Source organism: Diorhabda carinulata, chromosome 6, assembly GCF_026250575.1.
Source record: "Diorhabda carinulata isolate Delta chromosome 6, icDioCari1.1, whole genome shotgun sequence".
NCBI lineage: Eukaryota > Metazoa > Arthropoda > Insecta > Coleoptera > Chrysomelidae > Diorhabda > Diorhabda carinulata.
Genome location: NC_079465.1, coordinates 15,202,773 through 15,324,668, shown reverse-complemented (window position 1 = coordinate 15,324,668; position 121,896 = coordinate 15,202,773). Strand labels below are relative to the sequence as shown.

The window sequence follows — 121,896 nt, the reverse complement described above, 5'->3', positions numbered from 1 at the left end:
CGTACCTCATCAAACTCCCACCAAGATGTAGTTTCAGAACAAACACAAAAGCATTTGAGAACACAAGATCTGTGGTACGAGAAGAAGCCCTAATCCTACCTAGGAGCAAAACTATCTCACACATACATTTAGCTAAGATCAAACCTTTGGCAATTAAAAAAATTCCCTGGAATCAACTACACCAACAACTCACCACAAAAAGAGCGACTGTAATTAATAATCATAACTGTAACAATCTTTACAATAATATGATTGTACAAACTCCGAAAGAACCAGAAATCCAACAAGATACACTACCATCACAACCACACAACCAAAACTCCGGGGGATGGCTCACCCATGGTTCATGTATGGTATTGAACTTCGAGCCGTCATAACAAACATAAGTTGCTGATCCACAATTCAACAAATATTTTATTAAACTGATGATCTTACTGAGATACATATTTATAATGTATAGTTGCATTTATTTTTTTGTATATGAGACAATAATCAAATTAGAAACTGTTATTTTGATTGTTGATAATGTCGTTTTGCTCTTCTAATGAAGTACCTTGTTAATAAGTGAGTTTTGTGGAAATAACTTTGAATCGCTTGTGTAGAAAAACGTCACAATTTACTTTCGATCTGCGAGAATATGAAGAAATCAGTGGACTTAGCCATTTGATGTTTTGACTATTCACCAACGTTTTTGTTTGAACTTATGTGTGAGAGCTTGCTTGCATTGTCGCGCTGGGAAATTATTCGTCTTCTTCGATTAGTTTTCTTGATTTTTTCACACTTTTGGGAAACAAATGCTGATGTACCATCTAGAATTGACCATTTCAGGTTGCTCTAATTGAATGTTGACGACATATCCATTAGGCAACCATTTGCTTCTGAGTGCCTCGTGGGCAAACAATTTTTTCTGGATTTGGCTTGTCTTGAACGACCCATACAGTAGATTGTTGTTTAGTTTCGGGTTCATATACATAGATCCGTGAATCGTTGCTTGTCACGATCTTATAACCGTCTGTTGGAGCACCTCGATAACATTTTCTCAACATTTCTTTTCTCAAATTGACACGACCTTTTTTGAGCTATTTACCAATTAAGCGATATTCAACGTGAATAAATGTTCATGTAATATGAAATGCCAAAGTATGCCTCAATTTCACGGTATGTCACATGATGACTTTGCAGCCGATTTTGGATGACCATAACGAAATTCATCCTCTGCTTAAGTACGAACAAGATTGGATTAAAAAAATTAGCAAAACACGTTGGGTCGAAGCAAGTTGATGGAAACTCTGCTGTTGGTTTAATCTACGTCGTAGGAAATCAAATAGCACTCGTCTGACAAGACGTTGTGAGTACGTTCACAATTAAAAGCGTCAACTTTTCACATCAGTGTTGCCATATCTCAAAACGTAAGTAGCAACTCTCGTAATACTAGTATCTATACTATTAGCAGAATAACCACAGGAAAATTGATTTGTATATAGATGAAAATAATTTCAATCAGAATATCCAAAAACTCTACCTACTATAAGTGATCCTTTTTGTTCTAATTTATTTATTACAGCTTAGTTTATTCTCATGTGAGGCAGAAGTTGATTAATAAGACAAGTAGATATTTAATAATAGTATTTTATTGTATAATTAAATATAGGACATTTGCGATAGATTCTGTACTACTTTTATATACCAAGAGATTCATCATTACGTAACAGGCTCGTTTTTTTCTTGCTTATTCTTATTATTAGTTATACTTTGTACGATCAAATTAAGACAATCTAAACTTGACGTATTAGTTCCTAAATCACAACCTGTAACAAGAAAGTATATTATTAATTATAAAAATTGATTAATTAGAAGGTTCATTAAATATAATTTGACCAACAAGCATACTTTTGAAAATTATCTTCGAAATGAAATTATTTTGAAGACATAACATACTTCGTTTAAGAACATGCTTAATTTTCTATCATAAATGGAATCTCATATTAATATTTTCTATGCTTCTGACAACAGAACTCATTTGTCTACCAGAGTCGCATTCAACAGGCCAGGAGTGCGGTTTAGCCGAGATATGAGCACGTACACTAGGGAACTTGAGATTATCTCTGATATTAATACTCTTCATCTAGTGATAGACAGGTCTGACGTTGATATCATTCTCAAATTATCTAGGTACATTGAGAAAATGATAGTATCAATAATAAGGAAGATTAGTCCTTCATAACTAAGTACGAAAGTATAAAGACGAAATGAACATCGTATTTAGTATCTAAAGATATACAGGTGGTTCGACAAGCACCACATGTGTTTGAAAATTTGCGTTTGGTACCAAATACTGATCATTACTGGGCTTGTGTCTGAGATTCTTACAAATAGAAATATTTGCTATCGAAAGATTAATGAGAATGAGCCTAGAAAGAAATATCAGTTCATTCTGATTATGCGAGGAACAATCAATATTTGTCATAACAAATATAATAATATAAAATACGGTAAATATCTAACAAACCTAACATCTAATAAACCGTGGACAATGAAAACAATGAAATTGCACAGTGTAGTGAGAATAAAAGCAGGTATGAATTTAATAATAAATATTTAAGGCCGTTTGACATAGTGTAAGACAAGGTGCAAAAAATTGCTTGAAAGATCAAAATATTACATAGACGAATATTGAATATTAAAATAGACAAGAAAAAAGTGGCCAGTGCATCACTGGCAATAATTATATCTGATGGACAGATTAGCCAGAGAATTAGATGAGAAAACATAGAAAATTAGTTGCGAATGGACGAAGAAACATTTGAAAAACTCGTTGTCTTCCATCTTGTCAAGCGGCCATTAGATATAAAAACACAGCAAGTTATTTTAAATATATTCGAATGTTTTAAAAAAAGAAAATATCTAGTAATCTGGTAAGGCAATAATAATAAGAATTACTGAGCTAACTAGAGTAAATAAATTTTCCATTTATTGAGTAGTCACGAAAGGGGTAGCTGTGGTTCATTCACAGAACCGAAAAACATGTGAAGAAAAACTGAAATCAGCTGACGAAGCTACTCAAGATTTTATACGTAGGACAATTTATAGTGTACTAGCTTTTACCCGCGGTTTTGCTCGCATCGAATTCATTAAATAAGTATCAGAAATCATTATAATAGAAATATATCAATATGATTCCAATATTCCAACATTCAACATTCCAAGAGTTTCATCTTTCCATTTGACAATTTTTAATCATTGAGTCAATAACAATTAGAGGATAAATGTGATATTCTCCTAGCCTGTGATTGTTCTGGCGTTTCTATCGATCTTCTAGCTACCCGCTGCTAAACGACGTTGGGTCTGAAGAGGTGTTCTCAAATCACTTTGTCGCCTTGCTTGCTTCTAAGCTTTGCATGAACCGAAGATTCTTGATTTCGTGCAACTTTTGCTGCACGGGTCCGTGAGGAATTTTTAGATAATGTAGATTTACGCTTCGGAGGCATTTTCTAGATATACGCTTTCAACGACAGTTGAAAATAACAATGGTACCTACCTTACCTCAAAAATTCCAAACAGCTGAAACTATAGACAATTGAATTGGATGTATAGATTGATTAGATATTGACTTGACCATCGGTGAAATCGTACGTCGATATTATAATATTTAGGGTTTGAACTTCATTACTGTATGCTAGATGGCGCTGAAGTAGCAAAATGTTGATATTTGTTGACAAATTTTTTTTTATTTTTGTAAAAAATATTTTTTTTCTAATAAAAAGTATACTATGTTACTTCTAGTACCTCCCAGAATATGTGTTCAAAGTTACATAATGATTAGTCAAGTAGTTTTTGCGTGAAAGCGTAACAAACATCCACGCTTTCACATTTATAATATTAGAAAGGATATAAGGAACACAGGGTTGCGATATTAGAAGTAATACAGCAAAAGGTGGCAGATTATCCAGAATACAATTATACCATTTTATAAATATTGCCTCAAGTTTTGTCAACATGTGGTTTTAAACACAAAAAAGACTACCGAAGTTCTAATAGACACATAATTTATCTAGATGAAACATGGTTTGACAGTCATGATGTAGAAAATTTCGGTTGGATTGACAATAGTAAAAATTGCTGTTTGAATGGGCATGTTCTAAATGGAAACGCATTATAATTATGAATATCTGCTAAAAAACTCAAAAACTGTGCAGCTGATTATCATGAAGATATAGCAGTAGAATTATTTGAATAGTGGTTCAATGAACCACGCATCCCACCACTCGCAGCAACTCTTTAAGTTACCAAATAGTATTAGTAACAAAGCTCAAATTTTAGCATATATGCCTGATAAAAATATTCCTATTCCTGTCAGAGATCGTAAAAAAAGCCCAACGAACAAAGAATTGCTTACTGTTATTAAAGGTTTAGAGTTAGAGGAAATTTATTATATTTACAGCTGTGCAAAGATCAGGGTCATACTCTTCTCAGACTACCTCCTTACTATTGCATATTTAACACTATAGAGTTGATATGGGCAAACATAAAATCAGGATTACGAAAATGTAATCAGTCTCCAGAACAGAGGAAAGAGGTTGTAGAACTCGTAAAGAAAGTTCTAGCAGCAGACCGCCAAGAGGTTTGGAAAAACTGTGTTAAATATGTTACCAAAGAAGAATATGGGTATGTAGTACCTTCTTTACAATCCACCATAATTCAATCAAATGATGACTCTAGTTGAGACGATTCTGACTACCATGATTATTTATAAAGATTCTTTGGAGTTGAAATGCTTTTGTTTCTTTTGTTTTATTTGCAAAGAATTTATTCTCTTTCATAGTTTTTACTTTGAAATTTCGTTTCCCACAAAAAACGAATGGGGTATAAAAAGAGCTCAGTTCACGTCTGGTACCCTGTTTAAATCAAACGCTCTTACAGACAGGTACATTTTACTCGTCTATTTACATTTTACAATTTAATATTCAGTTGTAGCAAGTTAACGACGTATAATAATGATTTTCTTGTAAGTTCCAAGTAGAACTACATTTAAGTGCATCTGTCTAAATAACGGCATATAATGCTGTCCAATTTATAATGGTTCGATTGCCTTTTAACGAATACTTTCTCGCATAAGATATACATATTCTCAAAAGTATTTATAAAAATAATAAATTTATAAAATGAGGTATCTACGCCTATGGTAGATCAAACAAAATTGTCTGCAAGGGTTTTGATATAACGTCGCTGCGCGTTCGAAACCGCGTAAGAGCAGTTTGTAAAGACCGCGTATTTGCTTTTTAATGATTTTACAGGAGGAAGAAAAAACTTGCTGCCAACTTCAGGCCTCCTACTGTTCCGCGGTATTGTTTCGATAGCACAACTGACGTTTTTCATTGGATAATTCAAATCAGATGAAGTCTAATATAAACCAATAGGCGTTTAGAATCGGCCAGCACGATATTTGAATTTTGCGCGTTTTGCTGTTACGCGGTATTTACAAACTGCTCTTACGCGGATTCGGACGCGCAGCGACAATAAGTTTTTATAATCTGTAATTGATATTGAAAGAACTATACCAGATTGGAATTCTTTCTATTCCATAAGATAGCAATAAATACTGACTGGGGGTCTGAACCTGAACTAATACGACATCCTTCATAAAATACTGGTAAATTTGAATTTCACTAACAACGTATAATTCAAATTATTCGAACGTAATTCATACTGCTATCTCAGAATAAGTATTTATATATAAATTTTCAAATTTATGTTTTTATTTATAATGATAATTCCCCAGTGTTGTATATTTTCAAGATTTTAAGATATAGTAACAAAAAAATAGAATTCTCTGAAAACTATTATGAAAAAAAAATTGATTTGGAAATTTATTAGTTGTAACGTTGTAAGGATAAGAATATTGTAAGAGAATTTTCCTTATTCAAGTGAAATAAAGACAAATCGGATTCCAATAGTAATAAGATAATCCTTTAATTATAATAAAATGAACGAAACGTGTCACTATTTATAAAATAAGTTGTAACTAAAAAATTAAGAAAATATATATTCATGAATAAAACATTGGATACGAAAATAGTCAATTAAATATTATACAGAGTGAGTTTTATGTATAGAACGTTTCAATGATCTGGGACACGGCTTATAAGATTTTTATCAATTTTTGTTTACAAGGCCGGTATTATGGGGGTATTTATATTGTTTCGTATTTCGTTTTTCGTATTTCCGGAAAAATAATGAACAAATAGATCATCCTGTAAATTTTTCGCTTTTCGAAATCCTTAAGAAATACTTATTATTTTTCATGTAATATTTTCTATACTTAAATGCGAAAATTTCGGATTAGATTTACCAGTGTACTACGAATGAATCAATAATTGGTAAAAAGTTTAACGAAACTGGTGTAGTAAAATATTTATTCAATTTATGGCGCAGAAAGCTTACAACAACTGAAGACAAATCTTTAAATGTTTGTGTCATATTAGAATTAGATCCACATATGTGAAATAGAAAAATTACAAATTTTAGAAAACATAGAATAAAGGCGATTACAGCAGATGCTCAAAATGTTGTCCATTTACTTCAATACAACAAGCCATGCTTTTTTAAAAGTTTGCAATACATTTTGCAACATTCCTAACTGTTTAATTGTTTTAATCTCTGTGTTAATCCTGTCTTTTAATTCCTGAATATTGGCAGATTTTGCTCTATAAACGATGTTCTTTTAATGACCCCGCAGGAAATAGTCTAAAGGATTCATGTCGGGTGATCCCGGAGGCCGTTTGATAAAAATATTATCGTTTGGGATATTGTTATTGTCTGAACATTTCCAATGATGAAGTTTTTTTTTGAAATTTAATTGAACTTGGAAATATCCAAGCCAACTCAGGTACAATACTATTTTCCAATAAATCTAAATACGCCAGACCATTTAAGTTACCCTCATGACAAAGGGACCAATTATTTTGTCGCCTATTATTCTAGCCTATACATTCAGTTTTTCGGGAAATTGTGTGTGGGATTCATGCATTCAACGAGGGTTGTTTTGATTGCAACATTTTCCCATTATTAGGTCTGCAAACTCTTCAGGTCTATCAAAATCGTCATCTGACAACTCTTGAACTAAGGTTACTTTGGTTGATGGAATTAATTATCACTTAAAATTTTCATTACGGATATATGCGAAATATCAAGTTCCCTGGACATTTGTCTAGTACTCAAGTGTGGATCATCTTCTAACAGAACACAAACATCTAAAGATTGGTTTTCAGTTGATGTAGTTTTTCTGCGCCCTGATTTGGGTAAATCTTTTTCTGAACCAGATTCGTTAAATTTTTTTGATAATTTACTGACAGTAGATGTTGTTATGGGATTTCGGTTAGTAGGAAAGATCTGACAACAGTGTAGAATACCATCATAATACCGGCTGTATCACAATACCCTTGTACACAAAAATTTATTAAATTCCTAAAAGCTGCTTCCGATATAATAATACATAAAATAAATGTAAAATTGTCTAATGACAATAAAGCTTATCTCTCTCTTTTATTATTTAATTAAATAAACATTCCAAAAACGGATCTCAAAACTCTAAATACAAACTTAAACGAAAAATTTAGGTATCGTTACTTATTTAAAATTTATAACTTGTTATTTTTGGTGTTGGTGCCAATAAAATTAACTTGTAGATAACTATTCTATCAATCTCTCAATATATGTGGCAAATGGAATGAAAGCAAATTATTACAAAAAAGAAAACTTACTTAAAATGTGCTATGAAGCTCAAATCAGTTTGAATATGATTTCTGTTAGCATTGTTACTGGTCAAAAAGCTGAAAAGGGTGTCGACGAATCCATTTAATGGTAAAATCGGAAGTACCGATTTCCAACATTTGTGCCTTCGATAAATGAATTCTATGACTTCGAAAACGCTAAACGTGTTTTTTTTATCATGATTCTAAGCCGGGCAAATATGTAAAAAAATTTTACAAATGAAGGAATAGTTATAAAAACTATTAGCTGGTTCAGTGCTGAAAATACAAATTACGGTTCTGTATCACCAACATGCAACAGATCTTCTAATGATATGAATTTATATTCATGAGGGTATTTATATCTATTAAAATAGTGTTGTACTGTTCCAATAATATATTTTGAGAATGCTCATCTTGACAGTTATATGTTTTTCAAAAGAGCCAACGATAGATACTTTCGTTTTGTATAATTATAATGATTTGATATTCTTCATGGCATTTCAGTTGTTTATTTAAACATCGCCAACACATTTATATCTTCTATTCGGTAACACAATATTTCTTTCTTTTATCAATCTTCTTTTTCTTCCTTTTCTGGTCTATCTTGACTTTATAAAGAGATTTTATATATCTTTGGCGTTTTCCGATTTATACGTTTTCAGATTTCACTGTTATTTATCGATTCGTTTAGGTTTCATTCTTGTATATACTCGAATTTTTTTACTTGTCAGTAATAATTTTTTCAATTCAGTTAAATTGTTACTTACTTGTTTACTTCGCAGGAACTAATTATACATATTAAACAAAATAATTACATTTTCATTCTATCGGCTCCAACGTTTATTATTGTCGAATTAACATTCATATACGAGGCGGTACCCCAAAGTAACCGGAATAGCATTGCCATGGGTGGAGCCTTTGTGGTACTGATTTCTGCCGCTAGGGATTGTCTACTACTCGTCGCCAGTTGGTGCCGCGCGGGTTGTTGCTAGTCTTTGCTAGTGCTGTTTCACTGCTGCTTCGTTTTTTTACGATGGCAAATTTAAGTGAACAACGTGCCGCTGTGAAATTTTGTTTTCTACTCTGTAAAAACGCTGCTGAAACTGTTTTAATGATGAAAACTGCTTACAAAGATGATGCTATGTGGAAAACTCAAATGTATGAGTGGTTTTCTCGATTTAAAAATGACGACATGTTGATTGATGACAAACCTCGCTCTGGATGTCCATCAACTGCCAGAATTGATGAAAAAGTTGAAAGAATTCGAGAGCTTGTGCGCATAGACCGTCGACAGACAATTAATCAACTGTCTGAAATCAGTGGAATATCTTGGAGCTGTGTTCAGCAAACAGGTGACTGGTTTTTCCACACTCAACCATCACTGTTGGCCAGTTTTTGGTTGAAAATAATATGGTTCCGCTGCCCCACGCACCTTACTCGCCCGAGCTGGCTCCGTGCGACTTTTTCTTGTTTCCACGCATGAAAAGGGGCATGAAAGGACGACGATTTGAAGACATCAAGAAAAGAACAAGACTGGAGCTTGCAGCCATCTCTAAAGATGAGTTCAAACAATGTTTCGAACAGTGGAAGCACCGCTGGGACAAATGTATTACTTGTAATGGAGAGTATTTTGATTTATTTGACACGAACTATAAGGTCAACCTTCTTAGCAAGAATGTATAGGACCAAAATAAGAGCAGCTAACCTTCATATGATAAAATTTATTTTACCGTTGAATCTAAAAGGAGAGTTGTTTTGAAAAGGATTATACAAACGCAATTAGGAGGAGGGCAGATCCGTCCTTTTCTTTTGCTCATCGAGCTGGTAACGTAACGCGGCTCAGCTTGTTGTTAAAGATAATAACCAAAGCAATAAGCTGGCTCGCGAAAAGGTGTTACAGCAGTTTTGGATTCATGTACATAGGGGCAATGAAATAGTCGATGACTCGGCCAAGCTTGGAGTCGGTGAAACACTGATTGGACCTTAATCTGCAGTGGGATCCCGCGAGTTACGTATGAAGTAACAGCTCACAGCATATAACAAATGTGATGACTTCGCGGAAACGCAGAAGATAATAAAAACTGTATTTCTTTTGCCTCTGTGCCTTTTTCTTTTACCTTTCCAAATCCCTCTGTATAAGGATTTTGGTAAAGATTTTGTTCATTGCGAACAAATTTCTTATTATAAACATTAATTTTAAATTATTTTTATGAGCGATATTGATGAAATAATTAACGGAATTTCAAATATAGGATTAGATAACAACAATAATATTAACACTCAACGGAATATTAATAAGCAATTCACTAATTCTTTCAAATCAATAAATTCAACTTTAAATATACCTGAGATGGACTGGGATCTTTTAAAGTCTACAATTGATAACATTAAACCGTATGACGGTAACAGTAACACGGTAAATAAATTTCTAATTAGGTGTGAAGACCTTATTAATGATTGTCGGCAATTTAATGATTCACAATTATTTAAACACATATTCCAATTAGTTCAAGAAAACCTTACAGATAAAGCAGAAATATTAGTAGGTAATCGTGCTGAGTTAACAGATTGGCCGAGATTGAAAGAAGCCCTGATTCAGTATTTCGCTGATCGTAGAAATATTGACTGTTTAGTACAAGAACTCACTAGAATGAAACCATTTAGGAACGAACCATTGACGAACTTTGGAAGTCGAATTCAATTAATAAGAAGTAGAATAGCGCAGAAAACTAGTAATAATCCTAACATAACTAATGCGGAGAAAGTGTGCCAAATAAACCATTATGATAAAACTGCACTTAGTACTTTTATAGCAGGTTGTAGTGGTACCTTAAGAAATAACTTGCATCTTAAAAATCCAGCCTCACTGGAAGATGCAATGGTCTATCTGAATGAATTTGAAAACTTTCAAAAATTATATGGCAATCTAAATGACAATCACCGAGCAACGACGTCCAGATTTAGTAGTAAATATCGACAACCTTATTCACAACCAAGATACTATCCTGAAAACCAAACACAACCCTATCATTCCGTTGAGAATAATAAACCAGTTAATCAATTCTCCAGTCAACCTATTAATTAATATCCAACCTAGACAAATGCCTCCCAGACAATACCCGACGAACAGACAAGTATTCGGACCTCCACAAAACGTTTTCAGACCAAACCAAAAACCCATGCACCAACTTCCTAAACCAACACCTATGTCAACGACTTCAAAAAATTCTTCCACATTATCACAAAGGCAAAGATGGCCAAATAATAACAATTATAATCGAAATCAACAATTTCGAAATTCTGGACAGAATTCAAATTTTACTTCCGAAGAGCTATTCACAAACGACTACGACCAATCAGACGAACAACATTACTATCAGAATACAGAATAATGACCAAAATCAAACGTACTATAACTATGACAAGACAGAAAATGAAAATTTTATCCAAACGAGCCAACAAGGAACACCTTAGTAGAAATTAACATTTCAACAGAAAACGCATATTACCTTACATAGAAATTAATAATCCCAAATTAAAATTACTTATAGATACCGGTAGTTCACGTTCAATAGTTAAATCTGATATTTTAGAAAAAACTTATCCAAATTCCGTTAATCGAATCAAAGCACAAATTAAGACAGCTTTGGGTAGTCAAGATATTGTAATATCAATCAACACTTTCTGAATTTCAGAATCCAAACTATTTCATCTCCTTTCTATTATTTGATTTCCATGAATATTTCGATGGTATTATAGGACTAAATGATTTAAGAAATATGAACTTTAATATTGATCTCATAAATAACAAATTAATAGGACCAAATACTGAGATACCTCTCAGATTTAGAAGAAAAGAAAACTCAAATATATTATTCTCAGTAGAACCACAACAAAAAATTCTAAAGGAGTTACCTGTTTCTATTTTTAATGGAGAAATATTGATAAATGAAGGTAAAATAGGATCATTGTATAAACCGCAAATTTTGACTGATGCCAGAAACGAATTTGCTCTTGTAAAAATCTAAAACAAAACAGATCGAATAATTTCTGTTAATCTTAGAGGTAGAGTCATTTGAAAAATCTAGTTATGAAACTTTTAATATTAATTCGTTTCTCAACTTAAATAACGAAGACAATAATAAATAAAAAAAAAATATCGATATATCACAATTAATTAGGACAAACCACATGAACGCGGAAGAAAAAACTGAAATCTTGAAGCTTATTCGAAAATTTTCAGACATCTTCTTTAAACCGGGTGATAAATTATCCTTCACGGCAAGAACAAAACACGAAATTAAAACGACCGACGAAATTCCTATACATTGTAAATCGTACAGATATCCCTATATTCATAAACAGAAAATAAATAACCAAATAGATGAAATGCTGGATAAAGGCATAATACGGCCCTCAACTTCACCATGGTCATCCCCTATTTGGATAGTCAATAAAAAAGAAGACCAATCAGGGAAACAAAAATATCCTCTAGCCATCGATTATCGGAAACTCAACGAAAAAACGATCCCAGATCGATATCCGATACAAAATGTTAATTCGATTCTCGACAAACTGGGAAGATCAAACTATTTTTCAACTATTGACCTTTGGGCTGGTTTTCATCAAATCCAAATGGATAAAAATTCCTTACCAAAAACAGCTTTTACTGTCGAGAACGACCATTATGAGTTTCTTAGAATGCCGTTTGGGTTAAGAAACTCGCCATCTACATTTCAACGTGTTATGGATGAAATTTTAAAAGATCTCCAAAATAAAGTGTGTATGGTCTATATGGACGACATAATAATAATCAGTAACGCACATCAAGAACATCTTCATAAAACTTGTTTTTTCGAAACCTCGCGAAGCGAAATTTAAAATTCAATTTAGACAAATCGGAATTCATACGAAAAGAGGTAGAATTTCTAGGTCATATAGTAACAACAGACGGGATAAAACCCAACCCAAAAAAATCTCAGCTATTAAGAACTTTCCCTTACCAAAAACACAAAAAGAATCTTTTCTAGGATTATTAGGCTACTACCGTAAATTTATAAAAAAATTTGCTAAAATCACAAAGCCTGAAGAAAAACGAAAAAGTAATAGACACAAAAGAATTTAAAGATTGTTTTGAAACATGTAAAAATATTTTAACGTCTGAACCAGTTTTAATTTATCTGGATTTCGATATAGAATTTGAAGTAACAACAGATAGTTCCAACTACGCAATAGGCGCAGTTCTTTCACAAAATAACCACCCTATATGCTATGCATCAAGGACTCTCAATCCAGCCGAAATAAACTAATCAACGATTCAGAAAGAACTCCTAGCAATAGTATGGAGCTGCAAATACTTTCGTCCATACCTTTTCGGCCGGAAATTCACAACATATTCAGACCACAAGCCACTGCAATGGCTCTTCTCCATGAAAGACCAAAATTCTATGCTAGTCAGGTGGAGATTGAAATTGGAAGAGTACGATTACGTCATCAAATATAAAAAAGGATCATCGAACTCAGCCGCAGATGCCCTAAGTAGAAATCCATGCATAGAATTGAATGCTATGGATAATGAATCAATAATAAATAACGTAGAAGATGCGGACGAAATAATAGAAAACTTCCTACAAAATCCTGACGAAATTCCTCCACTCTCTAGTCCTGACCTCGAGAAATACTGAATAATATAGGACCCATTAACACCGTAAATCAAGAAACAAATATAGTTCGAGACATACAAAAAGAATCAGACAGACCTCAAGATTCAAACTCGGAATCTGACATTGAAACTCAACATACGTCAAGAGAATCCTATTTTTTCTATTCCAATTACCGAGAGAGTATTAAACACATACAAGAACCAAATATTCATAACAACTGGAGAAATAGAATCGATCAAATGTAAAACTGCCAAAATTTTCGACAATACTAGATTATATGTTACACTACCTTCAAACATTTCTTCCATTCAAATAATAAATTTTGTGAAAGAACACATCGCCCCAAACAAAAGATACGCTATTTATTTCAAACACCGCGATTTACCTAGAATCTTCACGACTACGATGCAATCGTACTTCAAAAATTCTGCTTTCAAAATTATACAAAGTAACACCGTTTTAGAAGATTTACAAACTAAAGAAGCACACGTAGAGAAACTCAAATTTTATCATGAAACTAAACTTGCCACCGCGGTAAAAACGAAATGAAAATAGCACTTATTTTATTGGCCAAAAATGTCCGATGACACATACGTGAATAATTGCGAAATTTGTCAAAAAAACAAATACGATCAAAACCCACCAGTAATAAAATTCAACCTAACACCAACTACTTTACGTCCTTTTCAACATATTCATATTGACTGTTTTAAAATTTCAGGAAACACTTACTTAACCGTAATAGATACATTTTCTCGATACGGTCAAGCCTATATCAGCTGTAAACGGAATATCTATAGTAGAATGCTTATTTAATTTTAAACACACCATGGATTGCCTATAAAAATAACAGCAGATTCGGGTACGGAATTTAAAAATAAAGATCTTAAAAACTTTTGCGAACTTTACAAAATTGAACTTTACTTCACAACTGCTAGAAACAGCAATTCAAATAGCCCCGTGAGGTTTCATTCCACACTTATTGAACATGTACGATGTTTAAGAGAACAAAATCGAAGTCTCACATCAGATCAATTGATAAAACGGGCCATACTTGGGTATAACAACTCAATTCATAGTGTCACCAAATATACACCATTTGAGGTAATAAAGGGATTAATGATCACATAATAATTTCAGACTATATACAAGCTCACAAACAAGCAACCACAAGACTTTACGAAAATATAACAAAGACTAATAAAACCACAAAAGAAAAGATTATTAATGATAGAAACGAAAAGCGCACCAAAGCCCCCGACTATAAAAACGAAGAAGTAGCCTATAATCGTACAAAAACAAGAAACAAAAAACTTCCAAAATTCGAAAAATTAAAAATATTAGGTCAGACAAAAAATACATTGATAACAGATAAAAATATTTATAACAAAGCAAGTGCAAGAAAACCCAAAACTAATAAAAAACAAATTTTTCAGGAAGATGGGGCAGATGAAAATAATATTCCTAGCACTTCTGGCAATACAAAAACTGCACAAGAGTAACGCTACAGAAGACATAGACCTAACTACTATGAATAATCCTTTATTACCGATACAATTAGGAGACGCACGTCTCATATATAGTAAACATACCTTTATACATTATTTAAATTTAGAACCTATTATTAAGCAATTGTTCAACATTGAAAAACATTTTTTCATTATAAAAAATAATTTAGAAGTGAGAAATGCAACTAATGAAATCTCATATCATGTCTTATCTCAAGACATGTTGATAACAGAATTTCTCATCAAAATTACACGTACGAAACTTGATAATTTACAACCTCATATACGTAATAAAAGAAGTTTCTTTGACGGGGTCGGTCAACTACAAAAATGGTTGTTTGGTACACTTGATACCGATGACGGTAATAAATATGATAACGCAATAAAAATTCTAGAAACAAACCAACAAAACATGATTACGGAAATAAACTTACAAAGTTCACTTTCCAAGAATTTTATAAAAATTACAATGTAACAATTCACATCTTATCTAAAAATCAAGAAAAATTTGCAAATTCTCTCGAAAAATTTCAAATCCGCGTGCAAAAATCAATCACCGAATCACACGAGTATTTAACCTTTCAAGCAATCATTTCACAAATAAATCTAGACTGTCAAAATGTTATAACATTCTTAGATAATTTGGAAGACTCCATAGCTTTCGCAAAACTAAACACACTTCATCCTTCTATTATCCCTAGTCAAGAGTTACAAAAAACGCTAGAATATTTGAGGAAAATTTACCCTGACAACCAAATTACAAAATTTAAAAACATTCTAACATACTACCAATTTTTAGGCACTCAAGTTTCGTTTGCTAATAATAAATTAATTTTTGGTATACATATACCAATTATCAAAGCCGAAGTCCTTAAATTATATCACGTCTTCCCCATCATTCAAAAAAACCAAATATTCTCCCTAAAATATTCCTATCTGGTACGAAATAATTAGAATCACCAATTTATAGAAGAAATCTGTTCACTACTAGAAAATGCATATTTCTGCATCGAAGACCACTCTCCTGACGACAATTGCACCCTGCAGCTCCTCGAAAACCAATCGACTAAAAATAAATTCAAAATTAGAAGAATCACTTACGGAACAAATCACACAAGACGAGATAATTATTATTCCAGCAAAAACGGAAAAACTTTTTTCCAAATGCCACACTGAAAAATAACTAGAAGTAAAAAAACCTACACTAATAAAAATACCAAAGTCATGTCAAATAGAAATCAACGCGAAAAAATTCTTCAACGACGTCAAAATACAACGAGGAAAACCACTACTTCTTCCCAAACCAATTACGGAAAAATACGATATGATTGCAGAATACGAAACACCCAAAATGGAAAAAATCATTTTAGAAGATATTCACGAAATAAGCAGAATGACGAATCAACTTATACCACTAAAAATCCCAATATCCAACCACTATCCCAAAATTTCTGATAGCTTATCTTTACTAGCCATAATTTTATTAATACTGGGATGGATTTTTAAGAAGAAAATCAAAAAAACTCTGCAAAAATGCTGCAAAAACTAGAAAAAGAAAGAAAATCAATAGAAGAGTACCCAGAAGAATCCAAAATCGAACACCACTCCGTTATGTTCTCATCTTAGAGGGTAGGAGTTACATATGAAGTAACAGCTGACAGCATATAACAAATGTGATGACTTCGCAGTAACACAGAAGATAATAAAAACTGTATTTCTTTTAATAATTCATTCTTTGCTCTAGTGTTGCTTAATAAACATATATTGTAATTGTAATTTTTGTTTTTAAAAACCCAAATTCGAAGTTTTAATATATAATTCGCGGATTATGGAACCCAATTGATAGAAATTGAGAAAAATTAAGAGGATTTGGTTAATTCATACGTCTGCAGGCAGGCCAAAATATTCATATATGACAATAGCTCCTTAAACTGGGCGCTGTAAATACTGTAAAGTAAAGGGAAGGAAAGACTCTGGTAGGCCTCATCACAGGACATTCGGAAGCCAGTTGTCATAAGTACAATACAGATAGAGTCACTGATGCGGACTGTTAATCTGTAGATTAGAGGAGGAAGTACGATTCATATATTCTAGAACTGTCAAGCTGTTAACACATGGAGGAAAATTCTAGGATTGGACCCAGTTGAAGAGTTCAGAAACGTTGTGAACATATATTGCTCCATCAAACCCTGTGGTTGTATATATAATTTTCATTTAATGATAAATTTTCTTAATATAATTAAGAAATAAGTAATTGTCTGTGAAATTGAATGTAATAATTTGATTTTTTCTAGTGAGATCTAGGTATCTCTATTGATATTTTACAGGTCAGGTACCACAATTGTAGAAAATGATTCATTATTTTTAATATTGATCTTAGTAAGCCTGGTAGAGAATGCAATCGACGAGTTATATGTGTGCTTTTATTATCAAAAATAAAAATATTAATATGATGGCTGATCTCTTTATTGTACCCCAGATGGATTCACTTACCTAAAAAGTCGGAAAAGTATAATTTTTACCTCTGAATGTAGTTAACTAAGGTTAACACATTTTTCATATTGGTGTTCTATCATATTCTATCTGCAAATCACTGACGTACGACTCAATTATCAATATTAATGTCCCGAGTGCATGTCAAATTGTCGATAATTTAATTTTCTCGAGTGCGCGAATGCGCACTAGAGGAAATTATGAGACAATTTGACATGCACGAGAAGGCATTTTGGCAGACTATTTCCTGAGAAAAATTTAATTTAAAATAAGAAGTGGTGGAAGCAGCATAGAAACACCATCGTCGGCCTCCAGTAAAGTTGTATATTCTAATTGCATTTTCAATAATTGTTCCTTTTCTTAAAATATAAAATTAAAACCAAATAATGTTTATTAATCCTAGACGAAAATTTGGCACTAGTGCAAATTATCGATAATTTGCACTAGTGCAGTATTATCGCTGAAATTTGATCGTTGCTAGGTAAACATAAAATATTACAGCTTTTTGGTTGGCTTAAATTTTTCGAAGGAAATAGTCAATATTAATGTCCCGAGTGCATGTCAAATTGTCGATAATTTAATTTTCTCGAGTGCGCGAATGCGCACTAGAGGAAATTATGAGACAATTTGACATGCACGAGAGGGCATTTTGGCAGACTATTTCCTGAGAAAAATTTAATTTAAAATAAGAAGTGGTGGAAGCAGCATAGAAACACCATCGTCGGCCTCCAGTAAAGTTGTATATTCTAATTGCATTTTCAATAATTGTTCCTTTTCTTAAAATATAAAATTAAAACCAAATGATGTTTATTAATCCTAGACGAAAATTTGGCACTAGTGCAAATTATCGATAATTTGCACTAGTGCAGTATTATCGCTGAAATTTGATCGTTGCTAGGTAAACATAAAATATTACAGCTTTTTGGTTGGCTTAAATTTTTCGAAGGAAATAGTCAATATTAATGTCCCGAGTGCATGTCAGATTGTCGATAATTTAATTTTCTCGAGTGCGCGAATGCGCACTAGAGGAAATTATGAGACAATTTGACATGCACGAGAAGGCATTTTGGCAGACTATTTCCTGAGAAAAATTTAATTTAAAATAAGAAGTGGTGGAAGCAGCATAGAAACACCATCGTCGGCCTCCAGTAAAGTTGTATGTTCTAATTGCATTTTCAATAATTTTCTTGCAGATAATCTACTAAAATTAAGCTTTCAGTAAATGTTTATTTTCGTAAAGAATCATAGGTGCTAAATCTAGTGATAGCTTGATGTGAACTGATAGCGTCTAAAAATTAGCGAGTGAAATTGAAGACGATTGGCTCGATGTCATGGTGACAAATACATTCTGTAAGTCCTTCTATATGTTCTCGAATACTTATTTGTCTGTTTGAACATATTTTTGGGCAATTGTTTTGCTTTTGAGGATAAATGACGTCAAGATTGTCCGTCGTCCTTAAATAATTCATTTTCATTTCCTTCAGATACTATCAACAGACATATTTCAATATTGTGTAAACTTCTTTGGTACTTCTTGTGATTTGAAACATAAATTAATGTTGATGGGTTGTTAACGATCTACGCTTCATGAAAAACAGTATAAACATGATCCAAAATTGTAACTGCTGTTTCAACATATGAGGGTATGGAACGTGGTTCCAATAGATGCAGCTTGAGTAATAGCTAAAAATTCATTTACGCATTTTTATTACCCCCCGTAGTGTGTCTCTCCTTAATTATTTGACAAAGTTCTTCCTTATGTAGGCCAAGAGCCGGGTTTTTTTTGTAAACAAGTACGGGAACAGGTATTTTTTTTTGAATATGTTCAGGGATTTCCTCTGAATGTAAATCCAAGTGGGCTTCACTTCAGCCGCCATCTTGAAAGACACGTTTTATTAAATATCTCGCGAACCGCGCATCGTACGACAAAAATTGTACAGATCATTATTGTAGATAATAATATTTGTTTTTAATTATAGTTAATGGTCAATGATAAATTAAAAATGGTGGTAACTGAATTGTAGAGCATAAAATTTTCTAGGAATTTCATTGGAAATTTTAGACAGAGTAAATAAAGTGCAGACGAATATACACAGTATTTTACAAAATTTGCACAATTGAAACAGTTTAGCGATTTTTCGAAAAACTCAGATTCACTTTAAATTAAAAAAAATAAAAAATTCAAATTGAATACCAACCTTCATATTCTCCTATTAAAAAATAAATAATTTTTAATATTACAATATATTGTAATATAAAATATAAAATAATACTGTACAATATAAAATAGCATAATACAAGCATAACGATAATAAATAATAACAATAATTAAGAATAACAATAACAATTCTTACGATGTAGCGTAACTAAATATTTAGCTAAAACCATATTGAAAAAAGTTTGGAGCGCTATAATTAAAAACCTATGCATTATACAAAAAAAAGTTTCAAATAAAAAAAATGACAAATATTATTATCTACAATAATGACCTCCACAATTTTCGTCGTAGGATGCGCGGTTCGCAAGATATTTAATAAAACGTGTTTTTCAAGATGGCGGCTGAAGTAAAGCCCCCCGCCATGACGCCCACTTGGATTCACATTCAGGGGACATCTCTGTACATATTCAAAAAAAAATACCTGTTTCTGTACGTTTTTTTCAGAGCATACTTTTTTGGTTGGGACTCTTGGACTAATGTGTACAAGCAGAAAATAGGAAAGAATTATTTCATGCAGATCACCCTATATATTATGTGTTTTTAGATATTCTTAAGAACTAATGATTATTTTTCATGTGATATTCTCTATACCTAAATGCGATTACTTCGGGGTTATAGCTACATAGTAGCAGTATTTCCACCAAAGTTACAATAAATATTGTAGATGAAGATGGCTACGATTGAACTAATTGAACTAATTGAATTAAGTTAGTAAAAACTTTAATAACGAAATTGGTGCAGCAAAATATTTATCCAAATTATAGCACAGAAAACTTACAACTGAAGACAAATCTTTAAATGTTTGTATCATGTTAGAAGTAGATCCACAAATTTTGTTGTTTGGGATATTGTTATTGTCTGAAAATTTCTAATAATGAAGTTTTTTTTTAAATGTAATTGAAAATACTTACTTGGATTTGGAAATATCCGAGCCAACTTAGGTATAATACTTCTTTCCAATAAACCTAAATATACTGGACCTCAATGAAAAAGGGATCAATTATTTTGTCGCCTATTATTCCAGCCCATACATTTAGTTTTTCGGGATATTGGGTTTTGTATTCACACATCCAATGAGGTTTGTTACGTGGCCAGTATCTACAATTATGCCGATTTACGTTTCCATTGATACAAAAAGTGGTCTCATCGCAAAACATACATTACTTAAAAAATTTGTGAAGTAAAATTTTCATTACGGATGTTTGCGAAATATCAAGTTTCCTGTATATTTGTCTAGTACTCAAGAGTGGTTCGTTTTATAACAGGACACAAACATCTAAAGATTTGTTTTCAGTTGATGCAGTTTTTTGCGACCTGATTGGATAAATCTTTTTCTGAACCAAATTCGTTAATTTTTTTTAATAATTTACTGACAGTAGATTTTGTTATGGGATTTCGGTTAGGATATACTTATTAAACACAAAAATTTATAAAACTCGTACAAGATATTTCCGAGATAATTGAGGCGTTCCATATATAAAACTCACTCTATATATTAGCGTATGATAAATTAACGACACTATCAGTAACGTGTTTCATGAAAAGTGCACAATAATATTCTTTTGCTTTTGAATCTAACTAGCATAATATCTTGAATTGTTTATTGTTGTTAGAACTTTTCAATATAAGGGTGTTAATGTGATGACAGTAAAAAGAAGTTTCAATAGAAATTACACAAAAGGTAATAAGTGTGAAGATGTTTGTGAAAGCTAAGCTGGAAAATGTACAATGATTGCTGTAACATTATGAGTACCTACTCTTAATATTTGATGAGAATGATACGATGGCTCAATAGGAAGACAGCCCTACAACATAATATAGATTAATAATTAAAGAATGAGAAAGGATGAAAATATAAGATCAACAGAAAGAATAATTAGAGAAAATAGAGGAAGAAATAAAACATGGAGTTAGAAATTTGGAAAAATCTATGAAACCCTTGGGTTCACATTTTTTAGAAAGAGATTCCACATAAAATAAAAATAGAAATTTGCAAAAAAATTGGTTAACCCGTTAATAATATACAAATCCTAGCTCCTAACAAAACTTAAATAATTTCTAACTAAATTTATAGAAGTAAAAGGAATTGCAAAGAATGACCTAGAGCACAAAAATAACGATACAAGTGGAGGAAAAAAGGGCTCCTACATGATACGACAATAATAATTAATTATAAAATAAAGCTAAATCATACTTGATTCTTTATAACTCACCAAGTGATAAGATTCGCATACGCATACGTTCATTGGTGATCAGATACAAAATATTAGGATTTTCTCATAATACAAAGTCTATTTTATACATACTGATACTCGTCTGAATTCAACACACTAAAAGTGAATACTAAGTGCTCCAGACAAATATTTCAGGAATTTTCTGCAAATTATCTCGTAACAAAACTAAGTATAAGGAGTGAGCATATTTGTTTTATTGGAATACATTTCTAATATTCTTATGAAATGATTCGTAAGAACGATTAATAGACAAAAAATAATATACATCGTCAACATATTTGTATTATATTTTGGCAATTCACTCGTTAGCACTTGAGCAAATAATGCTTCCAAAAACAAAAAAGTCTACATGCGATTAAAATTAAAAGAAAACGTTAATATTTCATAGCAATAACAGTAAACACTTAGAAATAAATACGAATAATTCCATTCAGTCCGTTGGCAAGGTTCTACCTGTACTTAGTCAATTTATACAACTTCAACAACGTTTTACAGATAAAAATATACCCTAACAAGTTATGACTTATGACTCTGGTACGGCAATTTACGCTTTTTGGATTACTGTCATGTCAATGCCAACAAGTATTCTTCTCCCAATTTCAAGCAGAGATCTTGTACTTGGTGAGCAAAAATTTTAGGTTAAAATAGGGTTTGACTGGACCTAGCGATAGTTCAAACCCATTGAACAGTCACCTCTTACTATAACAGATTAAATCTCAATAAGAAATCTTGTCGAAATTTTGAAAATAAATCCACATCTGCTTCTTTGAATATCTGCCGAGAAGGCAAACATCAAAATGGCGCCGGCGACAACATTTTGCGGAAAATCTCAAAAAATGTATTTGAGACTTGTTGGGTCCCATCTATCAGAATTTGAGTGGCGCTTATTAATATCGAATCATCTGTTTTTTTTCAACCAGTAGCAAAAACAGAATACGGTCTGACATTGGAAAGCCATTCCGAAATAAACCTTCCTGAAACGCTTCCAATCATGAATTGACCAATGGACTAAGTGCATTACTCGCGAAGGGCAGAGGTTTTGATGATAGTAATTCTTATTTTATGTTACTTTTGTTTTAAATGAAATAATTCAGCGTATTTTTCAATTATCCATTCAATATGTTTTAATCATTCACACATTCACAAATTGAGCTTCATATGCAGCTATTTCGAACATATTGGCTTAAATGTTTAATTGCATTACGACTAATATTGATTTTGGGTACGTTAAATTGTAACCATGCCATATTTTCGATTTTATAAATAGTTGCTTAAGCTGAATACATTCTGGTTTATTAAACTTTTCATGTTATTATAATCCTTAAGTCTCAAATTATAGCAGAATATAGAGTACAAAATAAAAATGGCTAATTATTTAAAATGTGTAAAAAATGTCACCGCTCCGTTACGCTTCATGCAAGATCTGACCAAGACATTTTGATAAATGATGGCTATTAAAATAATGAGCGTACGAAAATAAAACGTCTCTTCTCGATAGACATCAGCGAAATGTCGTATTTCTCGGTTTTTACAAAATGGTACGATTTATTACTATGGCGTCATAGGAACATTTATATTTAATATTTACGTTTAGAGACTTAATTCGTGTTAGTTGGATTGCATAATTTTTGGCAGAGTAAATGATAATTTTGATGCATATTCGAAAGATATAATGAGATTTTATGTCTCCTACATTTTTTATGATTGATTCAATATTTTTCATGAATACTGTGATACAAAAATGCAATTTAATCCTAATGAGATATAAAGAATTTATTTTCAAGACACACAAGACATCAATTGTGTGCATGATCACTGTGCGGCAACAATTTGCACTGGTCAACAAAAGTTAACTTATTTTTGTCATACGAAAACTTATACCAAATTTTTAATGTACTAAGGCAATCAAACAGTAATATATTAATGGAAAAAATTGACACATTAGGTGTCTTACTGACATGAAGACATATACGAGGATATATTGAAAACTTCATATCCTACTATAGAACCAAAGAAACTCGACCTACCCATAAATACAAAATGCTCCCGTGAGAAATAATTCCACATTGAAAACCACTTCAACTAATAAACTTAGCAGTGGATTGTGATGATAATGCATCCAACAATTTATTGTTGGATTCATTTTTCAAAAAATTTACATTATTTGTAAAATTAGCTAGGTGCTCTTTGAGACGAACATCAACAGATCTCTTTGTTTGCCCAACATATCTTTTGTCTTTGCCATCACAGCTATGATCCTAAATACCACTCTTTTTCGAATCCAATATTCTATCCTTAGAATTACCTAACAATTGTTTCAAAATTTTGTTGGATTTACTATTTTGATAAAAAGTACAGAAATCACTAATGCTTAAAAAAATATTCCCTTATGTACAATGAATAACTTTTTATCTTGATAGATTTTATATTGAGGGAATGTCTTGAAGCAATTTTTCGTCTTCTTCGTCACTCACAGCGTCTAAATTCTTGGGGACGAAAGAAGACATATTACATCCCATTTTTAGACTTATTTGGTTATACCAAGTATATATTTGAGAGTTTGCCATCTGTGCTCCAACAAAAATTTGTGGTCATATCATCCATGTGTAGCACAATGAAAATTTGAAATCACTATCGGAATGTGAATCTCAGAATTTAAGTGATCGGTTCTAAGATATTCTGGATATAATAGACAATATTGTTCATTAATTATATTTATGAATGAAATTAATTAAAGATAATAATTTCATCTTCAATGTGAATATATATATATATATATATATATATATATATATATATATATATATATATCAATTTTATATTCTATAACTAGTGCAAATGCTGTAAAAATACTGTTGATAATTTATATTCGAACGTGGGTCAGCTTAAAATATTATGTATGCTAAGAGAATAGCTAGAGAAGGTACAGCTATACTTATCAAAAAACACATAAAACACTACGAATTATCAAAGTATCAAAAATATTTCCTACAAGCAACAAGCAAGAGGAACTCAAATAATACTCTAGGAAGCAGGTTTCTAGTAGAAGGTGACTGTAATGCCAAAAATACAGTCTGTGGCCCAAGAATCAAAGCTCCAGGTAGGGGTGGGGTTCTATATAGCACCATGCAAGAATTATAACTAAACCAATTTCAGACTTATTTGACTTTCTCATTACGAAAGGTAGATAAACCGAAGAAACTATTTAATAACGGAACCAATTGGGAATATTCTAAACAACTCATTGAAAAAAATATAAATCAAAGTATTCCGCAAAAACAAGAGCAGATATAGAAGTAGCAGTTAATTATCTAAAAAATCTAATACAGGATTGATCTAGAAACTCCACATCTGAAATACCAGCACTGAGACTACAATAAAACTATCCAATTAAAATTGAACAAAAAATTGCTGAAATAAGAAAATTGAGAATAACATGGCAACGAACTAGATAACCTCGTGACAAATACGAACGAAATTGCCTCCCGTGATCTGAAAATCAATTAATTCAAAGAATAATCTGAAAACCTGTCCAGCACTGGATACCATTTCCTCCAATCCAAAAATAAGACAAATCGTGGGACCGGACAGACCAAGAAAAAGCAGATGAATTCGTAAAATATTTGGAGAAAGTCTTCCAACCATTTCCATCACACTTAAGTTAAACAGAATAGATAAAAATGAAGCAAGAAACAGAAGCCTCATGCTACATGTCACCAACACCTAAGCTCCTCACGTAAAAGAAGTAAATTGAATGATTAAAGGGAACCTTCACCTTAATAAAGCCCCAAGTTATAACCTTGACACAGGAAAACTAGTCAAAGAATTTCCTAGAAAGTTATAGTTTTGTTGACGATAATCTTTAATACAACGCTACGTCTAGGATACTTCCCCCCTTAGTGAGAAGTTTCCCAAATCACCCAAATTCCTAAACCTGGAAAACCTCCTAACAACGTCCTACAGACCTATCTGGCTTCTCACTATCATCAGCAAAATTACTACAACTTAGGATCCTGCCAATAATCGAAACAAATAACATGTCACCAAACCACCATTTCGGATTTAGACGACAACATAGTCAAATCGTGCTTTTGATGACAAAAGTTATTGTGTAGCAGTCTTCGTAGACATGAGCCAGGCCATCGATAAGAATTGGTACCAATGTTCAGTTTTTAAACTTGAGAAACAGTTCCCACACATTCCCAACAACATTTTAACAAAATAAAATGCTGGACATGAATCTATTGAAGCAAGATTAATGAAGCAAAATCACTTCGAACCACTTCCACAAAATATAGAGGAGTTTCACCTACAGTAATGCTAAACAGACAAACCCTACCATAAACAGATAGCGTGAAGTACCTGGGTATCCATCCAGACAAAGGATTCAAATTATTCTTGCAAAATAAATTCTGTTTTCAAACACGCCCTCAAACCAATATCGATCTAAGAGATCTAGTTATGAAACACAGCTGCCAAATCTCACCTTGAGAGGATTCAGTATTAAGCACAATCACTAACGCACCGTGGTTTATACCCATCAATGAAATCAGGAAAGATCTTAAAGTGAATTATGTCAGAGAAGAAATAAGTGCTTACAGTGAACGTTACTTGAACCAAGCGTAAATCCAGGAGGGAGGTGATCGTGGGTAAGAGGCTTAAAATGCCATGTCTTTGGGGGAGGACTCGTCCTAGTACTAATGACCTCCTCTTTGTCAAGACCCTGAATCCCCCCTTGACTTGAATAGACTTACCAACAACCAGAACGAGCTAGTTGTGAAGCTATTTGACAAAAGTAAACAAACACAAAGATAAAAATAATTTGTCATACCGTTTTCAAATGTATATTTATATACATTGAGTTATATATTGAGTATAGTTCCGACATATACATACAAAATTATTATCAAAGAAAACAGTGAGGAATGAAGTCGCTGGACGTGAATCCCAAACATACTCATACTACATAACAAACAACCCGCCTTTAAATTAATGCCATGGAAGAGGTTTTTTCGATAACTCTTTTGAAACGAGGTGTCCTTTGCATTTGAAATTATTGTACACAATGACCTTGTGACTTGTGACATCAGAGTAGCTGTGTTCGGAAATGTTTAAGGTGAAACTACGATTGTTATGATTTTTAGTCGATATAACATCAGAGTTTTCAGATCAAGACCACAATTTTTCCAAGAAATTTGAACAAACAAAAATCTATGAGTTTAGAAAGTTAAATCAAGAAGCTATAAGATATTACCTTCCAAGATGTTGATCAAATCAGATTTTATAACATCCGTTTACTGTTAATTACATTCCTTCTGAGATATATATTTAGCTGTAAATGCAGATATTTACGATGTTTATGGATATTTCAACGAGTTTATTTGACATTTGAGACAGAACAGTTCTTCTATTTTTAAAAGCAGCTCTTCCAGAATGTTAGAGGCTTTTAGTCCATTAGTATTAAAATAATATATGAATTTTAAATGTTACTTTTATGTTCTCTCTTGTAGATACATGTAAATATGCTAATCATATGAAAGAATGTGAAAGTTTTATGGGGTGATTCAGGAGGATGTGAAAATGAACTTAAATCAATATTACGAAGCATTCAAAAGTAGATTTACAATTAGTTTTAAAGATTAATCTATTTTAATAGACTACCTCGTTAATTTAGCTGTTTATGGATATTGTCTGTATATGTACTGGTATGACTTTTATAATATATAAGTTAGTATAAGGCTTTAATTCCTCAATAAATCAACTTCATTGATAGTATCCAAAAAAATGATGGCTCTTATAGGCTCCTATTATAATATAAAAGCAGTAGATGTCTCTTATTTCTATTACGTCTTGTTTTTAAGGTAAAATAACACATTATTAAGCGTAGCTTGCTACAGCAAGCCATACTCAGCAGTAAAACATGACTTTCTTTAGCAACGATGGGTTATCAGTAACTTATTTTTGAATTTTCCAGAAGTGATGATTAACGTTTTATGTTCTCTAATCAACAAATCCTTTGGAAAGAGGCTTTTCCCTAGCTGCCCTATTGCATTATTACCAATCCTAACGCAGATAATTGAACGACTAATGAAAAACTGTCTATTACCCTTTCTTTTCAAATATAAAATCTTGATAGCTCAACAATTTGGTTTCCTACCCAATAAATGCACTAATGACGCTTTGTTTTCTGTTTTCAATGAACTATATACCTCACTTAACAATAAATTTTATACGGCTTCAGTTTTTTGTGATGTCGCTAACGCTTTCGATTGTGTTGAGCATCAAATTCTGATTAACAAACCAGAATGGTATGGTTTCCGAGGTGTACCTTTAAAATGGTTTGTATCTTATAATGAATATAGAAAACAATTGGCAAGAGATAATGGTGAATTTTCAAGTTGCCAGCTAGCAGTGGTGTATCTCAGGGGTCAGTTTTTGGGTTCAGTTCTTTTTTTGCTATTCATTATTGATATCACAGACTTACGAATTAATGGTAAATTCACTTCATTCGCAGATGCCACTAGTGTAACCTGGAGTGGTGCAGATATACAAGCTTCACATTCTACAATGGGCAAATATCGCATTAATACTCTCTGTTTAAACACTGAAAAACCTATAGTTTTTACCTCTGCTTGTTTTGCTATTGAATCTGGGCTTAAACAGCTCGATTCTCGTACTGCTCTGACAACTTACTACTCGTTGTTCGATTCGCATCTTAACTAAGGGTTACCTTTCTGGGGATCTTGTAGTTTGCGCCTCTTCAAATCTATTTCAAATTGCAAATAAGGGCTATTCCTTATATTTATGGTTTGAATAGTAGAACGGATTGCGAATTCTATTTTCAAAAACACAAAAATCTCCCCGCTCTTTCCCTCTTAGAATCTGTTTCTTCCGTTCGCAAATAATTTCACAACTCAACTAAGAGACCCATTTATACCTAACCTACTAGAAGAAAGAATTTAACATTTATTTAACTATACCCACTTCTGATCTGATAAAAAATTTCATCATCTTCAATGCCAAAAATAATCAGCTACCTTCAGAATTGAAAATGGTAAATACATTTAATAAGTTCCGAAGATTGATAACGACATTTCTGCTTGAAAGACCTTATTATTATATGGCAGAATTATACAATTTACCATAGACTCAATAGAATAGCATAATTAAATTTAGCATGAAGTATAAGATATTATATACGAGAATATATTGAAAAATTCTTAGCCTACAATAGAACCAAACAAAATTTCAATGTCAACATATTTTATTACTCAACATATTCTCCTCTTAATTGGATACATTCATTATAGCGAACCTGCAACGTCACTAGACCTTTAAAAAAAATGTTTTTTCTTCCTCTGCAAACCAGACCTCCACAGCTTTTATTACTTCCTCGTTGGAAGAAAATATACTACCTTTAAAACTTTTTTTCAGTTGAGGAAAGAGATGATAGTCGGACGGAGCCAAATCTGGTGAATGAGGGGGGTGCTCTAGTAATTCAAACCCAAAATCACGCATTTTTTGCAAGGTAACATGATATTTGTGTGCACTGGAGTTGTCCTGCAAAAACAATACACCTTTGGATAGCTTTCCGCGTCTTTTCTCTTTAATTTTTTCCTATAGAGTGGTCAGTAATGTCTCCAGTTATTGTTCTACCCTTATCCAAAAAATCAATCATGATTACTCCATGACAATCCCAAAAAACTGGAGCAAGAACTTTTTTAACACATTTTTGGACACGAAACTTCTTAGGTCTTGGAGAACCAGAGGGTCGCCATTCCATCGATTGTTGCTTTGTTTCTGGATCGTAGGAATGTACCCAAGTCTCATCCATAGTAATAATTCGGTTTAAGAAGTCTACATCGTTTTCAAATCGAGCACAGATCGAACGCGATGCTTCTACACTTGCACGATTTTGGTCAACATTCAAACATTTGGGGAATCATTTTGCAGCAATTTTGCTCATGTCCAAATTGACGTGAACTATATGATGAACACGTTCATGAACTGCATCGATATTTTCGGGGACTGACACAGGAACTGGCCTTCCCGAACGGTCATCATTTTCCATGGAAAATTTACCTCTTTTGAAGCTTGTAGTCCAATTTTTCACGGTCGCATACGAAGGACAATATCATCAAGGGTATTAAGCATATCTTCGTAAATCTGCTTACCTTTTAAATACAGGTACTTGATGATGGCTCGATACTCCAATTTTTCTATTTTCACAATTTCGGTGGACATCTTTTTTCTTTTTATTTATTGCGTAACTCTGGTTTACTTTTTTTACGTCAAACTTTACACTGACACTTCTAATAAGCTATTGTTCATTGCTATGGTAACGCAATATTTTGTTTATGCATGGAACTGGTTTAGGCGAACTAAATATAGTATTAAATCATAATGTTATTTCATTCTATATTTTTTATATTATCTAATATAAAATTGTATTGCTTTGTCGATAAAATTGTCAAAATTTCTAATGACAATAAAGCTTATCTCTCTTTCATTTTAAATATTCAAATTAGATTAATTAACAAAATTATAACCCATTACTTATTCGTAAATTAAAAACATGTGGACGTAATTTTGTTAAAAATCCTGTGGTCATTGATTTTTCAATTATTCTTTGTAAAAATAGTTAAAATATTCACAATTTCTTATTTCTTAGACTTTTTGATATATAATGCTTTCAAATGTTCTTGATTTCAATAATTTTTGAATTATTGATAGAAAATTGACGATTCGACTTCTTTTAGTCTTTGTCAAAATATGATATTGACACTGACAATTTGGGTATTTATATTAATCAATTTAAAAACAGAAGAGACCTAAAATCAAGAAATTTTAGAAGCATAATATTCACAATTTGTTATTATTAACGTATTCTATTATAACAACAATAAATGATGACACGCATACAACAGCGGTGCTAACGTCACAAGAGCAAACGATAGTGTTGATCGTTTAAACCACCATAACATCCATTTTATTTGTCTTCAAATGTGTCATTACAGATTTAATTATTGTTGTTAGAGTATAAAACGCCTAAGATCATACAAACACATCTGGCAGGTTTATTTATTTTGCCGACTCGAAAACTACTCTCGAGTAGCAAAGATATAAAGAGCGCCGACACTATATCATAATAAAAGTACTTTGTAAAATAGATTGGCCGAGTCTAATGGGTATCTTTCAGTTCGAAAATAGGATAGCCGTAAAAATGTGGTGATTTATAAAGTACGGGTAGTTACTGTTGCCGCTGTTCCAAGTTTTTAAGAGAAATCACTAGAAGTTTGTTTTTAGAAGTAATAATAGTGATAATTCAACTATTATTGGGAGCTCACAACAATTAAGATAAGAATCATTTGAGATTAATCCCAAAATATGATAATATCATGGAAATATTGATACCTGAATTGGGACCTAAATTGATGATTGCGAATATCAATTTTATGGTGGATCATCCTATTTGTTTCACCAATTTAACATCCTTGTGTTTTTCTAATAAAGGGTGTTTCTATATTCGACCGACAACGCTCTACCATAGAGACATCTCAATAAATGATTCATTTTGATTTATGAATATGAACCGTTACGGAGCCTAGTTGCTGAGATATAGGGTGCTCAAAATTTAAATCGAAATAAAAAATTTGCCATAAATCAAGAACGCCTTCAATTTTTTTTTTCAAATTTGGTGACCATTATGCTCCTTAATAATAATTTTAACATTAACAAAATTTGGAAAAATTTAACCAGTGTCTCGCTGTCAGGGTTAGTTGTCACTTTTATCCCCCTATTTTTAACACCACTGGAGCAAATTCTTTTTTTAATTTTGTTTTAAATTGCCTGATTATTTTTAGTTGAAAAATTAATAACTTTTTATGGAGCTAAAATGAACGGTGTTGAAGAAATTTGCCTCTAAACAAAAGTTTTCAAGCACGTAAATAATTTGCAAACTAATTAATTATTCATTTAATTTCGAATAATAATTAATCGTAAGTAGTTCAAAACAGATAAAAATTAATCATAATCTCAATTGTGCAAACTGTTGGTCGCTTACTTCAATATACTTATTACACTGTTTTGTCATTGAAAAACGTGTCTTTGAGAATGAATCTGGATCCTATTGAATGATTTCTGCCGTAGCCGGAATTCCAGCTATTAGATCTTGCTCAGATTCTTATTTTGTACAATAAGAACTTCATATAGGTCCATATGAAAAAATAATTTAAGTCAGATGATCTCGGAGGCCAACAATTGGGTCCACCCCGACCAATCCATTTTTCTCTAAAATGTCTTTTTAAGTAATTTCTTGCCACTGCAGCAAAATGAACAGATGTCCCATCGTCTTGAAACCATATGTGTTGTCTAATATTTAACGGTACATTCTCCAACAATTCATCCAACATTTCTTCCAGAAAGTGTGTATAAATTGCTCAATTTAATTTATTTGGTAAAATGTGAGGCTCGATTAAGCCATCTCCAACCATACCCACTCACACATTAACCGAATATTTATGCTGAATCCTCATTAACGAACAAAGTGCGGATTTTCTTCATCCCAAACATGACATTTCGAGAGTTTGAAAATTCCATACGCACCAATGCTTGAACACTGGCCAATTTGTATGGATGTAACACTTGTTCTTTTAAAACTTTCCATACAAAAAAAATTCGAAGGCATTCTTGATTTATGGCAAATTTTTGATTTTGATTTTAAATTTTGAACACCCTACATCTCAGCAACTAGGCCCCGTATAGGTCAAGTATTCAAGCATTTCCCCTCCGAATTCTTTAATGCAGCACCAGTTTATTTGAAATTTTGACAGATGTCAGGTAAGGATCCAAAAAGCAAGATCTACATGGTGCCAAAGTGTGTACCTCCTCCGGGGAAGATGCCACTCCTTTTCTGGGGGTGGAAAATTTTTTACCTAAAATAAATTGAAATTGAAATATCTGCAAATTTAAAGTAAGTAATGAGCATTAAATAATTCTTTTTTCCAAAAAAACAAATGAACAGTCAAATTAAAACTTTTTTTATGACGATTATTTTGCTTCTATTATTTTTTTTTGTAGCATAGAAATTGACAGAGTTATAAACAAATTAATCTGTCACTATAGAGCGATAATTGCTTATCCACAGCCCTTTGACCATTTATTAATAAAATGTGGAGGGTCCCAAACCAAGCCCTTCTAACATACATAGGCCTGAAAATTAACTTTAAAATGGTTTTTTGTAGGATGTGATAGCTTCAAAATTAATGGAGTTATTATATAATATAATATATAATATTTTTCGATAAGGGGTGGTTTTCATCCCTTAAAAACAATTTGCGCACCTTGCGACCATGTAGATCTGGAGGGTTAGATGAGCTTAATTCTAAATTTTCAGGAAAATCGGAGCTGGAATAAAGAATTCGGAGGTTTAACACCATTTTGAGCTTGAATGCCTGCACTATTATTCCTATATCAACTTAATCATTTATTGATATCTCTCTGTGGAAGAGCGTTGTCGATCGAATATAGAAACACCCTGTATATGTGAAATTAGTAAGCACAACAATATGATATCAATATGAACTTTTTGGATTCGATTTGTATATTTTGCTCTTCACATCTGACAAGTTCTTATTGCCTTGTTTGTTTTCTACATAAGGTCTTCGATTATTTTGTTTGTCGACTTTGGACTTGTTTTGTTTAATATAGTTTCATTAATAAGATAAATTTATTTGATTAGTGTAGCAAATATATATAATATTTGAAATTTTTTATTCAATATTATTTTATTATTAATTTGGAATAACTGGACATGTCACCACTGTTCCATTAGAGTTACGTAGAAGGGTCATTTCTTTATGGTACACCATTATTTGCTTATCCGAAGTATTCGAAAATTTAAGAGATAACGTCAAAGATGAACGCGTATTTTGCGAAAGTTATAATGATTTTGAAAAAATAAATAAATGAGACTTCTTTTATCTTATTCTGTAAACCCAATAGTTTGTTATCCGAATTTTAGCTAAAGTCTCAGGAGAATAGACAAACGCTTGGTCATTTTTCGACGAATAATCTATTGTCGGGCATTTAGCTAATACTCCCGTTGGCATGCGTGGCGCGCCATCAGCCAACTGCCTATTAACCTGGGATATTAGCTAAAATCCCAACTTGTCTATTGACCTACGATATATATAAAGTAATTTTTTTTATTGAAATGTTAATCTTCCGTTAAATAGTCATCCTAAATTATACTTATTTGTTTTATAATTTGTTCAGAAGATTTTGGATTTATGGCCAAAATAGTAGAGCTTAAAATAATAATACTACATCCATACAACTCATATTTATGTGAAATTATTTCGAATAAACAAATATATTAATATTAGTTCATAAAATATATTCAGTAGGCAATTAAAGACACTAAATTCTTGGAAATGATATCTTAGACCCGAACGTTCATTTTAAGTTGTAGAAGATTCATAAAACGTTACTATTTTTAGAAGATTTATTGCTGAAGCCATATTTATTTCCAGTATTTATTATACTTGATTTGCGAATTAGTGATCTTGAGAAGATAAACAAGAAACCATAATAATTGATACGATTGAATTATTGGAATAAAAATAATTTTTAATTTCAATTAGAATATTTTGTGATATTATACGATTTTCCTATTGCGAGGAGAAGTTTCATAAATATTGCTCCATTCTAAAACTGTTGATTTCTGATATGTTTTTATACGAGGTCTGGTTATTAAAGATCGAGACGGCGCGCCTAGAGGGTTGGGGAAAAAACGAGTAGTGCGTTGGGTATCTGAATATCTTGTCTATACATGTCCCAAAACACATCACTATTATAGTATTTGTACAGTAGCGGTTTGAAACGAACGTGTTTTTTTTCTCGTGCCGAAAACTATGTATGATGAAAAACAGGAGCAACGTATCAATCTCAAATTTCTCGTTAAATTGAAGAAAACATCGACTGAGTGCTATAAATTGTTGCAAGAGGCCTATGGAGAAAGTTCCTTATCTCGTGCGCGTGTTTTTGAGTGGTGTAAACGCTTTAGTCGCCCAGGTCGGCCTGTGACTGTTTTTACTCCGGAAACAGTGACCAAAAGTCAACCAAATTGTGCATGTAGATCGTCGAATGAGCATCCAGATGATAGCCGAGGATAAAGATAAAGAAACGGTTAGAAAAATTTTACACGAGGAATTACACATGACAAAAATCTGTGCGAAGTTGCTGCCAAAAGTCTGACTCTTGACTAAAAGCTTTTGCGTCAACGGGTTTGCTCAAATTTCCATGGAAGGTTAGAAAAAGATCTGCTTTGAAAGAGAGCGGATTTGAGCCTATGGAAGCGGTAAAGCACTGCTTCGATCAATAGAAAAAACGTATGGAAAGGTGTGAGGCGAGGGGAGGAGGGTATATTGAAGGTGAGCATTCGAATGTAGAAAATTTTTATAATTAAATCCTTTTTCGAAACCATTCTCGTTATTTAATAGCCAGACCTCGTAAATCTTTTTGTGGATTTTCTATGTACTTTCATAGATTTTATCCCCATAAAAACGAAATCAGAAGTAGTTTTTGTTCTAGTTCTTATTTCTGAGTATAAAAATAAATGACTTATAACGCGTGCGTGAAAATGTTGTAGACCGGTGTAATATTGTAATTCAAATGAAATAAAATGTTCTAGAAGGTACAACCAAATAGAAATACTTTCAAATCATCACCTTTATCAGATATAATGAAGAACAATATGATAGTTCTGTAGCTGCAGAAATCGAAAACTTTTTTATTCAGTTTTCCATCAATTCGATTGATTTGTCACTGTGGATTTAAGAGTATATACTTATGGGTTAATCGCATCAAATATCAGCATTTAGTTACTCATTGTGTCAATTGCGTTATATAACAATAAAATTATAAAATCCTGTAAATGCTAAAACCTTTTATCTGGCTCTTACTCCAACAAAACTGTGTTTAAGCTTGTCATAGCTCATACTTTTCAAAGAGTCAGTTTCTATATATGTCTGAAAAATATAGATGAGTCACCAAATATACTTGTATGTAATCAAAGGAAGCCATACTCCATTTGTACTTGATCTACGTAGTCAGCGTCTTTGCTGTTTAAACAATTAAACTGGTCAATCATAAAATTCACTTAACTTAGTTCACACAAACTTGCTTGTTATTTTTACAGCGTTCAGCGTTATTTCTATATCTTCAGTTTGTTCCGATACATAATATTCCGTTAAGTAATTTTTTTGTTATAACTGCTTTCAAATTAAGTAATAATTACAATAATATGTTCCAAGAGAAAAGCAAGTATTTGGCATAAAGTTTGATTTGATTTTCTGACCTCATACCGTTGAAAAATGAAATGGAGATAGGTTGGCTAGCAAAATTATTAATAAAAAAGGGCAATTGAAAAAAATACCAACAGTATTTATATATTAGTAATCATTCGAGGAAGGTCCGATAAGTACCACAAAAGAAAAGAAATTAGAGTTCGATACACTTGACCCAGCGATGCCCCAATTTCCTTAACCCGTGTCAAAACTATTTTGTCTTAATTTCTCTTAAGGTCTTCAATGTAGGCCTCCTCGACCAATTTTTTAGTATTCTTCAAAAATGTCGCTTTTTTGACCATAAAAAATGAAATTGCACCAAGTAGTGGCAATCGCAACACATTATAATACTACTTGCTGGAATCAAACACAGATTTCTATCTAATACGTTATTATTATCTGTTGTTATGTTGATTATTATGAATAAATCAAAGCATATGCATTAGAATGGTTTAGAGAACATCTTCTAGCTAAAACTCCAATACAATTCTCAAAACATTGGGACAAAGAATTCTCAAAAGAAAACGTAATTGTCTGTTGCTATGACTTACAAGCAGCTTTTCCTACGCCTCAAGGTGAGGCATCTGTATTGTACTACGAGAGTAAATTGTTATCGTACAATTTATCCACTTACAATATAAAAAATGGAGAAGCAGTAAACTACGTGTGGCATGAATGTGACGCAAATAGAGGCGCTAACGAGATAGCTACTTGCGTATATAAATTTATTGAAAAAAGGCTACTTCAACTGATAAAAGACTAAAATTCATCTTCTATTCTGACAACTGTAGCGGTCAACAAAAGAACAAGTAAGTTTTTGTGATGTACATGTTGTGTTTAAGAAGATTCAAAAACATTGACTCCATTTCTCATAAGTTCATTGCCACTGGTCTTACGCAAAATGAAGGCGATTGCGTACATACAGTAATAGAAAAAGCAGTCAAACGGGCAAGAAAGTCTGGACCAATTTATGTACCTAGTCAATTTGTAAAATACTTAGAACAGCAAAGGTTTCAGAGGCTTTCTACACTGTAAATGAGCTGAGCTTCAATGATATTCTTGATTTTAAAAACTTGACCAGCTTTTTGGTGAACAGCTTTAATGTGGATAATTTCAAAAAAAAAAATTATTTTCTTTTGATGTCGAACTTAGGATGGTGTACATTTTTTCGGACTCATCTAACATCCTCCATCATGCTCAACCAGCTCAAGTCCGGAGAACCACAAGAAAAAGAAAATCATGTACGAATGACACAGTGGAAGACAAATACCCCGAAAAAAAACGACTGATAAATGGGATTGTAAAAAAGCTTATAGATCACCTACTGGTATGTCCCAAAACAAAAAGAATGAATTATTGAATTTAGTAAACAGTGGAGTTGTCCCTGAAACATATGGACAATTTTACGAAAAATTACCAATCCAAAAGCTCAATAAGAAGAAAAGGCCAAATGTATCAGTCGAAGAAGACTGATTCCATAATTATGTATATTTTACATTTTGCTTTAGAGCAAAGTTCTTGTTGCGAAAATCCTCCAATCAATGTTTTTAAAAGCTTATAGTTTTTACATTTCCTAAATTTTATACTTTTATACAATAAAAGTTTAAAAATTCGATATTTTTTATTTATTTTTCGTATTTTTGACTATTTTTAACATATAGGAGTAGGTGTAATATGTTTTGTAACTGAATGCATTAATCAAACAAGTTTATAATGCTGAAAAAGCAATAAAAAATATAAAATTGACATTACAATTTGAACCATACTTTCAGTCAAGATTGTGACAAATCAAATTTTTTTTTGAGAAAAGTGATATATCTCAATTTAAATATGGCTTTCAGATAAAATACGGTTGAATATTCTTAGAACTGAAAAAATTTAAAGTCGATTTTCTCGAAACGACCTTTTTTGAGTTGTCACAGTATTGCTCTCAACGTGCGAGTGATTGAATGATAAAAAACTTTTTACCGAGAAAGTATTCAAGTTTTTGAGGAAGCGAGAAATCACAGAATGCTGCCTTTTTGAGCTATTTCAGCTATTGCGATGGTGATTGGGTGCTTTATCCTTATGCGAGTGATCATCTTTGCGCAATCTATCCCGGTGTTTTTAATCGCGTGACGTAATTTGGCACGAAATTAGAACGCTAAGTACCTGTAATTGTGGCTTTCGTTTGCAGGTGCCTACTAAAATTCCGCCTTCAGCATCTTCAACGGTGCTGAAGGCTGCAGATTGAATTTTTTCGGCGGTGATAAACCTCTAAATTTCACTTATTACTCTACATTTTGTCACTACATAATAGTGATGGATACATGACTCACCTCTTTTCACATTCCCAAGAAAATTTTCTCTGTCTTGTTCATAGTGCGTTAAAATACGACTGCAAATGACTTTGACAGTTTGCTTGTCTGCTTTGGTTAACATTCGTGGTATTCGTCATGCAGATAAGTTTTTCATATTCAGAGAATGTACCGCATTGTATGGAAGTCTAATATCCTCAACTATTTGTCTAATAGTCACAAGACATCTTGCAATGTAGCAAAAAGGTGATTTATGATACCACCTTTTTGCTACACTATATGATGCGGCGGGTTCCCATAATGTATTCATCAAATCTTTGTGAATGTGCGTTTGTGTCAACTTTTTAGAGTATTTGTTCGACAGGATCCATTTTGATACATGGATGTAACTCTTCTGACTTCTACTATATGCAGACTTCAACAGATTCAGATTTGTCAGTTCTCAGTGTATCTTACATACGCTGACATAGATTACAATGTGATTTGATTGTTTTGATTTATTACTAACTCCTCTAGCTTAAAGATGCCATCGGATAAGGCGTGAATTTGGTTCCTTAAGGATAATAACCATTTAAGTGGATTGTGATTGGTGAGAATTTTGAGAGGTGTTCCGGCTAAATAGGGACGGAAATATTTGCATCCCTAAACAATTGCGAAAAATTCTTTACTTATTGTGGAATAATTGATTTCAGCCGAATTTTAAGTTCTAGAAGCATCTGTCATTATTTTAAGGTGTTTTAAGAAATAAGAATATGCCAAAATTGGATCAAACATTAATAATTTTTCACAATGATTGGTACAATTTATAAATTCGCGCGTGTGGTCAACTTACTCATCTTTTCCCTAGTAATTTTGGTTAGGTTTGGTAATTTTCGCAAAATTTCTTACAAATTTCCTTAATGTCCTAAAAATGATTTAATCTCTTGGCGGACGAGGAATAGGGAAATTTTATAGAGCATGAATCTTTCTTGCATTCTGTTTTAGTTACAATATGCTCCAGAAATTTCACTTCTTTCCTGAAAAAATCACAGTGGTCTAAATGAATTTTTAGACCTGCCTGTCTTAGTTTATCAAATATCCTGTGCTAAAGATAATTATGTCGCCCATATATACGAGGCAGACTTTATTTTGGTCCTTAAAACTTCGCACAAAACTCGTTGAAATTTTGGATGAATTTCTCAACCTCATTGGCATTCTCAGGAATTCAAAATTACCATTATCTACACGGAAGGCAGTTTTTTCAATGCAGTCCATACTTAGTATGTCGTCTATTTGCGTTTTTCTTCTTTAAGTGCTTATGGGTACCTTCAAGATTTCACATGAACTGGTGCTTCATTTTACCTTAGAGGTAAAAGTGAGTATTACTGACATTTTAACAATATTCCTTTTGTCTTCTAGATTCATGGGGTCGCTTCTAATCAATTTATGAATCTGTTTCTTCTTGGTTTCGATTTTAACCTGATTTCTGAATCATTCGAAATTGAAAACTTCATAAATCTCTGATTATATGTAATACAATTTAGTGATTTGAATAAAGTTATAGAAATATTTTTATGGGTTTCATTGATAAATTCTACGAAAGCTAATTCAGATACATAGATATCACCTAATAATATTTTATTTATTAACAATTCAACTTTTACAGTGACTGATACATGATTCATCATTCTTTCGCTAGTACGTAAAGTAATTTGGAATGTTATATCAGAAGGTTGCCTAAATTTACACTTACATTTACATGATCAGTAATCAATTATTTATTTTTTAAATCAATATTCGTTGCGATAAAATCGTTGATGCCTATAATATTGTCGAAGAATTTGTGAAAATCGTAAAGAATAAATTGCAACATGCGATTTTGTCTGAATTGCTTCAACGCTGAAATCTGTGGTTGAAACTTCAAACACTTAGTTCCCAGAGATATTTTTGAATAAAATTCCTCAGCTATTATAATTTGAACGAAAAATTTTCAATCACAGTATACGGCAAGGGGTTGTTAGATTTATTTTTTTTTAGCTAATTTTGTTGAGGCGAGGCACTTCTATGAAAATTTGTATTGGAACCTTCGTACCAATATATCATACAGATATATTCTGTTCTTACTATTGTGATTCTATTTCATTCGGAACAGAATCATTATTGAGAAGTTTTTAGTATGAAATCAGGTTTTTGATTAATTATCACGTCAGAATAGGATTCATGAAATGTTATGTGTGATCGATACTGCTGTATGGAGTGTAAACTTGGACCTTGAAAGCTCGAATGATAAAAAAACTTAAGGTATTTGAGATGTGGCTCTATAGACGCATCTCGGAGATACCTTGAATTGACAGTATCACCAACGACGAGGTACTAAGACGCATTGGTCGCAAAAGAAAGTTGTTGACAATTATTAAGATAAGAAAAACATCTCACTTAGGACAAACCTTACGCAACGACAAATACCTACTGCTTCATAACATAATGCAGGGAAGACTAGAGGGAAAGAAAGGCATCGGTTGTGAGGGACAGAGACGCATTTAAAAACGTGGTCGTCAACCTTCAATGAGAAGACAGCATGAGAAGAAGAAGAAGATTAATTGTTCGTCTAATATCCATTGAGACAATTCTTAAAGAGGTTGATATGGGTTTCGGTTTAGGTAGTCGATTCTGAGGAACTTCGTTACGTTTAAACACATTTATAGGAGGTTCAAATAATTCGGGATTGAACATTTACAAGTTGAGGGGATGACATGGTTTATTGGTAAAGAAACTACTCACTACGTTACATTAAATTCGTGGTTCCTAGGTCTTCGTCTCATTACAGATTAATTATGCCATCTTAATAAGTCTTTCCGACTGGGAAAAACTTATCATATGAGATGGTGCAGTAGAATTAATTCAGGCAATGAACGCAATTTTTATTACATCATATATTCGGTTTATACAATATTTTTGGAAAGTCAATTATCTATAATATACTGTCTATATGATTTATTCCTTTATAACGTTAGCCAATGACAAGATTTCAGCAAATATTTCTAAAATTGAATTTATTATTTTTTATATGAGTGACTACAATAAATCTTGAAAATAAATGGACGGTTGCAAAATCAAAATTTGGAAAATCTATACATAGTAACGTCAATTTATATTATAATTCAATTTGAAAAAAATTTCTAGACACATTAAGCTAATATTTATGCGTTTTCTTAAAAATATAATCGACTATATCTAATTTGATTTATCCTATAATATGGGAGCATGGCATGTGTTACTGAGCAATTACAAATCAACTAGTTGATAATGATAATGTTTGACTACTCTAATAGTTTATTTTTCACAAACACAGTGTTAACTGTAGTGAATAATAGTTTCCAGGAAAACTATTACAAAGTGGAGGCATTTGAATGGCAGGAAGAAAGTGGTCACACAAATAAAAAAGTGAATGATTAAAAAATGCTATGATCAAAACTTTCGTAATACCTACACTTCTCATGACACTCATTATAATGGGAAGAATCTTATGAATGTTATCAAAACACCATACAAGAAATTAACAGAAATGCCATTAAATGGTATACGGATGGATCAAAAAAGCGTCTATAATCAAACACTCTGAAAGCCTGGGCAGCGCACCAAGCATTTTTCAAGAAATTTATTTAATTGAAAAATGTGTTCAGTTCAATCTGGAGAGGAACTATTGCAAACAGGAGATCATTCTCTCCAAGCAGAGAGCTCTAGACTATCATAAAATCTTTTGGGATTGCTTAGAAAAATTAAACGAGCTAGGCAAGAAAAATAAAATTACGTACATTGGATTCCGGGACACACCGGAACGAAAGGAAATGAAATAGCTGGTAAGCTCGCTAAAGCAGGGGCAGACAAGCCCTTCATGGGACCCGAAACCTTCTGTGGTATCAGCTACAGAACAATGGAAAAAGCACTTGAATAAAAGATGGACAAGAATTATTGGAACAGCCTACAGGGGTTGAGACAGGCAAAGACTCTTCTGGGAAACTATAACCAGAGTAGTGCTGAATGTATCAATCTAAGTAAGAACAATCTACGAATACTAACAGGAGTTCTATCGAGGTACTGTCACCTCAACAAACACCCAAAGACGTTAGACCTAGTAAATAATGCGACATGCAGATTTTGTTACACAGAGGACGAAGCCTCTATCTACATTCTCATGAAGTGTGAAACACTAAAGAACACTAGAGCACTACACTTGGGAGCGTATGAAATAGAACACGAAGATCTCTGGCAATTGAAGCCATCACACATTCTAAACTTAAACTTAAAAGAAGTGGGGGTGATGGATTAGCTGAAAACATTGGGCTCTACAATATCCCAGTAGGCCCCAACGAGATCCCAAATCCATCCATCCATACATACATACATATGAATGGTATTCACCATTTATCACAAGAACTCTAGTGCGCGTAATTACGTTTCGTGCGCGGATTGGGCTCGAGCAGTCTCTTTATATGATTCCAATTTTTACAGGTATGGTCCAAGAGAACGCAGCAAAATTTTCTGGCGATCAGAAGACAGAATAAATTGTTTTTAAAAAATGTCCTCCTACCTGGTCTGGTTTTGTTTCATTTATGACTATATCCCCTATATAGTACATTTTCCGAATCATAACTTCCCCGTTAACGTATAACCTTGAAACTACGATTAAAATTTAGTAAGTGATTTGAAAAAATATATAAATGAGTGATTCAATGAAACCTGTCCGAATATCTCGGTATAACTATTTTTTTTCGATTTTTTTATGGTGCATTTTTTCATCGGTTACCCAACAGTATGAAAATTAAAATTAAATTAATCTTCAAATATTTATGTTTACAAAAAAAATATCCCTGCTTCGTTTATACTTTTGCAATGCCTGGCACAAGGCGTTTTAGTTCCCCAAATCTGAAGCTATATTAGCAATTTATTTATAAAAAGTATCTATTTATTTGAAAATTTTAGTAAAGGTAGACATAATACTACTACATACATCTTATATCACATTAAATTTTACATATTCATAAACATACATTCGAACTCACATATTCATCATTCGTGCCAATCACTTTCCTCACTATCGTTCACTACCATGATCATTATTATACGTATCATTGTAATTGTTATTATCAATATTGTCATTATAATTATTCTAAATATATTCTATATAAATTCTTAGCCTACTATAGAGCCAAACAAAATTTCAATGTCAAAATATTTTATTACTCAACATATTCTCCTCTTAATTGGATACGTTTATTACAGCGAACCTGCAACATCACTAGACCTTTAAAAAAATGTTTCTTCTTGGTCTGCAAACCTTTTAATTTTTTTTTTCAGATGAGGAAAGAGATGATAGTCGGACGAAGCTAACTTTGGTGAATAAGGGGGTGTTCTAGTAATTCAAAGCACGCATTTTTTGCATGGCAACATGAGATTTGTGTGCAGGGGCGTTGTCCTGCGAAACCAAAACATCTTTGGATAGCTTTCTACGTCTTTTCTCTTCAATTTTTTTCCGTAGAGTGGTCAGTAATGTCGAATAGAAATCTCCAGTTATTGCTCTATCCTTATCCAAAAAATCAATCATGATTACTCCATGGCAATCCCAAAAAACTGAAGCAAGAACTTTCCCTGCAGATTTTTGGACACGAAACTTCTTAGGTCTTGGAGAACCAGAGGGTTGCCTTTCCATCGATTGTTGCTTTGTTTCTGGATCGTAGAAATGTACCCAAGTCTCATCCATAGTAACAATTCGGTTTAAGAAGTCGTTTTCAAATCGAGCACAGATCGAACGCGATGCTTCTACCCTTGCACGCTTTTGGTTACCATTCAAACATTCGAGGATCCACTTTCCAGCAATTTCCCTCATGTCCAAATTGACGTGAACAATATGATGAAGGCATTCGAATGAAATATTGAGTGCTTCAGATATCAGTTTTAGCCCAATTCGACGGTCTGATAAAATCATGTCATGAACTGCATCGATATTTTCGAGGATTGACACAGAAACTAACCTTCTCGATCGGTTATCATCTTCAATGGAAAATTTACCTTTTTTGAAGCTTGCAGTCCAATTTTTCACGGTCGTATGCGAAGGACAATGATCATCAAGGGTATTAAGCATATCTTCGTAAATCTGCTTACCTTTTAAATACAGGTACTTGATAATGGCTGGATACTCCAATTTTTCGATTTTCACAATTTAGGTGGACATCTTTTTTCATTTAAGTTATTGCGTAACTCTGGTTTACTTTTTTGACGTCAAACTTTAAACTGACACTTCTAATAAGTTATTTTTCGTTGCTATGGTAACGCAATATTTTGTTTATGCATGGAACGAGTCTAGGCTAACTACATCCTCGCATTGTCATTAATATCATTTTCATTATATTCTACTTTTGGATAGCCTTCTAACCAAACTGCTTCGAGACTGATATGAGAGCATGTGCAAGCTAACACGGATGCATATGACAACAATGTCGATTTTAACTGTTAGAGGAGAATATGAAGAGAGACTAATTATATTCACACATTCTGAACGTAATCTTCTTCCAAAATCTTGTTTATATATCGCTTTTAGTACAACACATTTTTCATAACAGTCAGAGTGATATCTAGGTTCATTCTGTTTGTAGGAAAATTAAGATCCTGATTTTTGCGCTTGATTTCCTTACGAAACTTGGGCATACCTCTAGCCTTTTCAAATTTCACTTCGTTAAATTCTTTCTTAACTTAACTAGCACAACCGTACAAAAGCACATTTTTTATTGTTTTGTAATACTTTTTGATGAGTAAAAAGTGGAGAAGAATACTCTCAAGATTATTTGTTACTTAGACAAACTCGTGTGTACTGTACCAAGACTTGTCTAATAACTGATACGGTTAATGTTGGTGTCAAGCATAGAAAGCATAAAAATGTTCAAGGGATCCTATGCCAATACTTAATAGTAATTCTTCCAAACTTACTTGTGTGGGACATATCTGAAATGAATAATTTCTTGACTATACTTGATTTGAAGAAGTAAAACGCTTCGTATTTGACTTTACAAATAAGTATGAACGAAGCAGAAATATTTTTTCGTATTTATAAATATTTGAAGTTTAATTTGGTTTTAATTTAATGCTGTTGGTTGATCGGTAGAAAAATGCATCAAAAAATCGAAAAAAAGGGTTGTGCCAAGATATCTGGGCAGAATTTAATTGGGCACTTTAAATATTGTTTTCCATTCGCTTGCAACTAAATTTTAAGCGTAGTTTCAAGGTTTTACTATAATGTAGAGGTTATGGTTTGGAAAACGTATCATTGGGGATATTGTCATAAATGAAAAAAAGCTAGATCAGAAAGGGAGACATTTTATTATTGGCAATGTTGAATACTAGCATTATAAAAACATTTATTATTCTGTTGACTGATCGGTAATTTGCTGTGGGATCTTGGACTATTATGTTTCTGCTAAATTTAAGTAATCAGTTAATTATCGAATACATGTGGTCGTAGTCGTGGTCTAACAAGAATCATGAAACTTAGAGTTTAAAATATCTATGTTGACTTGTACCATAAAGTTGTAAAAATCACCAAATAACTGTTTGACCGTTCATATGAAATTGATTACAAGAGAAAATGACATAATCTGGCCACTTCGAATTCCTGTTTTGGTACATGAAGTCATTAAGACAAAAATAATACTAATAATTGAAATCATTGGACACATATGGAAAATTTTATGTTGATTTCCAAAAAGTTGAATTCCATTCATTCAATTTTCTACTGTATGAGAATAGATGTCTCTTGAATGTTGACCAAAAGCGTGCAAGGGTAGAAGCATCGCGTTTGATCTGTGCTCGATTTGAAAACGATGTAGGCTTCTTAAACCGAATTGTTACTATGGATGAGACTTGGGTACATTCCTACGATCCAGAAACAAAGCAACAATCGATGGAATGGCGACCCTCTGGTTCTCCAAGACCTAAGAAGTTTCGTGTCCAAAAATCTGCTGGAAAAGTTCTTGTTTCAGTTTTTTGGGATTGCCATGGAGTCATAATTGATTTTTTGGTTTGCAGACCAAGAAGAAACAATTTTTTTGGAACGTCTAGTGACGTTGCAGGTTCGCTGTAATAAACGTATCCAATTAAGAGGAGAATATGTTGAGTAATAAAATATTTTGACGTTGAAATTTTGTTTCGTTCTATAGGAGGCTAATAATTTTTCAATATATCCTCGTACATGCAAAAAACAGAATATAAATATCTTGTTTATTTTCGAAGTTATGAATTTCTGAAGGTGTGAAGATAATTTTGGAACACACTGTATTTCATTGTATAATGTCAAACATCTTAATTACAACAATGGCTACGTAAATAAGAGATCGGATACGATGGTACTTGTACTGCAATTAAAGTAGTGTTAATGACAACTATCAAACTACATAGAGTCAACTAAATTCAATATGTACCGATGATATGGCTTGTAGATTCTGTATTACAATTTTACGACTGCTACCGCTGCAGCTATCGTTGTGGACTTATAGAACTTATTCGGGTACGATGTGTCACGTGGCGCACCACAATCATTTATAATTAGACATGTGGAGGGTTTTATATATTGACCTGGAAAATATAAATCGTTATCATATACATTTTGTATTCGTCAAATATCAAACATAGCAGTGCTCTATGACCCATACGCAGATGATGTAGTAATCATTTCAATATCGGAAAACGAGTTCAAGGGAACCTTCAGAGTCTTCATAAATATTTCAGAGACAGTGAATTTACGAGTCAATGAAGATAAATCGAAGTTCATAATGACAACACTACAAAGGAAAAGAGCAATTAGAAGTTTGTCAATACAACTAAACGAAAAAAACGCAATGAGCTTAGAATAAGCTCAAAGTTATGAACGCGATAATAAGATACTAAAAAATCTCCAGAAAGGCAAAGCTATATCTATAAAAAACAATAATAAGACTAACAGCGAGCTACGGAGGCGAAACGTGGATTCTAAACAAAGCAGAGGAAGTTAGATATTTGGAAAAGAAAATTACTAACTAGGAGAAAAAAAGGAGGGAGATTCTTGTCTGAAGAGAACAAATAATGAAATAAAGAATTTGGCGAAGCAAAACTAAGCAAAATAATAAGATCCGAAATAATAAAGTGGATGGGTCACATACAGGAAATTCCAGATTTTAGAGTAACAAAAAAAATTATGGACATAGAATAAGGAGAAACAAGAGAAAAAGGGAGACTAAAGAAAATATGCATGAACAATGTAGCTGACTGAATTAATCTTTGTTTGATAGAATTCAGTGAACAGATCTACTTTAAAAAGATTTCAAAATATATTAATATTCATAAAAGCTCACTCATAACGTTTTCTGCAAATGCCAGTGATCAAAGCAGAAACGAAAATTTTATGTTACTGTTACATAATTTATTTACAATGCCCAATATCATAAAAGCAAAGCAATAAAGCACAAATACTCACAAGGAAACGCCAAAGATAGTTTCTATCTAAATTAATTCAAAATCAATTTTGTTGATGATCTTTAGTATTATTAAAAAATTGTGGCAGAACAGTTTTCTTCTTCTTCTCCTTCTTCTTCTTACGTTAGGACTAGGTCCTGTATTTTCATCAAGGGATTGCCAAGAGTAGTTAGGATGCTGAGGGCCAGCTTTCATACCACCTTATATAGGTGGTCGTCTAGGAGGACGAGTTGTGTCTGGTTTCTTTTTCTTTGTAATTTTTGCTAACCGTTCATTTGGCATTCTGTCAACATGGTCTCTCCATTCTCTTCTGCGGCTCCTTGCGTATCTTACTACATCCTGAATATCGCACATGTCCCTTATTTCTTCATTTCTCTTTCGATCGAGTAACGTATGTCCTGTTTTTGATCTCAGAGTTCGCATTTCTGTTGTTCTTAGGAGCCGTTTAGTGGTTGTGTTCTCCGCTCTAGTTTCTATTGCATATGTCATGACCGGCCTTACGCAAGTATTATATAATCTAATTTTACATTTTGTGCTCATGTATTTATTTCACCAAATTAAATCTCTAAGGTATCCTGATATCAATGCTGCCTTCGTGTTTGTGCTTTTACTTCTTTCTTTAGATTTCTATCGCTTGTTATGTTTGTCCCTAGATATTTGAAGGACATCACTTGTTCTACACTCTGATCGTAGATCGCTAGTTTCTCGGTTCTTTAGATAATGTGAGAGATTTTGTTGTTTTTGTGGATATTTGCATGTTGTACGTCTTCGCTATTTGTTGGAATTTATATAGGAGCTTCTGTAGGTTATCTTCGTCTTCCGAGATAATTACTGCGTCATCAGCATAGCATATTATTTTTATCTCTTTATTTCCCATTCGGTATGACATAACAGAACAACAAAACAGTTTTCATACTAATAAAACTATAAAATCTGCCTTTTGATTCAATGAATTTCTCATATGAGGTATATCAGGTATAGAAAAATTAATGAAAAGTATTGGAAGATTGACAAGTGGATAATAGTTTACTAGATTTTAATATAAAATGCAATCAAATAATAAAACTGGGTGATATTGATATCATGACACAAAAACTGGGAATGTGTTTCAGTTTAAATGACGACTTCAATTCTTAGACTCTTCAGAAGCTTATAGTTTTTTAAACTTTCTCATTTCCATTACTACCGACTTTAAACATAATTGAAATGAATTAATTATCTGTCACCAGCTATTTTAAAGTATTCTAACTTAGTCGGAATACGAAGAATTACACAATTTTTAAGAGGCAGGAAATATTTGACATTTTCCAACCTTTTAACATACCTTTTACCGTCTTCTACGAAATTAGTTCATAAGTTAAATTTACGATGAAGCGGTAAAGGAAATTGATAAGTTTGGACATGTGACTTTTGAAGAGGGTCAAATGGATTCCATTATTCTACTATCAGTCTAGAGAAATATTCCTTCATTCAGTGTTAGTTTTTACATAATGCTAGTATAGAATGTTTTTTCTTATTATTTTTAATGTGTGGATTTTCGAAACCAATTAGTATGAAAATATGGATGAATTAAACATCTGAAACCTTCATATTTAATTTTAAAATGAATCAAAGAATATGTAGTATTAGAGTGGTATCTTATAATAAATCCATTATTCAAAGAAGAAGTTATTTTTTGCCTCATTCACATTTCACAAATCGTTTTACAGTATAATTGGACAATAACTCGATGCTTCTTAGTTTTACAGTATAATAGGCGAGCCTGTACCTTGGACATAGTGTACCTTGAAATGATTTAAATTTAAAACCATTTTCTTTGTCTATCAATCTATAAACGATCTTAATTAGCAAATCTATTTACTCTTCATAGCAGAATCGGCAGCGCTTTGTAGCAGTAATACGAAAAAATTGTTTTTAAATCAATTGTTTTTGTGAACATGAGATTCCTCAAACTTATGACGGTCAATTAACCTATTTAGAATTCTCTTATCTTAATCGTTGAGTACAGCTACATCCTCAATAAAAGTTCTTTTCTTATTATATCTTCAGATATTAAGTGGAAAGTGAATTAAACGATGTACCAGGAAATGGAGACTAGCCATCTTATGTTGGATACCATGGAAAGAATCAGCCGGGATGTACCGGCACGTATCGATGTTTTTCCTATATACATCAAATCCTACATTAAAACAATTATTGGACACTAAGAATACAATACCAAATTTGACAAAAATGTGGGGTATATGGAATTAGCTGTAATTATTGTGATGGGAAGTATGTAGAGCAGACTAAGAGGTGCGTTATTGTGCGGTTTAAAGAACATATAGCTCATTTAAAATATGGACGAACCGAAAATCGAGTATTGTCGATCACACTACTAGCCATAATCATTAAATAAATATAAATAATGTGAAATTATTTAAAAATGTATCCAATAATAAAGTGTAAAATGTAAAAACGTTAAAATAGGAACAAAGAGCCTATTTCTTACAGCGCACTCAATAGTTTAGTAGTTGAGAAATAAATTTGAAGATTTCCGCCAAGGGGTTTTTCCCGCTGGAATCATTTTTCGCAGAAGGGGATTCATTGGTAGGAAGTTTTATAATAAAAAAGGTAACTCAAGTTGAATCTGAATGTTAATGAAGTTGTAGTGTAAACAGTGTGTTCAGAATGAATATCATCAACAATTGCAGAAACTCCAATTTAGTACTTTTAGGACAGCTAGAATCAATTTTACATGGTAGCTGTAATTGATATTTCTGTGGCCATGAGAAAAAATTTTTAAAATTCTCACCGTACTGTAATTCCAATTTTTTCTACATTAGCGCAAGTAATTTCCAAATTTTGAATTGTGACATTTATATATTGGAAATAATAAAAAGAATTCTTCACCAGTACCAATATTTTTTTATTGGTTCAGTTTCTTATTATGAGGTGAAAAACGCAGTGTTAGCATATCGTTTTTAGCTTAAACTTTGTTGATAAGATATCTTTTGTGTATTATAGAATTAAACTATACAATTCTACTTTATTATCAATGTTGTTTTGAAAAAAGTGGTATTTATTTATTTAATTTTGTCCTCAGGGACAAAAAACAATAAATTAATATAAAAAATAGTGAACTATCAATAATCAAATAGATAGAATCAAATTATAAATTGCAATAAAATCTTTTCCGGTTACTCCCTCTCACTAACATAAATAACTATATTCAGAAAATATGCCAGTATTAAGTTAAACTCAAGCCCAGCCATTTTAGTTATCTGCGGAAAAATTCCTAGTGAGCTGAATTTTTGTATACACCTCTATTTTGGTGTTGTCATGAATATGTGGAAAATCGATATCGTGCCTGCTAAAACGTTTTAAAAATATCTACAAAAAATGTCTGTTTCATTTAGTTGTAAAATCAACGCGATACCTACGAAGTAGAATGCATATATATATATATATATATATATATATATATATATATATATATATATGTATATATATATATATATATATTGTATAAAGTATACAATTAATTTTATTCGTTGTCGAATGGATATCCAATTTGTTTGCATCCACATTTGCCGTTACAACCTTTCGTCCATTTACAAAAGATAATGTTTAGTAGATCATCGGGTGTTGGTGGTAATAAAGTCATTATTGGCTGTAGTATATTATGTTCTGTTGAGATACTGAAGAAGTACGTAATAATATAGGAACTTTAACAGTTGTACTTTGTCTCATTAGTACAGCAAACCTACCGTATCTGTAATTATCCATTGATTGTTTAGAATTTGGAGCACCGTATATTGTTAGTAGAAAATGTATTCCAGCCTTAACAATGACATTCCTAGAGCAGTGATCTTGTAATATTTCTGCAAAATTGTATAAATCGGATCTTTTCTCAAACATCTTCATGACTTCCAATTTTCCTCTTCCAAGTTGTATCATATTCGGTCATAGCCTGTAGAAACAGATTCTTTTTCTCTTATTGCAGATACTTGTTGATGCTATCAGTCGAGTATACTTTTGTTTCAATATTGTTTTTGCCTGATTTTGAAAAAAATTAATTTAGGTTGATCAATTAAACTGTTTAAGAGCAGAAAAGAACTGAAATCAGTCCGATAAGCAGTAACAGGTATAAAGGGGTCACAACATTGAAATATGGAACATCTGCCACATAAGATAAGTATATTGATGAGCAACTCTCTGAAATCTACTTCAACTTATTAGACTATTCTCCCATAGCCATTAGATAAAAGCCTATCACTTAGACTTCTTCGTTAGTCTGTATTGCAGGTTTGCTGCGGTTTCCTGTAATCTAGTGAACCGGTTCACCAGCCAATGATGATAGAGAAAAATGCGGTCGCAGCTGTACTCTCTCATCCCTCAATCACGCACTTTCCGATAAAAAATAAAGAATAAAAACAAACACACAGTAAAGATATCAATAAACAGGAAGGAGCCTTTTTTACTTTATTTTATTAGGCTGAAGCTCTCGTTGTAACACTTTGTCACCGTTTTTTCTTTCTTTCTAGCCTAGACAGCACAATCTTAAGCTAATCACCACAACCCCAGCCCTGTAGAGGAGCAACTCATATAGCAGGGTCAATTAACCGTCCTTTCTGTAAAAAAATTCCTTAACTCGCCCAAAAATACCCATTGAATCTCTCTCTTAGGAAGTTCCGAAAACGGTTGATTTCACAAAAAAATGCTAGAGACATTTTTTGTAAATATTTTTACTAAAAACAATAATATTATAACCACTATTGACCTCCAAGCATTAGATCGCGAGATATTTGCGAGGCTGGTATACATTTTCTACTAACAATATAGGGTGCTCTATGTTAATTCAAAACCATCGATGGATAATTACAGATACGGTAGATTTGCTGTGAAAGTTCCAACCTACTTCTTTAGCATCTCAACAGCATGTATATCGAGTATATTATCAAAAACACACCTGTAAAGGAAGAGAAATTGATCCAGAACATAATATACTATAGTCAATAATGACTTTATTACCACCAACACCCGATTATCTACTAAACACCATCTTTTGTAAATGGACGAAAGGTTGTAGCGGCAAATGTGGATGCAAACAAATTGGATTGAGGTGTTCAAAAGTTTGTGGAAATTGCAGTGGCCTGTCACATGGTCAAAAAATTATGGAAATGATGGAGATGTGAAGTTTATTTTTTTGGATTCTACTGAATTCCAATGAAAAATTATTTATTCTTGAATAAGAAAACCTTCTATTGAATATCATGGATTATACCATGCATTCTACTTCGTAGGTGCTGAGGAATCGTGTGCATCGTCATGATATAGTCGCTTTATCAGAGCTCTTCTCTGAAAATGGTTGATTTTACAGAAAAATAAAAGAGATAATTTTAGTACGAATATTTATCATAATAACATTTATTGACTTCGCGAGATATTTGCAAAAAAATGATTTTCGTGACCTTTAACTTTTTCAGCTGGCACAATATCGATTTCGATTTTCCACATCTTCATTACAACAACGTAATAAAGGTGTATACAAAAATTCAGCCCACTAGGAATTTTTCCGCAGATTGAGACTTAAAATCCCTAAAATGACTAATTTAGCTAAGGCGATATGTAAAGATTACAAGGCTTAATCGATAAACAAATCATCGTACTTCCCATGTAATAGGATTTTAGAAGTAGGCGTAGTAGAAATTGCAACAAAATATAAAGGTTTTCACCTGCAATACAGGAGGGTTGAGACACAAAAACAAATTTATCACAGCCACGATCCACATATTGAAAACCTTATCAACACAACAAAATACTGGCTTCGAGCTTTATCAATTGTACCTTTTTGATCCAATATCAAATGATGTTAAAGTTCACTTAAAATTTTGATTAGTGCCCTCTATGAGAGTCAGATATAAAAACAAATTTATGAGATGTATTAGCTTCTAATTCAAATTTCTATGAAATTTTATTACAATATAGCCAGTAGTTTCGCAAAATCACAAAAAATTTGGGCTAATCTTTATTCAACGTTCAAGAAAACACAATTATTTTCAGTTTTATACTTATCCTTAAAATATTCATTAGATCGGCATTACGTATACGACGTGTGCTAACTAAATAATGAGACCATTAGTCTCAGATTTGTTGTACACATGTTGTTATTGGTGATTGTCAAAAAACTCAATTCGAAATAAACTATGTTTTCACAGAATAAATAGATAAGAAGCAATTATTACGGAATCAGTCTCATTACTCAATTCATAGACCTCGTTTTTAAAGTGTTTGTAAATTAAAAACTATTTTCTAACCACACCAGTCTTGGATGCATCGATTATACAGTATGTTTCTGAGGAAACTGGCCATAGGATTTTCCATGTTACCATTTAAAGTCCATTTAACTTTAGGTCACCTAACTGTGCGGCCAGACCCTTCTCGCTCCTTTGGGGTGGGGCGTCGATCACCGACCTTTTCGGGTCAGTCTTTCTACCTGAATTTTATTGTTGATATATTAAATAACAATTATTTGTTTATAATTTTTTAACTTCTTAATGCTATTTAATTGAACGCTATGAAATTACATTTATTTTGGTTTTTGAATGAAAAAAATCGAATAACATCAACAAATGATTAATAAATTTCCTTTTTTGTAGATTAAAAAACGTTCTCGGGCACCTAGCGTTCTAAAAAATTTTTTATTTCAAGTGTGAAACACCTTCTGGTCCTTTTAACCAAAAATTGTGTTTAAAATTGTTATTGAAAAACTTTGATTTGAAAAGTACTATTTAATTTAATGTTCTTCATGTGTTTAATAACAATTTTGTCATAAAATACTATTAGTAAATTTGTTCATTTACAATCCCTTGAAATAAAAAATATTTCAATATTTTTTATTTCAAGGGATTGTTATTATATTATATATATATATATATATTATATATAATATTAAATAAATAAATTGTTATTATAAAATAAGAAAGTTCAAACTAGATAAAGCAAAAGAACATAAAAAATTAACAAAATGAAAATTTAGTCAAGTAGCGGCAAACAGTTTCAACCTATTAATCAGACCTGTCATTTGTTGTTCGATTTTTTTCATTCAAAAACCAAAATAAATGTAATTTCATAGCGTTTAATAAAATAGCATTAGTAAGATGAAAAATTATGAACAAAAAAAATTGTTGTTCAATGTATGAACAATAAAACCCAGGAACTTAAGAGACGGTTTATAAAATTTAATGCACTTTTAACTGGTAATACTCCAGATACACCAACATAAGACACGGTCGATTTCAGCTGAATTTGATTTGAAACGTTATGATAGGTTTAAAAAATTAGAATCGACCACTTACTCAGACCAATGATAAAAATAAGTTGTTTACCTTATTTTGATTTAATAATATTAGTACTGTTCTTGTAAGGCTCAAAAAGTTCTGTTGCTAGTTAGATAATTGTATGGAAATAACCAAAAACAATTACTCTAGCATTCGGTTGAAACATTACGTTTACAATTTTGGTTCATTGTATGTGTTAATCTTGCCGTAGATAATGATTTAACTCATTTCTAATCTCAAAATTCAATACGAAGACACCAAACTTAATTCTAGCAAAGTATAGTTTTGAAAAATTCCAGTTTTGAACAAGCAGGTATATCAGTCGGATGCAAATTTTGCATTGCGCTGGTGTCTGCAATTCTGTCGGTAGTAAACATGGGCTTCTATAAGCAATGAAGTCTAACGAATTGAGTGAATTTAATACAACTTAATCAAATGATTGAAAATCTAGATATAATGCATGTGTAAGATTGGTTATTACAGATATGAATATGAATATGAAGTCATAGCGGAATAAAAAAATTTCTATTTAAATAAATAGAACATAAGTATAGGAATAAATTAAGCTCAATATGCGTGGATTTCTATTACTGAAAAAATGTAAAAAATATTCAAAAAGTGAAAAAATGTTTTACGTCATCGCGGATATTAATTTTTTAATGTATTCGACAGTAAATTTTATTGGCTTTTAGAAAAAAATCACACAAACCATTTTTTTGCAGGAAGGGTCTGGTATACCTATTTGAAGTATGTGAAGAGGGCTAAAATTTCTACCTCACACTGGAAACATTTTTTTTTATTTACTTTCATGTTATTTTTTTAAATATCTTCGTATGTACGCTCAAAAACTGCCGGAAAAATCCCGCATACCGCCTTGAAATGCATAAACTATATTAGTATCAACTCCAAAATGTACGATATTCAATAAATTTATTTTGGAGGAAATGCTTTATGTCGAATTACCGTTGTTATATAATTATTATGATCTCATATATTACATCAATAATAATTATATTATCTTGTAAAATTATTTTTGTCGATTAATGTTTTTTTACATACATAATATAGTTTAGTACAGAGTACTGGTTTAGAGGTGAATCGCAAGAGCTGGAATAGTTGCAATAGTTTCTATCATGGGGAGTAGACTAAATAGTCTCCATGGTTTCTATGCATATATTTATTAGCTGACCCAGCAAACGTTGCTCTGCCATATAAATTACTAACTAACTATAACTGTATAGGGATGTACTTATCGAATACTAACCGAAAGCTTTATTTAGGTTAATAAAGTATTGTTTATTAAAGTAACGAATATATTCCAAATAAAAATTCTTGAGAGCTGTCTAGACATCATAATCATTCATATTTTTACTATTAATTATGCGAGAATATGCCACATATAGTTGTCCAACAACCACTTTGAAATGAGCCTAATATTCTATATCAGTCTCATACTGGAATGCTAGTCGAAGAAATTCTGATGTAAATGCTCAAAGAACTTGTTGGAATTGGTGGTCAATTCCTCTATGTCTGTTTACTATGAATCTACGCGTTTCTCTCCGTTCTAATTGTCTGTGAATTCCGTTCATCTCGTGTCTCTTATGATTGTGATTGACATAACTGTGCCATGCTCACACGCACACCCTCATTTTGTTCGCCTGATGATCGTGCTTTATATGCATGAGATTTGATAGTTCGACGACTCTAATTGGTCCCTTTAAGTCTTGCTGGCATTGCCGAATGTACATATAACCTGTAAATAAATGAAGTGGAAATACTTATTTGTGAGAAACAGTGACTCAATATTGTATTCGTTTGCTTATTATTTGACTTTCCTTTCACAATAAGAGAACACGTATATTTATTAAACACGTACACGTTTCTCTATTGATTTAAAACTATTTGCAAAAAATGTTAAGTACAATATGTACAGGTACGATAATGGCAATTGTTTGCGGGAGCTCACAACACGTGTGTATTTACATGCGAGTAAAAACTGTCTTTTCTTATTGATAAATAATTATTACACTGGATCTTGATGATAAATTTACGATGATAGTAAAATTAACATAAGAGCACAGAAAAATCAAAATTATACTTATAAATGTCACTACTACGATCGATACCAAAAGGAAATTGAAATTATAAATAAGAATTTATCGTAATTTAATTATTATATTCCATTGTCATCTTGCAATCCTATTTCAGATCTGTGATTAAAATAAAAAAATCGCAATGGAAAAATAGGGGATGATCGTAGAAGGGTGAAAAATTCAGAGTAATATAATATTTTTCATTTTAAGCCATGACAAAAACAATAAAAATCTTGCCAAATAAATAAATGTTTATAATTAACAAATAAAAAATAGGGTTTGATCGTAGAGGGTTCAAAATTTAGGGTTGTATGTATTTTTTACTACTACCCTTAACAATTAAGGGGATAAAAAATAGATAATGTTCGATTCTCAGACCTATCCGACATGCACACAAAATTTCAAGAGAATCGGTCAAACCGTTTCGGAGGAGTTCAATTACAAACACCGCGACACGAGAATTTTATATATTAGATTACTTTTCTCCAGTTCAGGTAAGGTGGTCTTTGGTTATTTTAGAAGATAGAAGCTATTCTGTCCCTTCAGACACTTTCAAGTGTCGAATGTTTCCTTATTTCGTTTTCTATTTCGGAAAGAAGGGTTGCATCATTATATTTTTCAATATAATCAACTCATATTGTTTTTATCACGTTATTAAACAAATTATCACGAAGAGGCACGAGTGTTTTCTTCTACTTGAAAAAATGTTCATCTTACCAAAAAATTCTCATTAAAACTGTAGCTACTGACGTGTTAATCATTTATCTCGAAAATATTCACAAATTCGAATACCAAACCATTCAACATTTTAATACAGAATACCAAAATATGCTTGAAAATTTGAAGGAAGAAGACACCAATGACGAAAAGAAAACAGATCTTATACAAAGATTCACCAACGAAATGTATAATATAGACAAAAATAATGTTTATTGAAGATTTGAATAATTTTTGAAATTTTTTGCAAGCACTAGTGACAAAGAAGAATTTTACAAAGGTATTTTCAATTTCAATTCCAGCATTATTCCCCCATGCAGAAAAGCTCTGTCACAAATAGTTTTACGTACCATATTTGTATGCAAAGTGGCAAAGTGTCACTGAGCGAATTTGTATTTTATTTGAACCAACTGAATGTGGATGGCAACTGAATCAAGAAAATAAGTTGGAACCATTGTGCTATAAAGGCCCAGCAGCACCTTCAAAAGTTGAAGAAATTCTTAGTGGCCAATTAAATGAAGAAGAAATTGAAGAATCAGAAAATGAAAACCGTTGTGATATAGACGAAATTGATTATCACTAAATATACTAATTTTGAGATTTCAATATTATTTTATTGTTTATCCTAAATAATAATTCTGTTATTATTCCTGGAATTATATTAATCCTCATATTTTTTTATATCTAAGCAAAGAAAAAGACATCTTATTTCACAAAAATCATTTGCTCTAAAATAAATTTTATAAACATCGTACATTTCGGAGTGCGGGATTTTTGAAAAAAGTTTGATGGAGAAATTTTAGCCCTCATCACACACTTCAAATAGGTATACAAGACCCTTCCGGCAAAAAAGTGGTTTGCGTGACTCTTTTCTAAAAGCCAATAAAATTTACTGTCGAATACATTAAAAAAAATTAATATCCGCGATGACAGTAAAACATTTTTTCATTTTTTTACAAACTATACTATATTACTACATATTATACTAATGTTCTATTTATTAAAATAAAAATTTCTTAATTCCTCTATGATAGGACTTTCAGTGTTACCGGCTCCTGGACTAATAGGCCTTTTCAGAAAGGGAATATCCCCTATACTAGCGGATTATGTAATGGATTATATTCTAAACATTATAATATCTGTTGTGCCCTTCAAGGTCTTAAATCGAAAACATGTACATGATATGAAATTCTATCTGCTTATACTAGTTTATAAAAAATATTTCGATTTTTAGTTTTCCATAATAGTGTTTTATTTTTTACATATGATAATGTGATCTATATTGTCATGTAATAAAATAAATTCAAATTTTTGTATTAATTGATAACAGAGTTGGATAACTTTTGTATATTCATGTGCACCAAATAAAATCTGTAATTTTTTAATTATTGATCTAAAATATGTTTTTTTAGGTATAATGCCTCTAGGTTACGCAAGCGAAGCTAAACTGAGATTGGAACAAACTCACCAATTGCCTCTGCCTTCGTTTGCAGATGAGCCAAACAGAAGAAGTATTCACAGAAATGAAATTATTTTTATCAAACAAGCTTTGTGGATCGAAACGCTATCTTCCTCTTTACGTAGACGAAAAAATGATGAAAATGGTACAGAGTATCTTAGATAATTGGTGTTATGATTTCGGCGAAGATAGACCTCTATTCAAAGTATATAATTTACAATACATGCTTAGAATTCTAAGGAATACTGTATCCTTCTGATACTTACAGAGCAAGGGAAATAGAAAAAGATGTCTATGCCTACACGGCTGGTATTTGCTGTGAATATCATTCAGTAACTGATAATTTCATATACTGTTGTCGTTCAATAATAATTAGATATGCATATATAATTTGTGATAACTGTTGCGATGATCTACGTATTATATTAGTTCCTGGTGCTGATATACCAGATCAAGCATTGACTCCATTTACTAGTACTAGGTCCAGTTCTATTTCTAGTTTGGTTTCTAGGTCTAGTAAATCATTCATTCGTGACGATAATTCTGATACTGTTATATCATTTTCTAGTAAATCGGAATGGGATAATCAATCTATTGTATCAGATTCGTCTAATTTAACATGTGACAGTGAATTCCCCAATTTGGGGCTTTTAAAAAAGCTTCTCTACTGGGGAATGTTCAGACCAATATTCAGGTAGAAGTTATGCTGGAGCGATGAGCTCTAAGGGAAAACCAGCAAATTTTACTTTTAAAAAGTCCGATGACACAAGTTCAGTTGACTTGAATTTAGATTTTGTTATTGGACGTGGAAGAGGTGCTAAATCGTTTTCTAATAATATTGACTATATTCCTAAACTTGAGGGGGGAGGTAGAGGTAGATTATAGGTTTCCATATTTTCTATTCCTTTCTTATAATTAAATAATAATTTACTTTTTTTGTTCAATAGTTTCGATCCTCATATACTATTCACTACAGAACGAGAGGATGCTAATCATCACGTTTTCGTGATACCAAACTCATCAAAAACAAAGACAATAAAATTTCAATTTACTGATATAGGAAACCAATATGTTATGGACGATATATCAATTATCATTAACATCACCCACGGAACACTGAGATTAATTTAACCAAATCTGTACAAACTTTTCGTAACAAAACTCGTATCCTTCATATCTTTTGAAACAAATTCTATATAATACATTTGACAGTAGCTTTGACAGCAGTCGCAAGAGCAATAATAATTCTGACAGATATATCTTACCTACGTATACACCTTTACCAAATATAAAATCAGTTACTTCTAAATATTCCGGAATCTGTAAATAACATAATATTAAGAGAGCGTATAGTCAAATTCTTAATATCCAGGTTATTTTTATTAAAATAAAAGATGAAATACCAATTAATACTTAAATTGACTAAGCTATTTTATGGAATTCCTTATTTAAATTGTGATAATAAAAATACATTTACTTAAGTGGTTTTTTATGAAGGTCTTTGTATTATATGTATATCAAGCTTTAACAACTAAAAAAACACTCGTTTTTAGAAACAACATATATTTCTTAAAATATGGATAATTGTGTAACAACCAAAAAGAAATGTCTTGTTTTTTATTATTTGAATATTTTGATAAAGATTAAAAGAAGTCGAAACACGTCAAATTTTCAACTGTCTTTAAAAAATTAAAAAAGAAATTAATTTTGAAATAGAAATTTATGAAATAGAATTATAAATTTTACTCAAATTATTTAGATGTTTTTTTATCATTGATAACTGTTTGATTCTATATAACAATTTCTAAAATTCTATTTTTTATGTATTCGACTCTGTTTTTCAAATTTTTATCCTTGAATGTATATTTTTCATTGAAACGATCTTGAAATAAACAGAGTATTGCATAACTGCATTTAAAACCAAAATTCTTAAAGTATAATCTTTGTAGATTGAATCGAATTCACATTTATCTTGTTGTTATGCATTGGTGGAGTAAAATACTTAAAATAAGACGTAGCCAAAGAAGCTTTCACCGAGGAAAATGAAATGAAATTACTGCTTAGTATTGTGCCGCATCTGCATGGAAGTGTATTTAAGTAAATTTTTGCAAGTCGTGGCACTGTTCAAAGAATCCTTAAAAAAATATAAAATGTATTCTAACCATGTCCAATTTTCATGAAGAGTAACTTGATCGTTATTTTCAAAGAAGAGTGAATTTTTTGATCTCTTTTTTTTACAGATTTTCATTAAAATGGATGTGTAAATAAACTAGGCAAATAAACTAGTATCCGTATTACTGAATGATATGTTTCTTTGGGGTTGAGCTCGGAGTTCAGAATTGGATGAATGTATTAGTACAGGATCCGACTGCTCAATTCTGCAGTTATCTGTTTTCTTTGTGAAACTAAGTTTGATTAAATGTTCACTGTTCAGGAAGCTCGCAATTTTTTAGCGATTATTTGCTTCTAAAAAGTTAGTAACGATTCTTTTTAATTCCTTAATGTTGAAAAAGAAAGCCGCAGTGAATTAAAAAAAAAATGTCTAACTTCGCCCAAAATTATACTGCCAGCTTTCTGAATGACATTTTTATAAAATGTTTAAAAAACAATAAATTGTTTATAAATTTTTTCACCCCTTTTTTGAACACTTTTTTGAGGTCAAAAAAATTCAAGAAACTGAGATGAGGGATTTTTAGTTCAACTCTTGTTCTTTCCAACGCGACTTTCCAAATGATAATAGGACCCTCCGGTGAGCAAGAATGGCCTTTTGAAAAAAAAGGGCCTCCTATGGTTTAATTGCCATTTTGCAAAAACTATTGGGACCACAGGGCCCATCTTTAGAGCAATGATTAAGTACATCGAGATCTTGGTTTTCAATGATTGAGAAACCTTTATACTTAAAATTCAACAAATTATAAACAATTTAAAAACTAGAAATTCTTCCCTTTCGGTTAAATTACCTAAGCAACAAATTATCGGAATTTAATTTATAGAAGCTTATTTTGAAGATTTTCCAATTCTCTACAATATTGCCCATAGTAACAAAGACGAGTCTTGCATAGGTTAAGCTCAAAACGCAAAAAACAAAATTTGTATCGATTTTTTGGTGTTTCTATTGTTTAAAAAAAATAACGCATAGACAAAAAATGTTGAATTTTATGCACTTTTATTTAACTCATAGAACATGATGGCGTTGTTTTTTTTTCTACTATTAATTTTGTCACCAAAAGCCTTTTTTTCGTAAGTGGCCTGGCCTAGTTGCAAAGTCAAGCAGACTACTAACAACGAACGTTCAAGTATTATGGTTAGAATCTCACGATCACTTGTATTGTTTAAAATAATTATAACTTCTAATCAAAGCTAAACACAAATTGTTAATAGCGGAGGATTCTATTTGTGCTTGAAATAAATAGTATTTCAATTGAAAGGTCTAGTCCACCTTGTATACAAATCAAAACATAACAGTTTATTCTAATATGGAGTTATTAAGAAATTTTTTTGTTCAATGCTACTATATATTGAGTTTCATATAAAATTGTCCAAATTTTTTTATGAGTTTCAAAACTTTTACCAAAATGTAAGCAATCCATACTCGGTTTAATATACAGGTGTTCTTCCTCAAAAAACCATATGTTTGATATATTTTTATAAACATTTTTCGAAATATTTTAAAATAAAACATTCGTGTCATCTTGTTGTGAAATTGATACACCCGGTATATTTTTTGGAATGTATATTTTTTCAATGTCCAACAAAAAGCACACTCATTTAAATTGTTAAGTAAGCTGTAATCAGAGCAAGCGAGAGGAAACATCCAAGTAATAGATAAGAAGAGAAAAATATTCACTTTTGTTTCAACAAAATTTATTTTTTTATTCAGTTCTTCTTGAAAACAATATTCAATATTATTCTGTCAAAAGCATAAGCCGTTAAAACACATGAAACAACAAGATCTATGGTCAACCTACGCTTAATCCGTCCGGAAAATTACAGTCGCTTCGGTGGTGATTTTACTCGACGTAGATGATACATTGACATATGACAGGGGGCGGATAAAATTTTTAAAAGCTAAAAACCAAGACCCAGCAATTTGTCTATTTCTGTGATATTGTGACTGGATGCTGCCAAACGGTCACGAAGACACGATTTAGGCATTAGGAGAGGAAACATCTGTCTTGTATCCCGTAAACAGGTAATACCAAATAAAATTTATATATGGCGGGTGTTTTATAAATATAGGGACCAAATGTTTTCAGAGTCGTTTATTTCAATTTCACACAGTGGTTATTTTAAAGTTTATTGCGAGCATTATGAGTTGTTCATTTTATGATATTGTTTGAACATAAATTAGATATATAATAGCATATGAGTATATTCTTGTTTTATTCGTACTTCAACATCAATTTCAATATCTTCTAATAAAATATTATTCTGCTCGTAACTCAGCAATATGATAATAAATAAAGTGGTGTAAAGTTTAAAAAATAATTTCACTCTTATCATAGTAAGGTGTATTGGTTACTATAATCTGCTAAAAGTCGAATTTAGGTCGTAGTTTTGAAAATATTGAATAACGAATAATTTCATACGAGGGCGGTTTGATTGAAGAGGAACTTTTCAGATGGTTGACAACACTTTCGTTGCTAACATATTATTGTTAGTTGCCGCCATGTTTCTAATATAATTTGTTAAAATTTTACATAAATTTGAATATTTATACTATTTGATTAGTTTCATTGACGATATGAAGAAAACTGTATTAGTTGTTGGTTAAATTTCCGAGTAAAAATAATTTTGATTGTTAATTAAACAAACAACTTCGCCAGAAAAAATAAATAGAGGAGCCGAGAAAAATTTACACAAAAATTCTGAAAGTGCTCCGTTCCACAGAATGATTTGTGAGTGTTTTTAGGAGTGGCCATACGAACACGGATGCCAAACGTTCGACACAGGCATTATTTTGGAAAGGGAGGATTATTTTTTTGATGGCTTGAAAAAATTGGACACGATGGACTAATGATGTAGATTTTAAAGTATATTATGTTGAAGGAATAATTTGTTTTCACAATCACACACACACACGCATCTAAATGTTCTTGATTTTAGATCTCTTCTGTTTTAAAATTAGTTTTTTTTTATCATTTTTAAGAGAAAGTTAAATTTTGACGTTTCGACTTTGATGATTAACAATAACATAAGAACAGAATGGTAAACGAATCCAAAACTGCATTGAGAGAAAATAATTATCCAGAAAAAATGATAAACAACATATTCAAGAAAATAATAATCAGATACTACAATCAATCAAAAAACAAAACAAAAATGAAAAATCAATACATAAAACATTTTTCGTTACCTTAGGACTTTCCCAACAAGTCCGGCAGAAGCCATGAACAACAGATACTACGACATGGGAACTTTGAGGTTACCTAACTCCTCGACAATGACAATTTGGTGAGAAGTCTTAATAGGATTAAGCCGTTCGAGTTAGTTTAAATAACGGTGTTAGTTGAAAGCAACGTATTGTGAAAATGTCGCATATCGTGAATGGTAGTGTTGCTAAAATTAATAGTCACTAAGGTTTAATAAACATTAGGACCTTAGGATTCAAAAATTTCCATGTTATTCAAGTTGGGTCAGGAAAAAATTGCTTATTATCTTCATGATCAGATTGTAATAACAGAAAAACCCTGCTTGGGTGTTTCATTAACAAAAAAAAACCTCCTGAATTTTGTAGCATAAATTCTAAAATACAATGTATATGAATGAATATAATTATGAATCTTTGAAATATCTTCGTTTTGTGATTTAAATAGAAAAAATTTGATAACTGATCAGTATTGATTGAACATCGACGATTCGCTGAAGTATTTGCGTAAAATAGATGATGATAGAGAGGAAAAAATGTATAACATGCCAATTAGAAACTACTGGAAAGTGAACTATTAACAACGGTCTCTAAATTTGATATCTATAATTCATAGAAAGACCTGTGACGATATACGAAACATATATGATAACAACAAAAACAGAGGAGAAGGAAATGAGAATAGTGGAACCAAAAATAATGAGAATGATTTTAAAATTAATAAAAGTTGGTATCAGGGAATACTGGTAACGCATGAACTATGAAGTATAGTGATAGAGTGATAGAAAGAAAAAGAACGTTTGTTCAATTCCATAAGGAAAACTCAGTCGTTGAAAGCAGTGGAGAAGTATTTAAGATTAGTAGGTTTAGAAGTGAATTTAAAAAACATTTATGCGGCACAACCCCACTGGGAATGTTTGGTCACTCATTAGTTTCTCCTCAATCACCGATCGATAGAATCGTATAAGAAAGTATTCTCTCTTCTCAATACTTATGAATGTAAATAGTAAGAAAAATGTGTATCTCTAATTATTATAGTACAAGTATTTTACAACGCATTCGAAAAGATAGATTACATAGTAAAATCTAATTCAAGAAATAAATTATTTAATGGAAGTGGAATAAACTATATTCAACTGTTAATACCAGAATTTTGACATAAACTGGAATAAATCACGGTACAACGATGATCTTTAGGTTCTTTAAGTTTCGTTAACAGAGTGAAGAAATTTACAAAATACTCTCTTCACTTTATGGTTTGTGCTTGAAAAAAGCGATAGCGAGCAATTGAAGATTTGAAGAAATTCTATTTGTGAAATATATCAATATCCACAATTCACCTTAAAAACAATATCCTACTTACCACTTAATGGGTTAAATCTTTGTAGAGGTTCACTAAATTGTTGTAGCCTTTCGCAAGCAAAGTGATTTGATGAACAATTCTGAAATAGAAAAGTTTTTACATTAATTTTATTTTGTTATCCAGAAATTTTAATAATTTGTTTCTTTGCATTTATGCAATACATATCTTTGTGGAAACGTGTGAACGTTTGCCTTTGGAAATCCGAAAAAGAAGATGGTAATATTCGAGGTAATGCATTCCACGATTTACAAAGAGCAAAAACCAAGTCTTTCATTTGATACGGCTTTCAGAAGTAGGTTTTTCTTATAATCTTGCTTCACAAACTGAATGATATGCTGATCCATGGGTTCAATCAGTGCAGGGCAATTTAGCGGAAAAAACATCTTAGTGATGCATTTATCCACAGTTGTCAGTTCTTCTCCAGACGGATGAACAGGAGCGTTATCAAGAAGCAATAACGCTTTTTGAGGAAAATTATGATCTTTCAACCGTTTTCTAATTTCTGGTACGAAGCATTCATCAAACGCTTTTTGAAAAAGATCTTTTGTCATCCACGCACTTTTTTGTCCATAATAGGTAAATCAATGTTTTTGAACGCACGTACGAAACCTTCAACTCTCTACGATCAACCGATCAACCCATTTGTTAATTATATACTTTAATTTTTTTGGCAAGATTTTAATTTTTTTGTCAAAAATATTATGTTACTCTGAATTTTTCACCCCTCTACAATCAACCCCTATTTTTTCATCGCGGTTATTTTATTTTTAATTATGATTTTTTTCTCAATTCAATTTGATCCTACGCCTTAGCCCATCAATCGATCAGTTATCCCCACCAGATGTCTACCATTGTCACTTCTTATCCAGAAAACATCGCGGAGTAGGGATGAGAATGAAGCTGTTTTACTCACTATAGAGTTTTCGGTCATTTTATTTTTTTTGGTTTATTTTTACTCTCATCATAAATTTCTCTGAATATAGGTGAGGTTAGTTGGTTGTTAATGGCGTTGAATTTTTATAGAATTTATTTTTTCAAAATCATTTTGGGTTAATGGGTTGGTCAATGCGTTAAATTTAAAGATAAAACAGTTGTTGTCTGGGGACTTGGTGTCATACAAATCTATAGATGCAGTTTGCGATACCAACGAAAGTGTGAATTATCCAATTGAGTTTTTAAATTCATTGGATTTGCTAGGCATGCCACCACACCATTTACAATTAAAGGTTGGATCTTCGATCATTCTGCTTCGTAACTTAAACCCACCACGGCTGTGTAATGGCACACGATTAGTCATTAAAGAAATAATGAAAAACGTTATTCAAGCCAACATTTTGAATGGAAAGTTTCAAGGTGTTGCTGCCACGTATTCCTATGATTCCTATAGATGTGCCAATTGAATTCAAACGCACTCAATTTCTAATTAGATTGGCATTCCGTATGACGATCAAAAAGGGACGAGGCCAGACATTGTCTGTATGTGGCTAAGATATGGAAACACCATGCTTTTCCCACGGACCACTATATGTAGCATGTTCTCGCGTGGGTAAACCATCTAGTTTGTTTGGTTGGCTAAAGACAGACTAACCAAGAATTTTGTACATTCTACTGCACTGAGAGATTAATCTTTATTTTTTTTTAACTGACATAATTAATAGTAAAAATATAAGTAATTATTTTTGATGTTTAGATAGCGATCGAGAATTGTAATTTAAGATAAATTTGTTACTTTAATAAAAATTAATTTATCGACCCAAATAAAGCATATTTTCATTATTTGTTTTGAACTAAAAAAATATTTCGTAGATATAATTTATATGGCAGAACAAAAATACCCAATTTTTCTTTCGTTTCGGCACATCTACAGCTATACATGTTACATAAGATAGCATTAGATGGCTAGTGTATGGTCTCCTATATCAACTACACATGACCACTAGGTAGCAGCAGAACGGACGTCAAGAAGAAACGTCAGTGGTACTCCTGCGCTTATCAGAGATATTGTAAAACATATATGTTTCCTTAATAAAATAGTATTCAATAAGTTCTGACTATAATTTAACAAGTTATAAAACATGTAACATGGTGTCAGGTGAAATCACGCCAAGAAGATAAAAGGTGGAAATAAGACTATACTGAAATAAGACACAAATGAATAACAGTAGCTAGAGGTTAATGAACTCTGCCACACCCTGATAGAAGCTTGCCGAGACCGAGTAGAAACGCGAAGATTTCACGTAGAGCAGTAATTTAATATTATAAAAAGAAAATGTCAACATTTAAGCCACCAAAAGCTTTAGTGTTTGATCAAAATACAAGTCAAAACTTTACAAAATTCATGAATAGTTTCAAAATATACATGAAAGCATCTGGCTATGACAGTAAAGATGATGAAATGAAGATCGCTATATTTTTGAATATTGCTGGTGAAGATGCTCAAGAGGTATTTCAAACCTTTAAATTTGATAATATTGGAGATGAAGAAAAATATGATAAGGTGATAGAAAAGTTTGAAAATCACTGCATGCCCTTTGAAAATGAGACATTTGATAGATTCAAGTTTAACACGCGCTGTCAGCAAGAAGGGGAGGACTTTGATAACTTTCTTACGGCAATAAAAAAGTTAGCAAAGCCATGCAAGTTCGCAACATTGCGTGATTCTCTGGTAAGAGATAGAATAGTAGTTGGTATATTAGATGCAGAGGTAGAAGAAAGGCTCTTCAGAGTGAAAAATTTGACTCTTCGTCTGGCAGAAAACATATGTAGATCCTCAGAAGCAAGTAAAAGGCAAGTTCAGAATATAAGAGGGAATGCAACACAAGTGGATGCAGTCAAGAAGCATCATCAATCTTATAGCAGTAGCAGTGCATACGAGTGCTTCAAATGCGAGACAAAACATGGTCCCAGAAACTGTCCTGCCTTCGAGAAGACCTATTCAGTATGTAAAAAGCCAAATCATTTCGCAGTGGGCTGCAAAAGTAGGCAGCAATTTAAAGGTAAAGAAAAGATTAGAAGTAAGAAGAAAACGCATGAGAATGTATTAATAGATAACGAGTACATCACTTTTAAGATAGATACGGTGCGACTTGTAACTGTTTGCCCATAAAGTGTGTTAGGAAGATAGGAGCAGAGAATCAAATAGTAAAAACTATCGTTGAACACATATGGTAATAATAAAATAAAAGCTAAGGGGTATGTAATATTAGATGGTGTGGTAAAAAGAAAATTTTCTAAAATTAAATTTATTGTTGTTGATTGTGACAGTATGCCTATCTTGGGATTAAGCACCTGTTTCAAGCTTGAATTAATAAAACAAGTTAGTGAAGTTAATAATAGGTATTTGGACTGAGAATGTATCAATAGATAACGAGTACATCACTTTTAAGATAGATAAGGGTGCGAATTGTAACTGTTTGCCCATAAAGTTTGTTAGGAAGATAGGAGCAGAGAATAAAATAGTAAAAAATAGACTATCGTTGAACACATATGGTAATAATAAAATAAAAGCTAAGGGGTATGTAATATTAGATTGTATGGTAAAAAGAAAATTTTCTAAAATTAAATTTATTGTTGTTGATTGTGACAGTATGCCTATCTTGGGATTAAACACCTGTTTCAAGCTTGAATTAATAAAACAAGTTAGTGAAGTTAATAATAAAAATAATTTTTTAACAAAAAATTCTGAGGTTTTTAAGGGTACTGGAAAAGTACCATATAAATATAAGATAGTACTAAAACAAAATGCAGTTCCATATTCTAGTAACTGCAGAAGGGTGCCAGAAACATTAAAACCAAAATTAAAGAAGGCACTAGATGATCTTGAAAACAGGGATATAATTTCCAAGATAGAACAACCAACAGAATGGGTCAATAATATTGTGATTATACAAAAACCAACAGGAGCATTAAGGATATGCCTAGATCCATTACATTTAAACAAATATGTCTGCTTAGATCAACATCCGATCCCTACTGTTGAGGAACTTAGTTTAAAGTTAAGAGATAAAAATATTTTTACTGTGTTAGATTTAAAAGAAGGGTTTTATCATGTTCCTCTTGATAAGGAGAGTAGAAAGTTGTGTACATTCATTTCTCCTTTTGGAAAATATGTTTTCAATCGATTACCATTTGGCCTTAATGTTAGTCCAGAAGTTTTCCAAAGGATTAATGAGAAAATTTTTGGTGATTTGCCAATAGGAATATATTTTGATGATATTATAATTGGGGGAGTAGATGAGAAAGAATATGATGAAATCCTCAAGGAAGTTATTAGTAGAGCCAAAAAATTTGGTATAAAGTTCAACAGATCAAAAGTACAATTTAAAGTTTCTTTTTAAAGTCGCTTATGTAGGTCAAATATTTTCTGCTGAAGGAGTTCGGCCAGATCCAGATTATGTAAAAGCCATTTTGGAGCTTGAAGATCCAACTGACAAAAAAGAGCTCCTAAGGATACTGGGTATGTTAAATTATCTCTCAAAATTCTTACCTAAGTTGTCTGAGCTACTATTTCCATTAAGAAACCTTATTAAAAATAATGTAGAGTTTAACTGGACTAAAGATCTGTCTCTTATATTTTCAAGAATTTAGTATCGAAAATAACTACTTTGTCTATATTTGACCCTAAGTTGTCTTTAGAAATACAAACCGATGCTAGTCAAAATGGCATTGGTGGTTGTCTTATGCAGCAAGGCAAACCAATTGCATTTTGTTCCAGAAGTCTCACAGAAACTGAGTCTCGTTGGGCTCAGATTGAGAAAGACTATTTAGCTATATCATACAGCTTATCAAAATTTCATCATTTTGTATTTGGGAGGCATATTGTTGTAAAAAGTGATCATAAACCGTTAGTAGCTATCCATAATAAGGATATTTACAAAGTGTCTTCTAGGCTTCAAAGACTGAAGCTAAAACTGCTAAAGTATAACTTCACTGTAGAATACCTTCCAGGACAGTTTATGTTTATTGCTGATCTTTTATCTAGATCATTTATCAAATCTAATGTCAAAGATGATCCTGAAATGGAAGAGATTGTACATTCTCTTGAACTTGACTTACCTATCTCTAAGGAACGACGCCTTGAATTAAGAAATGCTTCTTCTAATGAGTTGGTTTTATCTAAAATCATCGATTTTTGTGGTGATGGTTGGCCAGAGGATAAAAAATCTATCACAAATCCAGACATAAAAGCATTTTTCAATCTTAAAGATAATTTGTATGTTCATCAAGAATTCATTTTTCATGATTATCGACTTGTTGTTCCACAAACGTTACGTCACAAAATGTTATCAAAATTACACGTAGGCCATTTTGGTATTGAGAAGTCTAAAACTAGGGGAAGAAAACTTTTCTATTGGCCTGGTTTGTCTCGAGATGTTCAGGATTTTGTTTCAAAATGTAAAACTTGTTTGAAATACAGTAAAAGTGTAGTAAAAGAGCCACTAATGCAACATGAAAGACCAAATCTCCCATTTCTTAAAGTAGCAGCAGATATCTTAACTTATGCAGGTAAAGATTTTTTATCAGTAATGGATTATTACAGTAACTGGCTTGAATTAGTTCCCTTGTTTACCTCAATCACCACAAGTCCACGATATCCCAAGTCCAACGGACTTGCTGAGAGATCTGTTGCCATCTGTAAAGATATTCTTAAAAAATGTAGTAATTCTGGAAATGATATTTATCAAGCACTACTTGAGTACAGAACTTCTCCATTGACAGGTCTTGGTGTTTCACCATCAGAACTTCTAAACAATCGTTTACTAAGAACAACATTACCGGTTTCTAAAAAACTGCTAACAGAGTTACCATACGTTAATCTAAAAAAAATTTGTGAGAAAAGATTAAAGAATAACCCTAATCCAGTATCTCTTAGACACTCTTGTTTTGATTCTACTGACAATAATTTGCAAACTTCAACATCAAATAATGTACCTAGCGTTAACGAGTCAAGTGATATTACTAATGGTAGAAAATCAATGTCAACTGATGACAGTGAACATAATAATAGTGTGGAACGTTCTATTTCTGCCAAAGACAGTACTACAGGAAGTGACATTTATATAACTCGATCAGGACGATATGTAAATAAGCCTTTGAGATTTAGAGAATAAGCAATTTTTATGTCTTATTAATAATAACAGTTAAAGTTTAAGTTATATGTTTTCTGTTCTAATAATGTCTGGTATATAGTCGTTTTCTTTTAGTTGGAATTTTCATTTATTTATAAGTGTTAAGCTGCTTTTATAAAAGGGGAGATGTTACATAAGATAGCATTAGATGGCTAGTGTATGGTCTCAACTACACATGACCACTAGGTCAGAACGGACGTCAAGTAGAAACGTCAGTGGTACTCCTGCGCTTATCAGAGATAGCGTAAAACATATATGTTTCCTTAATAAAATAGTATTCAATAAGTTCTGACTATAATTTAACAAGTTATAAAACATGTAACAATACAGGAATTAAATGCAAAAAACACAAACTCGCTACATGCTTTCCATTTTTTTTGTTAAAAATGTACTGAATATGAATGATTCGAGAAAAATTCAATTACCCTTAGACGATGGACTGTCGATCATGATTTAATATGATGAACAACAAGAATTTAATAGTGGCCCAAGATTTGTACATATAAACCTCTGAAAAAACGATAAAATTTTATTTTCAAAAGTTTTTTTGAAAAAATATGAATATAAATTAAGGAAGAGCTGTTAATTTGATTATGGAAGAAACCACCGATTATTGTGGGCGTCATATTCTAAAAATGCCGAAAAAATTGTTGAGGAATATTTTATAAATTTTGTGCACCGAATTTAGTTACTACTAGAAAAAATTTACTTATTGTATCAGATGGCGTCTCTTACATAGTTTAAAATAATTTATCCAAATTTTGTTCATGTGACTTATTTAGCTCATGGATGATGCAACAGAGTAGCTGAACATATTTGATATGAATTTTCTGATATACATATTATAATTAGTAGTGTTAGAAAAGTATTTGTCAAAAGTTTTTTACGGATTTAGTTATTGTTTAGTCTCCCGAATCAGTGTTGATTAGGAAACTTGGTCGGAAGTGGCAATTTTTTATGTTGAATATTCCTTAATAATTAGATGAAATTTCCTAATGTTTAAACGTTTTGAGAAAACCTTTTAGAAAATTGAAAAAATTTGAAATGGAAAATTTTGAATTGATGTAGATATAAAATTTTCAGATTTAAGTCAATTTAAATATGTTCCAGTTATCTCTGATATCTCGGATAAAAAGTAAAATTTCCAGATAGATAACTCGGAGTAAGACCTTGTCGCAAATTATAAAAGACTATTTTTAAAGTTAGAATAATAAACCAGTATCTCTAAATATATGTAAATAAATTGTATTATTTCATATATAGTATGCGCATTTTTCATAAAAATGTTTGGCATATAAATCAGATCTTTGATCATAATCATGGAATAAATTTGAATGATGTGAAATTGTTAAAATGTATTCAACAGTACATTATTGGGTTCATTCATTGATATTATTAAATTTAAGAAAAATTTAAAAAGAGACAATTGGACTATTCCCTGTAGTCCTCTGAACAGTTTATCAATTGAGGTATGAACGTGAAATATCCCGTCCAAGTGGTTATCTCGCTGTTTCCCGCAGTAAGAGGTTCGACAGATAGTTTCTCAACGATGTAACAACAAGAGATACATGTATAGTTCTTCCAATATCAATGCAGAAGACAGTTATGCGAGGAACAAACAATATTTCATAAATACGCACGGCCCTCATACCAAATTAAGAAATGAAAAATAAAGTTTATTCCCCGTATAAAATTCGGTAAGCATCTAACAAACCGCCAGTCCATGTGGACTCATCATCTCCACAGTTTACCAATGAAAACATCGAATCGTAAACATATTCAGCAACCTGATTGGTTGTAGAACTCGTAAAGAAAGTTCTAACAGCAGACCGCCAAGAGCATTGGAAAAACTGTGTTGAACATGTTACCAAAGAAGAAGATGAATATGACTCTAGTTCAGGCGACTCTGACTACAATTATTATTTATAAAGATACTCTGGAATTGAAATGTTTTCGTCTTTCGTTTTATTTGCAAAGAATTTATTTTCCTTTATAGTGTTTGCATTAAAATTTTGCTTTTCAGAAAAAAAAAAACGAATGGGGTACCAAAAGCACTCAGCTCACGTCTGGTACCTTGTTTAAACCAAACTCCCTTACAGGCAGGTGCATTTTACTCGTCTATTTTCATTTTATAATAAAGTATTCAGTTGTAGAAAGTTAACGAAGTATAATGATGATTTTTTTCCAAGTTGTACTACATTTAAGTCATCTGTCCAAATAATGGCGTATAATGCCAACCAATATATAATGATTTGATTGCCTTTCAACGAATACTTTCTTGCATAAGATATACATATTTTTAAATATATAAATTCATAAAATCAGGTATCTACGCCTACAGAAGATCAAACAAAATTGTCGGAAAGGGTTTTTATATAAGTTTTTATGATCTGCAATTGATATTGAAAGAACTATTCTTTCGATTGTAATCAAAGTTTATTTTATTCGAAAGTTTGTTCTATTTGGAACCTGGTTATTTTAAAAATAAAAGTGCTGCGTATATAATTTTTTCTATCTTCTTGTTTTTCGAAAGTGCTTCCATTTTTCTTTAAAATATTCTTGGCTAGTATGTATCACTTCTCTATATCCACCTTATATGTTTTACTACTGATGTACGAAACAACTCTCAGTTTTATTTTGTTACATAAATAAACTTTTTTTTTCCTACAGATGTTGTCGCTCCGTGATTCAAAGAAAGTCCGTTCCTGATTTGAATAGAAGTGTTTCGTCGTCATACTCTTTGGACTTCTGTATAGATTGCGGAATTTAATTTTGAATCTTTTCGCTAGTCTCGGGTCGATTAATCCAACGCTGTCTAGATTTCGTTAAGATTTGGATGATGTCCAAATAACAAATATTTCTCTACTTTGTACGTGGTGTCTCAAGTATTATTTGTAGATTTTCTCGAAATTAATCTGTGATTTAGTATCTATATTTATTAGAATAATCTGTAAATAAGCTGGTTTTATAATGATATTTATTGGATTTACTTGGCTTAGTGCGCACGTGTGTTGATGTATGTTTTGATGAGATAGCGAGGTTGCCCAATAGATTGTTTCCAGATACATAATCAGGAATAGAGGCAAAAAATTCCAGTTTCATTAATATTAAGCGCATGATAGAGATAAAATAAACGGTTTTCTGTTAAAATTAGTATGAAATGAAAATTTATTTTATGAATAATAGTAGTTGATTGAATCGATTACTCGATATGGAACAATTATTCAAATGTTCTGGACGATGAAAATATTTATTATTATCGAGAGAAAAAATTTTCACATTGACTGTGTGAAAGAAAGATAATTTTCATATTGTTTATTATTGTTTATAATAGAAACTGAAACATGTTAACATCATACAAGCATAAATATTTGATAATTTTTATTCGCCACTTCCCGTTTCAATTAGTACACCTTTGAAATTTTTAGACGTGTATAGAAATATGTTTTCCATGACCTAAGACGTCATGGAGAAAACAAGACATTATTAACTGGTTAATACAAAAAAATATTACATTTAACAATGACTTGGTGAAAAACGAATTTTTGTCAATTGTCAAAAATTACTATTATTCGTCTTCTTCCCTATCACTGTGAACTCAATCCGATCGAATTGATACAGGCCCAAGTTAAAGGCGAAGTAGCTCGGAAAAAACCAACATTTAAATTAAAGGACGTTATTACTAAACGAAACTTAAAAAACGTTACTGCTGAAAACTGGTAAAAATGCATTCAGCATGTTATAAAAGAGGAAGAAAAAATGTGGGAATTAAACATTATTGATCAAACTGTAGAACCTCTCATGATTAATTTAAACAATTCATCCACTAGTTCTTCGGAATAAAATATATATATTGCAAATATGTACATACTTTAAATATGTTACAGGAAATATTTGTAGACTGTTGTATATAATATAGTAATGTGTAGTATATAAGTATGTATATAGTGTATATATTATAGTAATGTGTAGTTTAACATATTTTGTATTTTTATTTTTCATACTTACATGTATATACTCGTATTTGTAAATAATTAAATAAAAATATCTGTATATATTAAAAAGCAATAATAATATTTTATTAATTACGAAAAAACCATTGCAACGGCTATGATGTTAAGGGTCTTCTTACTTTTGAGGAGATTCAGAGGTTGGTGTGAAAGTATTAAAATAGAAAGAGAAATAAAGATATCCTTCATTCGGATTATCTAGGTAACCGCTTACATCTTAGTACGGTCAATTATGGGGAAAATATATCTCTGTCCAGTTACTTATTTATCATTTGCATATTTAAATATTCCAAATTTTGGACGTAAGATTTCAGGGTTTTCCATTTATGATGAGCATTTACTACTCTCTTTCCAAATAGAGTTAATTCTTTACTTTGTTCTCTTAAATATCTAGAATTTTCTATCAAACTTCAATGAAAGCGTTCTACTACCGAATTTAAGTTACTATTTTTGGATGTACTGAAATAAACTCTATTTGGTGCAATTTACAGATATCTCTGAGATCTTTATCTTAATTCCCTTCCTGCAATCTGGTAATTTTTTTTAAATTCCTTAACAAGTATTCTAAAGCGTCAATAATCTTAATAATTATATAAACTTCAGACGAACAACCTATCACAAATATTAACAAAACGGGCTTGTTTTTAATCGCTTTCGCTTTGAAAACGGTACGGATTCTCCACAAATATTCACAAATTCTTTAAAATTATATACCGTGAATCCATGGTAGATACATATCTCGAATGCTCGAGACACATTCTATAGACTCTATTTGAAAAAAAGGAAACATTGACACCTGTTTATCCGAATTTTCACTAGATTTCAGTATAGTTACCCCATAAAACCTTGAATACAATACATTAGAAAATCTAAGAAATAATGAAAATCGTAAAGAATATATTGCAACAGGCGATCTTGTCTGTATTAATTTGACGCTGCTATTTCTGCTTGAAACTGTAAACTCTTAGTTTCAAGAGACTTTCTTGAATAAAATTTCTCAGCTATTATGGGGTTTAATATTAAATTCGTGCTTTCGGTATCCGCTAAAAGCTCTAACACGGGATTTTCAATCACTATATACAGCAAGGAGTTGTTAGATTTAAGTTTATTTTCGCTAATTTTGTTGACGTGGTGAGGCACTTATATGAAAATTTCAATTGGAACATTCGTAATCACTATCGTACCTATCAATAGTTTGTTCTTACTCTTGTGATTATATTTCATTCGGATCAAAATCGTTCATGAGAAGTTCTGCTATAACATTAGGTTCCGGTTTAGATTCTGAAGAACTTCGTTAGATTTAAATATGTTTCTAGGAAGTTCAAATAATTCGTGGTTGAACATTCACAAGTTGAGGGGACATAGATTTTGGAAATTTCGTTGATTTTATTGAATTTGAGGTCACGTTTGTGTTTTTAAAATATTGCCGATTTGGGGTAGTCATTTGTGAAATTAATGAAATATATTTTGTGACTTAAAATTATTGTTTGTAGCTACATTATTATTTTTCTCTAGAATTTTCCAAATCACTTGCGTATGCTCTAGCGTTCTCTGAAGAAGCAGATTGTTTTATATGTATATTATTTCTCTATGTACCGGTACAACCAGCTATAAAAGTATTTAAGGCAGTTTTGTCACAAGATTGCGTATTTGAACAATACTAATTCTAAGATATTGTAATCCATTTCCGAATTCTAATAAGCTTTTGGTACTGTTTGACCTCGTTCTACTCAATTCTTGAGTCAAACAATCTAAATTTCATTTGTCAAGAAACATTGTATGGGTGCACCTTTTAACGAATCCCATTTTGTCAATTTCATACCGTTATCAAAACTCAAAGCGATTAAAAACAATCCCGCTTTGTTAATATTTATGATAGGTTGTTCGTCTAAAGTTATTTTATGTAATTACTAATATTTTTGACGCTTTAGAATACTTGATACGGAATTACATCAGATTGTGGAAGAGAATTAAGATATAAAGATCTCAGAGATTTCTGTAAATTGCACCAAATAGAGTTTCATTTCAGTACATCCAAAACGTAGTAGAACGTTTTCATTAAAGTTTGTTACAAAATTTACAAATTTACAAAATAATCATAAAACAGTCAAAAAATATAATGGAAAAAATTTGAAACGAAAAAATAATTTAACGAGAAGCCACTTAGTTACAAAATTTACCCCTTTCAATTTAATTAAAGGCTACTATAAGAGCGTTAACCTCTTTAATCTTGACGATCACTTGTTTTTATCGTATTATGTAATAATAATATTAATCATAAAACAATCAAAGAACATAATGAAAGCTCAAACGAAAAAATAGTAAAAAAATTCAACGAGAAGCCACTATTCAAGAAAAAAAGTAGCTTATTTCGATACTAAATTCAAGATAAAAAACTTTCTAAATTTAAAAAGGCTGCAATAGTTGAAGACCACTGTGTATTATTCAAAACTAATACACATCACAAGAGTATCCTTAAAAAGTGTATTAAACAGGATTTTTAGTCTTTTCTTGAGCTTTTTTGACTATTGATATTTGTTTCCAAATAAAACACGACAAATCTATGGAGCTTTGTTTTTACTAGATATCAAGAGCGTGAATTTATGTTTATTAGACGTTCAAAGGATTGCTACTTGTCGTTTCGGCTATAATACCGAGAGTGAGAGGTAACAAATGTCGATCGGCATTACTTAAGTAGGCCCTAGACTATCAAGCGACTTGATCAATTGCTTGAGCAAATTAATTGTATCAAGCGTGATTGATAGTTTAGAAATCCGTTTGAAGCTTGAAGCAAGCATTGACGGTGATTTATAAAAAGTTTGAATGACTCAAGCGGACCACCGTCTTTTTTTCTTTTTGTGGTTTCTCCCAAATCTACATTTGACATCAGCTTTTATTGAAAGTTTTGATCAAAAGATTGAGGTGCTCATTGAAGTACGCTTGAAGCGCCATTCAATTGGAACCTCAAGCATTTAATCAAACCGATTGATAGTGTAGGACCTCCTTTATAATATTTCCCATATCAAATACAACATACTACTTTGAAAGAGAACAACTTTCAATAAAATTAAGTACAATTTACAAATAATAATAAGTAAAATATACAAAGTATATAAGTAAAATATTTAAGAAATATTGATTATTTTGTGTTATCAATCAGTGGAGGACACAGTTTGATACACGCACGTCGTAAAAAGCAAGCGGAGCTCTTCACTGTTGCTACCCTAGCTATTCCATCAATAATCGGATGTAGAGCGCTTTATAGTCTAAGTAACCATTTAGGAGATAGTTATCTTCTTTAATTAGTGGCAGTATAAATGACCCTCTTTGTCTAAGGTGCATATTAAATTGAATGATTTATGTTACAAAAAGTTGTACCTGAGGCTTTTAGTTCTGAACTTGCGGTAATAAAGTTACTGTCAGAATGAATTTGATGAGGTTTTCCGCTTCGCGATTAAAGAGTCTTTTTGATTAAATGTTCAAGCAGGACAGCCATTAAGGTCCAGACAGGGTACTGTTTGTGCCTTTAGTGGAGCAAACCTTGATTTGACATAATATTTCCATCTACGCCTCTACATCTCAGTATGTATTGATGGTGTTGCTTTCGCGAAACCATAAAATTCTACGTCATTGGGATCAAATCTCATGACTTGACGATGTACCTTGAACTCATTTAAACAGTTTAATTCGTGGATGTGAAAACACGGTCCTGGGGGGAAGAAACACAGGGTGTCAGGTCTCATGACGGGCTACTCAACGGATCCTTGTCTGCCTATCCATTCTCAAAAATGAACATTAAGGTACTCCCGCACACATAACGCGTAGTGCGGTGAAACTCCATCCTGCATGAAATGATGGATGTTCATGAGTGTTGAATCGTTGTCCATTCGCTCACGTAAATCGTCGCGCTTTTCCAGATAACTTTGACCAGTCACGTCACCATAAAAAAAGTACGGATCCACGAGACCTCCCGCATGGATACCTGTCGATTTCTCGAGAGCGTTGCCTCTGTATTATAAGTCAAACCATCAGTTTGAGCACTCCAAATTGAACGTTTTTGCATTTCGCGCGTGCCCAGTTTTTGCCAAAACTTCTTATGAATTGGAAATCCATTTTCGTAACATGAAGCTACTCTTTTTCAAATACCGAGCATCTTATTGGCTAAACAAATTGCCTCAATTATTGAATGGGATTCACTACGAAAATCGTCGACATAGAAATGATTTTGGATGATTTCGAAAAATAATTAGTGATAGAGGCATATTATGGCTAAAAATACTGCTGATGAAGTGCCATATAAGATGGTGGTTAATTTGTAAGTTTCTATCGAAGCATCACGGTTTTCACCCCATAAAATACACTGATGAGGTCGTTGTTCTACACATCTCCAGCGATAACGTAATTTTATTTTCTGAATCGATTGAGGGCAGATAACAAATCGGGTTGTATGATTGCACTCACTATTTGTAAGCCAGTTGAGAAATAAACTGATGTGGTTACTCAAGAAGTGTCGAAACAACTCGTAATTTAGTTGTACTAAACCTACTTTGACCTTTTACCTGTATCCTAAAGCTATATACTACAAATTGACAATTCACTTAAAGGTGGGCTGGCATTCAAATTTTAGCTGTAAGAATAAAAATCGTTTTTGTATATTCTCAGGTGAGTCACCCACAACCTTGGGACTTTAGAGGAATTGTTACTACAAATAGTCCGTTCTTCTCATGTTTCTATAAAATGTGTTCCACAAATTGTTTCTTAGTTCGAATGGGGCTTTGGAGTAGAAACTTCCTCAATGAGATACATCCAATGAAAGGGAGCTATAAATGATAGATCTAAATCATCTCCTCTGCATGATGCATTATGTTGTTTATTCCACTTGTTCAATACATATAAAATAGCAAAAATGATCGACGCCTATGAAAATATCAACTTAACCTGGCAAGGGAAAACATGGGAGTATAAAATAAGAGACAAGTATTTCCATAATATACCAATTGTAGTTGAGAATTAAACTTGAAAATGGGGAACTTATAGATGAGCAAATGTTTTCATGGCCATCATTTACGGAAAAGCCAAATAATTTGGGCAAAAACAACATTTTCGTTCGTTTAATTTGGGTAAGTTTATCATGAATTTTATTTGAAGAAGTGGTTCTATACATTTTCCGGGAGTTATTGACAATTTGGTAAATCCAATTTTTTTCTTAAATAAGGCACCTAACTAATGCCAATAATGATTTAACAATATTTTTTCAAAATTTTTAGTCTAAAACCTTAACTTTCAACAGAAAAGAAATAAAATCGCGTTTTTCGCGTCTGGCCATGAATTTTTTTCTTAATAATTAAGTCTTCAGCTTTAGGTTAATATATCGTTTTTTTCGGAAAGTAAAGAAGTAAAAATAAATAATTTTTTCCGTGTGAAAAATAAGACGTCTACGAAAAAATGGATAATAACATTTTTTTTTGTAAAATTTTCTATTTTGTTATCTCTATTAATGGAAATTATCTATATTTTGCCCTGTTAACAAGATATTTGAAAAAACAACTGAAAAAACTTTGATTTTGCTCTAATTATTTGGCATTCCCATAAAACATTGGCCCTTAAAACATTAGTTCATTTTGAACGACCCCCTTTGAAGATTCATTTTCAGCCATAATTGGAGTATCATGGAAATACTTGGCTACTAAATTGAAACCAATGGATAATTAACGGATATATTACTGACAATGATCTATTTGATATCGCAATCGATAAGCTTTTAATCAATGATTACGTTAATAGACATAAAGAACGTTCTAAATTATTGTTACGAAGACGTCTGCACCCTGGAGCTGGCCCCGCCTGGATTTAGTGGAATTCTAAAATTTGACACATGCGCCGCCTCAAATGTTTGTTTTTATATAACTTTCTATTATAAAAGGCGGTTTATTTGCATTGTTTCTTTTGAATAATTTCTAGTATTTTCTATCTATTCATGTGTATCGTTTCTTAATTTTTTCAGAACTCTTAGAATTCTTTTGATATATATATTCATACGCAGTTCAATATTTGATTTTTTACAAACATACATTCATTTAAGACATGTAAGAAATTGAAAATTAAATACGCGCGTTATCGCGCTGTAAAGACGAGTTGCGGCCGGCCGAATCACTTCAAATTGCAGCTTATTATTCATAAGCTCACGCAAAAATTCAACGTCTGACTCCGTTGAGGCGTACAAGTATGAATTCGAGAGGATCACATCTCATTATAAAAATGTCAAGCAATCCACTGTAACTAAATACTGGCGTTAATTATCTCACCGCTCCTGTTGGCAATCATTAGGATCTATTAATCATATAGTTAAGTGATTCAAAGTGTCCCTTATTTACAACTAGACCCTTGAACCCAATTAAAGTATCGTATCAAATTACTTAATCTTCATCTTATATTAATGTGACTGTAAATGACCATAAATATCCCTTATCTACTGATTATATAATTATTTGTAGTTATTATTGTTTACGATAAGATTTAGTACTTAGGGCAGTTTGTACAATGACCACTCCTAATAGGAACCAACCTCATAGTTAAGTAATTCAAAGTTTCCTTATTTCCTATTTCCTAAGTATTTAAGGCAGCTTGTACACTGATACTAGGTTCTTAATAGTTTGATGTTCGTCGAGAACGCTAATCAGATTATGGACACTCCATTTATTTATTTTATTTATTTTTTTTATTATTATTATTTATTTAATAAATTTTTTTATAGCTCAATAAATAGTTTTACAACGTTGTGAATTGAGATATTTAACTCGTTTAAGGATTGAGAGGATTTGATGGGTATATTAGGAGGATCTACAGTCTAGTGGTCTCGTAAGTTCAAGTGTACATACGTGTATTATGTGATAAATACTTCTGTCGAAATAAACATGAAGAAATTGTAATCATTCTTCAACGCAGTATAGGCAAGGCAAAGAAAAAATATTTTATTATGTAATAAATTTTTTTTACGATTATCACCAATGAGATGAGTTATTGTGTAATGTGTGGAAACAATAAAAGCCATGTTAGCTGTATACAATGGAAGAAAAACGTTGTAAAGGTTTTGTCTTGCCTCAGGATGAAGGAACCAGTCACTGGTCCACCATTGCAATAGCCATAATAGCTCATGTAAATTTTGAATTAGTTGATTACCCACCATTTTCTCTAAATGTCGCCTCAAGCGATTAACTAAATGTTGAACAATACTATTTTTTAGACACATTAGAAATGCTACAACATCGATGTGAAAAATATATCAATTTCAATAGAGACTATTTGAATAATAAAATTAGCCCTCGTAGTTTGAGATACTTCATTTCTGTTAACATCTCTTTTGGGTGGATTCTGGATTTTCATAATATTATATTTAAAGAAAAAATATTATATTTCCCAATTAACTCCATTAAAATATTTTTTTTTCAAATCTAAATGAATGAAATATGTAAATATAGCACCACGACTGTGAAAACTAAATAATTAAACAAGATAAATTTATATTTCTCAACTATCACATTGATATTTTCAAGTTAATATTCTATTAATGCAGACATTTTGTCAAGTTCTTCCTGATTTTACAAATTTCTAATTTACGTGTTTCTAGCAGGATCATAAATTTTTCAAAATTGACACAGAATTAATAGCCGCGCTTTGAAGTAACTTCACTAAATTACTTCAAATATTTCATCTCCACGAATATATAAATTTGTCCGAAAATAAATGGAAAAATAAAAAAGAAGTATAAGTAAATACTGTATATATACGATATATAGCATAAAAGTTTTTAGTTGATACAGAAAGATACAGAAAGATTTATTAATACAATGTCACCATATGGAGTCAACATGTGGACAGACGCTGTATACCATTAATAAGGTTGTGAATCATTTCGATTTCACCATTGTCTTGACATCCTTAATGTATTATATAATCTTCCACGAATACGATTAAGCATGCTCGTTTTTTTAATTAGGTCTCAACTTGAAATAAAACCATCAGTAATATAAATCAATGATAATGTTCCCTTTCGTCCTTCCGTTACTGTACGGCACGGCATGAACGAAGATTGAGTAGTCGCACTGAACACGTTTACACTACCGCTACACTTCCACATACAATAGGCTAGTTGACAAAATTTGGAAATTATTATTAAATTAATTAAAACTATAGCTTAACATCTATTTCACTCCAAAAATATATTATTTTAAGAAAAATAGGTTTTTTACGTTAGTATTTTGAGTTTTAGAAATAAACTTGAAATTGGCCGCGAAAAAGGCGAAGACTGTCATGGTCTCTTGAATGACGTCACACCTCACGAAACAGCTGTGATTGTTTATGACAGTCAATTGTATTTTTTAATAAATAATGAATTCGTCGTATTGTAAATACTGTATAGTGCCCCAATGTGAAAGTACAACTATAAAAACGCCAGACAAATTATTCATACAAGTTCCAAACAATAAAGAAATACGAAGAAAGTGGTTAAAAGTGGCAAGGAAGCGATATGCTCTTACTTTATCAACTAACTCCACTTTGTTTGTTCTTCACATATTACTTACATATAAGTTTTAACACTGCAAACTTCCAATGAACAAAAGTAGGTGTTCATTGGAAAAAATTTGTCAAGCATAACGGCGTCAATTTTGGGCAAATTACTGCGGTTTGCTTTGTTAAATCCTGATTCCATGGCAAATTATACCTGTCTTAATTTAACAATAATTGCTGAAAACTCGAAATAAATTGGTCACTTTATACGAAAATGACAGCTACAACATAGCATTTCACCAGGTGTGACGTCATGCTTCTCTGATTGGTGTTTAATGTCACGTGATTAAACACCTCATTTTGTCGATTTTATTTTCCAAAAATAATATCAATCTTTTATTATTTTTGTTTTATTTTAGAAAAGTTGTTTTTTTATTTATTAATTAACATGGTTAATCATTAGAAACTCAAAGCCATCTGATTTATTCTCAGTGGAAACAAGCCTATTACACTGTCTGACATTTCGATAATCAAGTCTTTAGACATTGGAGGTAAACTATAACCAATTTCATAATGTTTCTAGAACAACAATGGATCTGACAACAGTGCAAATATTCTCTTTATAATTAGTTCACTAGCTCCACCTAGGTGTGCATGTGCTGTACGTCAAGCAATGCGTTCGTTAATTACAACCAATTTATTCCAATCTTAATGAACTATTTTAAAATGAACAATGATTTAAAGAACTATCTATTAAAATATGAAAGTTGGTAAACCATTCGAGATATTTCTTACACTTCAGTATTTTCACAGAACATACCAAAAAGAAGGTCGACTGTAAGTAAATTTCGGCAAAACAAATTTAGTTCTGCCACCTTCCAATCGTGACGCTAGGGTAATAAAAATGTGTCATTACTATCAATGTCAATATGTCATTCTTCATCAATTTCTGAATTCGCGCTACATTTCTTTAAGATTTCGGTGAACAGATAGGTGATATTATCATAAATATAATTTATAATTATGATTTCTTGTTCAAATCGGTTTGAATGAAGAATATATCAGCATTCAGTCAGGTTGTAATTTTATATTGATGAGAATTTGTTTTAGAGTCAGGAAGAGGACATAGCCCTTGACGACTAAATATCTTATTGGAAATAACTAAAAAATTAACAGCTAAGTATTCTTCTCTGTAACTTTCCATTCTGGTATCAATGTTGCTCAATATATCATTAATGTTCTTTGGCTTACTTGTATTCATAGCAATTAAAATAGAAGAAAAATACATGGCTACTGTATCTTTTATTTTTTTAGGTTTGAACGGGGTGAACTGTACCCCAGAAGCAGTTTATCCCCAACGAGGGAAGTATCATTTAATGATGGTTGAAGACGAAAAAATGTTATCTGAGATAGAAGGCTGCTCTATTTTACAATTTTATCGGTTTATGTTATATATAGATATATATGTATAGACAGAATATTTATTTTTATTTTTCAAAATATTTATGTTTATTTTTGTTTAAAAGGCTTTATCATGTCTAATTTGTTTATTTTCTTGTTTTGATTTGTTTTTATTTTGAGACAATTTTATGAATTGCTTATGAATAGTACTATATAATTGTAATTATATTATTTTACTGTTTTATTTCTGGTTAGTATCTAATTACATATTACACTTTTTAATTCGTTTCTTGGAAAAATCTGTTCGTTAGTTAAACGAACACATTTTAAAAGTGATATTACAATCATGTCATTGATTTTCCTGGGTTTAGTTGAAAATATATGTAAATATTATTTTCTAAATAAACCTGTTCCAGTTATAAGGTGTTTTTTATCATGAATTCTGGAAACTGAGAAATCAGGACTGGATGGAAATGAATAACTTAGAATACAGTAAATATTCTTTGTTGTAAATTTAAATGAACCGCGAAAATAGATAAGTTCTGCCACCTGCCATCTAGGGCAATAGCATCGAAAATCGGCCATGTTGTTTCCATTGAATAACAACTAAGTTGTATTTCTTTTTAGGATATATTCTGTGAGTATTCTCCAAGAATAAAATCTTGTAGCGAGTTTTAATAAACAAATGAACCTAAGGTATAAGTTGAGTTACATTACCGCATAACATTTTTCATTCTGAAATTTTGAAATGAACTTAGGTTTCATCAAATCAAACTGAAAATTATTCCACTTACCATATATTCGGTTTTAGGAACTATGCTATGGTTGCTATCTACAGATGATTTTGAACCTTGTAAAATTTCTTCAAGATATTCTATATATTCTATCGCGCCTCTGAGTATTTCAACTTTTGGTAATCGCTGACCAGGATTATTGTAGGTCCTTTTTTTCAACATTTCGAATGCCTCATTCACCTAAGAGAAAGACAGATGAAACATATTGGCTAAAGTAATATTTTACACTATAAACTTGTTTACAAATAGATGCAGAAATATTTCTTACAAAAGTTATATATACTAAATTTTCACAAAATGATATACCAATGGTGTACCAATCTGAATAAATTGCGGTATATGGGTTATTTTAAGAGATATCAGAAAGTGTTATGTTTATATTCTAAGAGTATATCTCTTCACCAGTGACATTAAAACGATCTCTCTCTCTCTCTCTCTCTGGGTTCTTTGACGATCAATTTTGGATGAGTAAAAAGTTATTTTCATATTTTTTATATTCTCCCAATATCCAAATAATGTTCACCTTTTATATGTAGAAATCTCCAATACTTCTCACTTTATTGATGAAAACTTCTGAGTGAGTTTTATGTATGAAACGCCTCAATTATTTTGGAAACGGCTTGTACGATTTTTATCAATTTTTGTGTGTAAAGGTCTTGTGATATGACCGGATGTATTATGGTATCTACATTGTTGTCAGATCTTTCCTTTTTCCAGAAAAATAATGAACTTTGTTATTTTAAATGGAATACCCTATATATTTTGTGTTTTTAGAAATCCTTGAGAAATACTGATTATTTTTTATGTGATATTCTCTAAACCTAAATGCCATAATTTCGGTGTTAAAGCTACATCTATACCAACGTCAGAAAATATATTATACCGGGCGACAATTTGAACATTTAGGTCGTCACTAGCGAGATACCTCAAGTTATATTTCAATTTTAACTTCCATAACGCAGTTTCTCGGTGACAGCATAAGTAATATTGACATAATAATTGGAACTATTATCAATAGAACAAAAATAGACAATTTTTAGGAGTCAAAAAGTGTTAAAATCCGTTCAGTCAACCAGGAGTAATTTATTTTTAAAGGAAAATGCTTGTAATTTACACATTTCTCAAGATATCTCGTAATACGGAAAAGATATCGACATGCGATTTTCGCTATTCTGTTGCTAATTTGGTCTAATTTTATATTCCTCAGTTAAAACTGCATGTTTCTATTTAACGTTTTCAAGGATAGCTAGATTTAAAAAAATAAGTAAATAGCGCCGACTAAGTTTGCATAGATAGGTTAAGTAGAACTGGATTTAGAGGCGTTTTTTCATAATAAAGTTCCCGCTTCCCACCACCTCTTATTTGAAGAGATAGACTAAAACTTTTAGGATTAAATATACGCTGAATTTTCTGAAGAATACGATAATCATAGTTTAAATGCATCTTAATTAGGCAAAATTTATAAATTATTCATTTTATAATTGTTGGTATTTAATTACGCCTTCTAGAGGTGGACCTACAATTCTGTAAATAATTTCCGGGTTTTCCTCGAGGTCACTTTTGTTTTTTTTTCCGTAGCTGTACTATAAACGGTTCCCGAGATATGGCCAAGAGCCATTCTTATTGGGACACCCGGTACATGTAGATGGCTACAATTGATTAAACTGGTTCAATTTGAATGTTCTGTAACAGTAAATGTTCAGTAAAATATTTATCCAAATCATGGCGCAGAAAACCTAGAACAACTAAAGACGAATCTTCAAATGTTTGTGTCATGTTAGATACACATTAATTAAGTAGAAAAATTACGAATTCTAGAAAACATACAGTGAAGGCGACGATTACAGCAGATACTCAAAATGTTGTCCATTTACTTCAATACAATAAGCCATGCGATTTTTAAAACTTTGCAATACATTTTGCAACATCCCTGAGTGCTCAATTCTTCTTATCATTGTGGTAATCCAATCTTTTAATTCCTGAAAATTCACAGGTTTCACACAAAAAATTATAAAAATCGTACAAGACGTTTCTGAGATAATTGAGGAGTTCCATACATAAAACTGACTCTGTATAACATAGGTGCGGCAATTTCTGCTATTTTAAAAAAGTACGAGGGTTATGCTACATATTTTAAGATAATAGGAAATGACAATTCCTTCTATTTATGTGCAAAGTAATCACCCTCTATAAAGAATAAATTTGTGAACAAAACATTAAGTCACAAAGAAACCTGGACTAATTAGTTAATATTTTATACGCATGAGGTATTATGAAATATTATTCATAGTGTTAAAGTATAATAAAATGTAAATGATATTTATATTCTATTTATATTTGTACAACCGTAAACACCTTGGAAGGAAATTGCCCCACATTCTTTAACAAATCGTTGTTTTAAAACTTCAATACTGGCAGGAGCTGTAGCGTCAACTTTAGATTCAAGATATCCCTACAAAAAAATTTAAAGGTGTTAGGTGCGGTGACTGAGTTATCTATTTTTCTGATCCGCGTCGTTCAAACATCTACAAAGATATTCTTCATCTAGATAATGTCTTACTGCAAAGTAATAGTATGCAGGAGCAACATCTTGCTGGAACGTTATTTTCAAGTTACCATTTGGATTTTCTTCCACAATTTGAAGAGTTAACGGTTCAATTGCGTTTTCCTGCATCTCTATATGTACAGCGGTTAAATTAAAATTCAAGATATTATCGCATTGAAAAGTCAATCAACAAACTCTAGCTTTTTGGACAATCAGCCATAGCGGAATTTTGGATCTTTATACATACATTCTATTGAAAATTGTAGCCGCTCAGATTTTGCATATTTTGTACAATCTGATCTAGTCATCTATTTTTTGTTCTACTTGGAAATAATTTCTCGTTGATTATCCATTCCGTAATTTTCCTTGTAACCTGCTGTTTTTCCATTCTCTCAATGTGTCCGTATTCTTTTTGCTTTTAGTGTATATACTATATCCTCATTTTCTAATATATTCTTAATTTCATAGTTCATAAGTCCTCTATACTCATTATTTCCAACTTTAACTGGTTCATGAATTTTCCTAATTATTCGTAATCAAAAATGAGAATCAATAAATTCAAGAAAAGGATAACAGATATTATGATCAACGAGGAATAAAACAGAAACTAAACATCAAGGCATAAAACATTTTTCCTAACTCTATGTAAAAAGAATTTCCAAATAACTATTGAACCATTTCACTGGACTAAAATCTAGTTTACATACATAGGAACGAGAAAGCTGTAAATAATTTAATCCGGGTCATATAGTCGGCAATTACGGGGTGGCGGTGGAATCAGAGAAAATGGCCTCCATCCAGCGATATTAGTAAGCCCATAGCTTTCTTTCCATAAGAATCAAGAGCTTTCCATTATGATTGAGAATATGAAACGGCCTTTGCAACCTTTGAGATATTTTTAACCAGGTGCCGATATCAGGATATCTATTACCAGAGGGAGACCTTATTCTTCACACTGATGCAAGTTATAAAAGAATTGAGGGATTGCTGTCACTAATGTAAAGAGAATAAGAAACAGTGCTGAGATACTTCAGTAAATCTTTTTGAAACCAAAATGAAACTACTACGTCACGAGATGAGATCTTGTCACACTGTTACTAGTATTTCTATAGAGGGACGTTCTTAATCCGGACCGATCAAGAGGCACTTAAGTGGTTTCGTGGGCCAGATCTCTAAATGGATTGAATGATTGATTGATTCATTAAAAGCAATGATATCATTGATTTTGAATGTAAATTTATATTTCCAATATTTTTTAACTCAAAAAATGTGATGCTTTATCTATTATCAGAAAAATAATTCGATTTGAATTCAATATGTAGTTCTCCATCGAGGCTATTATGTACCCCCGCACTTTGGAACTTGCTGAGAAATGGAAACAACAACAGCATTAAAAGAGATGGTACCGAGTCGAGAAGGGATATCCAAACGGCCACCCTAATCAAAACTGAAAACCGAAAAAGAAGAAGGTTAAATAAAATCTGTTCTACTGACTTTGATGTTTTCGTTATCACCGTAGTGACCAATGGAGTATTTATTTTTCACTGATACTGCCCAGATCATACCACGATACAAAAACTAGCGCTGATGGTAACCCGATACCTGTACTTCGGCGAGTATCTACGAAAAGACGTAGCTATAGTTTTTTACCGGTATTCAAGACATACTGAGGTTAGCGAGACACTGAAATGAGGTTGATTGAAAAGAAACCATTAAAACGATAACAGTTCCTAGAACAGAAGACATCTAGTTATTCCGAGAATTTACATGATATTTCATCGTGAGGTCGTATAAGAGTTGATAAATTCCTTCAGTGAATTTGTAGGAAATTTTATTGGATGAACAGCTCCAACGATGCGAAGGACTAGTGTAAGATATGTACGTCTAGTGCTATTATATATTGGAAGCTCTTTTAAAAGTATTGCTTTATATATCGTTCAATCGTTAGTCCATTTTTGACAATAGAAAGTGGCGGTAAATACATTCTAGTTGTCTCTTTGGTATTAGTGGAAGAATCTATGTATAAGAAAATTTGTCACAAGCTCGGAATTAAGAAGACCAGGATCACACAATGGTCAAGAGAATAAACAGGACCATTGGAAGATACTTGCTCAGGCACAATAGAGATTGGAATCAGCGTCTCTCCGAATTTGTATTGGCTTATCGATTTGCTATCAAGTCCACAGATGAAACACCTGCGAAAATACTGTTTAAACGTGAAATGAGGCTACCTTGTGATCCACCCGATCGACCTGGAAAAGATCTAGCAGGAGAATATTGTGTGAAGGCGGCTTTATAGAAGGGGATATAGTATGGTTGCATAATCTGATAAGGAGAAAATTATAAAATTCTGAAAACAATATTCTCAATGAAAAACTTTTGACTAGTCCACCAAAATTAACTCACACTATTCGAAGAAAACCATGACCTACATGACCTAAAGGAAGTGAATCATATTTATGAGCACGTATGGAGGTACCAAAAATCTAGATATAGAGACTCTACAGAACTAGGACACGATTTTTTCATAATCTCCGAAGATTTATCACTGGAATGAAACATCTCTGCTAGTATGAAGAAGTTGACGAACTTGAATGTTATATTTCAGTCTCTGGCAAGATATTGAGATTCAAACACAATAATCGGTACATCTACGAGCTAACCAAGACCAAGACACTCTTTGTGCAATTTGTCATACAAATTGCAGCAATTCCGGTTGTATATAAAGAATAAAGTATATTTCAACATTATATTCGTATACTTAAAAGGATTGTCATTTGAAGAAGGAAAGATGGGGGAAGGGTGGGCAACTCCTGAACCTCATGATGAGCCTTGTTTCTTAGGTATTTACACGAAAAATATTACCTACATATATCTTATTTATATTCAGGAAATTTATTTTATTCTAATGCAATGTCTCAAGCTTGTAAGCTTTTAAATTTGAAGATAGACGCAGGGATCAATTTTCTGAAAGTGAGGAGAATAAATTTGAAGAAACTTTCGTATCTCCCCTCTACTTGAAAAAAGTATAAGAAAAAATAGATCAAAATTCGAAAGAGAAGTTCTTCTACTAGAAGTTTTATTCCCAAATTTGTTTTCCCCGCGCCCCCGCCTCCACACTGAATTATTGTTTTAAGAACAGGTTATTACCATGAAAATTTTAAAATCGATCCCAATACTAAAGATTCATCGAATATACTCTGAAAGAAACAGAATTTGTGGCTCCTTAAATACTAAGCAAAATGTAGTAAAAGGCTCAATAACGAATAGGCTCATTGTTCGAGATCTCTAGTCACCATAACTACTATTTGTAATGCTTCAAAATTCCTCACATTTTGTACAGAGAAGAAAATATTCAAAAAAGGTATAAAAAACATGAAAAATCCTCGAAACTAGGAACTTGCGGTACCTCTTGTTTCCTACCACCTCGACATATCGAGCTCATATATATGTTAAAATGTCATATTTGACCTCTACTACTCTAATATTGTATTGAAAATTCGATACTGAAAAATGTATTTGGTCTATTGAAGAAAAACTGCAATTTTGACATATTTTTCATAAAAATGACCATGATCATTGTGAAGGTTTGTAAGTGAAAATATATTTAATATACTAACTTTACTTTGATCTCCTATCATGCATTTTTGGATGGAAATAGGCGCTAATATCGAATGATTCAAAATAAAAAAAAAACGATCAAACTTTATAGCTTCTGTATCCAGCTGTATATTATATATGTAGGAAATGAAATCTGAAATACCTTTCGTAACCTTCTTCTTTCTCTTAATGTGGCAGCTTTCCTTCTGTCAATAGCGACTGTTTTCTTTTTACATGCTTTGCAGGCCCATGCCAGACACTTCCTCGGTCCATTTATCAAACATCCTGTATGATGAACCGCGGGTTCTAAAATATGACGCGCGATTTCTTTTTCCTCTTCGCTTTCTTCTATTGAACTTTCTGCACTCACGTATCCGGTGTCTATCCTCAAACTGAAAATAATGAGATTGTATTAAAAGCGTATACCATGTGTTATGACAGAAATTTTTTAGTGAATTTAAAACACTACCAAAAAAATTTGCAGACATAACCACATTTATCTGATTCTTTTGTTATAAAGTGGAAACTTCTATGATAAAACACAATGACTATTATGTGTATTGTATGTATAAATTAAATAAAGTTATTTCTTATATGAAATTTGAGCTTAAAACAATCATAGGACGTGATTACATGCCATGTAAAACATAGAATGGTACTTATTAAGATGCATTCATAAATATGAAAGATATTTAAAATAAAAAGTGTTTTGCTACAATTTATATTTCCATAACCTTTATCTAGAAACGAACGTGTATGGATAAGTATTTAGTGATTTCGATAAATAAGATGCAACTTGAAGTATACAAATAACACGCAGGTATGTTATGTGGTTGTCGATGTGTGAAGCCTAATGACAATCGCACCGTTGAAGAGAGTTAAGTTGCAAAGCTCGATCGGCCAATGGATTGCGAAGTATAGTTCTAGTTCTAGTTCTAGTTGCAGATTATAAAAACTTATACAAAAACCCTTGCCTACAATTTTGTTTGACCTACCATATGCGAGAAAGTATTCGTTAAAAGGCAATCAAATCAATATAAATTGGACGGCATTTAGACAGACAGAACTTAGAAAAAAATCATTATTATACCTTGTTAACTTGCTACAACTGAATTTTAAATTGTAAAACGTAAATAGACGAGTAAAATGTACTTGCCTGTAAGGGAGTTTCGTTTAAACAGGGTACCAGACGTGTACTCAGTCCATTTTGTACCCCATTCGTTTTTTTATCTTAAAAACGAAATTTCAAAGCAAGAACTAAAAAAGAAAATGGATTTTTTGCAAATAAAACAAAAGATAAAAAAACATTTCAATTCCAAAGTATTTTCAGATGTTTTCATTGGTACAAAGTCCACTTGGACTGACGCTTTGTTAGATATTTACCAAATTTTATACAGGGAGTAAACATTATTTTTCATTTCTTAATTTGGTATTGGAAGAACTACAATTAAATCGTGAAAAGCGCACTCTAGAGAAATATGAACGGAATAACAGGTTGTGGAAAAGAAATGAATGCACGGACATGACACTACAGATATTAAACTAGCCACTTGGAATGATGAATTTTTCTTAAAAAATGCAGGAACAGTCAAATAAATGGGAAGAATTTAATTTTAAGAAAATTGTACACAAGTTATTAGGATGCACAATAGATGAGAATGGAATTAATCTAATAAACAGCCCGACAAGATAAAAGGACATGATTTATCAATAAAACGATTAGAAGCAGCCTTATAGAATACAATTGTGATAAAGAGAGTGTATACTAAGATACATCTAGGATATTTAGGAAGAGAAATAAACTTTACATGAAGAAGTGGAAAAGCTCCATCTCAGAAACCGAGATATAATATATCAACTAGATGTTGTGGATAAAATTTTACTTGATGTCTAATTTAACTATAATGGTTATTATTTAACGGATTTAACTAATCAAAATTAATTCTACAATAGAGCCAAGAATAGATGAAATTGATGGAATGATTCAATGAGACCGTTTCCTTATATCGAATTCATATCAATTATTGAAAAAACCAGACAATGATAAGAAATATAACGTCAATAAATCAGAAGTAACCAACAAAAAAAAAGAAAACAAGTAATACTAAAAAATAGGAGACGAAATAAAATTAAATAATTACCCAAATAAGCACCTGGTGATGACTTAATAACAAAGAAAATTCTTTTAAGAAAAGCAACAGTGAAACAAGTTCACATATTTAGTGCAACTTTTATACCACTGTTAAGTATATCTTCAGCATCTGAAGACGATAACTTGGTTATTGAAACGCGCGTCAGACAGTGTAATTGTGAGTGTTGGTGTAAACAGTATATTCAGTATGAATATCATGAACGGTTCTAGAAATTACAGCTTAGCTCCGAAAAGAATAGAATAAACAAATTAATTATTATCAATTATTTCATTTCTCGGCTGTTAAAAAAAATCGTAATGAACAAAATAAAAAATTTTTAAAGTGTGATCTTTTTGAGTATATATATATGAAAATATATATGTATAATATGAAAATATGATTATCAATACCTTTTATCCCATTATTTATGAAAATGAAAGACATATATATTTGAAATTTTCGAATTAACATTATATGCTATAAAAAAATTATTTTATCCGATGCCCATAAAGTTCCAGGAGTTTTTTATAGTAAATCTTTTCGTCCTTGAAGAACTTTTCATGAAATTTCTTAAGTATTAATACTTTGTGAGTTGAGGAAAAACTCAAAACTGTATTTTCATCGTATTTTGTTAACAACAATGGTAATTTTTGGTCTTGAATACATCAACAAGAAAAGGGAAGGACTAAATTTCATATATAGAATGGCTATTATATAGAATTCGAAATAAGTTAACGCAATTAGTTTTAAAAGCTTGTGTGGATATACATCGTATATTTGAGGCTGTGCCATCTCAAGCAATATTGAAATCATATAAAGATTTCAACACAAGAAATTGAGAGGTATTGTTAACGCCCCTTGGCAACAGCGAAATGAGGCAAAAAATTTTACAAGTAAACTTCATAACCACGAGAATGTCGAAGCAATAGCTGCTGGGCTATCGTTGGATAGTAAGAAGATTCCAAAGAGTCAAACTTTTTGAGATAGTGTAGTGGTAAAAACCAGATCATAGTGTTGTGTAGTATAATAGCCAAAACTAGAAAAAGTCAGTGACCAAACCTTTGAAGAGCAATTCAGTTTTTTTAGATATATATAGAAAAATATTGCTCGTTATTCTTGTTTCTGGATTAGTTGAACATACACAACAAATGAAAAGATCAATCACTGAAGTAAGAAATTGAATCCGATTATTATACGGTTGAATTCGCATTTAAAGAAATATCATTTCTTATTCCAAATCTGTAGAAAAGTGAGGAAATCAAGTGGAATACGTTTAACATTGACGAAAACGTTCTAAATGATTATCAAGAAACAAAAGCACAACTTGGAGAGAGGTAGAATCACATCAGACATATTATTGTGGAGGGTGGAAGAAAAACGCAAGCCTGAAATTTAGGTAACTGCTTCACAACCCTGTACATAGAACTTTGCTATGAGAACAGTGCATTTTCAAATTTTCAAGTCTCCATCATCTGAACAGTTTTATCAATATCATCAATCTTTTTGTATTGAATATGAGTTTTCTTCCTTCCTGATATGTATTTTTGAAAACCACTAGTCTTATTGTTAATGTCATTATTTAGGACCACATCTTGCTTAGATAAATCGATGCTCGAAACGGCAACCATTTTTAAATTGAATTAAAATACATGCAGTCGGCACTACTTAAATTTCATGGATCGGCGCAATATTATAGGCAAAGCTATTTTTGTTTTCGGTATTAAACTACTTTTAAGTATTAAGCATTTCAAATATTTCTTCATTATTCACAGATGAAACATATGCAAAGAAGTTTATTTTTGGTGTATTGGCATTAAATTCAAAATCAACTAACCAACTCTAAGTATGCTCATCATAATAGAAATTGGGATCTATGTAAATGAAGCGTTTATAACAGCAAACTTCTTGTGTATGGAAACTTGTATAAATTTTCACCTTCCACAAAATATTAACATGTACTTACCCTCTTTTAATATTATTGTTTGATTTTTGACTGCAGGTAGAAGAGTTTTCAGACAGTGGAAATTTACTTTGCTTTCCAAAATTTCTTAAATATTCCTCTTCTTGTACATCTTTATTCTTCACTCCAGTATTCATTTCTTTCATTCTAAATCGTTGAAGTTCAGGTACTACATTTCTTTGATTTTTCGATATATATATTTGATAATCATTTGAATCAGGATATTTCAGGCGCTGATGACGAGAGTCTTTTGATTGAAATATATTTGAATAATAGTTCATATCTGCTTCACTTTATAGTTTAGTACATTTTCGAATAAAAAGCATGCTTTCAATTCTCTTAAAGTTCTTCAGTACCTATATCAATGTATTCTATTTATATATAATTTATTTAGTTAAATCATTTCACTGTTAATCAATGATAATATTGCAGTTCGTAGACTAAAGAAGTTTAGGTATTTCATATTACACTATAAATAATAGACAATAGAAGAAAAAGAGGAAATTGTACAACTTGCTATTAAACATATTGATTTTTAATTAATGTCATTTTTTTCTCAAAAAAATCGATCATATTAGTTTCGTTGATAGAGATAGTCAACTATTAAATTATTCTTAATTTAATTTAACTACAAATTAAAATGATTTCAATACAAAGTTCTTTTAATTTTATTAAAAACTGTAATAAACGTCAAAAAGGTCATGGTTATGATAAAACTAGTGAGTGTAATATAGGGTGTTCCGAGACTTTATACACAGAATTCGGGAGTGACTAGAGATGTGAAAATAATGCTGTGACATAAAAAAATTGTTATATGACCCCTCGTTTCTGAGTTATATGCCTTGAATGGAGCGGAATTAGAACTCATATTTAAGTATATTTTCTAAATTATACGTTCGAATATAATGAATTTCTAATGCTCTTCGAAGTTAGAAGAAATATCCTTCGTAGCTTCCGGAAATGTGTAGAAATGCAAGGTGGCCACATTTATTATAGTTTATTTTTCGTTTTTATTTGATAAGTTCTAGGCTTCTACATTTCAATTTTTTCTTCATGTAAGTAAGACGATATTCGACAGTATGCAGTTCAATATTAAATGTAATTATTTTCAATAGATAATTACAATTTATGATAATTTTCTTCAGAATGTCTCTTCATGGCGAGCGGTTTCCTTGGCATGTAAAACAATCCAAAAATCTATATATCTGCATTGCTATCTTTAGATTGTATAGGTACTGTAAAAGCTGCGAATTGTTTACCATTGGGCATGAGCTGCCCTTGGCCTTCAGATAGTAGTGTAGAATCATTTATTCCGTCAAATACACAGTTTGGACATACCTAATAGATCATTAATAATTCCTAATGTTCAATGTATAATTTAGAAAGTATACTTAAATATAAATTATTATTTCGCAAGCTTAGAGGTCTATAACTCAGTAACGATGGGTCATATGAGAATGTTTGTCTATGTCACAGCATTATTTTCACGTCTTCTACTCTCTCATCATCATGCATCAAGTTCCGGAACACACTGTATAACAACTCAATTTCACTCAAATTTTTTAATTGTATTTTCAATGAAATGCCCAATATGAATCATGTAGTAAAGGATTAAAAAGGTGCAAATTTCATGGAGGAACTCTATGGGAGGTTATACTTTTATGGTTTAACGACATTATTTGTAACCTAGAAGTGAAACATCATCTGCCTGTTGAGTTTTTTGAAAAGAATAATGAGAAATTGAGAAATATCAACTCAACATAATTATAACAAACTTTTCAGAAATACTACAAAATCTCAACGTTGGTGTCTATTACGTGGAGTCACCTTTATGTAATGATGTTCATTCTTATCCTGACAGATCTACTTTTACCACAAATATCACACGGGCGTGAAAAGTGTAATTTTGAGTGCTAGTAAAATTGTACAATTTGTTTAGTATGAATATTACCTCCTAAAGTGCTAACTAAAGTTTTTGAGAGATGTTTTAGTCCAATGATAGAATCCAAAAGCAAAAATGACAGAAAAGGGATGATTAAAAAAAGAGCTATCTAGTTATGAAGGAAACACTCATCAAAAGTTAAGAAGTATAGTGTAAATGAGATAGCAAAAGAACATGTAGTTAGAATTGTTCGTTTATAATCTTAGTACTGAGCTTCTAACTCCATTGAACTGAAATAATCTCAAATTAAAGGATATCTCAAGAGAAACAATACATTATTCAAACTTAGAAGTGCACTTGAGATGAACATAAAGTTTTTTTCGCACAAACTTACTTGATATTATGATAAAAACTTAAGTGCGTGTATATTTATGATTGAATTTCTAGAAAATGTACTAACTTGTTATCTAGCATACTACATTTATGAAGATAAAGGTGGGTAATTATTACTTAATATCTTAGGTTTGCTAATTTACATCAAGGAATCAATATCTTTTTTTTTTCTAATTTCCAATGCTCCATATGAAATTTTCCTACGAACCTGTAAATTTTTGAATGAACTATATAAATGACTTTATCTCTTTATCTTGTCTATTCACGTCCCAAAACTCGTTTCCGTCACTATTATAGTATTTGTGCAGAAGCGGTTTCAAACGAACGTGTTTTCTCCTCGTGCCGAAAACCATGTGTGACAAAAAACAGGAGCAACGTATCAATCTCAAATTTCTCTTTAAATTAAAAAAAAACTCTGAGTCCTGTAAATTGTTACAAGAGGCATTTGAGGACAATTCTCTATCTCGTGCGCGTGTTTTTGAGTTGTGTAAGCTTTGAAAGGAACCCGATTTGAGTAGATAGAAGCGGTAAAGCAAAAAACGACAGAGCTCCTAAAGGCACTCACCAAAGAAGACTTCCAGCACTGCTTGGATCAATGGAAAAAACATATGGAAATGTTTGTGGTGAGGGGGAGTATATTGAAGGGGAGCATTCGAACATGGAATAATTTTTATAATAAAACCCTTTTTCGTAACCAGTCTCGTTATTTAATAGCCAGGCCTCGTATGTGGCTCACTTAATGTTGTTATTAGTAATCTTCAAATTATATTTTTAAATGTTAGCTTATAAATCAAAAGGATTGTCTCAGTTTGCATTTTGAAAGATTTCAGTAAACAAGCACTTATTTTTAAGATCAAATTCACCCCAATATCCTCTCTTCCAGAACGAAAAAAAATGAGAATTTAATTTTAGATTTGACGCTTGTTCTCGTTGTCGGTGTAATTAATTGAATTTTTGACGTGACTGTGATTATCCGCATTTTTCTCAAGCCTGAACGTAACAGATAACATTAAAGAATGTGAAACAAAGCAATCGTTTTATTTTTAGAATTTTATTGTATGTTATAGAATCATAGATAGAAACATTCTCAGTATTATATAATTGAGTAAACATTTTTGCTGTCTAGTGAGAATAGAACTAGCGAAAAATGTTCGGTTCCCATTCAGGTAAATATTTTATTATTTCAAGAAAAAAAAAATAAGGAAATATTCTGTTCAGTTTCCAAAACAAGGAAAAAGCACTGAAAAAGCTGCAATATCATGGAAATATTTACCCTATTCTTCTCAATACTTTCAAATGTATACAACAATTTATTGTTGTATGTGCCAAAAAACGAAATTAGAAACATTTATCAAGAACTTAATGAACAAAATGACACATTATATGATAATAATAACATAAAAACAGAATGGTATATAAAATCAACTCGTTCTTCAATATATTCAATTCATGTCATCCTATGTCACACAGGAATACGAGTTGCTACTCCAATTTTAAGACAAATAAAAATAAATATCAACAATAGAATATGATCTTTATTGTTTTTCCAAATATTCTATCAATACACTCTTGCAAACGCTTGAATCCATTGTCGAAGCTAATCCTATCCGATAGAGGTACCTACAAAATGTGATTTGAACTCAACAAACACTTCTTTAGATATAGAAATTATTTGGTGCCGGATGTACAGCGGATGACCCATCAATTCGATGTTTTGTATTTTGACTGTTCAAATACATTTCAGTTTGAGCTGATATATGAAAACTCGCAATGTCGTGGTATATAATGATTCGTCTTCTACGATTAGTTTCCTTGATTTTTTCGAACAACTCTGGCAAACAAATACTGGCGTACCTTTTAGAGCGGTGGCGAAAGATTCAGTTATTCTTAAAAAACAGACGACTATTTGCTTGGAAGTGCTTCGGGTTCAAGTGCATAGAACCATGTTCGTCGCATGTCACGATCTTGAAGCACCGCGATTGAATTTTGTGAAATTGTGAGGTATCCAATGCAAATTAATATTTTTGACAGACAAATATTATTGCAATATTTGATGTAGTGAAACTAATACCTAAGTATGCCTCAATCTCACGGTATGTTACATGAAGATCTTGCAATATCAGTTTACGCACAGTATCGATGTTTTCTTGCACAACAGCTGATTTTGGACGACCTTCACGAAATTCATCTTGCAGTGAAATGCGACTACGATTGAATACGGAAAGCCAAAGCGAAAAACGGTGGCTCGAGATGGTGCTTCATCACCAAAAATCGAAGTGAGTTGATCAGCAAACTGCTGTGAGTTTTACCACTTAGAAAGTCATAGAAAATCATCGCATGAAAATATAATTCCATTTTTCGACCATAATGAATGTTTCAAGTATCTGTCAACAACTCAAATAGCAACACGTTCTGAGTATGATCACCACTAAAAATTTCAAACTTTATGATGCCAATGTCAGATTTGAATTCACATATATCAAAATTGAAGTATCAACCCTCGCAAGTGATTGTAAGAAGCTGAAGATGAGCTATTCAAAAAGCAAAAACTGTGTTAAAAGAAAATAATTATACTACTATGATTATAATTATACCGAAGATATAGTATTAGTTTAGGTCATAGAGGACGTAATACATTATCGAAATATTTGAGTAAAATCTAGAACACCTAAAAATAAAAGAAGTAATATTATATATCAAGTAACTTGTAGTGATTTCGAGGCCGTTTATATAGAACGTTCATGTCAATATTTAGAAAATATATCAAAAAATCAACAATACAATGGAACTGATTAAACAAATCATGAAATAAAAAAAATTCTTTCAATGATAAAAGTCAAAAATCGGAATCAAAAACATAAAAAAAAGAATTTTAAGAAATGGTTAACATACATAGGAACGAGAAAGCTGTCAATGACAGAAAAGACCTAAACAATTTGTGTAGAATTTATAGTTCTAATCTATAAATTCAAATACAACCACGAATAATAAAATTTAATTGATGGTGCTACATACGTAGTGCTGTCTATGTGTTATTGGTCTCATAATATAGTGAAATATACCAAAAACTTTTATGCATGGGTCATTGCTAAGTCTCAACAAGCTTCACACAAAATTTCAACCAGCTGCTTTGAACCATTTTATTATTGTAAAGGTCGAACGACCATTCAGTCAAGCTCTTTTAAAAAATGTCATAAATTTTTTGACTAAAGAAGAATGAGCACTAGTATAAAACAAAAACAGAATGCAGGCTATTTACATTGAGTTGTATCCATCATTTCCAATCATTAAAAATTGGTGTTTTGCTGGGGATGAAATCATTGTGATCCACGTGTCGCAGGTCCTGTGACAGTGACTATTCCTAAAACATTCAAGTAGTGGAACAAATTGTTCTGATTTACCGGCGCCTAAAAGCAAAATAAATTGCAGCCCAGACCGGCATTTTTAAAACAAGTGTTCTAAGGATCCTACTTGAGCCTTTAAATATGATAAAAATTAGTGTAAAAGCAGCGTCCAGTTGAATGTTGCGAGCGATTGACCATATGTGCAGGATGTATCAATCAAAATAATTCATAAAATAGACACTAAATCGTGCTTTGAATCAAGCGGTAATTTGGTTGAACTGTCACTTATTCAAATATGTCAGCCGTAATAATTTAATACTGTTTTAGTTGTCTTTTCGCTCTTTTTAATCCTTTATCTAGCATTATGGTAAATAATGGGCTTAATATACATCCTTACTTATAATTTTCCAGTTTATCTGAAAATGAGGGTATAGGTTTGCAAAAGCAAAAACATATTTTTCAAAAATTGCCTAGAAAATTAAAAGCTACGAATTTAATTAAAAATAATAGATAAGTGATCATTGAAATTGAACATTTACCCCAAAAGCGGATCATTCTGATAAAAGGTAGGGACTTTGTTTATTCACTTTGTTCTTTATAAAGGAGGTTTGATGAGAGAACACTTTTTAGAGGTTCACAAAACTCTCGAATACGGTGATTATATTATCAGTTTCTGTGACGTGTCTAGTGTCATGTTATAGATAAATCTGTTTTTATTGTTAGTTGAAAATAGAGAATCGAGGAAACCGAAGAAAAATTACGTGAATATTATATGCTATCATGAAAGTGCGTGGCAATGTAGTTTAAATTGATGTTTCACCAACAATAAATTCGATATTTCGGAGATTGTTGTGAAAATAGAAATTCAGTGAGGTGCCAAACGTATTATAATAGTTAATTGTTAGTGTAGTGATATAAATCCCGTCCAAAGGACGACAAAACGGATATACTCCCACAAAAGGTGTTGAAGTGAATCAAGGTTAATTAAGCACAAAAGCAAAACAAAATAGAGGTTACGTGCAAATTCCAAGTGATGTTGCCGGATTATATTAGATAGCTGAATAAAAATGAAAATAGAAATCCGTATGTTAATGGGAAGAAAGTACCCCCGAACCGTTGAGGTGGGTCAGTAGTGTACTCGGAATAATGTATGCAGAAAGGGGATAAACGGTGAGAATTAAGACAAAATAGAAAACAGAAGATTATTTGAAAAGAAAACGAGACAAAGTGCATACCCCTTTGCAAAAATAAAACACCGGAAGAACCAATAGCAGAAGGAGAAATAACAGAAATGGGAGAAGTGATGTATTCTACAGGACCTGAGGATGGAAATCAAACAAATATCATAAATAAAAGCCAGCAAAAACATTGGAATGAAAGCAAGCAGGTTCAAAAAATAGTAACGAGCTAAAATGAGCAATGAAAAAATTGTGATACAATATCAAATGTTCAATTATACCCCCAAATGAAAATCCTATATTGAAGGAAACTGATTTAGTTGATACTACTTAAGAAAATCCAATTCAGTAAATCCCCAGCTTGGCACTAGAATAATATAAAATCCAAGTGTTATGTTATGTTATATTATTAACTTGTGGCGAAGTAAATGAAAGTTAAACCAAACAGGAAAAATACTTTAAAAACACGCGTCTGTTCGTTATATTATTCCAAAGAAATTTAAAACAACGCATATATCAGTTTGATAAAGAATTTATAAATCCAAAACAGTTATACGCCTCATACTTCTGAGAATCTCTCAACCCTGAGACATTTATTGCTACCGTTTAAAAGTTTGTCAAAAGTTCTTCGTACATTGTGGAAAAAATTCTACTAGATGTTCCTACCCTAGAAAAAACGAATACAAACAATGAAATATAATCATTTTTTTAAATAAAAACTTAGAGGAATAAACTAACTTAAAATATAACTTATTTCAAAATACTACTGATATAAGATGGCAGAAGATATGAAAAACAATAGTGAAACATTTCAAAGAAATTAATATGATAGCAAACTTCACAAAACAATTTTTATGTAACTTTTCAGCAGCCAAACCCTTCGATCATATACATGTAAAGAAAATATATTTTCTCTAATTATTACCGCACTTTGCCGAGTGTCGTAATACTAGTCAGTGACATACAGGGTCAAACAACAGAACTCCATATATGTAATACTCCTATATGGACAGTTCTTACGGAAAAAAACGTATCTACGTTACGGTGCCGACAGTATTCATTTTCTCTCTCGTTAGAGACACTTTATCTATAGTGCACATACTTCATGCGCGCAAGAGATGCGCAGAATTAACTGAAGCGCCGAGGAGGAGGATTATTTGTTTCACTTAGTCGGAATACCTTCCACTCATAGAAACTGTCCTTATAGGAGTATTACATATTTATGACGTACGATATTGACGTACATGTCAATTCAGCCATTTTGTTGATGCTTAATTATAAATTTTTGTAAAATTAGAAATTATTAATAATTACCTTCGAATTAAATATCGTTTCTTCTATTGCAGGTGAATTGTAATTTGTAAATAAAAGTTTGAGGACTTTTCTATAAAAATATATTTATTCTATTGCAGAAACTCAGTTGTATTCTGATTATTAGTGTTACCGGAGAGAGGTAGCGAAAGATAGAGAGTGCACTGCTTTACTGTCAAAACTTCTTACAATTTGTAGATAAAAGCTTGTAAAAACTAAAAAACAAATATAAAAATAACTGAATAAAGATACAAATAAAATAAAATTTCAATATACCGAAGAAAACCACAATGAGTAACGAAATTATAGGTAATAATTAGTGAGTAAGTCCATAGCAAAAATTAAACCAGTATGCAGTTTGCCGGAAAAATTATTATTAGAATAGAAGTCGTTTACAGAGTAGAAGGCACTTTTCAGTAAATATGCCCTCAAATTATTGTGAAATGCGGGAAAATATGTTATCAATTTGATTTCAATAGGCAAGTGATTGTGCGTTCGCGTTCCTTTGTGAATAGCTGTACAACTATCTTTCTGAAATTAGCGTGGAGAAGCGTGCTCACGAATTAAGCAAACGGATTCAAAGATGAATAAGAAAGAAAGAGTCAGAATTTTTAATCTTTTATTAAGGAGGGAGAATATAGCATCATTTCTTCATTTATTACTTAACAACCTAAATTTATGGGTTTCTAAATATCTATGTTATATACAATCAATCATACCTAACGATAATTCATGCTTTTTATCACTATGGACAAGCTTATCCGATTTCAAGTTAAGCCGATGTATCTATAGTCCACAATTTACCAACTTTTATATTTCATGGTGGTCTTTCATACAAAATCACCGAAGACTGTGGTTCAGAATTTAAAAATAACGACTTGCAAGATTTTTACTAATTAAATAAAATAGCACCTCAATTCACCACAGCAACAAAATAGTACCTCCAACTCCCCCGAGATAGGTTTTCCTAACTGAACATTATCGATGACCTCAAGAAACGATCCTTACTCTGATCAACTTCTGAAACATTCAATCCTTTCCTATAATAATACCATTCATTCTGTCACGAAGTTTGAAATTAAAATAATTAAACGACATATCAATAATTCAGATTCTTCTTATCTAAATGATCAATTAGTTCTATCTCATTATGTACAAAACCTTAACGTCATTAGATAATAATTCGAGAAAAAATGCACAAACAAAAGAAAAAATGATCAATAAAAAAACCACCAAAAATTTGAAAAAGCAGAAATAAATAATGAAAAATTAATTCCAGAGCAATTAAAATCAATTAAACAACTATCACGGCGATATTCCTATCTTTCTAGATGAGATGATGAATTGAAGACATTCATGTGGCTAAGCTTCACAACTTTTTATAACTAATCAGTATTGGATCTTTCACAATGATTAGCTACAAAGATATATTTATGTATTTTATAGACTCAGAAAAAAATATTTTACTCCACAACAAAATCAAAAAAGAAAGAATTCACGAAACTTATTTGAAAATATCTTAACATAGAAAATAATGGATCATTATAACAAGTCACAATCGACGTTATAGCAAAATTGACTAAAAAATCTAGAAAAATTTCATTTATCGATAGGAAATGAAATAATAACTTTAAATAACTCAACTTTCTATGATAATACTTCACAAATTTATGTGGATTGTCAAACAAAATTACATTCATTGATAATATTGACAACTAGATTATATTTTTCAAATTAAACTCTATCCATTGTTTAGTAATAGTAGCTCTAGAAATCATAGAAATGAAATGAAAAGTAAAACACAATTAATAAAAAATGAGAACATCTTAATACTAACAATCTCAAAAAGATCAAACTATTTCAAGACTGAGTTAGAAGCAAACAAGGTATGCATCCACTGCTTGGATCCAGACATTCAATACTACTGGAAACACTATTGACGGAATTCATCACGGTCCTCCAAGGATAGCAAGAACGCCTGGAAATATTCACTAAGCTGTCAGCCTCAACTCAGCGTCAGCCAAAAGCCAGTATATAATATAGATTTGAAGAAATCCGACGTAGGTACACCTCAAAGTGACCAGCGAGGGAAATATACCAAAGATCGTATATCAAAGGAAAGTAAAGATGAAATAAGGCAACACATAGAGGCTTTTCCTCACGTCTAGTCTCATTACTGTAGAGCCGATTCGAATAAACAGTACCTTGATCCTTTACTAAACATTAAGAAAATGTATGACTTATATGATGAATCTTGTTTAGAAAAACAAATTCTTCCACAAAGTGTTTCGTTGTACAGACACATTTTTAACTATGAATATAATCTAGATTTTCTTAAACCAAAAAGTGACCGATGTGATTTCTGTGAAGAGTATAAAATTGCCCAGCGGGAAAATAGAATGAGTGAAGAACTGGAATTGTCAAATAGGCAGCACATTTTAAAAAAATATATAATGAGAACAGAGCGAGAACAGGATGGCAAAAATACAGATTTGAACTGTGCTGTCGTCTGTTTTGATATACAAAATGTTATAAATGTACCAAAATCAGAGGTTTCAGTCCTCTTTTACAAGCAAAAAATGAATGTATATAACTTAACTGCATATAATTCCTATGACAAGCAATGTTATTGCGCTGTTTGGCCAGAAACTACATGTGGAAGATCAGGCAATGACTTGGCAACCGCATTGATGCAAATTCTTGAAAAAATTGTTTCAAACAATCCCAACATAACGGAAATAATAACCTGGAGTGACAGCTGTGTTCCTCAAAATAGGAACAGTTTAATTTCCTTAGCTGTAGCCAATTTCTTACAGAAGCATCAACACATTAAACAAATTACAATGAAATATTATTTACCCGGGCATTCCTGTATACAGGTTGTTGACAACATTCATTTCCGTATCGAGAAATTTATGCGAGTACAAGATATATGGTCCCCACTTGCAGTCACAAAACTTTTGCTAAAGACCGATAGAAAGAAGCCTTTTTGCATCATTAACATGAGGCCCAAACATCTTTTTGATTACAAAAAAAGTACAGATTGTTTAAATTATGGCAATGTTCCATACAACAAAGTCTGCCAATTAAAGTTTTTGCAGGGTAGTCCACTTGAGGTCCACTATAAAATAGAAAACCATTCTTCACAGTTCATAAGAACGAATGTGAAGAAAGAAACGAAAACTAGAAAAGGTAACAAAAATTACACCTGAAGAACAAAACCTGGATGCTTCTTTTAAAATCGAGCAAGTAAAAAATTTTTAAAACGAAGAGTTTTACAAGCCAAAAAATCGATGCAATCGAGTTTGCTTATAAGTGGATACCACTTGAAGACATATATGAAAGCCCTCATTTCAGAGTTTATAAAAAAATAACTTCATTTTCTTTATTTCACTAAATTTTTTAAGCTGTGTTGTTCGAATTTGATTAAATAATGTTTGAATTGTACTTATGCATATTTAAATAAAAGCATTTCTCTTAACTAAGATGTTTATTTTCATAAATATTTCTTAAAAAAGTAACTTCATTATTATTAAACAGTCGTTTGGAACCTTCTGGTTCTCTACATTTAAGTTGTCATAAGGTTCTAAGTACAGTCAAGTATTCAAACTTTAATTTATTTTACTTTTTTTACTAATCTATATGAAAATGTATAAGTACAAGCAACTCAACAAATAACCGAATAAAGAATTAAAACTTTCAAAATTGAATAATTACTTTGTTCGACACATTTTTAAGAATGCCAAACATTAATATCGATTTTCTGAACAATTTTGAATTTGGCGCTTGGAACCCTCTGGTTCTCAGCCCACGAATTATTCAAAATTATTTATTCTAAGTAACGCTCATAGAAGAAAAGTGCCCCATTCTGGAAAAAAAAATACTACTGCCGACAAGAATTTAAATCAAGCGATAATTGCACTTTGGAACTATTATATTCATCCAGACATTGCTACACCAGTGGAGCGAATCTACAAGAACTTATTATACAACAGATAACCAATAACGAAATCTTCACAAAAGTATTAACTGAATGTACATCAAATCAATACCTAGAAGTGAACTGACCATAATTAAAATCACTCGAGCAACATGCGAATTCAGAAAAGCAAATCAAAAATTTGAATCAAACTTCCTGGAAGCCTAGAAGTACCACTCTCAAATCGATTTCGATGGACTTAACTATATTAATAAAAAGGCAAGGAACATCAAATCAATTAGAGAATTAGAAGTTTCAAATTATTACAATATTTGGCACATTTTTGGCAATAATGATTATCAACCTTCAAATCTACGAAGATTGCATTTGTACAATTGACAAATGGAATTCAGAACACTCTGACGAACAAAGAAAATGTAGCATGTGCTTTCTTAGACATAGGAGGCACCTTTGAGAATACTTCACACGAGGCTGTCGAAAGAGCATTAGATGCGAGAGGAGTAAATAAGACAATCTCTAGATGGATATCACAATTACTATCTACTAGAACAGCAGAAACGAAAGTAGTGCTAGACACCATTTCAATAACTGCAAACAGGGGATGCCCACAACGGGGAGCTGCGTCCACACATATGTGGAGCTTAGTAGTAGATGAACTCTTATGCGAGTTGAGGAGCTTGGCATACCCTGTCAAGGATATGCAGACGTCTATGTCGTCTATGCAAAAGGATGCTTTGAGAATACACTTTGTAACATAGTTCTGCTATTCTATTCTAGAAGTTTTTGAACTGCAATTTATACTAGGCAGCTAGACACTTTTTCAACTTTTCTCCCATGTGAGAACGTCCACACTCCATAATTTACTTGTGAATGCCATTGAAGTTATGAAAATTAATTGTACAATAGAATCATTTGAAAGATTTGGTTTTCAATAGACTCGCTTCCAATTCATCATCTTTCACACGCGCAAATAGGAGACTTCACCCTATACAATAATTAGTGATGATAATGAATAATGAATATTGATGAGTTAAACAAAAAATAAATATAGTTATTATTTACTGGAGAGTTTTAGGTTGAATTTTTTTCAAAATATATTTAAAAAGGTTAATCGATGAATTATTTTTATTTAACGCAATGTGAACTGAAAACATGCTTTTCTAGAACATTACCGAATCATTCGAAAGATTGCACAAATTGTTTGAATCCACCACAAAAAGAACTTGTTATTTTACACAAAAAACTTTATTATTAAAACTATCGTATCATATCACTTAACGCATTTTAAAATCATGTGCTCGAAATGAAATCTTCAATAAAACTGAATTTCCATAGTATTTTTGGCCTTTACTTCCAACGTGTGTCTTTATCTAACATCTGTGATACATTTCTAGAAACGCCCTCCTCACATATTACAAATTAGCTGTCAAATTTGTCCCATACAACTATATTTCTTATACTTTCCATCATTTCTCATATTAACAACCGTGATATTGAACAATATGTATGTTATTTTATGAGAGTTAAAAAGTTTGATTGATTTTTGTGATGAAAATTGAGCATACTTAAACTGTTAGACACGCCCACCGATACAACATCCTGCCAATTAGATGCATTTAATGAAAAAATAGTGACACGCCTTTTTTTTTCATTGTCTCCTAGCGACGGATTTTTCTTTTATTAATAGGAGAATATCAATTAGAATAAAGCTTTTTGGATAAATAAACTCTTAATGAATTCGGTAACTACCTTAACAGTAAAGTGGGTTCCGCTAATTGCTAAAGGCAAATGAAATAAAGTAAAAACTACATATCCATATCAAACAATTTTTAAGTTTATAAAACTTTTGAAATCATTACTATGTATTGTCTAGAAAAACAATTTTTTGAGAGACAAAAAAGAAAGAAGATATTTCAGAAAACCCGATCTATAGGCTGTTAGTTATGGAATGAAATTTACCCATAATCAGCAATATCATTGTTTTATTTGTACGAGGTCGTTGGTCTGCTGTGTCGCAATACAACATTTCCTTATTATTAATTATAACAAATTTGACTTTATTTGTACGAGGTCGCTAGTCTGCTGTATAAGCAATACGATATGACTTTAGACTTCATGGTAGTAACATAAAAATCTGTGTAAAATAAATTAAATAAATTTTTTTATAAAAATATATTTTGTGATTACAAAAATATAAAGTTGGCGCAGTCAGTAGGATACTGAAAGGGATTTTATAGTAAATAACCCTTTGGTATCAACCATCAGTTCAGTGTTAAGAAGAATCTACGTAACAAGAAAGAAGAAAAGAAGAAATAAAGATAACCACAATTCTGTAAGTTGCTCATTCCTTTTTATTTATGTCATTCTCCTCACCTATTGCACTATCTATAGAAGAAAATCGCATTAGTGTGAATAGTTTTAATATAAGTATTATAGAAAACGATATATCCTGTTATCTAGAAAAGGAATTCTGTAATTTGTCTATTGAAGATTCAATTAGTAATTCCTTCATATCGAGTACAAGTAATATAAGTAATTTAACAATATCAATTCCAAAATTTGATACTAAACTTTTGGATATTGTTCCAAGATTCGATGGAACTATCTTCTTTCATGGATATTAGTAATACTTCAATAAAAACATATTGGGATCCTGTCAATTCTGCTTGTGTTCAAAATATAAGTCTTATTTATGGAATTTATTCAAAATTAGTAGGTGATGCAAAAGAAGTATATAGTGTTTGTATCGATAAAAGTTGGAAATCTGTTAAAGAAGCATTAGTTGCACATTTTGGTGATCAACGTGATGAGAATGGCTTACTTTTTTATTTAGATCAATTAAGACAAGGTAATACCGAAAATCCTTAACATTTTTATACCAGGGTTGTCCAATTTAAGCTCATTGCATAACTATGTCGATCTTCACGAAAATGGAGACACCGTTAGAATAAAAAAGACGTTTTACGACACTCACGCTCTGAAAATATTTTTGTGCTGTTTAAAATAACTATTAGGTCAACTATTCGTGCTATAAAACCTAATACAATAGGCGAAGGCAGACAACAAATCATTTCAGAAAATAATATAAGATATTTACAGACATAAGACAAAACTTTGATAATTCTAAGACTAGACCTGTACAGAAACAAAACTTTACCAATAACTCTCTTAATTCCCAGTTACTTACCACCACAAAATTACCAAAATAATTTCCAAAATCCTAACCATTTCCACGTGGCCCAATCAATATACAATCACGTCCTTCACCACATCAGAGGTTTTCCTTTAATCGCCAAGTTTTTGGCCCTACAAGAAATCAGAATTCATTTAAACCAAACTCCCAAGCCTACAACCAAAACCTACCCCTATCAGTGGAATTTCAAACAATACTTTTAGAAAACCACAGAATAACCTTCAGAGACCTATTCCTATGAGTGGAATTTCAAATTACTCCATAAATCGACCTTCCACATCAGTATATCGAAATCAAACTCCTAGAAACCAATATCTCCCTCAACAAAACTATATATCAGAAGAATTATATAATCTAGATGAATCCCAAAATCCCTACGGATTAACACAAAACCCAGAAGAAAATTATGACGATTTCAATCCATGCAATTCACTACAAGAAAATAACCCCGAATTTTTCTATGACAATGAACAAACCTTAGACGATACAAAGGACGAAAACTGCGAAAATACTTGTTGGGTATTTTCTCGATGTAGCCTCAAATCGAAACAATCATATAGAACTACATTCAATCTATGACAGAACTGATCTTCCTTATATTAAAATTATGAATCCACTTTTGAAACTCTTAATTGACACAGGTGTTACCAGATCATTCATTAATCCTGAAATAGCAGAAAGTGTTTTTTCAGATTACATTATTAAAGAACCTTTCACTATCTGCTCCTTATTTCAAACAACAACGAAAGATTATTGTGCCAAAATTCCGGCATTTCCAGAATTCAACACAAAATCAACGATAAATTTTTGTATTTTCAAATTTCATAATTTTTTCGATGGCCTTATCGGTTACGACACACTAAAACAACTAGGTGTCGAACTAGATCTCAAAAACTTAAACCTCAAAACAACTAAAGCTCAGCCTCAGCCCTTTCACACTACGAAAGTAAAAGAAAATTAATATTTTTCGCTAGTATTATATCGAATCTGCAAAAATTTCTGTAGATATTCATAATGGTATTTTTGGCACACCGCCAACCAAATTATTCAATTGCATAACTAGAGACGGAATTTATCAGGCAGAAAATGGTTATGCCCCTGTAGAAATTATCAACAATACAGATAATATTGCAGAAATATACTTATACGAGCCCGTTAAAACCATTCCAATTGAAAAGGAGTACAAAATTTTTCATGTATCAGTAACACCCCCTTTTAATAATATTAGCAACGCTAATGACGTAACAGAATTAATACGTACTTCTCACTTAAATGGAGAAGAAAAGATTCATATTATTAAACTTAAACTGTATGAAATACTCAGATATATTTCATAGAGAATATTCTCCGTTAACTTTCACAAATCATGTTAAACACCAAATGAAAACAAAAGACGAAATTCCCGTATACACGAGATCTTTCAGATATCCTTTCATCCATAAACCCGAGGTTGAAAAACAAATAAATGATATTTCTATTCTTGGCCGATGTTAATTCTTCTCAACTCTCGATTTAGCTAGTGGATTTCATCAGATAGAGATGCATCCAGATGATATCAAGAAAACAACTTTCAGTGTTGAGAACGGTCATTATGAATACCTTCGTATGCCATTTGGAATAAAGAACGGACCTTCAATCTTCTAAAGGGTAATGGATAACGAGAATATAACGAGAATATATAAACAAAATCTGCTTCGTCTACATGGACGATATAATTGTCTTCTCTGCATCCCTTCAGGAGCACATCGTCAATTTAAAGAAAATCTTCCAAAAATTAAGAGAGTGTAACTTGAAGATTCAGCTAGTCAAATCAGAGTTTAAAAAAAAAAGTTACATTCCTTGGTCACATAGTTACGCCGGACGGGATAAAACCAAACCCGGAAAAGATTCAAGCTATCCAAAATTACCCGATTCCGAAAACGCGAAATAAAATTATTCCTAGGATTGATAGGATATTATAGCAAATTTATTAATAACTTCGCGAAAATAACTAAGCCTTTCACCCTGTGTTTGAAAAAGGGCGCTAAAATAAATATAAACGATCCATTATACATTAAAACTTTCGAAGATTGTAAAGATTTACTAACTAACCAACCAATTTTAGCCTACCCCGATTTTACTAAAGACTTTATCATAACTACAGATGCTAGTAATTTTGCTTTCGGTGCAATTCTATTCCACGGCCCTATTCATATGCCTCACGCACACTCAATGATGCAGAAACATCCTATTCTACAATAGAAAAGGAACTTTTGGCCATAGTATATGCTACAAAATACCTTAAACCTTACATTTTTGGTAGAAAATTCAAAATTGCTACAGATCATAAGCCCCTACAGTGGTTAATGTCTCTAAAAGAGCCAAACTCGCGATCAGTACATTGGAGATTAAAATTAGAGGAATTTGATTACGAAATTGTCTACAAACGAGGTAAATCAAATGTCAGAACTAGATGGCAACTATATGTTACCAACGAATCCTTTCAATCTCAAATTATAACATTCCTTGAACAATATGTAGTTCCAAAGAAACAATATGTATTTTACTTTCAAAATGACGACAATGAAGTTCTTTATAAAAATATGTGTAGATTCATACCAGAAACATTCAAAAATTCTGCCTTTAAATTACTCAAATCAAACACCCTTCTATTTGATGTCCTTAATGAAAATAGGCAACTTAATTGTCATGAAGGTATAACAAACCACAGAGGTATAAATGTATCTATTCAGAAATTGAAAAATAAATATTTTTGGCCCAAATTAAATGAAGATGTAAAAAATTTTATAAATAATTGCAGCATATGTCAACAAGAAAAATATGAAAGACATCCCCCTTTAATAAAATTACAGTTAACTCCAACACCCATCAAACCATTCAAAACTATGGCATTAACCATTTGCGACAGTTTTTCCAAATTCGCACAAACCTACATCATCCCACCACTTTCGGCTATTTCACGAGTACCAATCTTTATTAAAATTCGTTTCTCATTTTAAAATACCTGAAAATATAATCTCGGATAATGGAACCGAGTTCTGCCAAAATATGATCAAAGAATTTGCCAAATTTTATAATATCAATTGGCACTACACTCTTCCATTCAACCCAAATAGTAATTCAGTTGCTGAAAGGTTTCATTCAATAGAACATATGAGAACTCTTTCAATTAGTAAACCAAAACTTACCTCTTTCGAAAAACTGAGTTATTCAATTATAGGATATAACAATTCTATATACTATGTACCATAGGTTACAAAAAACAAACAGACAGACAAGCAAAGACTAAACCTTCTTACAAACCCATGTTCTGAAATCAGAAGGAATTACAGTTACAACTCCTCAAAATACCTACCACAAACTTTTATTTAAACCTCCCAGGAAACTGACCAACGTTATTTTACAGGATGACGATCCTCCCATTGACAATGATTCAGAAAATTCAAGTGCACAATCTTAAAGACAACCCCGGTATTCTGCCTTATAAATTAGGAAACACTAAAGTTAAAACTGCTACACACACCTTTCTCTACTACATTCCACTAAAACCTATCCAAGACCAAATAGACTCATTAACTTCCTCTTTTCGACAATTGAGAATTGTAATTGTAAACTCCACAGCTCCCAATAGACTTGCACTGTTTACAATGTACAAACATTTACATCTTGAAATTGATAACATAAATAAAAAAAAATTCCTAGCAAATTATCCAAAAGAGCTTTAATCAATCCTCTAGGATCTCTCGTAAAATTCATATCAGGAAACCTAGACGAACAAGACGCAATAGAAATTATCAATAGTATTTCTCAATTAGAAAATAGCCAAAATAAAATTATAAGAAAACTCAATAATCATATTACATTAAATCAAAAGTCTATGAATGTTTTAAATGATACATTATCAACATTGAACAGAAACAAAATATCAATTTTCAATAAAATAAGAGAAACACAAACAATATTAAATGAATCTTGAAGTAATGTTAATCAATGTTTAGAAATAAGGGATATTATAGATCAGCTAAAATTTAATTTAGACCTAATTTTAAGATTTTTAACAGATATCTAAAACTCAATAGGTTTTTCTTTATTAAACGCCGTACAACCTAGCTTAATTTCTCCAAATAATTTTAAAGAAATTATAACAGATTTACACAGATTCCACAATAAAGATCAAATATTCTCAGCGGATGACTCCTTAAATTTTTATAAGATAGTGAAAACAAAAGTAGTTTATGCGAACAATAAGTTGATTTTCTATATAGAATTTCCTCTGGTCCACCCAGACTCCTTTGATCATCATCATCTCTATTCCATTCCAAATATAAATCAGACTATTATTATTCCCCAATCACCCTTCCTTATAATGAGCAACAATTTGTACCAATACCAAAAAGAGAATGTACCGATCTGCAATCAATATTTCTATGTGAAGAGAATCGAGTCCAGCCAACGAAGAAAATAGACTGTGCGACATCTCTACTCTCATTCAGTGGCATAAATAACTGCAAGCAAGTGCCTGTCCAGATGAATTTCCAACTTATAGAAGAACTAAGTAATAGCCATTACATTGGTATTTTTTCAGAGACAATGAATTTTACATGGCACTTACCTTTTTATTATTCCACCCAGCTGCCAAATTAAAACCTCATCTGTATCATTTTCGAACGAAAAGAGTACAATTACAAGACACGCCCTAACATTAGAAGAGATTACCGAAACCTCTTTCTCAATTATGAAGGTACAAAAATTGAAAATAGAAAAGATTCATCTGGATAAACTTCATCAAGTACTCCTTCAAGAAAAGGACGAAAAGCCATTAGAAGAAATTAGAACCCACCAGAATATCTCCATATATGGCTTTAGTAGCATCACGATAATAATCTTAATCTTTTGCAGTATCTACATATTTAGGAAGAAACACTTGATACTGAGTTTGTGTAGAAGAGAAGAAACCTTCAAGAACCCCGACAACACTCAAGTTGCTCCACCGCCGTTACGCTCTTGAGTTCCATTTGAGGAGGGGGGAGTTATGGATGTCTTTGACGTCAGTAGTTACAATCTTGCAATTGCGAGCCATTGGGGATGTAAATATCGACAAAATAGGTCGATTGACATTAAGATCATCTAGAAACATGAACAATATCAAAAGGTCTAAGAAATTTATAGCGAATATCAGTTGTGAATTCTCACAACTAAAAAGGCATCTTTAAAATCATCATTTATATTCTATAAGTACAATTTATGAATTCTGAAGTAACTTTTAACAAACTAACTCAAGCATTCAATAATTTATTAAAGGAAATCACATCTGACTTTAACACGACAAGTTTAAGTGGTACAGTGAATAATCAAATAGATATGGCAGTACAATCTTTCAAACAGAAATATTCAAGTTGTATCCTCGTTTTTTACGGGAATCTGAAAGACTTGAATATATTCATTTCGGTTAGCGAATCACTCACAAATAATTTCCTCAATAGAGCTTCATAAGTAACAAAATATTTATTTGTTGAGTTCCATAATAGCAAAAATTTGAGATAAAGCTAAGACAGTAATTAATATTCAAATATGTAAATATTGCAATACGAGATCATGGCCTTTTTTTACACCGTCTACCACATTTAACTACAACCCATCAACTTTTCACTTTGTCATATGATACTGCAGATTCTTCTAATATACCAACCTAATCATTATAAATTTGTGTTGGATCAACTCTTCCAATTATTAGAATATACAATAACGGAAGGTCGTACTAATTTCATCAACTATTACCATATCTGATATATTCTTACAATTACTATTAATAGAGCTATTAAATATTTTCGAAGTAAACGTTTCCCTCGTCCACCATAAACCTTAAAATTATTTTTCTGTCTAATAATGATTATCAACGAGGTCTGGCTATTAAATAACTAGACTACGCCCTAGACGGGTGGGGTAAAAAACGAGTAGTGTGTTGGGTATCTACATATATGCACATTCCCAAAACACGTTTTCGTCACTATTATAGTATTTGTGCAGTAGCAGTTTGATACGAACGTGTTTTTTTTTCAAGCCGAAACCCATGTGTGACGAAAAACAGGAGCAACGTATCAATCTCAAATTTCTCGCTAAATTGAAAAAAACTCCGAATGAGTGTTATACATTGTTACAAGATACCTATGGGGACAATTCTCTATCTAGTGCGCGTGCTTTTGAGTGGTGTGTGTGCTTTGGTGAGGGCCGAGAGAGCAAATCAAAATTCAAGGCAATGTTGATCGTTTTTTTCGACATCGGGGTATCGTGATGATTGAATGGGTTCCAGATGGTTTGACTGCAAATCAGACTTACTATATATCAGTTTTGGCAACACTGCGAGAACGAGTTCGTGAAAAACGGCCCGAGTTGTGGAAAAATAACTCGTGAATTTTGCACAAGGACAATGCATCTGCGCTATCTGTAAAGCAGTATTTGGCCAGTAAGCGCACTCCAGTGCTCGAACACCCGCCGCACTCACCATAATTGGCACCATGTGACTTTTTTTTGTTTCTGAAGATGGAAGCTGCTTTGATAGGGATGCGATTTGAGTCGATGGAAACGATGAAGTAAGAAATTTACCGATTTACAGCCATTGAAGCCAGTTTATGTCGATTGTCACTTTGTGTTGATTGGAAATTTGCAAACTATATATCTTATTTGAAGTCGAATCTCATCAATTCTCATATATTTGAGTGAGTTTGCATCTAACTTGGTCAGATATCGTTGATTTACAACCATTGATGCCAGTTTAGGTCGATTGTCAATTTGTGTTTATTGCAAATTTTCAAACTCTATCTTCCTAATTTGAAGTAGAATCTCATCAATTCTCATATATTTGAGTAACTTGGTCAGATATCGTCGATTTACAGCCATTGATGCCAGTTTAGGTCGATTGTCACTTTGTGTTGATTGAAAATATTCAAACTCTATCTTCTTAATTTGAAGTCGAATCTCATCAATTCTCATATATTTGAGTGAGTTTGCATCTATCTTGGTCAGATATCACCGATTTACAACCATTGAAGCCAGTTTAGGTCGATTGTCACTTTGTGTTGATTGGAAATTTTCTAAGTCTATCTTCCTACTTTGGAGCGAATCTCATCAATTCTCATATATTTGAGTGAGTTTGCATCTAACTTGGTCGGATATCATCGATTTACAACCATTGATACCAGTTTAGGTCGATTGTCAATTTGTGTTGATTGCAAATTTTCAAACTCTATCTTCCTAATTTGAAGTAGAATCTCATCAATTCTCATATATTTGAGTAAGTTTGCATCTAACTTGGTCAGATATCGTCGATTTACAGCCATTGATGCCAGTTTAGGTCGATTGTCACTTTGTGTTGATTGAAAATATTCAAACTCTATCTTCCTAATTTAAAGTCGAATATCATCAATTCTCATATATTTGAGTAAGTGTGCATCTAACTTGGTCACATATCTTCGACTTACAACCAATGATGCAAGTTTAGGTGGATTGTCACTTTGTGTTGATTGAAAATGTTCAAAGTCTATTTTCCTAATTTGAAGTTGAATCTCATCAATTCCATTATATTTGAGTGAGTGTGCATCTAACTTGGTCACATATCTTCGACTTACAACCGATGATGCCAGTTTAGGTCGATTGTCACTTTGTGTTGTTTGAAAATTTTTGAAGTCTATCCTCCTAATTTGGAGCCAAAACTCATCAATTCTCATATATTTGAGTGAGTTTGCATGTAACATGGTCAGATATCGTCGATTTAGAACCATTGATGCCAATTTAGGTCGATTGTCACTTTGAGTTGATTGAAAATTTTCAAACTCTATCTTCCTAATTTGAAGTCGAATCTCATCAATTCTCATATATTTGAGTGAGTTTTCATGTAACATGATCAGATATCGTCGATTTAGAAACATTGATGCAAGTTTAGGTCGATTGTCACTTTGAGTTGATTGAAAATTTGCAAATTATATATCTTATTTGAAGTCGAATCTCATCAATTCTCAGATATTTGAGTGAGTTTGCATCTAACATGGTCAGATATCGTCGATTTACAACCATTGATGCCAGTTTAGGTCGATTGTCAATTTGTGTTGATTGCAAATTTTCAAACTCTATCTTCCTAATTTGAATTAGTATCTCATCAATTCTCATATATTTGAGTAAGTTTGCATCTAACTTGGTCAGATATCGTCGATTTACAGCCATAGATGCCAATTTAGGTCGATTGTCACTTTGTGTTGATTGAAAATATTCAAACTCTATCTTCCTAATTTGAAGTCGAATCTCATCAATTCTCATATATTTGAGTGAGTGTGCATCTAACTTGGTCACATATCTTCGACTTACAACCAATGATGCCAGTTTAGGTCGATTTTCACTTTGTGTTGATTGAAAATTTTCAAAGTCTATCTTCCTAATTTGAAGTCGAATCTCATCAATTCTCATATATTTTTGAGTGAGTTTGCGTGTAACATGGTCACATATCTTCGACTTACAGCCATTGATGCCAGTTTAGGTCGATTGTCACTTTGTGTTGATTGAAAATGTACAAATTCTATCTTCCTAATTTGAATTGAATCTCATCAATTCTTATATATTTGAGTAAGTTTGCATCCAACTTGGTCAGATATCGTCGATTTACAGCCATAGATGCCAGTTTAGGTCGATTGTCACTTTGTGTTGATTGAAAATATTCAAACTCTATCTTCCTAATTTGAAGTCGAATCTCATCAATTCTTATATATTTGAGTGAGTGTGCATCTAACTTGGTCACATATCTTCGACTTACAACCATTGATGCCAGTTTAGGTCGATGATTGTTACTTCGTGTTGATTGAAAGTTTTAATTATAAGTCTACCTTCCTAATTTGAACTCGAATCTCATCAATTCTCATATATTTGAGTGAGTTTGCATCTAACTTGGTCAGATATCTTCGATTTACAACCATTGTTGCCAATTTAGTTCGATTGTTACTTTGTGTTGATTGAAAATTATAATTAAAAGTATATCTTCCTAATTTGAAGTCGAATCTCATCAATTCTCATATATTTTTGAGTGAGTTTGCGTGTAACATGGTCACATATCTTCGACTTACAGCCATTGATGCCAGTTTAGGTCGATTGTCACTTTGTGTTGATTGAAAATGTACAAATTCTATCTTCCTAATTTGAATTGAATCTCATCAATTCTTATATATTTGAGTAAGTTTGCATCCAACTTGGTCAGATATCGTCGATTTACAGCCATAGAT

The 121,896-nt window shown here is 31.8% G+C and overlaps 1 protein-coding gene across 4 annotated transcripts; it reads right to left on the bottom strand.

Annotated features, from left to right (window-relative positions):
• Positions 1-1,615: 1,615 nt before the first annotated feature.
• Positions 1,616-110,801, bottom strand: LOC130894999 (transcription factor SUM-1). Of its 4 annotated transcripts, none has more exons than XM_057802087.1 (6): positions 110,613-110,801; positions 97,396-97,763; positions 93,464-93,692; positions 87,156-87,335; positions 66,315-66,393; positions 1,616-1,808 (listed from the first exon to the last, which is right to left on the bottom strand). In XM_057802087.1, the coding sequence occupies exons 2-6, from the start codon at positions 97,671-97,673 to the stop codon at positions 1,702-1,704; spliced, it is 873 nt and encodes a 290-aa protein (XP_057658070.1). In that variant the 5' UTR covers positions 97,674-97,763; positions 110,613-110,801; the 3' UTR covers positions 1,616-1,701. The 4 variants fall into 4 exon arrangements, with proteins under 4 accessions (XP_057658070.1, XP_057658069.1, XP_057658071.1 ...); XM_057802086.1 differs by having other exon boundaries at positions 97,396-97,748; XM_057802088.1 differs by having other exon boundaries at positions 97,396-97,739.
• Between the last annotated feature and the right edge of the window lie 11,095 nt (positions 110,802-121,896).

Coding starts and splice junctions, on each gene's coding strand:
- LOC130894999 (XM_057802087.1), bottom strand. CDS start 97,673: ATGAACTATTATTCAAATATATTTCAATCAAAAGACTCTCGTCATCAG. Junction 93,693..97,395: donor AACAATAATATTAAAAGAGG/GTAAGTACATGT, acceptor CATTATTTTCAG/TTTGAGGATAGACACCGGAT. Junction 1,809..66,314: donor AAGATTTAACCCATTAAGTG/GTAAGTAGGATA, acceptor TTCTTGTTACAG/GTTGTGATTTAGGAACTAAT.